This window comes from Eleutherodactylus coqui, chromosome 2 (genome assembly GCF_035609145.1).
Source record: "Eleutherodactylus coqui strain aEleCoq1 chromosome 2, aEleCoq1.hap1, whole genome shotgun sequence".
Classification (NCBI taxonomy): domain Eukaryota; kingdom Metazoa; phylum Chordata; class Amphibia; order Anura; family Eleutherodactylidae; genus Eleutherodactylus; species Eleutherodactylus coqui.
In genome coordinates, this window is record NC_089838.1 from 204138409 (window position 1) to 204252985 (window position 114577).

A 114577-nucleotide genomic window follows, 5' to 3' on the forward strand; every position below is an offset into this window, starting at 1 on the left:
AGGGACACAGAACTGTATCAAAGGCAGTATACTTCTGATTTATTAATAGCATCATGGTACACATATATAGTACAAATGACGTATCAATACAAATACATACACCTAAAGTCATAAAAACTCAGGATAGGCTCTAGTTTCTAATTATTAACATATGTTAACACCAAAACACATGATTTCCAAGAAACAAAGAGGAACAAGACTTAACGGAGAATAAACTTATTAATATCACTGCTTGGCTTAAGGAATGCAAAGGGGGGGGGGGGGATGAGCAGCTTCTCCTATCAGAATGTAGGCCCTTCTCCTGAGAAAGGCCTGTGGGAGGTAAATACAAGAATTTAATAATTATATTGAACAAGTCAACTATTTGGTTACTGCTATTTACTAAGACGGAAGATATACCTACATACATACATATAGATATATACATATATATATATATATATATATATATATATATATATATATAGGCTGATGTGAGAAACATATGAAAAGATATATACAATAGAATACATATATTATTACTATAACAATCATATGTGGTTAATGTGATTTCTTTTAAATAAATTGGAGCTTTACAGATGTAGCAATACAAATATTTAGATTTTTTATTTTATAGATGCAATGACTGATAAAAGGATTTTTTCTATCTTTTAGTATTTTTATACTAATTTAAAAAAATTATTATTTTATCTTCATTTTACTATTTTAATTAGTCCCCATAGGGGTCTTGAACAAGTGATCATTTTATTGCTCATAATGCAATACTATGCTATTGTATACTACTGTATTACAACAGACTTCCTATTAAAGACTGACCAAAGGCCATGGATATCAGAGCAAAAGGATAATTTGTTGCAGAAAATTGACCCCTTGAAAGAAGGCTCTAGTACACTGTTTGGCTGCTTATAACTTGATGCAAGATGTAATACGGACAGGCATGGAGGCCTGTGTCCAGTTTTTGGCAGCCCACTTTAAAAAAAAGATATAGACAAACTGAAGCAGGTTCAGAGAAGCGTTACCTAGATGATGAGTGGTCCGCAAATTATGTCCTATGAGGAACGGTTAAAAGATCTGGAAACGTTTAGCTTGCAAAAAAGAAGGCTGAGAGGAGCCTTAATAGCTATCTACAAATATCTGAGGGGCTGTCACAGTGCAGAGGGATCAGCCCTATTCCCATTTGCACAAGGAAAGACTAGAAGCAATGGGATGAAACTGAAAGGCAGGAGACACAAATTAGATATTCGAAAAAACTTTCTGACAGTGAGGATGATCAATGAGTGGAACAGGTTACCACGGGAGGTGGTGAGTTGTCCTTCAATGGAAGTGTTCAAACAAAGGCTGGACAAATATCTGTCTGGGATTAGTGAGTCCTGCACTGAGCAGGGGGTTGGACCAGATGACCCTGGAGGTCCCTTCCAACTCCACCATTCTATGATTCTAAGCATACAAGTTCCATATCATATCCTGCAGCATATCGGTCCACAGTTGCTATTACTGAACCTCTAGATCATGCAAGCTCATAGAAGTTGGCATCCCAGGTGGTCCCATAAAAGTTCTATTGGCAATAAATCTGGCAACCAGGAAGGTCACAGAAGTGTGGCAAGGTTGTGGATGCGTTCTTATGACACCCTTGCTGTATTCAGCAATGTATTATCCTGCTGGAATATACATGTCATGAGAGACAACACATGTGGCTGCAGGATGTTCTGAACATATCGCTGACCTGTCATTGTCCCTCGTACCACTACTAGGGGTGACCAACTGTCGTATGCGATAGCCTCCCAGACCGCCACACGTGCAGTGGAGGCAGTGTACCCCGCTACAGCAAAGGCAGGATTGAGGCGCTCATCCCTAGGTATCCAGACACAAACATGGCTGTCATCAATGCCAAAACTAAACCTTGTTTTGATTCTGAAAACAACCTGGTTCCACTTTGTAGCAGTCCTGTTTCATCCTTCACGACACCACTGCAAATGGAGGAAACGGTGGGTTTCAAAGACAGTACATGTAATTGGCGGTGTGAAGCCAAATGCTCTTCAGCCAAGTGCTTCTGACAGACACAGGGGGCTGTAACCTGATGTTACCTGTCTCTAGATGGCGGACAATGAAACAGAGATGTTCATGCCATGGGAGAATTAGATGATCCTCTCCACTGGTGGTCTGCAGAGGGCATCCTGAGCCTGGCCGCCTTGTGTGTCTTCATGCATCCACTGGTACCAACATCTCCTAACAGTCCAATCAGAATGGCGGCAGGCATATCATTGATATGACAAATCAGCTTCTCGCATTCCAATAATGCGCCCCCTCTTAAACTCTGGTAACTGGGCAAAATCTCTTTAATTGTGTCGTAGAGGCTTCTAATGGTCAACAAGCTCTACACAAGCAGAAAAAGTGGGAGGTTTTTTTTATAGGCCAAGTGTGGAACCACTTTTAGGACTTGTTGGGGAACCTGGGACCTCCTGCACTCTAGTCAATGGCTCTCCCTATTGTGCTATCCAGCCTTGAACAGTTTCCCTGCATGACTCTAGCCTTGTTCTATGTTTCCTGCTAGTCTAGTTTCTGCCTACCTCTCCTGGCCTCGTCCTGCCACTATTTGGAACTTCCTATTAAAGCCTGGCCCTGACAGGTATTGTGTCCTACCTCCCTGATTCCAGACATGGCAAAGCGGATGCATTGTCCAGGATATTTTCAAAGCCTGAACAGGGGTCAAACACAGACTACACAATTCTGTCCCCAAAAAACTTTTTGGGTATCCTGCAGTCTGAAGACCTGCTAATCAAGCTTAAGGAAGGATACAAAAACAACCCTTTCCTGAGTCATCTTTCTAAAGATATGAAGCTTTCTTTCAAAGATAGACTTTGGAGGCAGGAACACCAACTATATGTTCCCGAGGCTGGTCGACTCGAAGTCCTTAAACTAATTCATGATTCCAAGCTTGCCAGTCACCTTGGGGGTCACAAAGACTTTGGAACTCCTGCTTCTTTCCTTCTGGTGGCCCGACTGCAGGAGGGATGTCAAGAGGTATATCACCCCTTTGCACAGGATGTGCTTGGAACAAGATGACATCTGGGTTTCCTGCAACCTCTCCCTGTTCTATCTAAACCATGGGGATATATATCTATGGATTTTATAGTGGACCTGCCCTCCTCGAAAGGAATGACTATCACCCTTTTTGTAATGGACAGACTCCCAAAAATGGCTTACTTCATCCCCATAAAAAAGATTCCCACTGCTGAGCACACCGTGGAGTTAATGACCCAGGAAGTTTTCTGACTACATGGAATTCTGGATAAAGTGGTCTTGGATAGAGGGGTTAAGTTCAATTCAATGTTCTGGAAACACTTCTGCATGACTGGGAACGACCGTGAATTTCTCCTCTGCCTTTCATCCTCAGTCTAACAGCCAGACTGAGAGAACAAATCAAACTCTGGAGCAGTATCCCCACTGCTTCCTCTCCCATCTCCTGGATGATTTGATGGATTATTTATTGACAGCAGAGTTCACCTACAACGCTACCTGCCTCATCAATCTGACTGCAAACTGAGACCTCCCGTTGCCAACTCCTGGCTCCTCCCTGGCTACTCTCCAGACCTGTTGCTGTTACACCTGAAGCACCAACCCAGTGCCTGAAACTGCTACAGGACCTCAGGTGGCAAGACTGTTCATCTAATCACACCACAACTGGTGAGAGTGTATGCACATATTTGCTGCACCGTCAATACAAATACTAGACTTTCCCTGCAGTAATATTAGTACTGTGTTAGGTCTTGCTGCTTAACTTGGCAATAAGCAGCTAGCTCTCTTAAACTCCTTATCTAACACCCCTCTCTGGGTGTCCTTAGAAGCAACTGAAATAAACCCACTTAATACAGACTCTATTTTATGGATACCGCCTAATCATAGGCCCCCGATCAACAATCCCATTACCAGCCACTCCCTTCATATTCAGGGAATCTAATATCCCCTCACCTGCCTCTAATGCCACTCCTGCAAAATCCTATGTTTCCACCGGAAATGGAGACACCCCAGTCCTTTGGAAATTGGTCAAAATCAGGCCTCACCAAATTATACTAATTGCTTTTAATAAATGGACCCACCCCTTTTCCTACCCTACAGGAAAAATATAAGTCACCCCCTTCAAAAGTGTTCCGGTACCTACAGCTAAAACATTTTTTTTCCTATCTCCTAAAGAATACACGTTCCTCATTGACCTTAACCCCATTTGAGAGATATTGCTATAGATACCCACACGCAAGAGGCCTCATTTCGCAAATTTACTCAGGATTGGTGCATTCCCCCTACCGCACACAATTAACATACGTAACGCGTTGGGAAAAGGATCTCAGCGAAACACTCTCCAAATAGGACTGGACCTAGATGTGGGAATCTACTAACAGCAGCGCCAGAAATATATTAATGCTAGAAACTTCATTTAAAATCTTGCTCCGCTGGTACTTAACCCCAGACCGAGTGGCCCATGCACTACCCGGACACTCTCCCAACTGTTTCCGCAGATGCTTGACTTCGGGAGATATGCTCCACATCTGGTGGTCCTGTCCTCGGGTTAAGAGGCTATAGATTTGAGTTTGCTCCCTAATATATTCAGTCACAGACTACAACATACACAAAAACCCTTCAGAAGCGTTAATAAACGAATAAGTAATGTCCTCCCCGACTCTAGGAAACTAATTTCTTTCCTTTTTCTGGCCACAAAACAAGTTATTGCCCGTTCATGGCGCAAAGCTTCCTTGGATTCTACCGAGGTCAAGTGCAGGGTGGATCGGTATCTAATAAATAAAAAACTGACCTCTATTCTAGGTGATAGGCATGGAAAATTCTTGAAAATATGGATTCCTTGGCTAGAATATACTCTCCCCGAACAAAGTAATGGATCTCTAGCCTCCCTGTAAAAGCAGCAATATCATAAAATGCCCACTAAACTGCCAATCTACAGCCCGAAACTGTCTCTTGCAGTGTCCACCCCATGGGAAAAGCTCCTCTTGTCTCAGAAATTACCCTTACCCCCGTCCCCACCTACACCCATTCCACCTTAACTCAAGTTAGGCCCTGGCCAGGCAGTTAGTATTCTGATGGTTTTTTATAGCAGTCCAACTTCAAGATTGGACCAGGACACTAAGAAGAGTATTCTTAATTTGAATTTCAGCCATGTTTCCTTCTCTCTTTTCCCTAAATCTACATAATTGTGAACTACTTTTGTTGTGTATTATTGAGACTATGAAGTATTCTAGTCAAATGTTTATTGCATTATTGTAAAATTTTAAAATTTCAAATAAAAATTATAGTAAAAAAAATCCCCAAACTTGGCAATAAGCAGATAACCTGAAGTTAAAGGTGATTGTGTTAATCATTCATATAAACTAAACATCTTTCACTACAGTATTTTTTTTGCACGTGAGGTACACTTTAATTTGTGTGGGTTACTGTTTAGTACAAAAACACCATAGATCTGTTGATGATCATTCTATTTGTTCTTGCAGATGCAAGAAAAGAGGTCACAGTGTGTTACAGAAGCTTATTCATCGAGATTTTCTTGGCAAGTGCACCCACCTCATTTCTTTATTCCAGTTAAGTAACGTGTGGGATTTCATCCTACACTCAAAATTCGGACCTTACAGTTTGAGGCATACTTTCCATCAGTGATAGAAAAGCAGTAATTAATATTATCTGAATGGTATGTGTTTTACAAATGCATGTAATAAATTATTAGGATTCATCTTGCATTTAGAAAACTACTAATCATTTGATAAATTTTTATCTTGTCCACAGTCCATAGAGTTCTGTGAAGTCCATGTTCAACTGCAATATATATATATATATATATATATATATATATATATATGTATATGTATATATATGTGTATATATATATATATATATATATATATATATATATATATATATAGTTCAACATGATTCGTTCTTAGTGCTCACACTAGAGTGCTGCTCCTACTAATATGTTTGCTTCTCTACAGCATTACATCCATAGCAGCGTGTACCAGCACATTTCTTTTATATTACATAGACGCTTGGGCATGGTGGCCTATTTTGTTGTGAGGATGGTAAAAGTCTTGAACACACATTAATGTCACAAGATGTGATGGTAAATTCAATGTACAAGATTACTCAAAATGTTATATACTTTTCAACTACACTGTTCAGTTTTGTAGCTATGATCCTGTGGCCGTTGTCTACAAATTTGGTATACAAGATTAAAATTCACAGGAAACTGTGGACTGTGAACAAGATAAAATGTATTAAATTACATACTCCATACTATGCAAAGGTTTTAGGTCGAGGTGGAAAAATACTGCAAAGAATGCATTAAAAATAAAAGTGTCAAGGGATTGTTTTTGTCATTTAACAAAGTGCAAAGTAAATGAACAAAACAGAACTCTAAATCAAATCTATATTCGGTGTGACCACCTTTTGCCTTCAAAACAGCATCAATCCTTCTATATACACTTGCACACAGTTTTTGAAAGAACTAAGGAGAGAGGTTGTTCCAAACCACAGATCTTCTGTGTATAAGGACATGCTGAAATACTTCTGTCTCTACTTGTAATCCCAGACTGATGATATTGAGATCAGAGTTCTGTGGGACCACATCATTACTTCCAGGACTCCTTGTTCTTCTTTATGCTGAAGTTAATTTTTAATGACATTGGATGTATGTTTGGGGGTCGTTGTCCTGCTGCAGAATAAATTTAGAACCAGTCAGACTCTTCCCTGTTGGTATTGCATGATGGATAAGTATCTACCCATATTTCGTAGCTATATATATATATGAGATAACAACCTGGGGTTTGTTAGCTCATTGGATTGCCATTTTTCCTCCACCAGTAGACTTTGTAAAACTCCATGCAGATGTTTTCCTTGGTCAGATTTGAACCTAGGACTCAAGTACCACAAGGCAATACTGCTAGACATTGTGCGTCTTCTTTCTTTCTCTTGCTCTTCATGGGTAAAACATACAAACTCTATTTAGAGGTTATCCTTGGTCAGATGTGAACCTAGGAACCCAGCATTGCAACCAACATGCTTTTTCCTCCTTTTTCCTTCTCCGGAGGAGGAGAATTAGTAGAACAACAAGAAAAAGAAACCCAAGACAGCATACAAACTCTATGCAGATATTGTCTTTAGTCAGGTTTCAATCAAAGACTCCAGCGCTGCAAAGTAACACTGCTAACCTCTGAACCACGATGCTGCTTCTTTTTTTATTCCTTCTCCTTCTTCCTATTTTGGAGGAGAAGAAGAAGAAACACTGTGAGAACATGAAAACTCCATGCAGATGTTGTTATTGGTCTAATGTGAACCTAGGACCCCAGTGCTAACCGCTAAGATGCCGAGCTTCTTGTTCCTTTCTCCTCCTCCTGCTTCTTCTTTAGAGGAGGAGAAAAAGAAGAATGAGAAGGAAAAGAAGAAAATCTCATTTGCCTTCTTCCTCTTCTACTCCACTTTCTACTTCTCTTTCTGCCCTTCCTTTAGGGGAGGAGGAGGGAGAAGGAAGAAGTAAAAGCATGGTGGCTGAGGGCTTAGCAGTGTTGTAGTCCCAGGTTCAAATCTGACAAAAACAACATCTGTATGGAGCTTGTATATTCTATTTGTATTTCTTCTACTTTTGTGAAGAAGGAAAAAGATGCATGGTGGCTCAGTATTTAGCAATGTTACCCTACAGTGCAGCAGCCAAGGTTGAAATCTAACTAAAGACATCATCTACATGGCATTTGTATATTCTCTTTGTGTTTCTAGTTCTTTTTCTTCTTCTTCTCTGGAGAAGGATGAGGAAGTGTGGTGAGTCATAGGTTCAAATCTGACCAAAGATAATATCTGCATGGAGTTTGTACGTTCTCTCTGTGTTTCTTCCTGTTCTTCTCCTTCTCCTCCACTCCTGAAGAAGGAAGAGGCATGGTGGTTTAGTTGTTAGTATTGCTGCTTTGCAGTACTGGAGTCCCAGGTTCAAATCTACTCAAGGACAACATCTGCATATAGTTTGTATGTTCTCCCTGTGTTTGAGTTTCTTCTTGTTATTCTCCTCCAGAGAATGTAGAAGAAGCATGGTGGCTCAGATGTTATTACTGTTGCCTTGCAGTGCTGGAATCTTAGGTTCAAATCTGACCAAGGACAACATCTGCATGATGTTTTACAAAGTCCATGCAAATGTTGTCATTGGTCATATTTGTGCTTAGAACCCCATCACTGCAAGGCAACAGTGCTAACCACTTAACCACATCTATTGAAAGACCACCACCATGCTCTTAGTGTTCAATAGTAGTTTTAGGGGTTTTATGAACTTCCCGGGTTGGGCCGAAACATACCACCTGAGATTTGGGTTCTTGCCAAACTGAACTTTTAGCAAAGCTCAACCTGAAACACAGTTCTACTGATTCGGTTCGCTCAACACTACTTATTTAACGGCTGGCACTAGAACCTGCCACCTGCTGAGGTACTAAAGAGAATGTATGCCGCGGCCACTAGTGGGGTTGGAGAGGTACGATACTCCCCTATTTCTCCCCAGGCAGTCTACTTACCTCATCTTCTCCCTGCCAATCTTCTCCTTTCTCCTGCTGTCCCAGGGGAGAAAGGGGGTCATCTCACCTCCAGCTGGCTGATTCTTCTGCTTCCTGTGATGAATCATCCATTCACAGACATTCTTCTTCCTGACGGCAAATGTACGCTATGTAGCATTCACAGCCTAGCAGGGAGTGCCAATCTATTGCCGAGACTGCGCATGTGCACTATCTCTGCAATAGATCAGCATTCTTTTCTAGCCAGTGAACGCTATGTCACAGTGACATAGCATACATTGCTGGACAGGAAGAAGAATGCGAGGAATGCACGCTTCATAACAGGAAGAAGAGTATCCACACGGCTTGCGGCGAGGTGACCCAGGGCACTAGAGAAAATCAGCGGGGAGAAGATGTGAAATGGAGTCTGTCTTGGGAGGAACAGGTGAGTATAGATTTTTTTTTTTAATGACAAAACCTCTTTAAGGGTGAACATGCACTGGCGATACAATATCCTTGCAATTCGAGAGTGAGTGAAAACGCATGATAATGAAACCAATGATTTTCATTAGTTTCATTTTCATTAGCGATGTTTCACTGTGACCTCGCATCGCAAAGACGAATCTGCGATATCACCTGTTGTTTCAATAGGGCCAGTGGCAGAAGCACTAGCCCTATTGAAAACATAGGGAGTAAATTGTGCTCCTCTGATACAGCTGTGACAGCGATGGTAGGGGATTCTTTCATCCCCGCGGGGACTGCGGGGATGAAGGAATGCCCTGTGAGAGCTGCGGCAGAGGTCTGCGATGCTATCCCATTTTTTTAAGGGGGCTGGTGCGGCTGCAGCCCCATTGACAGCAATGAAATGAAGGCTACCACAGTAATGACTTTCGCGAAAGAGCTTGGAATATAAGCCCTTTCCTGAAAATCATGGTCGTCGTCTTCTGGAGGCCGGGGATTGAAAAATTCCTGCCTCCAGAAAGTGCTGTCTCTGATTGGCTGAGCGCTCAGCCAATCAGAGGCAGCACTCAGCTGTCATTCAGCTGTCAGGTTACAGTGAAAACATCGCTAATGAGAGTGAAACCATTGAAAATCATTAGTTTCATTATCATGCGTTTTCACTCACTCTCTCATCGCAAGGATATCGCATCGCCAGTGGGTGTTCACCCTAAGGAAGATGAGGATTTCCTTGACAGAGCAGAAGTCATCAGATTGTAGAAAGAAAATACATTTTCAGTGTATCTGCAGAAGCAGAGTAGTGGAAGTATGTGCCTCAAAGAAGCAGGAGGATCAGAAGTCAGTCAGCATCTATACTGCTCAGGAACCAGTGCCAGTCTCTCACGCAGGAGAACAATAAAGAAGTACATGAAGATATAACTTGGCCCACAGAGAAGCACTCAGAATCTTCTTGGATGGAGAAAAATAACTGTTGTGAAGAAAAAAAGGAAGTGGTGGTTGTGGAAGAATCCCTATTGGGAGGAACAGAGGCCGCTGTCTGCAGACCTGACATAACCTCACGAGAGGTGTGCTGTCTTCCAGGTGCACAAATTAAAGATGTGTCTGATAGGCTATCAAGACTCTTTAGTTCTACAGACTACTACCTATTCCTATTAATACGTGTAGGGACAAATGACACCGCAAAAAAGAATTTGCAATGATCTGCAAAAACATAGACCTATGCAGAAAAGTGAAGGAACACAGGTAGTCTTTTCATCCATCCTCCCAGTAGATGGACATGAAATAAGGATATGAAACAAGATACTACAGGTGAACAACTGGCTACGTCAATGCTGTCGTAAGCAAGGATTTGAATTTCTAGACCAAGGAGTGAATTGCCTATATGATAAACTCTTTGTTAGGGACAGGTTGCATCTTACATCTTACAAAGACAGGAAAGCATATATTTGGCAGGTGCCGTGCTACACACATCAGGAGAACTTTAAACTAGAACAATATGGGAAGGGAAGTAAAAGACCAGGTAAAAATATACAACTAATAAATACAATTGAGAATCTTGCTATTAGAAGTGAAAGGAAAGTACAAAGACAAAAAATATAGAAAGAAAATAGAGGAGCAAGAGACACCAATCACAAACTACAATGTTTCTATACAAATGCACAGAGCATGGGAAAGAAACAAGGGGAATTGGATCTCCTAACACAGGAGAAGAGAAATATGATGTCATAGGCACCACGGAAACTTGGTTGGATGATGCACATGATTGGAATACTATGCTTGAAGGATACAACTTATTTATAAGAAATAGAGCTAATAAGAGAGCAGGAGGTATTGTGTTGTATGTTGGGAAAGCATACATCTCCACAGAGATTCAAGCTTTAGACAAAGGAAGTTCTGTAGAAACTGGGTAAGAATACAAGGAGAGAACAACAGAAAGGACAGCATTGTAGGTGTTTAATAGTTTCATATAGGCCACCTGGACAAGTTGAAGATATGGATGAACTTTTTTTTATATCAGATGACTAAGGTCTCAAAAAAGTCCAACATAGTAATCATGAGGGACTTTAACTATCCAGACATTTGTTGGGAATCTCTCTTAGGCAAAAATAATGGATCAAAAAATTCTTATCCTCTCTTATTGACAACTTTATCTTTCAAAAGTAGAGGAGAAAACAAGGAGATCTGCTATCTTAGACCTAATTCTTACCAACCGGAGATGGTTGAGAAAGTACGGGTGGCTGGGACCTTATGAGGCAGTGATTATGCTATCCCTTGAATTTTGGATAACAAGGGGAAGAAGACCTGTGAGGACTCATACTTCAAGACAAATTTTAATAGAAAGAGGATAGGAAGAATCCAATGGATGGATGTTCTAAAGGACAGAAATGTGCAAGGATGAGAAATTTTGCAGAATAAGATTCTCAATTGTTAACAATCCTTTAAAGGGGTTGTCCCGCGAAACAAAGTTGGGGTATACACTTCTGTATGGCCATATTAATGCACTTTGTAATGTACATTGTGCATTAATTATGAGCCATACAGAAGTTATTCACTTACCTGTTCCGTTGCTAGCGTCCCCGTCTCCATGGTGCCGTCTAATCTTCAGCGTCTAATCGCCCGATTAGACGCGCTTGAGCAGTCCGGCCTTCTTCTTCCGAATGGGGCCGTTCGTGCCGGAGAGCGGCTACTCGTAGCTCCGCCCGGTCACGTGTGCCGATTCCAGCCAATCAGGAGGGTGAAGATCCCGGCGGCCATCTTCACAAGGTAAGTCAGAAGTCGCCGGAGCGCGGGGATTCGGGTAAGTACTGGACGTTTTTTTTTTTTTATGCCTGCATCGGGTTTGTCTCGCGCCGAACGGGGGGGACTATTGAAAAAAAAAAAAAAACCGTTTCGGCGCGGGACAACCCCTTTAAGGAAGGCAGAATGGGAAGCATTTAAAGAGACCAAAATGAATGAACACAGAACTCAAACACGTGCTAAAAAGAAAAAAAAATGTTTAACAAATGGAAAGAGGTCGGGAATATCTAAAGATGAATATAATGCAGTCTGCAGAAACTGCAAGACAAATGTCAGAAAAGCTAAAGCTAATAATGAATTGAGGCTTGCAAGATAGACCAAAAGCAATAAAAAATGATATTGGGGTACGTCAAAAGCAAAAGAAAATTATGTTAAGAAGGCCAAAATGTTAAATTCCTATTTTGTATTTGTCTTCTCTCAGAAAGTAGATGTAACATCAAGTGATCTTTGCTGTGCTATTGAAGGAATAAAATAATCCAGGCTATTTATAAACAGAGAGATGGTGAGGGAACACTTACCTAACTTAAATGAATTTAAGTCCCTAGGTCCAGATGAATTATATCCTATGGTACTGTGGAAGATAGCAGAGGTAATTGCCGTAATCTTTGAAAATTCCTGAAAGTCAGAAGTCCCAGAAGATTGGAAAATGGCAAATGTTGTCCCTATCTTCAAAAAAGGGAATAAGGTGGAAACTACAGGCCTGTGAGCCTGACTTCTATACCAGGGAAAGATATTTGAACAAATTATTAAACAGCATGTATGCAAGTACTTGGATAAGAATGGCGTAATTAACCAGAGCCAGCTTGGGTTTGTAACAAATAAGTTGTGCCAAACTAATCTAATTGCCTTGTATGACAGAATCATGGACTTGGTTGATCAGGGAAATGCAGTAGTATATCTTGACTTTAGTGAAACATTTGACACAGTATCTCATACCATCCTTGTTGAAAAAATGACCAAATATGGGATTGACAAGGTAACTTTTAGGTGGATTCACAACTGGCTTAGTGATCGTACTCAAAGAGTTGTTATAAATGGCTGCACATCCAATTTGAAATAATTTCTCAAGTGGGCTACCACAAGTCTCTGTCCTAGGCCCAGTGTTGATCAACATTTTTATAAATGATCTAGATGAGGGAACTGAGGGGAAACTGATCAAATTTGCAGATGACAGAAAGCTAGGAGTGATAGCTAACAATAGAGAAGAGTGGTTTCAAAAGAGATCTAGACAAACTGGAACAGTGGGATGTAGTAGCACAAAAGGCAAACACAATTCTGGGATGTATTAAGAGAAGCATAGAGTCTAGATCAGGTGAGGTTATTATCCCCCTCTACTCTCCCTTGGTCAGACCTCATCTGGAATGTTGTGTCCAGTTCTGGGCACCCCAATTTAAAAAAGACATCGACAAACTGTAACAAGTTCAGAGAAAAGCTACCAGGATGGTGAGCAGTCTGCAAAACATGTGTTATGAGGAACCATTAAAGGATCTGGGAATGTTTAGCTTGCAAAAAAGAAGGCTGAGAGGAGACTTACCGTATTTCTCGCTTTATAAGAGGCACTTTTTCCCTCTCTAAAGAGAGGGGGAAAAGTTACTGCGTTCTATAAAGCAAATGTGCCAAAAAATTTGTTCCGCTCACCATTTTTTGCGCGATCGCGAATTTAACATGTGATTTAGTTAGCGCGATTGCATGTTAAACTCGCGATCGCACGAACAAATGTGCGACCAGTCTCCTCCCCACTGCCGCCCATACATACCTGTGATTGGTTGTGAGCACTGGCGGGTACTATTGCTGCTCCCCGCCTCCACCAAATGGCTTCCTTCCTCCTGCTGCACACAAGCGCCGCATTGATATGGAGCGCCGGTTTTTCAGACCTCTGCTGCTCCCTCTGCTCCGTCACCCGGCACTATCCCTGCGCTGTCCCTGGGTGAGTTCAATTTTTTTTCCCCTATTTTTCCGCTCCAAAACAGGGGTGTGTCCTATAGACCGGTGCGTCTAATAGAACGAAAAATACGGTAATAGCTGTCTACAAATATCTGAAGGGCTGTCACACTGCAGAGGGATCAGCCCTATTCTCATTTGCACAAGGAAAGACTAAAAGCAATGGGATGAAATGAATTGATTATTCAGTCGCTGTCAGCATTTACACTGATCAATTAACGTTCAGAGTCCCAGGATTCAGCGAGAATCTGAATGATTATGGTTCAGTGTAAATGTGCCCTTGGAGTGAGTGATCAGTATAAGAAAAGAGGGAAGGAGGAGCGGAGTCTGATAAGTGAAGAAAGAGGTGTTTGTTGAAATGAAATATATAACATTTCTTATTTTGCTTGTAGTGTTAAGTGATGAAAAACAAATCTAAAGTGTTATAACTTTTTAAAACTCCAGGCTAGATCTTTAAAATTATTCAGACACAAGACCAGACCAAGAATTAAATTCAAACTCTAGATCAACCCCCTCCCCCCCCGAAAAAAATGAACCCCAGCCAAGAGGCCTATATTAGACAGAATCCACAATAGACAAAAAAATTCAATCCCCAGAACAGGCTTATAAATTTTTTTCTGATCTCATACCAGATCAAAATGTAGATTAGTCCTCTAATTTCATCCAGACTAGATCCTTAAGCCAATTCAGATCCAGGACTAAACAAAAAAATAAATTCAAATTTCAGACCAAAAAATAAATTCAGACCCCTAACCAGACTAAAATAAAAATTTAGACCACAGACCAAACCCCAATATGCCTACTGCTCCAACATTATCTTTAATTCCAGTGAGATATTTTGTATATACGGTATATAGAGCAGAGTAACACTGGAGAGCTTCCCCTGACAGTGTGCTCTGCTCTGTATGAACCAGCACTGTCAGCCTTCCCTCCCATCTACAACCAACTGGCAATGTGATATACACTGCAAATGCTGATTTTCTCCCCAGCAATAAAGTAACCAGTCATCTACTCTTCAGCCATGGCTGTAACATGAAGTGTTATTGTTGTTTTCCCCTTCACCTGCAATAAATTGCTAGTTTCACATCTCCTCTAGCCCTCCAACCCTAGTTGGAGAACAGTATGGCAGTCTTCCCAAATGACTGCTTTTAGAAGAAGTTTAGTCCTCCAACTTTATAGTATGTTAGAACATACTGTAAGCACAGTGAAGAAATAATTGAAACTTTTTAATGAAAACCATTTAGAGGATTGTTTTATATCCAAAAATACATTGATTTATATAAAAATTCCAAACAAAGGTGTCCATAGCCTTTAAGGAACATATCTCATGTCAATGCCTAATTTAAAAGACTAACAGGAGAGCTCTTCTAGGTTTAGATAAATTGATTTGTGAAACTATAAAGAAGAACACATCCAGCTCTTAAAAGGAACTTGGTGGAATTACTTGTCTTCAGCAACTTAGGAACCCAGAAGACAGTCAAGTTTTATGGAATAAACTTTTTATCTCCATGCTCAATCTTGATGTCCAGTTGTAAATAGCAAAATAGAAAAATCAGGATTTACATTAATTTAAAATGCATTTATTATTCAAGAAAATCTGTTTGATTGGACATTGGCATACATTACTATTATCAATGCATTGTGTGTAACTAGTTTTCACTATACACCCTACAACATTTTCAAGATTTTGCAAGAAAGAAAATATATTTGGTATAACATCTCCAGAATACATCACAATATGAATACTTAGGGATAACACAGAGGGACCCATTATTTTTTGTAATAGTGTCAGAATGCTCCATTTACTGTCACCGTTCAAGAAACATTTAAAACAACTTGATGAAAACAGAGGATGTGATAAAATAACAAAGTATTACTCACCTGATTTCTGTAACTGTCTTGCAGCGATAATGTTGTGACTACCCCACATGACCCTTGCAGCCAATCACAGTGGGATGGTAGTATGGTAGGTACATGAGTGCTAAGAGTAGTGATTGGCCACAGTGGTTATGTGCAGAGTGGCAATGCTAGAGGAGTGGGGAATTTACCAGGTAATACCTATATTGTTATTTTATTACTTCCCCTGGTTTCATCAAGTTTTTCGAATGTCCCAGAAAACCCCTTTAACATACATCACAGTTTGAAAATCAAGCAGAGGTAACATAACCATCTCTTCAATCAAATGTACAGTGTTCTGGTCCCCCAAGTCGAAATTGCAAAGTTTTCAACTCTCTGCCAATACCCAATCTGTGTTCAGCATGAAATGTTGCTTACTTTAACTGCACCTATTCAGTTGTATACTGTAGAAACATTGAAGAGAGATCGCTGTACCAACTCTTACTTTTAGCAAACCCTTAAGCCAGGGTGCAGGGCCTCTTCAGTCTGGTTAAAAATCCATCCCTGACTATGTCTTTTGTTTTCCCCAATGGGATTAAAAATATTTTTTGGACAGGTGCAGCCAACCCAAATTACATCTCAACTTTCAAGGGAGATGTACATATGATTTTGTCAGTCAGTAGTAAAAAAAAACTGGGTATAGACGGGTCTGTTTTAGAGAATCAAAAGACATCAGGGGATAAGCTCAACTTCTACGCTTTATTGAAACCAGCATAGGTATTCATCTTTGGCTTTAGAGAGTATAGAAAGAAAGCATGTATATAAATGCTCAATTCTTCTTTTTTCTTATTGGGAATTTGATAATTCGCGCCATAAAACATAAACCAAATTCACGTTATGTAATAGCAAGTAGATAGTATACAAAAAATATCTGATCAGATGAGCCTGCAACAGTTATAGTCACTAGAAAGTGCGGAGAGATGACATGACATCGTATTCACTGTGTAATATGTTAGATTTGTTTTGCAATGTTAGAAGATAAATGTTGGATCTTTTGAAATATGTTGTATAATCTGCATTATGAGAAAGCTATGAAACATGACTGGTTATTGTATAATTCATAAAACGCTCTAACCAATGAGTTACTGTGCTAGTTTGTAGTCAAATGCATATATTACTAGCCATTGCTGATAACGTTTACCTCCACACTATATACATGCAACTTTAGGCAACCTTTACATACTGTTAGTTGATAAACACAGCATCAATGTATTTTACAGATTAAGGGCAAATATGTGTGCTCAATATTCATTTTTAGCCATTGTTCTTGAAATAGTATGACATTTTGAATACCTTGTTACTTGCTTTGGCTGTAAAACTTCTTGCGGATCTGATATTCTGGTTAGTATTAAATGGATTTCATGCTCTTACCAGTCACAGTATTATATATGCTGAAGTTTTAACTAGCCACAGACTTCTCTCGAGCCGGAGAATGTTCTGATCATTTCTGTTATTACTTACTGAGAAAGAGACATGCATGAATAGACATTTTCTATAATATGAACTATTGTCTAAAATGGAGAGTTGTTTTGTACGTTGGAACAATCATATTAGCCCATGTCTTTACCTTAGACTATGGTGCTGATACTTCAATTGTAGCAATTCACAACAAAGAACCAAGAACAATTCTAAAAATTCTAACTGCAGGAGTCGATTTTGATTGGTTGAAACTGACTAATTCAGTACCACAGTTCTAAGTCTTTAAATAAATCTCTCAGATCGTTACCTCTGTGTTTACCATATTTGGCAATGACAGCACAGATATGACATTATGCACACTATATTGATATTATATATACAATACTAATTAGTTGTCTACATCTATATACATGCCTGCAAACATAAACCAACATTTGTATTTCACAGTGTGTAAACAGTTTTCATCCTCCTTCTAAATAAATAGGGTCGCTGACCAGACAAAAGCAGTACAGTACCGCAGCAAATAAGACACTGCTGGTTTTGTTCGGTAGCCAAAAATCTAGAACACACTGTAAATCGTGGGTTCGTGACATATTGTAAATCTTATTTACCGTAATTGATCATCACAGACATTTATGGACATTTTCTTATTTACACCCTGAAAAATTTTCATTGAAAAAATAACAAGAAACACATTAGTATCAAAATATAGAAATGTGTAGCTCTTTATACATTCTTTATGATTTAAATACTTCTTTCTTCAGCAACCCTCTCCGTTGGTGAAACGCTTTCATCATAAAGGGTATCCTCCTGTTTACTAGCACAGCAAGTTTTATTGGGGGTATCAACCTCCAGTATGCCCTTGACAGAAGTGAAGTCTGCATGTGTGCCAAAAAGTTTGTCCCAATGTGTAAAGTGGGGGGCATAGTTGCTCATAGGCTTCTGGTGATGTAGATCATGTTTGGTTGGCCCCCCATAGATCCCAAATGGCATTAAACGTGAAGTGGACCAGGGAAAATCGTAACCACAATGGTCTTCCACAGAGACATATACATGAAATACCATAAATATCCAGGTTGTGAGAATATGGCACCTGAAGATGATAGGGTTTACTGTGGTCCAGAATCCAACAGTTATCAGTTCCCAGCCCCCAAGACACTGGGTGGCTAAGGAAAAAGGAGCCATGTATTCATGATGAATGGCATGGAATGTTTTGTATAGCCACCTGTTCCTGTGATGGATCATGTGCCAAATAAAATATTGAAAATCAAATAGCAGAAGGCTTGCCATCACGCCAAACACTACATCCAAAATGCTTGGAGCCTCTTCTGGCAACGGACAGGGAGGTCTCCAGTACCACTGGGCAACAGCAGCTGGGAAGATTAAGAAGAGGTGGTTATATAGAGTCACTCCGAGACAATGGAAAATCATTGGTCCAGTTGGATTTCTGTCTTGTTGGATCTTATACTTGTGAATAAATGGCCATCTTCTGCCCATGATGTTGAAAACAAGGTAAGGTATGCAGGAGATAGCGTAGCATGACACAGTAAGGACTACAGGAAAGAGTGGAGACCTAAGAGTATCCGCATAATGAAGCCGCAGGTAGTCCCACAATAGCTGTAGAAGTGATCGGCTGTGTAGGTATGTGTCCAAAGCATTGGAAAGACAGGAGAAGACTTCCATCATCAGTACCTGCTTAGCTATAATCTTCAAGGGAAATGCTGCATAGGATCTTCCTTTTTATTATTCATTTGGATGGCGCTGAGCTGACTCCCCCTCCCATTCAGCAGCTTTCACAAACCCAACAATTCAGACCCTTTCCAGCTCCCTGACAACACAGCCTGGCTCCAGGAGGATAATGTGACTGCTTTAAAGGGGCCACAATCGACAAACAACAGCTTTTAGTTACAGCAGTAAACCAGTGAACAGATAAGTGGCATTACATGTGCGATCTAATGCACTTACCTACAAAATATCTGCATTTAAAGGAGTTTTCATACAAGAGAAAAATATCAGTTTAACCCTATGGCATTTGAAGCACTGTTCAAAATTGGTGTTATATTACTGTTGAATTATTTACTTACTGAAACCGAGCCCTGAAACTGGAGTTCATTCTACAGACATCACTATGAGAAACATAGTTTTTTTTACTATGAATACACAACTGATGCCTTTTACTATAATGACGACTACAATAGGTGACTATTAGACATACGTTCTTGCTGTAATTCTAATTATCTGCTCTTTTTATGCCAGGTGTTTAGCAGTATTGGTTCTTTACATAGTACTTAAAATATTAGATGTCTAAGGATAACTATTTACCTGCAGTTTCCTTTATCTCAGCTACTATATTCCCGTGAGATATGAACTATTGATGTCATTCCAAAATGTTTTATATATTAACGAGTTGTTATACAAAATATATGTACCTAATATGGCCATATCAACACTGTTTATGAATCATATAACACTTGCACTAGATTACACAGATGATTCTGTATATATACATCTGTGGTTTGTGCATTTCATTCAGATCCACCCTCTTAGAGAAATATACAGCATTATCTGTGCAATGTAGTGCATGTGTTATAAATGAAATGTATAGAACAATGCATACAAATGTAAAAACATGTACTAAGAGCGGTTTCACTTATTTATTTTTTTTAGAAAAATGCCATTGCAGTTTTTGATGCAGAGTAAAAGCAAGAAGTAGATCCAGCGGGAAAAATAGCATAACTCTATCCTTTATATTTTCAATTCCTTCAGAATCCACTTCTGGCTTTTGTTAAAAAACTGAATGAAAAACTGCCTTAGCTATGTCTAAGCACAATGAACATGTCTGAAATTCATATATGGTAGATCAGTCGTATTCTCCAATTGACAATGGTGGATTTTACGTCTTCATAATAAAGTTCCTGCATTTGGATCTGTGTGCTGGATATCTACAGTAACTATCCTATATTGCATTGTCCACACCAGACAGAAGTAAAGTTTGTGCACTAGATATTATCCAGTGAGTCAGTTACACCCTGTCCTTTTGATGAAAAACTGCCACAAAAGTAGCAACATTTTTCCAAAACACCTTAAGGCAGAATTTGAAGGCAATATGCCCCAGAATCTTGGCTCAATTTGTGTCGAAAAACTGACTTACCTGTCTTGTACTACAGGTAAGTCGGGTTTTAGACATTTTTTGTGCCTTGCTCAGCCAAAGGATGTAGCTTGTTGGATAAATAGGCGTGACTTCACTGGAAAGGAGGTGTGGCTTAAATGCAACACCACATATTTTGGTGCAAATTAAGCCAACCAATTGGTGGTTTAAACTTGGTCAAAAGTGTCTAAAGATGCACCAAATTTATTATCTAGAATGAGTCACTGTGATAAATTTGGCAATTTTTAGACTGTCTAGGTTTACACTGTTTAACTATTAAACAGAGTTAGTAAATCTGCTTCACTGTGTGTGCGAAACCACTTTTAACCATAAGGTTTTGAACCCCAGAATGAAACATCAGAGGACTTTTTGGGTGTACAGGTCTCTCAGTGGGTCACAATAAATGCACTATTTTATTTCCCTTCACTTTGTTGTTTTACAAAATCAAGTAACACTTTTTTTTTACAATGGATACTTGGATATTAGGCTTTTTCACTCATAGAGCAACTGGTTCCACAAATTATGTCCCAGTGTCGAAAAAATGGGGAAAAGTTTGTTCCTGGTTTCTGATGATGCAAGTCATGTGCTAGAGCTCCTCCATATAGGCCAAGGGGGAATATACGATGAAGGGACCAGGGAAAATCATAGCCTATGTGATCATCTACAGACATCCAAATACTAAGTAGATTACAAGTCCATGAAGTCAATGGATGACATCCTAATTGGATGGGATTCATGGTACTCCAAAAGCCAACAGTCATCAACTCATAGCCACTGAGGTTTTGACTAGACCATGAAAATGGTGCAACATACTCATGGTGAACGGCATGGACCTTCTTGTATAGCCAGTAGTTTTTATGGTGTAGAACATGCCAAATAAAATACTGTAAGTCAAACAAAAGCAAACATCCCAAGACCTCTCCAAGAAGAGTACAAACGGAAGGAGCACTTACTGGCAAGGATACAGGTGGCATGCACAGCCAATTCAGAAAAACTGTTGGAAAGACATATATCACATGGTTAAACACAGCCTTCCAGATACAGACAGTCATCATCCTTATTGTAGGTTGCTTGTTCTTCTGAATTTTGTATTGATAGAAAAAATGGCATTGCACTCCCATCATGTCTATAACAGCAAACGGGAAGCTGAAGCACACATAGCCAGAGAATGCAAGCAAAACAGGGAAAACTGGGCTATTCACTGAGCTACTAAATTCTGTAAGTAAGTAATCCCAAAATGGCTGGAGAATCAAATGTTGGCTGGAAGTAGATGAATTCATTCTGATATTTGTGTTCAGAGGCACTCAGTGCCCAATTTATCTGAACACTAATCCATAAACCAAGACACAGAATGTGTTAAAGCCATTTTTTTCTAAAAGATTTATTAGGATCTGTTGGAACAATCTCATTATGTAATGACAAAATAAGCAATTGTTTAGTATGCAGATTAGCTTCTAAGAAAATCGGATAAAATAGCTTTGAAAGCTGGCAGCAGAAACTAGAAACACGCACCAGTCCTCCTAGCAAGTTCTTAAACCTTTATGCTTTTTGTGAGTGTAAATATTGCATTGTACATATTACATTTACATTGTTTCCTTTACAAAACCCTTTATACAGCCCAAACAATGTCAATTATCTGCAGATAAAATGCATTTATTTAGCAATAAAAAAGAATGACAAATCCTTTTTGAAATTAAAATAACAAATCTCAAATTTTGTTCTTCAGTCCCTTCCCACTATAATTCCCTATAAATCATTATGAATCTTTGGATTTGTGCCCCCTCATTCATCAGCCTCATTATTTTAAGAACATTTTTGCCATTCATAACTAAAAAAATAGCCAAGTCAATTAAAAAAACTTACTTCTGTCTCCTAATGCACTGTGGGAAAATCAACATTGCCAGGGGTTAGAGTCAGAGATATGTTTATGGTACGAAATGATTTCAATAGACAAAAAGGTTAATTTTTATTCCATTCAGACTGTGGCTTGCAATCACAATATGGTGATATTAGAAAATTAGCTCAGAAATACCTTCTGGCTTCTACAGTCTAGCAGCTCATGTTTTCTTGTTCAGATATCTGAATCACATGCTGGCACTATACAAAGATACATCCTCTCAAAAGCTGTTTGTGTATCTGCATAAGGCTGCTGTCACACCTGTGTTAGGGCTCAGTTCAGGGCTTCCGTCTCTCTGCTCCATTTTTGGAGAAGAGAAACTTAAGTAAAACTAAAAAACATTTGTTTTTCCACCATTGATTTCAATAGTGTTTAAAAAAACGGAAAGCAAATGGAAAAGCTTCCGCTTCCTTCCATTCTGTTAGGTTTACGCTGGCCGGAAAAATAATGCCGTAGACTGCACTACAGTGTAGAGCTGTAGACTGCGTCCAAAACAAAGGAAACCTGACGGGGTAGAAGGCCCACTCGCTTCATTTGAGGTCTTTACAAAGGGCTGACATGAGAATCTTTCCCAAGATTTGCAGAGATAAACTAGAAGAGGTTTCTCCTCTGCTTTCTGTCCCATGAGAGGTTTCTCCTCAAAGTCTTCTTCTACAAACAAACCCATCTCGGGTAAGCACAAAACTACCACACCCTTTACATTCCTGTATTGCTCAGAGGAAGCTATTCCATCAGCCCGTTGTGTCATAAATGTGCTGAAAAATGGCTTTGCTCTACCAGTAATAAAGTTTCTATTTCAAAAAAAGGTCTCTTCATTACAGTGTGCTACCAAACATAGCAACATTCTAAAACCGACTCCGGTTCAGAGGAGAATATCTCTAGTGAAGAAGTGAAATCGGATCGATTGATAAGACTAGTCCTAGACATAAAAGCTTTAAACAAGTTTTGAAAACCAAAAAAGGTTGTTACGTCCGCTCAGCGCACTAAAGCGCTACTTCTCCGTGCGAACACAGGATTGTGTTCTTTTAAAACCGCAATTGCACACATAGTATTGCAAGGAACAATTGCACCTCTCCAGGCAATAATGGAAGGGCCCCTGTCCCTTATTAGTCAGGGGAAGTGGGGCACCCCTGCCTAAAAGTTGGGTGATTGTCCTGATAAGGTCGGCCCCACTGTCTTCATCTGGGACCTAACTATCCCTGATAAGGAACCTTGAGAGATGTACTAAACACACAGGACAAGACACGGTTCACACACACTGAACACAGAACAGGACTGCACATAGAGCACATGTCTGGCGACTTGCACAGACATACTACACACGTCACTGTTCACACCAACACACATGGTTGTGCATACAGCATATAAGAGGAAACCCACCCAAAGCTCACACGCATACAGATGGTAAACCATAACCAGTTTAAGTGCCCTCACATGGAGAATAGAGAAGCAGCCACCGTGCTGACATAGGGAACAGTGCCAGGCATCACCCATCTGACACACACACAAGACATATGATGTCTGGAGGCCACACCTGTCAAGGGGAAGGGAAGAGGGGGTCTGATGCAAATGGGGGTTACAGGTGTCCAGACCGTCTTCAGGGGAGGAGAGAGGGACACTACAGACACGCATACAAACACCAGCTCTAAGTGGGATAAACAGAGAAAAACAGTAAAGCAGTAAAATGACCAGCAATCTCTTCACAAGAGTTTGCTGGTATTTATCTGTAGCAGACAAGGGCGATTGGCTGGTGGAGAATACCATACCCAGCCAGCTCAATTAACCCCTACCTGTGAAGGTGTGTACAAGGAAACCTGTAGAACCACAGGTCGCAGACGCACAACCTTAACAAATGTATTCTGGAACTCCCTTACCACTTGTAGAGGGACTTGTTCCTCATTAAGGTGGGCTTGAAAGATGCTTTCCACAACATTTCTCGTCTGCAACACACAGATGCCTGCAGCAATTCAGATGGAGAAGCAGACTACGAATGGAATATGATGCTGTTCGCCCTTTCAAGTGCTTCACACAAATTCTTGAGAGTGATGAAGTTTCTAGTATCTCATCTCAGAATATCAGAAATCACCTGTCTAGAATATCTAGCCAATATCCTAGTATTCTATGCAAATGTAGAGTCACTGGGTTTGCTATAAAATCAGTTGTAACCGCCGATGTTCATGAGGTTTTCCATCGATACCACCACCCTTTTCATCGGCTCCTTCCAGAGAAATAGTTAGAGGAGTTAAAATTAAAGTTTAGCTGCTTAAAATTCTGAACAATGAGCGCTCTGTGTAAATAGCAGCTGTTCAGTACTGAACGGATGCTATGTTAAGTGAGTAGAGAGGGGTAGGGGAGAGCAAGGAGAGAAATTTCCTGCAGCCGCCCCGCTGTGAAGCAACTATACCTGCTCCTCTGCAAAAGCACGTGAGTGGGTACTTGCTAGGACGAGCGTCAGGCATCGTTTGCCCAACATTCGTCCCGTCTAAATGGGACTTTAGGTACAGTGGCTCTCAAACCTCAGATCTTCAACAGTATAGTGCTTAGCTTTAAGAAAAGAAGTATAGACCTCTTTACATCTTAATAGATGATGCAAGCTCACATTCATATGCTACCAGCACTTGATCACGTGACTGATATCTACAACAAATATTTTTGTTAGAGATTCCTGCAAACTGCGCTTTCTCCTTAACTAGTCAAATATAGACTCCCAGATAGATGGGCCTGGCACAAGCACGTGGCTGCTGCGGCTAATCAGAGGCTTAACTAAGTTAAGCGACCGACTTACTCAAATAAACATTCTAACAAAGCGAGCCGAGTGGGGGCCAAAGAACAATTGCGGTCACTACTCATTCCCTGTGCTGTTTGAGAGTGAGGAGGCAGCTTCAGCAGTAGGGTTGAGTAAGGCTGAAATGGGTCACATCACTGTGAACAGAGTTCAGAGGATACGAGACTGCAGGTGGGTCACTCACTATAGTTTTTATTCGTATGTTGGCTGCCTGAATATTGATGCTTCTGTGAGAAAAGAGCAAAGAAACCAATGCAGCAGCCATAAACACTGATTGCGTTAACCTCACCACTACCGCAGTCCCAAACTACATGCCCGCCTGCTCCACTGATGCTACGCACCTGTTTGTATCTTCATCTAGCAATTAGTGTAGTGCGCCTTCCGGACAGCAGATGGGAGGGAGAAGAAGCCGAGTAGCTACTACTTTTTTCTCTCACCCTCCGGCAGTGGCAGCAGTATGGTGCTGATAGACTCTCTCCCGCAGTAGACAGGAGACAGGGGTTTGCATCTAGCCACCAGAATCCAGAAGAAGAGCTGCTGTGGAGCTGCAGAAAGACGCTGCGCTGGAGCGCTAGGTGATGCATTATTATTTTTTATTTTTTCTGTCAGCTTGGGCTTATTTTCAGGGAAGAACTTATATTTCAAGCCCTTCTCCAAAAATCACTGCGAAGGTTGCCTGCATCCCATTGCTTTCAAGGGGTCAGCTGTAGCGCTGGTCCCATTAAAAACAATGCGGTAGCATTGCGGTCCACTGCCACAGCTGGTGACAGCTGTGGCAGGGAATTCTTTAACCCCTGTGGGTGTCCCCTCATCACTGAACACTGTGACAGCGCTGTCACAGTGTTCAGTGATGAGTGGACCTTCCTGAAGCAGCTGCACTTCTACAAGCATAGCTGCTCCAGGGAACGGAGCATATGCACGGACTTTCGGTGACATGCATTTTGTTCACCTGTGGAGTGCATTTTTTTGCGCGCATAGGTGTGCATAAAAAAACGCTTGTCCGACTAAGCCCTAATACTGCAAAGTATGCTCACATTTATTAATTGTATCCTGCATAGGAACAATTTTTACTTCCATTTCATTACTATCTGTATCAGCTTTAGACAATCTTTCCGTAACTTTCTGCAAGATGTGTCTTATAAATCAAACATCTCATTTCAGGCTACCAACCCGAGCAAAAAGGAAGCCAAAACAGTATTGCTCTTTTTCACAGCTAAAAACCATCATGTAGAGTAGATTCATTTTGTATGACATTTTGCATATCCTCACCACTAGCTTGCAGTCTAAGTCTTAGGGCCCATTCACAAGGGTGTATTTTCTGTCCTTATTATACCCATATTTTTAACAGGCATAATACAGACAGCATACAACACCACAGATTTGCATTAGTCTATTCGTATGTGATTTTTTTCGTGGGTCAATTGTTTACGTAAAAAAAACCGCCGAATGTCCTACTTTTATCCATATTTACGGACCAAAATTGCACATTAAAGTCTTTGGGATTGCGTAAAACAAGAGCAAATATAGTTACATGTGTTTTCAGTGTGTTTTTTACACGTTTTCAGGAGACGTGGAAAAAAGTTCCATCAATTGGGCGTTGTTTTTGTTTTGCACATGAAAAACACAATGAAAATGGATGCAATATGGACTTTAAACCTTTAAGGACATAGCCTTTTTTTTTCCATTTTCAGTTTTTCCTTCTTCCTTTAAAAAAAAATCATCTCTCTTTTATTTATCCATCGCCGTCGCTGTATGAGGGCTTGTTTTTTGCGGGACGAGTTGTATTTTTCAATGGTACTATTTAATGTACCATATAATGTACTGAAAAAAATTTTTTAAAAATTCCAAGTGGTGTAAAATGGAAAAAAAAACCAAATTCTTCTATCTTTGGGAGCGCGTCTTGTTTCTACTACGTTCACGCTGCAACAAAAATGACATGATAACTTTATTCTATGGATCAGTACGATTACTACGATACCAAATTTATATAGACTTTTTTTTTTGCTGTACTACCTTTTTCATTTTCAAGGATATTTAATTTTTTAAGATAATTTTCAGATGCCATCTTCTGACCACCATAGCTTTTTACATTTTTTCATCGACATAACTGTGCGAGGGCTTTGTTTTTGCGGAATATCCTGTAGTTTCCGCTGGTAGTATTCTGTAGTACATACGACTTTTTGATCGCTTTTACGCTTTTATTAAATTTTTTCTTGGAGACAGGGTGACCAAAAAAGCACAATTCTGGCATTCTTTATTGTTTCTTTTGGACGACGTTCACTGTGCAGGGTAAATAATATATTACTTTGCTAGATTGGACTTTTACGGATGCAGCGACACCAAATATATATTTTTGTTTTAATTATTTAGATTCTATTATAAAAACAAATGAATTCTGCCATTCTTTTTTTTTAACAGCGTTAAATAAGCAGCATTAATGAGATGATACATTTTTTTCTGGGAGTTAGTACGATTATGATGATGCCAAAATTTGTTTTGTTTTAGTTTTTTTCCACTTTTGCACAATAAAAACCTTTTTTTGGGGGAAATTATTATTTTTTCTTACATTGTTGCACTCCCATCATTTATTTATTTTTTCATGGACAGAGCTCTATGAGGTGTTTTTTTAAAGTGACAAGCTGTAGTTTTTATTGGTACCATTTTGGGCGAACATACGGCTTTATTGATCACTTTTATTGAATTTTTTCGGAGGCAAAATAAGGATTTTACCTACAATTTTTAGTTGGCTTTTTTTTTTTTTTTACACTTTTGCCTTGCAAGATAAATAATGTGTTTAATTTATTGTACAGGTCGTTATGGATATTATGATACCAAAGAAGTGAGATTTTATAAATGTTTTATTTTATTTTTTTTTTAAAATAGGGGAAAGTGCGCAAAAAAAGGCTATGTGACTTAAACCATAACAGCTATGATCACTATAACAACACATTGCAGGACTTCTGTCTTGCAATGACTTATCGCTTACAATAGCGATTATAGGCAATGGCAAACGCAGACACCAGTATCTGGCGTCTGGTTGCCATGGCAAGCCATTGGTCCTCCACAATTACTTTGCAGAGGTCCAATGATATCACAGAGGAAGTGCTCCCTCTGTGGACCGTTTACATGCTGCAATGTACATAGATTGCAGCATGTAAGAGGTCAACAGCAGGGATCGCTCTTCTTATTTATTCCCGCTGTTGCAGCGGGAATCCGGCTATCAGTCATAGATGGCTCCCACTGCAGGGTGGCGTGGTCTCTGCTTCCGTAAGTTTGTGTCCTTGTGCATTAAAGGGTTAAAAAATGCCCCAGGGAAAGTAATATAAAAAAATAACCAACTCTCACCCTTTAACTGTCCCTCTGCTTCAATGCCATTGCTCTCATAAGAGAAACAAAATCTTGTAGAAAACGATGGTGTCACATTCATCATTCACATGACCTCCGCAGCCAATCTCAGTCCTCAGCGGTCAAGTATGTAAGAATGGCATGTGACTGCTGAGGACTGGGATTAGCTGCAGCGGTCACAGAAACGATGAATGTGATGTCATCACTTGATTTAACAGGGGAGACCAGAGCAGCAACACTGGAGTGGATGGGCTAAAGGGTGAGTATTGGATATTTTTTTATACTGTTAGCTACCCCCTAGGGCACTTTTTAAAATTCTAGGGAAATCCCTTTAAATTAGTAGTATCTGTAATTTTAATTTCACAGATTTTAGAAAGGTGAACGGAAGGAATATGACTCTTTATTATCACAGATTAGTAATGCTGCCATTTACGCATCTTTTATAATAATTTTAATGTGATAATATTTATTGGCTGTGCGACAATAACTTTGTAGAACACAGATGGTTCTAATTAATTTTGGATAAATATGATTAGTTCTCTGTCATTTGTCTTCGTTTAATTAGCTTTCTTAGATCAGAGGGGAAACAAGGTTATACACAATGGCCTCCTTGTGAACAGATCATTGAAGGCATAATAAGATTGTAAATCTGGGGAGAGGTATGTGGAATCCATAACACCAAGATTACCCTGGAAAAACAGAAAAACCCACTGAACTCTGGAAGAGGTAAGCTAAAATGTCTTGCTGCAAATCTGTAGTATGATTTATTTGGGGGATTAATTACTTCATGTATTAATTACTCCATGTAGTCCATGCTTTTGTTTCAGGTGCAGACTAACTGAAACTAACATAAACCTGCCAAATCATAGACCTATTGGTCTCAGTTTCAGCAGCTGTCAATAATGGCCAGGATAGATTAAGCCCAGGGGTCCCATCCTGATCTGTTTTTCAAGATTGTGTAAAGGAGGCAGGACTGGACCCCTGGACACGAAGAGTAAATGCAATAGGATTGAAGCCTTGGCCTCCTTCCCACGAGCGTGACGGGCTCCGCAGCGTAATATTCCGCTGTGAAGCCCGTCACGGCGCCCCCCAGAGCCCCTATACTTACCTGCGGGAGATAGCGTGAAATCGCTTCCCCGCCCACCGCCGCGCGTCACCGCCCGTCACCAGCCGTGTCACGTGCACGGTCGGCCGTGTCACGTGACGCGGCCGGACCGCGTCATTTGGCGTCATATGACGCTCGGCGGTGGGCGGGAAAGCGTTTTTTCACGCTATCTCCCGCTGGTTACAGCGGGAGATAGCGTGAATGGACGGCTTCCATTGACTGCAATGGAAGCCGTCAGTGCGTACAGCCCGTCCTCACCCGCAGAAAATAGAGCATGCTGCGGGTGAGGACGGGAGAAATCGCGGTGCGTAATTCCGCGGTGGAATTACGCATCGTGAGCATTGTGCTATTAGGTTCAATAGAACCTAATAGCTGCGGGCAACGCAGCGGATTTTCGCCGCGAATTACGCGGCGGAAATCCGTTCGTGGGAAGACTCTGTTTACACATGCATCCTGTCTTCGTGTTCACAACAAAAGCCATGATACTGTCCCGGGTGTGGATCCTTCTTACAATAAATCCCAGCAGACCTCACTGACGTATAATGGGCCTTATTGTGGTTTGCATTGTTTTACACTATGACAGGACAGCCAATTGAATCTCCAAAAGGTACTGCTACTAGCAGTGTGAACATGGCCAAAAATAAACCACCAGATTGTGTAGTTGCAGTTTATCTTTGCAAAATGAGCCTTATAGTTTATATATATTACACACACACACATTTTATATATATATATATATATATGGCTGTATGCAGGCATTCTGGGACCTGAAGTGAGGGAAAACACTTTTTGGTGTGGCAGGAGGTATGATTAAGTGTCAGTTCCTGTCACACTCAGGGGGAAGTTGCTGCCAACTAGAGTGAGAGGCTGTAGCAGCAGCCATCCGGTACTTGGGCCCTGGGGTCCATTTGGACCAGTTTGGGCCCATCACAAAGGTCTGACGGAGAAGGATGCCCTCTAGATACCCCGGGTGGGGGATAGTGATGGAGACTCTGTGGGTTGTGAACCCTGAGATTGTGTATGTACCAGAACTGTTTGCTGTGATGTGTGGAATAGAGCTGGTGGAAGCCAGAATTGCAAGTGATTTGAGTCTTCTGAGCCTTTATGCATGTGGTGCCAACCATCCTGAATGAAAAGATGGCAACCCTATAAGCAAGTATTCCCCAGGTTGCCATAATTGGTGGAGGATGCACTGGAAGAAATAGCGCACAAAGAATTGCAGAGTGCTGGATGCATTTAAAAGGCCAGGAGGCCGAAAGTGTGGTTGCCGTGGGGTAACAAAGGTCAGGCAGAGGATGACTGCGAAACCAAGTTGGTGGACTTGTTTTTTTTAATCTGTATTGGATTGTGCAGCAAAGATGGTGGTTGTTGAGGGAGACCACCTAAAACAGCCCTGCTGGGGGTCTGTGTGTTATAGACTTGAAAGGACTAACACAAATTTGATAAAAATGTAGCATGATAGGATGTTTTCCTTGCAGGATGGCACAATGCAAACTACAGAGTGTGCATGGACATTTAATGAAAATATGTCTGAAAACTGAATTGCTAATAATGTGTTGCAGGAAAAGTTTTCCATTGACACTGAAGTCTCATGTGAGAGGGACTGTGTAATATTTTCTGTATATGATATGCCTAGAAGTTGTAGAAATGTTCTCCAGTCTATACAGATGAAAGCAGAGTCTGAACAGGCTATTACAGGGAGTTCAGTCACCGCCAATGTGGGATTTAGCTCAAATATGCCTCTATTGGTAGAGAGGAGAAATAGTGAAAGCAAAACGAGAGAGAGGAGTTGCTGCTATAGTGTCCTGTGAAACTGAAGTAGTTTCTAGTAGCAACCAGCAGTCCGCTGAGACTACAGGCAGTAAAAGTGCAAAGAAAGAGAAAGACTTCTTCTAGTAAAGCAGAAGGTGTAGTCAGTGCAGACCCTGAGGTCCAAAGTGAGATAGACAGCGAACACTTGCTCAGGGTTCAGGAGGAACTTGTCACAATGCATGCTGTCCTGAATGCTCTGGTGAGGCAAGGGTTACTGATGGAGAGGAGGAGACACGGATACTCTAGAGAGAGAGGATTCTGTCAAAGAAGATGCTCAGGTGGAAACAGAAAGTGCGATTGTCGTAAAGGAGAATGAGCACCTCAGACGATTAGCTAGGCTAAAGCTGATCACAGGTTTTTGCTGGAAGAGCAAACCACTCAGTGTAAACAAGAAATATGAGAAAAAGAAATATGAGGGATATCTTTCAAAAGACCATGAAGAGATACAAGACCTCAGAAATGTAGCCAGAGATGAAGCTGATCACAGATTACGTCTGTAAGTGCAAGCTGCGCAGTGTGAACAAGACTTTAAGAAAATGCCAAGGAGAGCCCAAGAGTTAGAGATAACACATTGCAAGTTAGAAAGAGATTCTACAAATGCATGTAATCAAATTGCAGAGTTAAAAATTCAATTAGCAAAGAGAAATGGCGAATGTGAGTCTTAGATAAGTGAGCTCAAAGAAAACCTGGAAATAGAAAAAGCTGCTTGCAGCTGGGCAGGGAAGCAAACAAAGATCTTGAAAGATATACTGGACTTCAATGAAACCCAGGATTCACTCAATGAGCAAGTGGTGACCCAGCTACAGATGAGCCTGGTTGAGGAAGCTGAAGTATATGAAACCCAGATCCAGTAACTTAAACAGAATCATGATCTAGTTAAGGGGAAACTGTCCAAACAGTTAGAGCAAACTGAAGAGGTGAAAGAAGCCTTGGAAAAGGCCAAATAGGCTTTGGAAAGTGAGCTGACCCATGAGGTGAAACTGCTGTTGGAAGGCAAGCGTGACTCTGAATGCAAGAGAAACATGGCAGAGATGCAGATTAAAGAGCTACAAGTAAAGATCAGTGAAAGTAACAGAATACAGGCAGAGCTGTCTGAGAAGGTGAACAGATTGCAGGCGGAATTGGAAGTTCAGATTGAAGAGTCTCAAAAGCTGGCACAAGAATATATGAACCAGGGGCTTGACCTTAGTGCACACCTGCAGAGAATGGAAAATGAGAGAAATGTGTTCTTCAAGCAGTTAGATTAAGATGCAGAAACTAAGAGAAACCTGTCAAAGCAGATTACAACACTTCAGGCACAGGTGGCAGATATGGAAAAGAAAATGGGGAAGAAAACTGCATGCTTGGATTCTGTTGAAGAGCAAAATAAAGAAATTTAAAGAGAACTAACAGCTACAAATTGACAGTAGGAAGAAAGGTCAGCTGCTTATGATAAACTTGAGAAGTTTAAAGTGAGTCTTCAGCAGGAATTAGAAGATATCACTATGGAGTTTGGTCACCAATGTCAAATTGTGTTCAAACTGGAAAAAAAAAACAGAAGACATGTGAACAGAGGCTTACTGAAGAGAAAATCAGGTCTATGAGATCTGTCATTGAATGTGAGCGTGCTGAAGAAAGGGATTGTAAGAGAGAGACCGAAGTGCTAACCTCAACACGCACCCCGAAAGTGGTGTCAAAGAAAAAGATGATGTATCAAAGGTTCGCCAAGAAATCAAGTGTGAAGATGAAACACTGGGCATTGAATTGTCATGTTGCTGAAAGGACTAAAGAGGTCCAGGACCCAATTTAGACAGCAAATAAATGAAAAGAAGATGTTGTTGAAGAATCTTAAAAATGAGACACAAGCAGTAAAGCATGCCAGATTATGTTTCGAAAGTACCCTGCGCATTACAGGAGAACAATTTGTGAGAACTGAAAAAGCCTTGAGGAAAGAAATCGCCTTTGTAATTGATAGTAAAGACACTGAGCAACAGATGGAGGATGAGCAATCCTCTGAAGTACAAGAGACCAAAGAGAAGGCAGACGGTGAGGCTGCTGAAGCTGAAAAAGCCACTAAATAAGCAGAGACGCAGGAAAAGAAGCCTAAGAAGTTTTAGGTGAAGAAAATCATGTAAAAGAAGTTACAGAGAGTAGCAAAACGGTCAGAAGTAGACTCCACACAAGAAACTGAGCATGAGAAAGAAGTGGCAGCTAGGAAAGGGCCAGTTGAGGAACAAATTGAAGAAAAGGTTGTAATGGTAGTTGAGAACGCACAGAAAAGTGAAAAGGTTCTTAGTGTTATAGAACATGAAGAAAGTGGCAGTGATAGCCCCACACATGGACATCCCTGACTTGGAGTTTTGACCCCGGAGGGACAAAAGCTGTAATAAAGCCTACGGCCTTTATCAGGGAAAGGAGGATATGTAGAAGGGTACTACACAGAATTGCCTGTAGGGGGCTGTAAGCAGGCATTCTGGGACCTGAAGTGAGGGAAAACACCTGTGGGTGTGGCAGGAAGTAGGATAATAGTGTAAGTTCATGCCACACTCAGAGGGAGGTCAGCTGCCAGCCGGAGCGAGAGGCTGTTGCAGCAGTCATCAGGAACTGTTGACCAGTCTGGGTCTGTCACAAAAATCTGACAGAGGAGGATGTCCCGGGTGGGGGATACTGATGGAGATCCTGTGCGTTTTGAACCCTGAGATTGTGTATGTACCAGAACTGTTTGCTGTGATATGTGGAATAAAATCATTGAGTTGAGAGAAAAAACAAGGATATTATGTAACACCTAATAGACTGCAGGCCAGGCTCAATCACCGTAGACCCTAGTAGAATGCAGAGAGCCATACTGTAATATGGAGGAGCTACTTGTTCAATGCAGACTAATACTGCAGCCACTAATTCAACCCAGCCCAGATTGTAGAGGAGTAACTGCAAACAAACATAGTCCGCACATGCGGACAGTAACAAAGACGTCAACCACAGATAGGTGCGCCACACTACACAGGAGTGCAGCCCCTACTGTCAAAGCAGTGGATCGCCCTGTATCTCCACAGTGGGTCCCACTGCCAACCATCCTGGACGAAAAGATGGCGATCCTATAAGCGAGTAAGTCCCAGGTTGCCACAATAAATAAATATAGATATTAGGGTGTCCCAGTTAATGTTGTGACAGGGCAAATAGTGAGGTAGGCTTCATCAAATTGCTGATGCATAATGCTAGGAAACTATATATATGGAAAACAAGGTGATGATACTGTTTCACAGGTGTAGAATAAACTTCAGCTTCTCGCAAACACAAAAATCAGGTGGTGGGCAGTTGCTGAAGCAGTTTATGCTATTACTGTGAACGGCATCATTAACCTGCATCAAAGAATAATGTGTGTAATTGGATAATGGAAACTGGACAAATTCATTTCTGCTGGAAGCCAATGCATTCTTCGTGCACAGCTTTGCACTACAGCAGAAGGAGGGCATTACATCAGCAATATGGTGAAGCGTACATCACTATTTTCCCTGTCACATTAACTGGGATACAATATGTTTTACTCTTTGTTAAAAAAGAAACAAAAAAACCCCAAGCACCTAGCAGTTGTCGTTTTACTGCAAAACTCAGTATGCAGTTACATCTCAGGCAGATTTGGAAAAGATTATAGAGTTGTGGAGTGATTAGATGAACGGTCTTGCCACCTGAGGAGCTAAAAGTGGTTCCACCCTTGGCCAATAAAAAAGCTCTCAGGCTCTGCTTGAGTGTAGTGGACCTCTTTTTCCACCTATGTAGAGCTTGTTGACTAGCAGACATGCCTCTACAACGCAATCAAAGTGATTTCACACAGTTAACAGAGTTTAAGAGGGTGCATATCATTGTAATGTGAGAAGCTGAATGGTCGTATCAACTAATTGCTCTCCACCTGGGCTGTTCTGACTGTTAGGAGGTGTTGGGACCAGTGGAGGCATAAGGGCACGCACACAAGGCGACCGGGTTCAGGATACTCTCAACAGACCACCAGTAGAGAGGGTTATTTAAACAGCTCCAACTGTTTCATTGTCCTCCACTCAGACAGATGGGACTATCGTTACAGTACCCTGTGTCTGTCTGAACCATTTCCAGGTGCTTGGCTGATGGACATTTGGTCTAATGGTGCCAATAATGGGTATTGTTGTATCTTGTCTCCACCAGAAGAACGGGTGGAGACAAGATGCATGCCCACAAGTTCATTGCTTTTGATTGGGTGTTTCTTGTAGCCCCCGGCGGCAGTGGCTGTGCTGACTCACGTGAGGTCCCAGCTCCGGTCTCCCTGGTGCTCTCTATCTGGCTGCCGGCCCTTTGCTCAGCGGCCATGTAAGCTCCCAACTCCGCTGCTGCTGTAGCATCTGTGGTGCTGTCAGACTTCGGCTTCCGTCAGTTGTCACTGTCCCAGCGCTCTAGCTTTTCGCCTCACTGGTCGCAGCGGCTGTCCGGTGGATGCTTTGCCTTCTCCTCGTGCCCACTCTGTGTTCGTTCTTCCCGTCACTGCTCATCTCCTGTCCATGTAGCTGCTGGCACTTAACCCTGCACCGATGCATGTAAGTAAGGGCTGGATGATGAGCTCTGCTCCCGTCCCCTGCTGTCACTATCCTCGGAGGCCTCTGATCAGCGCACGGAGCTGTAATCCCCTCTGCCTGGAACACCGCTTACAGCGGTCCCGCTGTCTATCCCCGGCACTAGCTGTGTGGCCCGGACGTACGTCTCTGGTACAGTGAAAGGAGCATGGCTGGCAGCGGCATGTGCAGCCAATCAGTACCTGTGGGCGTCCCCTGCCTGTCACGCTGGCCAAGCCTCATCTCCACCCCTAAGTTACGGTGGAGACAAGATATAACAATACCCCCATTATGTGTTCTGCCTTTGACACCAACTGTCACCTCTGTTTGCAATGGTCCAAATGCAAAAAACTTCATGCACAGCAGCACACAATCTTACCACAAAAATAAGTGGGAGGGAAGGTAAGTTGCACGCTCCTAAAGAGGATCTAGACCATGGAATTTACATGCAAACAGTCATAAAAAGGAAGGTAGGAGCAGCAACAGGTGCACAAACCACTTCACATCCTCAGATGTTTCCTTTTGGAAAATGGCTGGATGCTCAGCCGAAACGTCACTCGCTTATGTCATGTGATATCTAATTGGTTTGGAATAAAGACATCCTTGGATATCTGAGGATGTGAAGTGATTTTGTGCACCTGTTACTGCTCCTACCGTCTGTTTGCAATGGTGTCATAAACTATGAAACCAGGCTGTCTTCAGCAATGAATCGAGGCTTAGTTTTGGCACTGACAGTCGGTCACCCCTAGTAGTGGTACAAGGGACAATGACAGCTCAGCGATACATATTTAGGAAATCCTGCAGCCACATGTGTTGTCTCTCATGATAGGGCTTCCAAGAGGCATTTTCCAGCAGGTTAACACTCAGCCGCACATAGCAAGGATGTCACAGGAAAACATCCACATCTTTGCCACATTTCCGTGGCCTGACTGGTCACCAGATTTATGGCCAATAGAACATGTATGGGATCATCTATGATGCCAACTTTGACAGCATACAAGTTTGCACAATCTAGGGCTCAGTTGCAGGAAATGGGGACCAAAATGCCACAGGATAAAATATGGAAACTCGTATGCCTCCATGCCTGCCCATACCACATCTTTAACTTAAGTTGGAGGCGGCTCAACAGGGTACTAGAGTCTACCTTCAGGTGTTCAGTTTTCCGCAATAAATTATCCTCTTGGTCTGATATTGTAATCACTTATATTACAATCAAACATGTAACGTTTTCAGTCATATTAATATCATAAATGCTAAACTAACTGTTTGTCTGTTACCTTTTCATGAAAACTTGAACAAAAGACACATTACCATGGATTGAGATTTAGATAGTAAGAAAAACAGTGGGTAAGTTGTCTGACTGTACAGAACATGATGACAGAGTTAAGTCCCTTTTACACAGAACAACTGTTGGGTGCTTGAGTGTCTAGCAGTTGTCCCAGCGATGATAGCCCCTGTGCTTTAGCTCAGTCAATGGATACAAAGCAGGGCAGAGATCGTTCCGGCCCTCCTGTCTTCATTCACTGTAAGCAGTCAGTCAATGATGCAAGAGCAGACTATCGAAAAGGTTATGATCTGCATGAAAGATCTGATCAGCGAGATTGATTGCTGATAGGTCTTTGAGCGATCATTTTGCATAGGTACTAATGGGCTAATCAGCCCTTTAGTACTTCATGTGCATGTATTTAGAGAACAGCGGGTGGTCTGTTCTCTAAATACATTGCTATTGTTCTCCAGCGGGACAGCAGCTGTTAACAGCTGTTAAAGAATGTTATCAGCTCTTATCAGCGCTGCCCACGGAGAACTCAGCGTGCGGTCTGTCTAATCAGCAATAATAGATTTTAAGCTGAGCTTAACTCAGTGGATGAAAAGTGTACGGTAAGTGCACAATGGGAGCACATCTACTTACGATTATCTAATCGTTGGGTGTAAAAGGGCCTTTAGACATTTTTCCATTTCATTAAAAAAAAAAATTACCTTATTTAGAAATTGATGGCAGCATCGCATCTCCCAAAACTTGGGACAGGGTTAACAAAAGGCTGGAAAAGTAAGTGGTACTAATCAAAAACAGCTGGCGGGTCAATTTTCTACTAAGTAACATCACTGTGTATAACAAGCGCATGTTAGAGAGGCAGAGTCTCTCAGAAGGAAAGGCAGTCCTTAGAGGTTCATCAATGTGTGAAAAACTGTCCCAAAATGTCTGACTTTCAACTTCTGATATGTGTTCTATTGTAAATAAAATATGGTCATATGAGATTTCCAAATCATTACATTATTTTTATTTACATTTATTTGCATTTTAAACAGCGTCCGAACTTTTTTGTAATCGGGGTTGTAATATGGCCCTGTCTAGGTACCTGTGCCATTTGTTACAGAAGAAAAGAACATTGCTCTACAAAGTTCAAATTTCCACATTTGTACATGCAATGGCGACTATGGTGTAAGTTAGGAGATCCAATACTCTCAAGGCAAATCAGAATGTAGTCCTATTGTGGGATGTAAGGGTCTTTACTGACCAAAGTAAAGGGACACTATCGAGACCGGGGTTGTACCTCTCGATTGGCGTATTGGCAATGTAGTTTCAATATACAAAAAGGGGTCAGGAGGAGAGCCTGTAACTACAGGACGGTAAGTTTCTCTTCAATAATTGGAAAAATATTGGAGGGGTTTCTGAGAGATGCCATCCTGGAATACCTCAAGGAAAATAATGGTATAACTACTCATCAGCATGGGTTCATGGGCGGTCAATCATGTCAGACCAATTTGATCAGCTTCTACAATGAAGTAAGTTCTATGCTAGATCTGGAAGAGGCTATTGATCTTGTATATCTGGATTTTTCTAAAGCATTTGACACCGTGCAACATAATAGGTTAACCCTTTCCAATCCACTGTCTGACGTTTAAAGACATTTTGATTGAAGGCTGTATAGCTTCCGATGTCGGAAGACATCCAGCAGGGTATACTTACTGTATATTACTGGCTGCTCTGTTGTGGAGCGCTTCTCCGGCATGTTACATACCGCAGCACTGGCTTTAGCCAGCAGAGGATGCCATTGTATAATGGCAGAAAGAGAGAGCCCCCTAGGAAACCCTGAATCCAAAATTGGATTGCAAAGGGTTAATATATAAAATGAGACAGGTCTGGGCGAAAACGTGTGTATATGGGTAAAGAACTGGCTCAGAGACAGAAAGCAGAGGGTGGTAATAAAATAATCGTACTCTGATTGGGCCACCATCTCTAGTGGGATACAACAGGGTTCAGTATTAAGCCCGATTCTCTTCAATATATTTATCAATGACTTCATAGAGGGACTGCACAGTAAAATATTGATATTTGCAGACGATCCGAAATTATACAGGGTAATTAATACAACGGAGGACAATGTACGGCTGCACACGGACATAGATAAGCTGGGGGCTTGGGTAGCAAAATGGCAAATGAAGTTCAATGTTGATAAATGTAAAGTTATGCACATGGGCAGGAGAAATGGATCTCACCAATATACACTAAATGGGGAAAAAGACCTCGGGGTACTAGTTGACTGTAGACTTAACTGGAGCAATAAATGCTAGTCAGCTGCTGCAAAAGCAAATTATTATTCTTTCGCTATATAAGGCATTTGTCAGGCCTCACATGGAATACTGTGTACGTTTCTGGATACCGGTGCTCAGAAAAGACGTTGCAGTGCCTAAGGGGGTTCAAAGAAGGCCAACTAAATTCATAAACGGAATGGGAGGACTGGAATAGCCAGAGAGGCTATCAAAATTGGGATTATTCACCCTGGAAAAAAGACGGTTATGGGGCGACCAAATAACGATGTATAAATACATTAGGGGACAATACAAGGATCTCTCCCATGATCTGTTTATACCCAGGACTGCGACGGTAACAAGAGCGCATTCGCTACGTCTAGAGGAATGAATGTTTCATCACCAACATAGAAGGGGGTTCTTTACTGTAAGAGCAGCTGAAAGTCCACACCAAAATTTGCATCAAAAGGTGAGAACCCCGACACCAGATCCATACTAAAATCCACCACACGGACAGACCCCTATATGGAGTTTGTTTCATGGTCTATAGCAGGGGTCCCCAACTTCAGTCCTCAGGGACCACCAACAGGTCATATTTTCAGGATATCCTATAGTAAGACCGACTGTGGCAATGTCCGAGGCCCCAACAATAATTACATCACCTCTCCAACACAGAGGAAATCCTGAAAACATGACCTGTTGGCGGTCCCTGAGGACTGGAGTTGGGGAACCCTGGTCTATAGTATCCTTCAAAGGTGACCACATTTCTTCAAAGACCCTGGGGAGGCAAATCGATTATTTCATTAGGCTGCTAATGACTAATACTTTACCCCTAATGTTTTATGGGAAGGGACTTTCAATATACTTCTCATTCTTTTCCCTCCTGTTTTAACTCCAATTGGGGCCCATTAAATGCCAGGTTTTGACATTAGTTTGTTTACCTACAAGGCCATTCCACATTGTTTATGTTATGGTCTATTGTTGCATTTGTTGTCTGTTATCTTGCCTTTAGATCCTCTACAATAGTTTTGCACCAATAGTTTTGCTCCTTCACACACACTTGCTGGATCGTCTCCCCACTTGTTGGGACCAGGAACCAGCGCTTTAACTATCCATAACCCTTGCTATAATGTGCTGTGCTGGCATCAGGATGAGTACATCTAGAAATTATGCTTTCCCCAATCGTGGCACAGATCCTCCACCACAACTCCATAAATTAAGTCATAGGGCTGTTAGGGAACCTGGTCGGGAGCATTTTTTTTATTCTCACCTGCTCCCGCGATCCAGCAATGTCCCCCTCTGAAGTGGGCGCGCGGAATGAAAATCGCTAGCTCTCTCTCTCTCATTCAGCCTGTTTAGACAGGCAGACACGTTTGGCTCATTCAAAAAAGCATCGTTCAGTTTTTCACATTCGTTATATTAGCAAATGTGAAAGACTGAACAACTGCTCTTTAACCTAAATGTTGGCTTGCATTTAGACTGAATAATTATCGTTCGCTTTTGCTCATTTGAACGTTTTTGTTTAAATGACAGTCGTTCCATCTAAAAGCACCCTTATTTTACTGGAAATCTGATACAGCATTATAAGCAAACTGGTGCTAATTTACATGAATATCTTGCTTAGAATATTGTGCCACATTTTACTTTTACGTAGAATATTACATCAAATTTTCAGTGATCAGAAATCTCTGAACTGTGCCTAAGAGGTTTAAGTGTATTACGGTGGTTTCACACACACAGAAATATTCGACAAACATATTTCAATTGAAAGGGTGAAATCTGCTGCGAATCAGCACCAAAGTCCACAACATAAAATATGCTGCAGATTTTGGTGCTGTTATAGTAAGGATATATGTATTCTATTGTATATATCTCCTCATATATCTCTAACATCAGCCTATGCAATCACGCATATATATATATATATATATATATATATATATATATAGCTATATCTTCCTTCTTGGTAAATAGCAGCAGCTAAGTAGTTAACATGTTCAATATTATACATTAGAATGTATTAGATCCTTGTATTCACCTCCTACAGGCCTTTCTGATAAGAGGAGCTGCTCCTCTCCCCTCCTCTCCCCTCACACACACCTTTGCATTCCTTAAGCCAAGCAGTTATATTAATAAATTTAATCTCCGTTAGTTTAGTTTCTCTTTCTTGGAAACCACGTTTTAATAGTAACATACACCTTAAGGCGTTACCATATGTTAATCATTAGAAATTGGAACCTATACTAAGATCTTATAACATTAAGAGCATGTATCTCTTGTTACACAAAATGACGCATGTAAGGTAATCAATCAGATGTAAATACGATTAGCCTTCTGTACACTCCTCCTTTGTTATGCAATGTTTTGTCTGTAAAAAGCTAGGTTACTTCCTGATAAAGAACAGAAGTATATTGCCTTCGATACAGCTGTGTCCTTTGCTTTAACGGCGTTCATGCACTTCACAATTACAATTTGACGCAGGTAGAGAAATCAGAGGGACCCATTGGGGTTCCAATAACAGTGTGGATTCGAAGAAATTTTTAGAACAATTTTGCAACATGTGAATACACTTTAACAGTCCACGATCAATGATGTGAACTGCTTATGTATATCTGTGATATATCAAAACACCATTTGAATGGATTTCCCCTTTATCAACCAAGGTTTAACTGTAATTTCTATTTTTTTATGTATGTTACTAGGAAAATCCATATTCACCTAACAGCATAGCAGAAGAGGGAGTTCCAGCTGTGTCTGCACTGTTCTATAGTTCAGCGGTTCCTATATAACACTTTATCGATAAAGCCAGCTTTATATATTTTATTCAGTCTTACAAAAAATACTTTCTTTTGTGCCTCACTGCTCTGTCCCCAGTGCTGTGTTTAGTAGTTCTCTTCTACCGCTGCTGCTCTATTCCCCGGTGGCGCACTGTGTACGTCAAAGACATCTTATGCTGCTGGTGGCTTCACTGGTTCCATACTGGATCCGATGCACTATGTGTGTCAACTGGGTGTATGTCTGCAACTGCACTATAGAACAGTACAGGAACATCTGGAGTGCCCTCTTTTGCTATGCCAGTGTTTCCCAACTCTAGTCCTCAAGGACCCCCAACAGATCATGTTTTCAGGATTTCTTCAGTGTTACACAGGTGATGCAATTATTGTCAGTGCCTCAGACATTGCCACAGGTTCTTACTATAGGAGATCCTGAAAACATGACCTGTTGGGGGTCCATGAGGACTGGAGTTGGGAAACACTGTGCTATGCTATTAGGTGAAGTTGGATTTCCCCAACATCATCTTCACCTAGTTGCATAGCAGAAAAGGGGTTTTGAAGGAAGAATTGTACAGAATAGGCTAATAAAATATATTACAAAAAATGCTTAGAATCACATACTCTGTACATTTAAAAGACATTAAAGGGGTTGTCCCGCGCCGAAACGGTTTTTTTTTTTTTTTAACCCCCCCCCCGTTCGGCGCGAGACAACCCCGATGCAGGGGTTAAAAAAACAACCCGCACAGCGCTTACCTGAATCCCGGCGGTCCGGCGTCTTCATACTTACCTGCTGAAGATAGCCGGGATCCTCTGTCTCCGTGGACCGCAGGGCTTCTGTGCGGTCCATTGCCGATTCCAGCCTCCTGATTGGCTGGAATCGGCACGTGACGGGGCGGAGCTACACGGAGCTACACGGAGCCCCATTGAGAAGATAAGAAGACCCGGACTGCGCAAGCGCGGCTAATTTGGCCATCGGAGGGCGAAAATTAGTCGGCTCCATGGGAACGAGGACGCTAGCAACGGAGCAGGTAAGTATAAAACTTTTTATAACTTCTGTATGGCTCATAATTAATGCACAATGTACATTACAAAGTGCATTATTATGGCCATACAGAAGTGTATAGACCCACTTGCTGCCGCGGGACAACCCCTTTAAATGATAGCTAAACCTTCATGTTATTGCTAAACTTTCATGTTATTGCCTCACTGTTTTTGCATACCCCTGGTCATTCCAGCAATCATACCTTTTATAGAAATTCCTCAACACTCTCAAATAAATTGCAAAGGTTTTATTTAAGTTATTAGGCTTTATTATCATTCAAGCTTAGGCAGTGTAGTATCGCAAGCAAGATTAACAAGGCCGTTAGATTAGTACTAATTAACGAACGTTTCAATCATTTTTTCCTTTTTCATCAGTATACCTATACGAAGTCATAACAACCCGCTAGCACTCTGATTGTGTCATGGAAGAGGGCAATGTGGTGACAGGGGGAGTTCCCTTCCTCTAACTACTTAGTTGCAGTGGTCACTATTGAGTATAGCATCTAAGGGGTAAATAGCTGGGATCAGAGGTAGTTCCAATCCCAGCCATTGACGGCAAATGTTAGCTGTATAACACATCTGGCACCTACAGAATATGTAATGGGCTTACTCTTCAGCCTGCTATACACACCCTCCTGTGGGAGTCAGGAAAGGGCTAAATATCTGCAAATTATGTTAGTACTTATTACTGATTGAGTGGTGGGTTATTGATTATTCTTCTAGATTTTAAATGGGTATTTGTATCTTAAACTTTTGTGGCATATCCACTGGAAATGCTATTAAGTTCCTCTAGAGGTGGGGGTCCCACCTCTTTGCTCTGCACTAACCTTGAGCTTAGACCCCCACCACCCCCAGCCATTCCAAATGCATTGACCTGGGCTGATTGGGAGTACGGAAAATAGCCAAGCTCCCTGAGCTACACTGTTACATGACTCCAATAGAAGCCAATGGGAGTGATGCAAACTGCCTCAAATTATGATCACAATGGTTTAGGAACTGTGGAAACAGCATGGCTCACTGTGCTATGTTGCTTGTGTAACTCCTATAGACTTTTAGGGTAGTCACAAAAACAGCATAACTTAGCCAATTTTGGTCATTTCTGTCATTCTGACCACCTCAAAATTAGTTGTTCCCATCTTGGCCATGTTTAGCCAAGATGGAAACACCTTTTTAATTATTTTTACATTTTATTTCATTTTTCCACAGTTGGCTTTACTAATAGAAGCATCTCAAAATGTCATCTGCAATTAATGCAGGTCTGTCACCATAGCATATTACAAGGACACATATGGTCTACTATTGGAGCAAATGGTACAAAAAAAGTATTGTGCAGTTTGGTTAATAGCACCTAACACAGGTAACTCATAAGGGGGTGCTTTCTGTGCATCGCCTTGCTTTCTCATAGTATCTAATGCAACATATAGGGTATAACCTGCATGTTCCGATTTCCTACAGAAATCTTCTGCTATAAAGTCAGAGAAAGCTAAGGGGAAATCTTTAGTCTCAAATCCACACCAAATTGTGTGGATTTTAGTGCAGATTTCCCTGTGGAAAACAGCCAGGTGACTAAAAAAAGAAATAAAACAATTATAACTCTCCTTCTCTTTCAACGCTTCTCGAGCCTCCTGCGGGTCTCTATACAATGATGTGCCATCTCATGTGCCTACTGGGGCAGCACGTCAGCACCAGAGGATAGAAAAGACATAGAAAACTGGAGCAAGTGCAGAGAAGAGTCACCAAGATGGTGAGCGGTCTGCAAATCATGTCCTATGAGGAACAGATAAAGAATCTGGGAATGTTTAGCTTGCAAAAAAGAAGGCTGAGAGGAGACTTAATAGCTGTCTACAAATATCTGAGGGGCTGTCACACTGCAGAGGGATCAGCCCTATTCTAATAGGCACAAGGAAAGACTAGAAGCAATGGGCTGAAACTGAAAGGGAGGGGACACAAATTAGATATTAGAGGAAACTTTCTGACAGTGAGGGTGATGAATGAGTGGAACAGGTTACCACGGGAGGTGGTGAGTTCTCCTTCAATGGAAGTGTTCAAATAAAGGCTGGACAGATATCTATCTGGGATAATTTAGTGATCCTGCACTGAGCAGGGGGTTGGAAGGTCCCTTCCAACTCTACCATCCTATGAGTCTATGAAGAGACACTGAAGGACCAGGGAAATAACTTTGCCACAGGAGAGCCAGGGAAAATAAATATATATTGGTTGGTTTGTGCTTTTTAATTTTTTTACTTTTGAGTAATTAAAAAAAAAAAATGTTTCATTGTGAAAAATAATCAGCAGCGCGGGTCAATTTCTGTGTGGCAAATTTTTGCAGCACAAGGATAAAATTTGCTCAAATATCATCTTCATGGCTACTACTGCTACAGATTTACTTCCGAAATTCCAGATGGAAAATCTGCAGCATTTCTGTCTCAAGTGGACATAGTCTTAGATTATTAGGTGCCTGTATACATGGCAGCTTGTGCCATGTGGCAAATCCATATGTGGTATTACCACAAACTAACATGGTATGCAAAGCTTTTTTCGGATGCGCACCTGTACAGGTGAAGCACACGGTTTGCTTTACCTGTACAACTACGGTAGTTGGGGCAAAACTGTATTACAAAACCACAACAACTTGCTCTATAACAGTTTTGCTGCGCAATTCACAGCCACGTGGCACAAACCTTCACATGTACAGGCTCCATAAATTAAGATGGAAAATGAAAAAGTTAAAAAACTAATACGTCTCCGTCTAGCTAATACAATCTTATTTTTTTCACATGCAGTTGATTACAAATCTTAAGAGGAAAGGTTACAGTGCCACCTTGTGGTAAGAGCATGTGTATTACCATGCAAGGCGAGGTTCACAATTGCACTGGAGGCGGTTAGTGGTTTATAAAACAAACCAAAAACAAATGTATTTCTTTTTAATTGAGTAGCATTTCAGTTATTACTACTCGAGTATAGAAAATCCTTTCAAGTATCTCAAATGTTGCAAAACGCATCTCTGTTTAAGGCACTGTACATGAGTTGCTTATTTAGTGTTAAATATGATCCTGGCATTAAATGTATATATGGCTCATGCATAACATTACCATGTGCATGAGTCCTAAGGCCTGGACACAGATATACAGGTAATTGACAGGCAGACGACATGGGTTTGTGGGACAATCTTACAATCCTGTCCGTGCCCATTTACCCAGGTGAACGCTGCAGCCAATCAAATGGCATGTCACCAGTGTTATCCTATATACATGTGACATATATGGGACCCAAGTGACATCACAAGTCATGCCGTGAGCTACTGACGCTGCTTGGGGCAGGTGAGCTAACTTTTAAGGTTCAGTTGGCAGCAAGGGAGGAGCAAAACATATAAAAAAAACAACCTATTTTATACATAATGAAACAGAAAAGAAAATATCACTATATCATATAAACATTAGGCTCTGTTCACATTATTGTTTTGATTTCCATTGCAAACAAAAATGACAGTACAGCGACTCATAACAAGGGCCGTCAGGTTCTTCCAATGTGTCTGTTTTCACGCATGCTGCGCTACTTTTCACCATAAAGAAACAAAGGAATCTGTGACGCAGATGTAACAGCAGCCTTAGGCCGGGCTCACACATGTGGATTCCAATTGCGGAATCCGCAGTTGGCATAGATGTGGAGGATCCGTGGCAAAACGCAGGCATTAAAAATCATGTACTTTCACTTTTTCGCTCACACTTGGGTATACGAAGTGCGTATTCCGCGAGCGGAGGAAAAAATTGTCGTGGACTCCGCACGGGCGGCCTCCCTTGAAGTCAAATGAGGCCGTCCAACCCAAAGCCCATGCACATTTAACATTGAGTATGGGCTGCTGGTACCCTCGTCATTGTTAAGCGACAACGCAGGCAATAAAACTATTGGAGAAAAAAAACAAAACTGTACTGCACATGACCGACAGCGAGCCGCCGTGGTCATCCGCATCACAGCAAATTCAGGTACACAGGGTCGCTGGCTGGGTTCACAGCTGGAATCCACTGCAGGCCTCTTGCATGTTGAATCCAGTCAGCCCGTGTGAGCCCGGTCTTATTTCTGTTTTGCAATGTTTACATTGTGTTTACTCTGTTTGGGACATCTAACTCCAATGTAATTGTGTTTCTTTAATTTATATGTTTAAAAAAAAAAACACAACTTTTTTATGCTTGCCAAATTTACAATTTAAAGGGAATCTGTCACCTTTTTTTTTTTTAAATCCCCTCTAAGAACAGCATAATGTAGTTCTGGCTCGCTGATTACAGTGATAGGTTTGCTGTATGTATCTGTGGAGTAGTTTGGGAGAAACTTCCATTTTATTAGTAGCAGCTACACACAGGAAGTAGTCCTCAATATTCACGAGCTGCAGTTACCAGTATCCATCCCACCCTCCAGCCACTGATTACTGCCTATCAGGGCTCATTCACACGGGCGTACTGTCACCACATATTACACCCCCCTTTTTTCCTGCGCGCAACACTCGGTGAATGAGGCAATGAAAGTTTAGGAACTTTCATTCATCCATTCACACCTGTGTTGGAGCTGCGAGGGGACACTGCAAATGTAAAGCAGGAGAAATAAATCGCAGCATGCCCTATTTCCCTGCGTTTCCTACGCAGCCCTTGAAGGGCTCCGTATTGAAACGCTGCCCCATCACAATGCCTGCGAGAGGGCAGCGTTTATTACGGAGTGCCGCTCTGTGGGGTATTTGAAAAAAATAAGTCACACTGCACATGTCCGTGACATCATAATCCCGGGCATGTGCAGTGCCTATCGCAGCCCTATGCGATCCCTGCTGGCAGAGCGTAGGGGCTGCGAAGAGTACAATGTTGCAAGGCTCGCAGCATTGTAGTCATAAGGCCGTGTGAATGAGCCCTTACTGTGCACAGAGGGATAGCTGTCAATCAACTCTGGACATGGCTAACTAAATAAAAACATGCATCATTTATAATGCTTGGGGCATTTAAAAAGAGGTTAATGGTGCAAAAGACAACACGGACCTTTATTACACTGAGATGCACCACTAAGAAGCCTTTTTCACAAAAACTGCTTAGAACCCCTTTAATAAAGTAACTGAACAGAAGCAACATAATGAATAAATGTCCAACTGATGAAAAAGCGCCCTATGTTCATTGGTATGTACTCTGATATCTTGATCCCAGTACTATGATCTCACTTTTCAAGGAAATGGGATGAGACTTCATAAGACACTAAGGATTAGACAAGAAGATATAATTAGGAGACAAAATAAAATGATCAGACAATTACTAAATATCAGCAGTCATGCAGACACAGAGCGGAATAGTTGGAATTGGCCACAATGGAATATAGGACATGTTCCTAATCCTTTAGTCAATAAGGTCAAATATTTGTGAATAAACCTATAAGGAATAGACCTTAGTGGTCAGTGATTGGCTGCAAAATGTGATCTAAATATGGATGCCATTTGCTGAACCTTTAGAACCCTGTTGTATTCGGACCCATTATTGGGTCCGAGTCTGGGTTCACGGAAGGCACTTCTGGTAGGCCAGGCTGACCCAACTGATAGCGCTACGAACTAGCACAGCTGTAACATACTTGTATCTAGCCAAAAAGCAAGAGAGAACTTGTTACCGCTTCTAGCTGCTGCTCGTTTTCCTCCTTTTCATTTACATCCTCATTTTCATAAAATCTTAACTTTTTTTTATTTTTCCGGTGATATATTTACAGGACAGAATGTTTTTTGCGTAATGAGTCGCAGTTCTCAATAGTACAATTTAACATACCATAAAATGTATAAAAAATGTTTTAGAAATTTCTAAGCATTTTGCAATGGAAAGAAATGCAATTTTGCCTTGGGGGGATAGAGGGTTGTTTTTATGGTGTCCATGGTGCAGTATAAATTCCATCTAATCTTTATTCTGTTGGTCAGGGCAGTTATAGCAATATCAAATTTATATCGTTTTTTATATGTTGAAGCACTCAAAAATAAATAAAATGCAGTTTTAAAAATTGCTTTTTGTAACCATCTTTTGACCCCCACAACTTTTTTATTTCTTCATCGATGCAGCTGTATATGGGCTCGTTTTCTGCATGATGACCTACAGTTTTTATCGGCACCATTTTAGAGTACTTATGACTTTTGGATCACTTTTTTGTTTGTTTGAGACTGGGTGACCAAAAAAAAAAATTTCTGTTGGCGTTCACCTTGAGGGATAAGTAATGTGATATTTTAGTAAACTGGACTTTTACAGAAGTGGGGTCATCTGACCGGTAAGTATGCCTAAGGGTGCATTCAGACAACCGTATATTGGCGGGGTATTCACGCCGGCTGATATATGTCGTCTCTCTCTGCAGGGGGAGGAGGCTGGAAGAGCCGGGAGCAGTGCTCTGAGCTCCCGCCCCCTTTCTGCCTCCTCTCCATCCCCTCTCCGCCCCTCTGCACTATTTGCAATGAGAGGAGGTGGGATGAGGGCGGGGTTAAGTTCCAGGAATTAGCTCCACCCCTGTCCCGCCTCTCCTCATTGAAAATAGTGCAGGGGGGTGGAGAGGAGGCAGAGAGGGGGCAGAAGCTCAGAGCACAGCTCCCGGCTCTTCCAGCCTCCTCCCCCTGCAGAGAGGGACACCGTATATTGGCTGGGCGTGAAAACCCAGCCGATATACGGTTGTCTGAATGCGCCCTTAGTTTGTTACTGTGTGGCCTCCACAGGCCCTGCCATGGAGCCTTTGTTTTCTTCCTTTGGACATGATCATTCAGTTTCTAGCACTGATGCCTTTCAGCGGCTGGGGTTCTGTGTTTAAACACGGCAAAAGCAACACCTGCATGGAGTTTGTATTTTCTCATAACATTTGCATAGGTTTCTTCCAGGTTTCCTCCCACACTCCAAAAACATACTAATAGATGAACTGAGCCGCATTAAGTTGGCCGCATGAGAGTTGCACCCAAGATTCTCAGGTACAACTACCGTGTTTCCCCAAAAATAAGACCTACCTCGATCAGCCCTACCCTAATTTTGGGGGTTGGCGGCTTGAAATATAAGCCCTAACCTGAAAATAAGCCCTAGCTACACTACGTGACCAAAAAAAGCAATACTTACCTATCAGGCGCCATCCTGGTGCCCTCCCACTGGGCTGCGGCGCTCCTGCAGGCTTCTGTGCAGTCCTTAATGCTGACAGTGCTTGAATACCCTGCCTTTAGCAAGCGATTGCTCTGACTGGCTGAGGCGGCGCTTCTGAACCAATCACAGACAGTCAATGATGTCATTCAATGAACAGTTGTGATTGGTTCATCGAGCGCCGTCTCTGATTGGTTCATGAGCGCCGCCTCAACCAATCAGAGCAATCGCTTGCTGGAGGTGGGGTATTCAAGCCTCGTCACCAGCAAGAGATGCTCCATCGGCGTTCAGGACTACATGAAAGCCTTCCAAAGTGCTGCAGTGCAGCCAGAGGGACCCGGACGGCACCTGTTAGGTGAGTATAAGACACCCACCAAAAATAAGACCCTGTGCCTTATTATAAGACAGGGTCTTATTTTTGAAAAAACATGGTAGCATTTACAGTAGACACTGCACAGGCCAAAATAGGAGATGCTGCAAATTTTTCATACAGACCATCGGTCCGTGTGAAACATTGCATATGTGAATAGTCTCATAGCCTATAATGGGTCTGTGTGGTGTCCATGAAATACACAGGCAACACATGGACAGGAAATACAGGGGTCTAAATAAGGCCTTAGATTGTAATCCCTAATCGGGACAGAATCCTATACCAAGCGATGTACAGTGCTGCGGACTGTGTATTCACTATATAACGGCTCAGTCACACGGGCGCATCCGGCTGCCAATGCGCCCGTCTTCCTGCACAAAGACGACGGCCGCACTTGCAGTGCGGACGACTCTCCGCAGCGCCGGAAGAAAGAACACATGACCGGCAATGGAGCCGGTAATGTGTTCTTTCTGCTGGCGGTGCGGAGAGTCGTTCGTACCTGCAGTGTGGCCGTCTTATCCTGCAGGAAGACGGGCGCATTGGCTCCTGGATGACTGAGCCCTAAATGAGCAAAAGTCTAAACAAGAAATAAATCACTTCATGGATACACAGTACTTACCATTTGTGTAAACCGGTGATTGAAGAAAGCTACTTCTTGCCAACACTCTTTCGGGACACAGTCTTTGAGGTGTTTGCATATTTTTGTTTATCCTTTCTGCAAGTAAGAAGTTGATACAAAGTTTGGAAAAATTCTACTCAAAAACGAGTCGTAAAATGGACTTGTAGAATTGGTATTGTAGACGTGAACTCTTTCACATCCATGGCTTTTTAGACATTTTGCACCACTGGTAGCCAGGCCAATTACATACTTTTGATATGTACAAATACAACCTCTATTACAAAATAATAATTTAAAAAATATGCTAAACCCCCAAACATTTTCTGAAAGTAGACACCTGGCACACTCTCAAAAGGCCAGTCTGCACTTTAGCACCGTCATGCAATTTTGCATCAAAATGTTATTTTTCCCAAAAATGCATTACAGTTTATATTAGTGGCTAAACTGTGACCCAAGGGCTCAATCACACGGGTGTATTGTCACAGCGTATTACACACGCGTATTTCCCATGCGTAACATGCAATGAATGGAGTCAATGAAAGTCTATGGACTTTCATTGATCTATGCACACCTGCACAAGCGCACTGCGTATCCATACACAAGAGAAATAAATCACAGCATGCACAATTTCTCCGCGTATCATACATATTAAAAAATTAAAATAAATAAAATCACACTGCGCACGTTTGTGGCCACGTAATTCGCGGGCATACGCAGCCCATACACAGTCTCTGCCGTCAGAGTGCATGAGCTCTAATGTGTACAATGCTGCGGGAAACCCGCAACGGTGTACACATACGTCCATGTGAACAAGTCTAAGGCTAGGTTCACACAGGGCGGATTTGCCGCAGAATTTCTCTGCGGCATATCTGCCTGCAACCGCAAATCCCAGGATTAGCCAGCCATGTGGACAAGATTTTTGGCAAATCCGGGGCGGACAATCCATTGCGGCAAAGCCGGCGCTGCGGCGCAGATTCCCGGGCCGCAGCATGTCCAGTCTTTTTTTTTTCCGTTGCGGTCAGCTCTCGCAAAGTATGCAACAAAGCCGCTCCAAAACCCGTGGCCAAGTGCCGCAGGTTTTGAAGCTGCGCTTATCCCGTGGTTTTTTGCTACGGCAAAAACCACAAGATTTCCGCGGCAAATGCACCCTGTGTGAACCCAGCCTAAAAGCAAAGTTTGATGCATCACAATTCCTGTAAACAAAAGCTCAACATGTGCAGAGTTCATATATAATATACCACTTGTGCCTATGCCCATGTGCACATATGTTTATAGAATCACCAGAACTGGACATACCATCTGGATACAAAATGCCGATTTAAAAAACGTAACAGGCTATAAAATACACTCCCTGAAAAGTGCATCCCTAAGGGCGCCTTCACACTGGCGAGAAAAATCACACGTTTTTTGAGCGATGCGAGAGTGAGTGAAAATGCAGAATTATGAAACCAATGATTTTCAATGGCTTCCTTCACATTTGCAATGTTTTCACTCATGCCATGTTGCGAGAAAAAAAAAATCATGGCATGCTCTATCTTTCTGTGCTTTGCGTTTTTTATGTCCCATGTTTTCCTATTGAGTCTCCTTTTTATTGCATCACAACACACAAACTTGCGATTTTGGTGCAATGCATTTTTAACATTAGAAAGTCCTACTGACTTCAGCACTTAAAAATCGCGTCAAAATTGCACAAAAAAACAAACAAAAAAAAACAAAAAACCAAGTGGCAGTGATGTTTTTGCGAGAAAAAGCAGCGCAAACGCTCAAGAATCACGGGGAAAAAGTCACGTTTTTCTCGCAGCGATATCACGATCTCTAATGTGAAGGAGCCCTTAACCATATCCTGCATATTTCTTGAAAGCAGACAACAGGACAATTCCAGTTGTCTCGACCAGCTGTTGACAGCCATGTCCACTTTCATTGTGACAAACAGGAATTGTTAACCCCTTAAGGACCAGGCTATTTTGGTCGTGAAGGGATAGGCACCTTTCAGGGATTTTACCCATGTGATGGTTTGACTTTTTTTCTTCAGCTACCAAAATTATTTTTGCTGTGTTTTTTTTTTTTCGGTGACATATAAGGCTATTTTATTATATCTATTTTCACAATTTTTTTTTCTCCATTTTTTGTTTTTTTGGGTGGTAGAAAGCTAAAAAAATGATTTAAAAAAAATTTATAGTTTTTTTTTTTTTTTTTTAATTAGTACATTTCTGCTAATATAAAGTATGGGAATAGGTTTCACATTTTGTTTTGGACCTTCTGATATATAACATGTATAGTTTTGGTGCATACGGCAACGCTTTTGGTTGGCGTTGGGTCATTTTTATTTTTATGTACAGTATATATTTTTATTTTATTCTGTAATTTTTTTAAAATTAGTTTGGGAACTTTTTTTTTTTTTTTAACATCTATGACCCCCCCATGACGTCATATAAGTCCTCTGGGGACATTCACATGGTCTTTTTTTTTCATTTCACACTTTTTTACTGTAGCTGGGGCATCCGCAGGAGCCCCAGTTACAAGGGAAAACATTAGTAACACCAGTCACTAATAGAGCTGATCGAGGTCTGCTAGGACTCTACATCTCTGCTGTAACAGGGGGGGAACTCGGCAGTCACATGATCGCTGGGTTGCACAGTGGAATTTCTACTTCCACTTTCACTTTTTAGTAAATAGCGCTCATTGAGAGCTATGTACCTAAGAAAGGAGAAGGCAGAAGTGGTTAAAAAATGCTTCTCCCTTCTCCTCAGGGTCCTCTGCTGTGACTGTGCTAATTAAGGCCACTTTCCCATGGGCTTTTCTGTCTGTTACAAATGTATTGGATATTTCGCCTTAGGGATATTTGTACTGTGGTACCAGATATTACTTGCTAATCTGCATATATTACAATAAAGATCTAGAATGGACATTAAAAGGACAAACTAAATCATATAAACGTTATTGATGTTTGTGTGCACGTGGTAAGAGTGGTTGGTGCAACTTATTGGACATTGCAATCTGTACGCAGGTAAATATATGGCTTACAGAATCAATAAATGACTTAATGAGGTGCAGAGCAGTGATTAGATGACCAGCTGCTCATTTCACTCCTTTTCTGGAAAAAAAAGTTCTCCGAGTGTTGGGAGGGAAGGAGGAGGTGATAACATGAACAAAAGTCCATGTTACCCCTCCTCTTAAGGTTATCTAAAGCCATAGGACCTTCATAGATCCTCTTCTTCTCCTTGTACATTGCCAGGACATCACTGACTGGATTCCCTCTATCCTTCACCACATGGGCTGAAGTGATATCTGCAGCTCCAACTTCAATCTGCCCTAGGCTGTATCTCTGCTTGATTCTTGGTTTTTAAACAAGACCAAGATTGCAGCACAAGATAGTTTCTAGCTACTAAATACTCATATGTCCTTACTGAATTACCTCCGTATGATAATAATAATAATCTTTATTTGTATAGCGCCAACTTATTCCGCAGCGCTTTCAGGCATGGATAAATGCAAAACAATACAACAATTACAATATAAGGTACATTGGGTTAGACACAAATGGGTTGAGGGTGGTACAGGAGGTGCAGGGGGTGGGGAACACAGGCAATAGGAAATTTTATGTACAGATCATTTATCAGAAGGCAAACAGGGTGGAGCACCATAGGGAGGGGCGAGGGACTAGGTCAGGAGATTTGGTATGCTTCCCTGAAGAGGTGCGTTTTTAAGGCACGTCTGAAATTTCGTGCATCGGGAATTGTCTGGATGCCTTGGGGTAGAGCATTCCAGAGGATGGGTGCTGCTCTAGTGAAGTCCTGTAGGCGAGCATGAGAGGTTCGTATTACAGGGGTGTTTAGTCTGAGTGTGTTTGCCGATCGGAGTGAGCGGGCTGGGTGGTGTACTGACAGTAGGGAGGCGATGTATGGTGGCGCAGCGCTATGCAGAGCTTTGTGAGTGAGGTAGAGGAGTTTAAATTTAGTTCTGCAGTGGATGGGCAGCCAATGCAGCGACTGGCATAATGCAGAGGCGTCTGAATAACGACTGGATAGAAAAATGAGTCTAGCTGCTGCATTTAGTATGGTTTGGAGCGGAGCGAGTCTAGTGCGGGGGAGGCCAATGAGTAGCGAGTTGCAGTAGTCAAGCCGGGAGTGGATGAGCGCAACCACGAGCGTCTTTAGCGTGTCCGTGGTTAGGAACGGACGTATTTTAGCAATATTTCTGAGGTGCATGTGGCATGTTTGGGCCAGAGATTGGATATGGGGGGCAAAGGAGAGGTCAGAGTCCAGTGTCACCCCAAGGCATCGGGCATGCCGTCGGGGGGTTATGATGGTGCCAGACACTGGAATGGAGATGTTGAGGGGAGGTCGGCTAGAAGGTGGAAAGACAAGGAGGTCAGTTTTAGAGAGGTTTAGTTTGAGAAAAAGGGAGGACATAGTGTTAGAGACAGCGGACAGACAGTCGGTGATATTTTGGAGGAATGGTCCAGAGATCTCACGAGCGGAGGTGTATAGTTGGGTGTCGTCAGCATAGAGATGGTATTGGAGGCCGAATCTGTGGATTGTTTGTCCAATTGGGGCAGTATAGATAGAGAAAAGAAGGGGACCAAGGACCGAGCCCTGAGGTACCCCGATAGCGAGAGGAAGTGGAGCAGAGATAGAACCAGCAAAGGAAACACTGAAAGAGCGGTCAGAGAGGTAGGAGGAGAACCAGGAGAGAGCAGTATCCTTTAGACCAATAAAGTGGAGCATAGTGAGAAGGAGATTATGGTCGACAGTGTCAAATGCAGCAGACAGGTCAAGGAGGATTAGTAGAGAGTAATCACCTCTCGACTTTGCAGTCATCAGGTCATTTGTTACTTTTGTCAGGGCAGTTTCGGTCGAATGTAGAGAGCGGAAACCAGACTGGAGGGGGTCGAGGAGTGAGTTGTCAGAGAGAAAGCGAGTAAGCCGGGAGTAGACCAGGCGTTCCAGTAATTTGGAGATAAAGGGGAGGTTTGAGATGGGTCGGTAGTTAGCAGCATTAGTCGGGTCCAGGGTTGGTTTTTTAAGCAGAGGGGATATAATGGAGTGTTTGAATGAGGAGGGAAAAGTGCCAGAGGTTAGGGAGAGGTTGCAGATTGTGGTAAGGTGAGTAATGAGAGCTGGGGAAAGGGAGCGGAGGAGGTGAGAGGGGAGAGGGTCGCTGGCGCAGGTGGTAGGGCGGGCAGTGGAAAGGAGCCTGGAGACTTCTTCCTCTGTCGTTGGTTCTAGCGTAGATAGTGAGTAGGTGCTGGGTGCAGTGCTGATGAAGCTGGGATCAGGGCTAACCATGCAGCTTTCAGAGATTTCTTTTCGAATGTGGTCGATTTTTTCTTTGAAATAGGCAGCTAGTTCTCCAGCAGTCCGGTCTGTCGCAGGGGCCTGTTCCTTGGGGCTGAGGAGGGAGTGAAAGGTCTCAAAGAGTTGTTTGGGGTTGTGGGATAGTGAGGAGACAAGAGAGGTGAAATAAACTTGTTTGGCATGGTGAAGGGCTAGGTTATACATTTTAAGCATGAATTTGAAGTGGAGGAAGTCTGCTGGCAGCTTTGACTTTCTCCACAGCCGCTCGGCGCATCTAGAGCACCGCCGGATGAAGCGTGTTTGGGACGTGAGCCAGGGTTGCCGTGGTCTGCGTTTGACAGCTCGCGTCACAGGCGGTGCCACTTCATCCAGGGCACGGCTGAGGGTGGTGTGGTAGTATTCGGCTGCCAGGTTAGGGCAGGGGAGGCGAGAGATGGGCGATAGGGAGGACTGAATAGTTTTGGCAAACTGTTTAGTGCGGACAGACTGGAGGTTCCTAGAGGTGCGATAGATAGGAGGGTCAGGAGAGATGCTAGGGTGCCTGATGGAGAAAGAGAGAAGGTTGTGATCCGAGAGTGGAAGTGGGGAGTTAGTAAAGTGAGAAGCAGAGCAGAGACGGAGGAAAACTAAATCGAGAGTGTTACCATCTCTATGAGTGGGGGAGTCAGAGATTAGCGATAGGCCAAGGGAGGAGGTAAGTGTTAAGAGCCGGGAGGCAGATGAGGAGCTAGAGTCGTTAGTAGGAATGTTGAAATCACCAAGGATGAGGGTTGGGATTTCACAGGATAGGAAGTGGGGGAGCCAGGCAGCAAAGTGGTCTAGGAACAGGCGGGTAGGACCTGGGGGGCGGTAAATAACTGCGACACGCAGAGGCAGTGGGCGGAAGAGTCGCAGGGTGTGGACTTCGAAGGAGTGAAAGGTAAGCGAGGGAGCTGAGGGAATGACCTGGAAAGTACAGTTTGGGGAGAGGATGATGCCTACTCCTCCGCCGCGTCTATCATCCGATCTGGGGGTGTGGGAGAACTGCAGGCCATCATAGGACAATGCAGCGGGGGAGGTAGAATCGGACTGCTGTATCCAGGTTTCCGTGAGGGCGAGCAAGTATGAGCTATATCCTTAATAGGGAGGGGGTGAAAAGAGTTGCCCTGTTTTAAAAACCCATTTTGAAATACATGTTAGGGCATTCTGATCTACCTAAAAGAAAGTACCTCAATAAAGAACACAATAAATTAGACAAAGTGAAGCGTGGTGAAAAAAAATAAATAAATAAAAAATGTATCCCTTAAACCCAGTACATCAGTATACGAAGTAGACAGTGCATTCATTTCAATGGTATTGATGAAGGAGAAATGAACACTTTGCTGCCAAGAATTTCTGACAGATTAAAAGTGCATCTCTCACGCATGCGCTCAGATAAACGATGCTCGAAAACGCAGCATTTTACAGTGATTTCGAGCTGCGTTTTTTAGCACAAAGTACAGCGTTTGACAGCGCTTTTTAACGCACTCCATCAGTGTGATGAGATGCGTCAAAAAGAGCTTAAACATGAGAGAATAGAACAGCTAATGCTCGAAAATCACAGCGCTTCCGAGCGCAGATCTGCGAAGCCCCACTGAAATCAATGGCGCTTTAGTACTACAGTCAGTGCTGCGTTCAGAATGCTGCACTAAAAGCAGCCAGTGTGCGAGCAGCCTTAGAGTCTCTGCAGCAGAATACCCCGAGAACAACTTATTTTCAGTGAATCCTTCCTCAAAAAAAAAAAAAAAGAAATATTGTAAAATAGCAGCAGACCCCAACAGTTGATGATATGCATGTTCTTGACAAACTGGTACTCAGTGCATTACAAAGGCATTTACTAAATTAATCTTGAAGGTGTAAATACCTGACATGTTTTTGGAAAAAAGATAAGTGGAAGCAGCAGCAGTCGGTCTTTACTATAAGACCACCGTTCCGTTATTATATACAAACAATATCTGTTGCTGAATTTCACTTTGCCTGAGGTCCATTTCTTGTAAAATGCACTGCTTACCATATATGGTGTAATGAATTGCATATACTGGTAATGATACATACCTGGACATCTTTATTCTATTTCTGCAGCCCTTTCCTCCTTCCCAGTGTAATGCGTAGAGGTTTTTATTCAGTATGCCTCCACATGAATTGCAGGGTTTTCCATTATTGTATGGCTGTAGAAGACAAAGAAATGAGTTAGCCACTTTATAAAGGCCTATTTACTCGGCGCGATGAACGCTCAAAAATTGCTCAAATGATAGTTTGAGTGACAGTTTTGAGCGATCATCGTTATATAACGCTTAGTAGCTAATTAAGCTACTAAACAGTTAATGCAGGTGGAGCGGGATACCGCCGCGATAGCTCCGAGAGCAAAGCAGCTGTTTTGAATATACAAACAGCTGCATTGTTCTAGGCGCTCTCTGCTGCTGTCCTGCTGAGAACTGCCAGATTGCAGCTGAAAGAATATCAGCTGACTAGAAATGAGCGATGAATAAACAGTGCACGATGGCTGCGCATATATATATATATATATATATATATATATATATAATAGTAATTTCAGAAACTCTTCACTGACAGGTTTCCCTTAAAGAATTGCTATTCATACCTCACCCCAACACATCAATAGAGTTTTGCAAAAGGTAAAATAATAATGTTGAAAAAAACTACAAGCCACAAGAAATCTGCAAACACTCACCTGTTCCTTAGCACAATGACCACATAACATGCGTGACGCCAGCTCCATTTCATGGTTTTCAACTTCATCGTGGCAAATATCACATGGGTAAGCTTTTCCGCAGCATGGGAACCTTCCATGGGAGAAAAATAGGGAGAATGTGATCACCTCTTGCATGTTGCACAAGTGAATCAATACAACACAACTTCCTTTATACATAACATAGTTAGAAATGGTAACTGTAAGGAAAAACACTTGATGATGTGTTATGAGTGGACGACAATTATATGATAAGGATACCGCTTTATAAAAGACACAGTAATTAGAAAGTGTGACATAATAGGAGTTACTTATAGTAGTAGGATTAATAGAGGATTAAAGACAGACATTTAGAGCCCATTTACACTGGCCATTTGCCGTCATGATTCACTTGCTTTAGTAAGATCATGAAAATGTCAAGTCTAAAGGACAAAAACGTCATTAAAAGTTACATACGATTAGACATCCCAGCGGAGATTAGGTCGCATCCAATAACAGGACCCACTCTTAGAGTGTTATCTCAGGTACTCCACAAGCCTGGGGTTTCACCAAGTCCCTCACCACTGTTGCCTATCCTAGGTAACCCAGCCTTCCCTCCTAGTCTAGAGGTTGGTGGGTTTCAAGCCAGGCTTCGTAACGGCAGGTTTAGAGCAATCCATTTTATCTCAGAGGGACATGGGTTGTCGGTAGAGGAGTTGACCAACATCACAGACCCAGTGCGGCTAAACTTCTGGCAAATTCATCAAATTAGGCATTTTCTCCTTTCTCTACACTCGACCATGGGATTTTCACGAGCAAAGACCCTATTTCAGCAACTTTGTAGCGGGAGGGGTCCCTCACGTCATACTCTCTCACGCATGTATAATATTCTGTCGTTGGATGCGGAGAACTCCACACCTCCATATGTCTTGGCCTGGGAGAGGGAGTTGGGGATGTCATTTACACCTGAACAATTAACAAAAATCTACACTTACACACACAAGTCCTCCATTTCAAGCAAGATTCAGGAAACAGGATTCAAAATTCTCTCTCGCTGGTACAGGGTGCCCTCCCGGTTACATAAAATGTTTCCTGCAGTCTCCCCACTTTGTTGGAGATGCGGTGCTGGCCAGGGGACTTTATTACACATTTTCTGGGACTGCCCGCTGCTGACCGGTTTTTGGTCTGAGGTATGGCGTATTGCCTCCAAATTCACGGACTTCGCTCTGCCAAAATCACCCGCATTCTTCCTCCTGCATCTCAGTGACATCCCAGAGTATACCTACAGGTGCTCGGTGGTGAGACACCTGGTAAACGCAGCAAGAACTTGTGTCCCAAATGGTTTCATCTTATATGTGAGATCAGAGAGATGGAAGAGCTCACAGCATCACTCAAAGACGCTCATGAAAAATTGGCCAAAACGTGGCATCATTGGCTGGAGTTCCAAAACTCTGATGAATATAAGAATCTTTTTGGACAGAACGTTAGGTAGCTTTTCCAACAGGGGTTTTCAGCCAGTTATTAATTCCCTCACTTCTACGTCTTATATGCCTTCTCTTTTGGAATATAGGGACCTGTATTTGTTCTTCTCCCCCCCCCCCCCCTTTTTCTTTGTCTTGTTGCTTTTCCCTCCCCCTCAAACCTTCTATGTTCCCTTTCCTTACCCTTGCTGCAAGTTAAGGTACATATGGTCAGGACCTACCTGGTCCCATATTGTGATGGATAGTTTGGAATGTTAAAGATGTATGTACACATATATTTTGTTTTTGTACTCAGTAAATGTTGAAGTGCAGTTTTATATGGAAAACTTATAAATAAAGAATTTAAAAAAGTTACATACGATTTAAATCGGAGTTTTAAATATTAATGAATTTTGGGGGGTGTTTTCTATGTTTTATTTTCTGTATTAAAAAAACCCTGAAATCATACAATTTTCTCATTGGCCACTAAGCTTCACAATACACTGACACTTTCTGTTGTACAGAATTCACATTTCAGTAATCATCCTGTTATCAACTCAGACATTCATAATAGGTGATTGTTGCAGCTCACCTCCTCCCCCTCCCTGCACAATGACCTCTCTACATATCACAGAACATGCGTAGAACACTTTCCCATAAAAGGCAATGAACATCTCCAGACTACAGAGCCCTATGGTCCATGTGTCTGCTTTAACCCCTTGAGTGGCACGCCCAGAAATTTTCCGAGACGAGCTCCACTGCCCATAGCGATATAGCCCGGAAGATTTCCGGGCTGTGTTTCACTATGGTACCTGTGCTCTGCCGGCAAAGACCCACACAGAGCAGTGCAGGACTTTGAAAAAACAAGCAGGAAGATATTACCGATCTGTCAGCAATCTACCGCTTCTATTTCCAAACTCCTGCACTGCATTGTTTACAGGTTGCCACGGAGACCATCGGCTTGTCAGAAGTCTGCCGATGGTCTCTGTGGCAGGGAGAGCTGGTGCTTGGCTGTCAAAGGTTAGTCAGGCACCAGCTCTTACACAGCGGAGAATGGAGAAAACCTCAGATCTCTGCTGTGTTAACCCTTTACATGCTGTGGTCTATGCGACTGCAGCATGTGAAGGGCTGTCACCATCGGATCCCTGCAATGTGATCAGTGGGTCCTGATGGGTCTCTGTGGAAGTCCCCTAAAGGGACCAAAATTTTAAAAAGTTTAAAAGAAAAAAAAAAAGGGTATTAAAAAAATTAAAATAAAAAACACTTTTTTCCCTTTACTTTGTAAAAAATTGAAAACAAAATTACACATGTGGTATACCTGCATCGTAATGACCCAGAGAAGGAAGTTAGTACATTATTTAATCCTTTAATGACGCAATGACGCGGAACCTCCCCCCCCTTTTCTATTTTTTCCTCCCCCTGTTTAAAAAATCATAACTCTTTTATTTATCCACCAACATTGTTTTTTTGCAGAACGACTTGTATTTTTCAATGGTGCTATTTAAAGTACCATATAATGTACTGAAAAACTTTTACAAAATTCTGTGGAATAAATGGAATAAAATGGAAAAAAAAGGTTTTCTTTCAGTGCATTTTGTTTCTACAGCACACAAACTGCAACAAAGATGACATGATAACTTTTTTTCTATGGGTCAGTACGATTACTACAATACCAAATGTGTATAGTTTATTTTTTTGCTGTAGTATTTGTATTTTTTTTCAAAGATATTTCATTTTTTTTCTTATTTTCTACTGCATCTTCTGCGCGCAATAACCTTTTTATTTTAACTGTCGACATATCTGAGCAACGGCTGATTTTTTCCGGGATGTCCTGTAGTTTACGTTAGTGCTAATTTGGAATACATATGACTTTTTGATCGCTTTTTATTGTATTTTTTTGGGAGACAAAGTGACTAAAAAAGTGCATTTCTGGCGGGGTTTTTTTTTCGGACCACGTTCACCGTGTGGGGTAAATAATGCACTACTTTGATAGATTGGACTTTTACGGACGTGGCGATACCAAATATGTATTTTTCTTTTATGATTTAGATTTTTTAATTATGGATATGGCAAAAGGAGGGTGATTTAAACTTTTATTACTTTTTGTTTTGTTTTTTTAAAACTGTGAAAAAGTCGCGAAAAAGAAAAAAACTATTAGAATTTGGTATTGGCATAATCGTACTGGCGTGTAGAATTACTTTAATATGTTATTTATACTCCTCAGAGAATGCTGGGAAAAATAAAAATAAAAAACATGCCAGAATTACAGATTTTGTTAATCTTGCCACTAGAAAAAATGGAATAAAAAGCGATCAAAATTTTACATGTTCCTAAAAATTAGATAAATGAAGACTAGAGTTGATTCCGCAATAAACAAGGCCTTCTAGAGCTCTGGCAATGGAAAAAATAAAATTATACGGCTCTTGGAATGTGGCGACACAAAAGCAAACCTTTAAGAAAAAAAATGTTTTAAATGTACAAAAATAGCAAAACATAAAAAAACTGTATAAACTTGGTATCGCCGGAAACGTGCTGACTCGGAGAATAATGTTATCATGTTATTTATTCTGCACGCTTAACGCCATAAAAATGAAATCGAAAAAACAAATGGCAGAATTTATTTTTTTTCCCCCAATCTCCCTACAAATTTTTTTACAAAATTTATGCAATACATTACATATACCCCAAAATGATGTCATTAAAAAGTACAAAGTACAACTTTTCCTGCAAAAAACAAGCCCTTATATGGCTGTGTCAATGGAAAAATGAAAAAGTTATGGCTCTTGAAACGCGACTGGAAAATTAGTTGAAATTAAATGATTAGACTATTTAAAAAACCTGCCATGGTGGGTCTGACAGGGTGGTAGGAAACCCGACACTCAAGGGGTTAAAGCATCTCTTTAAAAGCTTCAGGCAACATGGCAGCCCCCATAGTCATGTACAGGAAAGGGATTAGGAAAAAAAATAACAGTATCTCGTTTTAATTAGCAAAAATAAATATAAGTGACACATTCCCTTTAAATGAAAAAAGACCAATGTTAACACTGTTTTATCACTGATCTTCATAAATTATGATATCACTAGCAACACTTACATCCTGCAACATGTCAGCTATGACAACTGTACTGTTTAAGATGTTAATCATTTCTTTGGCATAAAAATATGTATATTGGCAGTATAATTAACAAATGTAAATGACACTCATAGTGATACTGAAACTTAAGGCCCATTTACACGGGGTGATGATTGCTCAAAAATCGCTAAAAAGCGATCGTTTGAGCGATAATCGTTGTGTCTAAACATGCGGTCATCGTGCACTGCTAGTTGATTGTTAAATTCAGGCCAATCTAAAAATCGTCCTGTGGTCTTAGAAGGACCGCATGCTGAGTTCTCCGCGGGTAGTGCTGATAGCATTGTTTCAGCCATTTAACCCATTGGAGAACAAAGGAGCTAAATGCAAATGAGCCCTCAGGCTATTAACTGCATTAAGCTAAAGGCTTCATTTGCACGCTAATAAGCTATTAAGCTGCTGAGTAGCTACTTAATAGTTCATACAAACTGATCGCTCAAAGCGGTCACTCAAACTGTCGTTTGAGCGATCATTGCTCTGTGTAAATGGGCCGTTACTCTATGCAATTCTGCCTAGTGCGCACTATGCAAAAATGACACCCCTTGCCCCATTTAACGTCAGTCACATATATTATACTGATGGAAAGTCCATCAGATCCTCCGCAGTTCTCTAGTCCAAAGAAAAAACTGATATGAAAAACAAGCAGCATTCCATTCACGTAACTGGTTATCAACAGTAAGCACTAAGACTAGCAACTGGCATGAGCTTAACATGAGCTTAAGTGGGTTGTACCAGCATTAAATATTATAGCTTAACCACAGGATAGGGAATAACTTTCTGACCGTTGGGGGTTAAACCACAGAGACCCCTAAAAGACCCATGAATGGGGATCCCAAAGGTCTTCAGATGAATGAAGTGGTGGTTGAGGATACATACTGCTGCTCCAATCATTTCAATAGGACTGCTGGAGATAGCACAATTTAAGTGTCTAGCTATAAACAGCAGCTATGTACATGCAAAACTGCTATTACATTCATGCGGGATAAGGGATAACTTTAAATGTTGTACAACTACTTTAATGTTAATTCATGTAAGAGCAAAAATGCGTAAGGACAAAGTAATTTTCTATGATCTGACCAAACCTAGTAATAAACATTATGAGTAAAGGCCCATCTACATGTAACGATTATGAACGTATTTGAGCAATAATTGTTCAGTGTGAATGAGAAAAAAAATTGTTTACTTGTCGTTCGCAGTTGTTTAAGCTGACTTTTCAGTCAGCTTAAAAAAACCTTGTTGGCTCGCTGGCTTGTCATCCTGTGTAACTGTTCCCCGCTCAGCGCTTCCCATAGGAGGTGAAGCGCTGAACAAGAAGTGGACGAGAAGCCCGCGAGCTGCCTACAAGTCTTTTGAACGCTCTGCAGGAGTGCTGACGACTATAGCAGTGACATCAGCGCTTGTGCAGTCATTTAAAAACGGTCGGCCCGTGCAAGAGGGCCATAACTCATAAATCAGATCCATAGACCTACTGTGTAAACAAGTCTTTAGGATACTAGTCTGATCATTAGTAATCTGTATTAGATTACTACGGCACGGGATAGCACATCTCCTTATTTTCTGATGTGCTAGAAGTGAAACAGTATAATACAGTATGAACAGAAATATCCAAACTCACCTCAGCCAGCGGCAACTCTTCCTGTAATGTCTACAGGTGCCTTGGTTCGGAAGAGGTTTCCCGGCTTGTATAGAAGGATCTCTAACAGCCTTTTTCCTAACATAATCATGACCTTTGTTACCTGTGATACAAATACATATGAAATTACTCTACACCTACACCTCTAAATCTAGCCTGGTCTGTTTCTCTTCCACTATTACTAAAGCACATCCGCTACTAAATATCCATTAACTCTTATACAACAGTTTGTATCATACCACTGTCTTTCCCAGGGTAACGTTGAACCTTTTGAAATCCGGCGGCTTCAATAAAAACGCTCAGCTTACTGTGGCACTGGATACAATTCAAGTCTTTGGTGACGCCATAAGAAAGACTCTGCAAAGTAAAGATGACAGACACAAGCATTAGTAGACTGAAGAGTTACAAAAGGGTATCTGACCTTGTATTATCTAGCCTTCCTACTCATACCTTTACTGGTTCTTCATGAGAACAATTAAGGCAGCTAATTATGAATATGCACTCCAGCAATACCAGATCTCTGGCAGCGGCTCCTTGTATATTCACATACCCCAGCACCGTTGAGTACTGGTGCAGGATACTGGGGAGGAAGGTGCCGGAGATACGACTGTTACACTTTTCGCACTGTGCTGTACATGGCTGCTTCTCAGTCAGGGATAGGTCTGCTGTAACTTTACACCTGAAGGAAAAAAACTAAATCAGTAGACAGAAAAAACTTCTACTGCTCAATGCTACAACAGCGGTAAAGCAGAATATATTGTTACCGAGCCAGGGAAGGCATTAGAGGAGGAAAGACATATAGTAGTGCAATGAAGAGTGCAGAAAAACAATGATGAGAATTGTGTTAAGGTCCTTTTACATAATCCAACGATCAGGCACACACACATTTCGCAGATTGTCAGGCCAACGACCAGCTGAAAAGCAAATGCACTTTTGTCGGCAGATCAGTTCATTTATCCAAGCATAAACGACTTACTGGTTGGCTGTATATCTTCTCATGTGAACAGGGAGAAGTGCAGCTGACTAATAACAGTATGGGGACGTATGATCATATAAACGACCAATTTTCACCATACTGCAGATCAAGTGCTGACTGATATGCTCATTATTGGTCAGCATTTCCTGCACAGGCTAATAATTATCTGTATGTGTAAAATGATCCTTAGATTTCAGACGATGAATGACACAGGAGGTGGTGAAGAGAAAAAAAATCATTTAAAAAGGCGATGAGATAAAGCTGTAAAGGTTATGGTATGATATCAAAGAGTTATTCCCATCTCAGAAAGTCATCTCCTATCCACAGGATAGGAAGTAACTTACCAATTGATGGGGGTCCATAAATCCCAAGATTTCAGCCTCAGTGCATCCTAATGTTCTGCCTGTGCTCCATTTACTTTAATGGGACTGCTGGAGATAGCGGAGTGCTTGATATCTGCTATTCCCAGCAGTCCAATTGAAGTGAGTACATGCACGGCCACCGCTGCCAGAGCTTAGGCACACACTAGAGCTAAAATATCAGGACTGTGGAGGTCCCAGGGATTGGACCCCACTAATTAGCAAATTATTCCCTATTCTGTGAATGGGAAATAACTTGCTGAAATGGGAATACCCCTTTAGCTATCACTAGAAATGACAAATAATGAACTCATTCTGCTGGTTTTAATAGATCCTGGATGATCTTGCCTCTCTGCATTTACACTATAAGCTACTCTAGTTTCATCACTGCCCATTCATAGTATTAAAATCCTACAAGGTTTTCTTAGAAACAAAGCAATTTGTATATTCCTGAGTTATTGAGAGATCGAACGTCTTGAAGGGTTACAGAGGCTACACTACACCATTGTATTAGCATGGTACATTATCTCTATTGGACATTTACTATATCTTTGGGGAAGCCAAGTTAAACCTATGTGTAAGCTGTTGAAATGACACCATGTTCTCCGCATTCTCACCTGCTGCACTGCAAAGATATTACGATGTGACGTGCAGTCAAAGTGCCCACTCCAGCTCCCAATCTTAATCCCAAGAACTGTATTTCTGTTCCTTTTCTTGGACCTTCTACTTTTCCTCCGTCTACAGATCTCATCCCATCACAGGTGCCAGCTCCTGCGCCATTCTCTAGGTCGTCGTCGTCGTCATCGTCATCATCCTCTTCATCACAGCTTATCCAGCTATCGGAGTCATCATCCTCCAGATCTTCTTGAAGGTCAGTCTCCTGTTGTTCCTTATCTTCACCATTTTCCCCATTGCTTGATTTAATCAGGACTGCTGCTTGCAACTGCTGGTATGGCACAAACTGTAATCCAGCCTTCTCTACGTCAATGTCTCTTTTTAACTAGAGTACGGGCAAAATACAGAATTACAGCTAAAATGTAAATCTGCACTAAATGACATTTTATATTACATTGCCATGAATTAAAAATAGTGTTACCAGACGAGCTCCTTCCGTATACAAACGCTCCAAGTTGCGATCCAACCAGAGTAAGAAAGGCCGAAACAGAAGCTCCACTTTTCCAATCAGCTGATTGGTTGCATGCTTTGCTTCCAGCCATGCCTTGGAGGCATCACACACATAGCTGGAAAATAATAATAATAAAAAAACAGGTTTAGATTCTGTTCATCAGCAGCACGCAGTTTGCATCACACTTTCCAGTATTTTTAAGAATATTGACAATATTTTTGTCCTTGAGAATAACAGAAACCTGAACGACCCCATAGTAATAAGCCAATGGTGTCCTCCAGGGTTTATTGGGCACTCATTTGGATTTGCTTGGTTGATCTGGTTGTACTTTGCTGTACTGGGTTTTGGGGTTTCAAATCAGCAAAGGGCACCATCTGCATGGAGTTTGTATGTACTCCGTGTCGGCTTCTTTCCTTTCATGCTCTGCCTTGCAGGTTTGTGTGTTGTGAAAGGAGAATTAATATATGTCTCCCTGAGTGCAGGCGCCTCCCCGATAGCAGGCCCCTCCCAGAGTGCAGGCCCCTCCCTGATAGCAGGCCCCTCCCAGAGTGCAGGCCCCTCCCAGAGTGCAGGCCCCTCCCCGAGTACAAGCACTGAGGCAAGAATTGTTATTCCCTCAAATGTTCATTATACAAAAAGCATCAGCGGCTTGAAGTCTAATGATTGAATATGTGTTACCTTACCTGCCCATAGCGGAGGGCAAATCTTGATCTTTGGGGATCTCAATTGTGAAAACCTGCAAATACAATGAATATGTACAAGGTTTCCTAGAGTAGTGACTAGCTTGAAATATTCTCTACGTTCAATAACGGCTAAAGGCAATAGGTATCCAATAAAAATAAAAGGGGTATTCTGCTTTGCATTGTTTATACAATAGGATGCCACATATTTTTCTAATTTTCTAACAGCACGGGAGCGAGTATACACGGGGACGAGCGTTAGGCATCGTTGCCCGACACTCATCCCGTGTAAAAGGGCCTTAAGTCCTACTCAGTCTTCCCATGGAGCCATTATATAGGACTAATCTGGGCCATAGCATTATTTTATATTATGCACTGGTGTAATAAAGACACGTGAACATAACCTAAAATACATAAATACATGGATATATATATTTAAAATAAAAACTGCAAAAACCAAGAATGTGAAATAGAGCCGTTAGTTGAAAAGCTATAATGGCTAAGACAAGTAGCGGGATAAAATGCCTCCTATCTGCGCTGTGGCAATCTCAAGAACCTGATGGAAAGGCAGAAACATGTTTACTGTCTTTTATAGTAGAACCTTCTAAGGAAATTACTTCAGGACTTTCTTCTGGGAGCGCTAAAACTTCTGAAGGCAAGAATAGCAGAGCATGCGATATCAGAATAATGCAATTCTATTAGAAGTAAATAAGGTCAGTTGGTCAATAATCGGATCTGTCATACTATAAATCTATGACAGCATCATAGACTTCATCATAGAGAAGTCATGACCCAGAGGAAATAGTGCCTCCATCTACTATAACATAGAATCAGCTACTATTCTTGGGTGCATTATTTGGTCTCAATTTCCTCAATATGTTTTGTGATTGTTATTGACATGCTATAACGATTCACTACAGACACCATTTAGGCTGCCGTCACATATAGTGTAAATGCTGTGGAAATCCTGTAACATTTACAGTACTAGCCATGTAAAGATTTAAAAAAATTCTCCTTCACATGGAGCGATTTTCGAGTACTTCCGTACTCGGTTTAAAAGATTCAGGGGGCGCCGGGGGAGGCGTGGCGGAGCGGGGGGTAGCAGCGGGGAACGGGGGGGGAGCCCTCTCTCTCTCCCTCTCCCCCCCACTCCCCGTTGCAACCCCCCACTCACCCACGGCGCCCCCCGAATCTTTTCGTCCGAGTACAGAAGTACTCGAAAATCACGGCGCTCGGGCGAAAAAGGGGCGTGGCCGAGTAGGTTCGCTCATCTCTACACAGGAACAATGATCACTCAGTAAATGGAGGCAGAGCGGCCGGAGAGCTCTTCCATCATCTTGCCTACATTCACAGTAAACAGGCAGTTGTTCATAGAAGAGCAATTGCCTTTTTCACAGCTGATTGCTATTTGTTTTTTTATGCCTCCTTAACCCTTTCCAATCCAATTTGTATCCTGGTTTTCCTAGGGGGCTTACTCTTTTTCTGCCGTTATATACAACGGCGCTATATGCTGGCTAAAGCCAGTACTGCATGAGGTGACACGTTGGATAGGCTCTGACAGCAGAGAGGCTGGCAATATACAGTAAGAGAACCCCGACGGATGTCTTCCAACATAGGAGCTGTACAGCCTGAAATAATAATGTCTTCAGAGGTCAGACAGTGGATTGGAAAGGGTTAAACTGAACAATGAATGATAAGCAAATTAATTCTCTCATGATCCAGCGAGTATCTGAATGATAATCATTCAGTATAAAAGGGCCCTTAGGCGAACAACTAAAAGTTTGACTGGCTAATATAGGGCGGTACTGAGCAAATACTCCCTTCTTCAATGTCTGAATACTCCTAATAGAGTCTAATAGGATATACAGACACATTTTCTGCATAGTAGCTCCATGGAAGCAGGTGGAGATAAGCATCTTTTGACAAACTCTGTGATAGCTTTTCAATATTGGTGGAATTTAACAATTTGAAACCAACTAAGGGCCCTTTTACACTGCATGATTATCGCTCAGATCGTTGCTGCATCGCGGTAATCTGAACGATAATCGCTCAGTGTACATATCTGTATGACCTGAATAATGAATGATAATTCATTAGTTATTCAGATCGTGCAGGCATAAAAATTAAACGAGGATCGGCCAGTGTAAACAGGCAGTTCTTCATATAGGAAGGAGGCGGGTGGGTGGTACGATGTCTGGCTGCTTCCGCCTCCCTTCATTGAGCGATCATCGCTTCTGTGTAAAAGCACAGGAGCAATTATCGTTGGGACAGCTGTTGGGCGCTTCTGCTCCCGAAAGTCGTCCCGTGTAAAAGGGCACTAAATCTTGAAACTTGTATGGGAGATATAAGGGTTGAACATTTTGGATTTTAACATGCCCAGTCCTTTGTTTCCAGATATAGATGTCTGGCTGCTACTTACCCCCTTCCCCGTGGCACATAGCCTTATCAGAGCATACATGTTGGTAACCAATAGCCATCTATAGTACAGAGATAGATTAAATGGAATGTATCTCCTCGATTCTTTTTAACTTTTATTAAACCAGACACGAATACATATTCTTTTACCGAATCTGCTTTTAGTTTCTGAATGTAGACTTTTTATTCTATTCTCTGTACACCACCGGTCAGAAGGCCTTGGACACCATGAGCGGTCACAGTTTTGGGGCGTATACTAACAGCTAAAAAGCGAGGACATTGTCTCACTAAACGCTAACATTAGTGTATGTTAGTAAACAGCTTTAATACTGTGAATGTAACCTCCTAAAAGTAAGCAGTCAGTTGACAATAGTCATCAATTCCTGTCCTGCATCGTCGTCCGTGCGTTTAAAAATATTTCTGCAGTGTTGCTAGTCGTTATCAGAACCGTAGGAACTGGAACTCATCCATAGATAGGTGAGAGGCGAGTATCTGATATCAAGGAGTCAAGGTTATTATAGCCATCAGTGGTCATTAGGAACCAACATGTTCATAAGGATTTGCAGTTGGTGATTCTTAGGATACGGCTCCCTGGCAGCGAGCACAAGTGGACCGAGATAGGAGAGCACAATCAATGCATACTACAACAAAGATGTTTTTCCCCATTCATGACACCCCCTCAAAACTTTGGATCCCCAGCTTTACTGTTGCATACACCATCAAGCACTTTTGTGAAACTGGGACCAACAAAGATTAATCACAAAGAGCGAGGCCGCATGTAACTACGAAAGTAGAAGATAAGTCTATTGTACTGCTCTCTAAAGGAGAGATAGATAAAAACTGGTGAGGCCCATTAAGAAGCAAAGATAATCGTTCAAAAGTTTTTTTTGAACGATTTTTGAGCGATTGTTTTGCATAAACTGCAAATGGACACCAATGTCCACTAGCAGCTTATCCCCTTCATTTGCATGTAAATGAGCCTCTGGAGCTGTATGCAGGTGGTCTGTTCTCTGCATTCAGCTCCTTTGTTCGGCACTCCCGTGGAGAATACAGCAACACGGACAGCAAACACAGCATACGGTCTGTGTTATCTTCTCTCCGGCTGAAGGATGGATTTCATGCTCACCTAAAAATCATCGTTCAGCTGAAGAGTGAAAGGTGGGGGCATTTACACACAACAATTATCGCTCAAATAATGGCTTTTGAGTGAATTTTGAGTGATAATCGTTGCGTGCAAATTGGACTGAAATTTAAGCAGATATCAGTTTAGGTCATGACCAACAGTTATCTGCTGAAATTATTAAGAGGAGACTTAGATCAGCTGGCGTCTTCAGTAAAGTTGCTGTGCAAAAACCTTTCTATAGGGAAGAGGTAAATAAAAAAAGGACTGGAATAGGAGTAGAAACACAAGAATTGGACCGTAGAAGATTTTTTAAAAAGTATTGTCGAAGGATGGGTTGAAATTTGAGGTACCCCATTACCTCGAAAATAAGACAGGGTCTTAATATTAATTTTTGCTCCAAAAGATTTTACTTTTTTATATGTATAGCTGCCTCAACACTGTTTAAATTGACTTTTGTTATTAACTGTAACTAGGGCTTAATTTTGGAGTAGAGCTTATATTTCAATAATTCTCAAAAATCCTGAAAAATCATGCTAGGGCTTATATTCGGAATACGTCTTATTTTCATGTAAATGAGGTATCTGAAAGCAAGAAAAAATATATGTATGATGCTCAGTGAATAAAAAGATGATGACCAACAGCACTACACCAACTGTCAAACACGGTAGAGGGTTTGTAATGGTTTGGGAGGGCACACTGTATAAAATGAAGGGAGTTCTTGAACACAAAGGGTACCACAAAATCCTTGTTCCCTACGTAGGCCCTGCAAAAAAAGCAACTGATCAGCCATGAACTCATCAAACAGCAAAACAATGACCCAAAGTACACCTCAAAGCTTTGCAAGAACTACCTGGTGAAGTAGGGTACCCTACAATAATGGAATCACCTGATCTAAACTCAATTAAACTTCTTTGGGAAGAACTTGACCGTGAGGTGAGGAAACCTTGTACAGCCTCTCAAGAAAGCCTCTGAATTATTACAAGTCTCCTGGAAGCAATTAGAATCAACCATTTTCCATAATCTAGACAGTAGGATGCTGAGAGTAGTCAGAAGTGTTCTAAAGGGTAAAGGCCTTTTCTTTAATGAAAATAAAGTTTGACTTTTTTCAATTGGAAAGGTCTTAAACAGCAATGTTTTGTTTCTTATACTCTATGAATAGTTTTTTCCCCCATTGAATATCTGTGTTGTTCTTGAATGTTTTCCCTCTTAAATACGACAAGTATTCTTGGTGTCCAAAGACTTTTGATTAGCAGTGTACATAATTATGGAGGCTGCTAACTTCCCTGAACTGCAGTCAACAAGATTCAGAGATATGATTGATATTGGTCACATGGACCACAGGAACCTATAGCTTGCAGACGTTAATTGACTTCTATGGGAGAGTATTGTAGTCAAGGAGGAGGAGAAGGAGAGCTGTGACCAACACCTATAGAGAATTGTGGATTCACCTTTCATTGTAAGCCTGTTTGTTATAATGGGATGACTACTAAAATATAATCTCTAGAAAACAGGAATGTGCCTTTTTAGTGACCATCGGTAAAACTGCAAGATTTCAGGATTTTTTTTTACTATAGATAATGACAATTTATTTTTTTTAAAAAGGGCACAAAAATTAAAAAAACTGTTTAACAAAAAAAATCTGTCATTTTCTGGTAACACATTCCCTTTAACATAAAAACCGATTAGAAAATCCCTACTTGGATGTCCCTTTTAAAATGTGGTTGAAGAAAACCTGTTCCTATGCATTTCTTGCTTCCATGTAAAGGGATGCTCAGGACCAGATTAAGGCACAAAAACTAAAATGTAGCATTTGAACACAGCCAGAGAATAGGAGACAGAGGTACCAATACAAAGTACATAAAAGACTATGGACCTTACATTACTACCAACTATGACATATAGGAATATTTTAAATTGCTTAATAGTATTGAGTGGGATGGGAACCAGGGCTGCTTTAAGAGAGGAGGCGATACCAAATAAAGCTATCTACTGTCAATCAACGGGTTTTTATAATTCAACAAAGACGGCTGCAGAGACGCGCAAAATGATGAAAATTCATCAAACGTCATCTCAAAGCCAACAAAGCTCTTATTAAATCCTCTTTGGGAGACAGTGTTGGGACAGCTTTAATCTCCTGAACGTAATCTTGTAAAAAGCACGAGGGAGGTGGAATTAATTGTACTGAACAAAGTTGTTAGAATGATCCCAGTTCTCTGCATGAGGAAGATGAAAGAGCGATACAGAAAATCATGATGGCTTCCTAACATAGGAGAATTCGGGTTTCTCTGAAGAAGGAAAAAAAATGTAGACGCTTAACCCCTTACAAAGTATGACAGGTGAAATAAGAATCTCCCACCCAAAGAGTAACACGCTACATAGGGTAAGTCTACTACATGGATTCTGTTAAACACATACCTGCAAGGGGTAGTCCTCTGGGAACTCCAGCAAAATCTCGATTTCCTTTAGGTCGAACGGCTGCGGAAGATATAAATACATGCATTTGTTTATAATCCCAGTGATTAATGAAAGGATGAAGGATCCAGGTGACAGATGAAGTTAGAAAAGGAAGAAATATACAAGAATGAAGAATAATGCAAAACTAAAACAGAAGTGCATGGATGAAAGCAGTTAGTACAATCAGGTAGAAAAAAGAACATTTTGTGGCTATTGGTTATAGTTAGAATAAATGAAAGGGGTTATGTGGCATTAAAATAGTATCAATGCCATTCAGCAAGAAGAGTGTTTGAGGAGCATGACCAGGTCTGACCATCATATTACATGCAGTCTTTACCTTGACATACACCGTAATATAGAATTCTGCCATAACTCCGGAAAAAAAAGCTAAAATACCAGCACTTGTGCGAAATACTGTATAGGTTTCTACCACTGGCAACAATCTCACATATGTGGCCCTGCCATCTAGGGAGATGCATTTATGTCTATTGGCTAAAGTGGCTTGTAAGAAGGCATTCAAGGAACTCCAAATCAGCAGGGACTAGATTGTTTCGACTAAGGGTCCGTTTAGACCCGACGATGTCTCATTCGAACGAGTGAATGAACTCAGATTTTGGGCAGCCTGCTTATACAACAGATACATCGTTGGCTCGTTCAAACAAGAAATTATTCAGTCGTTCACATTCGCTTTATAAGTGACTGAGAACGACTGAACGGTCGGTATTTCAACCAAACGATTAGCAAACGAGCCAACCATGATTTTATGCCGGCATGAAATGAACGAAAAGCAATCGCTGGCTGCGTTTACACTAAAGATTATTGTTAATTTTCACTTGTTTGAAAGATTTTTTCTTTTTAACGAGGAACTGCATTCTTGTCCGAGCAGGCTCGGGGGGCGGCGGGGGTGAACAGAGGATAGCGGGGGGGGGGGGGGGAGGAAGGGAGAGATCTCTCTCACTCCCCCCCCCCCCCCGAGCCTGCTCGGACGAGAATGCAGTTACTCGAGAAGAGCGATGCTCGCGTGCGTAACTGCCTCATCCGAGCGTGCTCGCTCATCTCTAATCAGAGAAACATGTAAAAGGTTTTGATCAGTGAGGAATCCCGCTGCGGAGACTCCCCCTGGTTGCTGACATTAAGAGATTGCAGTGCCAAGCACTCTGCCCCTTTGGCTGTCATTATGGCTTATCAGTACCTCTCAACGGCTGAAGACGGACACCTAAATGTCTTCAGCTCCCAAGAAGAGCCGATGAGCAATGATGTCAGCCGAAGGGGAACAGCACCTCACTTCAGAGATCAGTGAGGGTCTCCGCATCTGGACCCCCAAAGATCAAAACTTTTGACAGAGCGACGAGTGCAGTTTATCTTTAACAGCAAATTCAGTAACTTTATAAATACTTTGCTTATTTCCCACCGCCTCTTTTATTTCAAGTTTTGTGCAACCATATTAATTGCTGCTTTAAAAACTCTTCTGCTCGTCCTTGAATGCAGAGAGTAGTTTCTGCCCATTAATGTGATCAAACTATAACTGCCACTGCTATCTCAGCTCCCACAGTGCTTTGCAGGAAAGCTGCAGAATTCAGAATTTAGTTTTAGACATGAATGAATGGAGAAGAAATTGTCATGCTACTAAAAATCAACAAAGGAAAGCGAAGTATCAACATTTTATGTAGCTGTTCACTACAAGATAGAACAGAGGTTAAACATTTGAGTTTTCCTCTCTTGCAATGGAGAAAACTATTGGGGGAGATCTACATCACGAAAAAGCACCACAATAATGGAGTACAGGGCATATGCCAAATTTATTACTAGTTTTTGATTTAAAAAATAAAATAGGACATGCTCTATTTTCCAGAGTATTTGCAATCCAAAGATCCCCATACTAGTCAATTAGGGGTGCGCAAATGTGTGCAATATGCAAGGAAATGCGAGGAGCACTGCGGAAAAGAACAAATCTGGAACTAATTAGCCATTTCATTCTGTGTCTTTGTTTTCCGCGTGCAAATAAAGCTATTCCACAAGATATACCTCGTGGGCACAAAAAGTAACACAGTATACATAAAAAGTATATGCCTGACGGGCGTCTGGAAATCAACACTATTAACACATCGTCTACTCCCGGCACGGTACACTACGGACGACATTTTAATAAATATCTTCCCTATGAATTTCCTAATGATTTTAGTAAATTGATTTACACTAATCACCAGGCAAGTACGTAAAACAATGTGGGTTTGAGCGATTTAACATTGATGCCAGGCTCTTTCATCATGTGCGCTCTTGCACAACATTGCTCACAAGACAAATCTGCTTACTAGCACAATGGGGGACATTTATACGTACAATGATGGCAGTTTTTTTGAATAATCGCATTCAAATCCAAAGTGTTCATGCTGAAGACCATATTTATCAGACTCCGTGACACTTGCAGACCCTCTCATCTCAGATTGTATGTCGCCCCCAATACCCACACAGAGGGGCTGGCACGGCCTGAGCTTACCTGCAATGTTTATTTACACAAAGACCCCGACCTTGTAGAAATTGGAGAAAAATTAAAGAGCCCTTGTTATTATTAGGATGCGACTGTATTTGTTATGCTAGGGCAGAAAATCGCCAACCTCTTATTCACACAAAGTTAGAACTGAAATCTGCAACATTCACATTTAGGCCTCATGTCCACGGGCAAAAGAAGAATTAAAATCCGCAGCGGATTTTAACTCTTCTCCTGCCCGCGGATCCGCATCCCATAGGGATGCATTGACCACCCGCGGGTAGATAAATACCCGCGGATCGTCAATAAAAGTGCTTTTAAAAAAAATGGAGCATGAAAAAATCTGGACCATGCTCCATTTTCGTGCGAGTCTCCCGCGGGGACGGCTCCCGCGGGCTTCTATTGAAGCCTATGGAAGCCGTCCGGATACGCGGGAGACAAAAAAAATAGATTATACCTACCCGATAATCGGATTTCCAGTAGTCTCCACGACAGCACCAATTGAGATTGCCTCCTCCTGGTAGGACAGGAACATACTGAGAGGTTAAAAGCTCCCCCCCTTCCCCACTTTCCTCAGTGGATTCTAACGAATTGCCGGGGCAGGAGCTCAAATTAAAATTCTTCCCTTAACCGGGGTTTTTTTGGAAATTATATACTATACTACTTTCTTAGGGGGGGGAAGGTACGGGTGGTGTCGTGGAGACTACTGGAAACCCGATTATCGGGTAGGTATAAATCTATTTTTTCCCCAGTCGTCTCCACGCCAGCACCAATTGAGACGTACCAACTAAAGTTTTCTTAGGGCGGGATTGCTGCCGAGAGGACTTTGCGGCCGAAGGCCATGTCCTCGTCCTGCTGCACTTTTACCCTATAGTGTTTGATGAACGTATGGGGTTTCTTCCAGACTGCGGCCTTGCATATCTGCTCGACCGAGGCTGAGCTGTGTTCGGCCCATGAGGATGCCACTGCCCTTGTGGAATGAGCTTTAAGAGCTAACGGGATTTCCTTCCCGAGGGCCTTATAGGACTCTATGATGGCCAGGCGGATCCACCTGGCTATGGAATTTTTTGCTGCTTTGCTATCTTTATTTGGGCCACTGAACTGGACGAACAAGTTGTCGTCCCGTCTCCAGTGGCTTGTTGCATCTATGTAGGCTAGGACTGCTCTCCTAACGTCCAGGCAGCTTAGGGTCTTTTCTTCCTCGTTCTTTGGATTACTGAAAAATGAGGGGATTATTATATCCTGGGACCTATGAAACTCTGATACTACCTTTGGCAAAAAAGCAGGGTCCGTTTTAAATACTAGTTTGGTGTCTGCGATTTTCATGAACGGGTGGCGGATGGACAAGCCCTGTAGCTCGCTAACCCGTCTTGCGGAGGTGATGGCTACTAAAAAAATGGTTTTGATTGTAAGCATTTTTATGGGTAGTGCCTCGATCGGTTCGAACGGTGCTGCTGTCATGGCCCTTAGAGCCCAATTAAGGTTCCAGTCCGGAAAAAGATTTATGGGCCTGGGCCATAATCTAGCTGCTGCTGTTAGGAACCTGTGGACCCATCTGTCATCTGCGAACTTTATGTCACAAATGGCGCTAAGTGCTGAGACCTGGACCTTTAGGGTGCTTGGAGAGAGGCCCATCTCTAGGCCCTCCTGCAAGAACTCTAAGATTAGCGGAGTGTCAGGGATAGAATCCCCGCGATCCCTTCCCTGTCTCCATGAGGAAAACCTTCTCCAAACCTTCTGGTAGATCCAGTGGGTCGTCTTTTTTCTACTGGACATTAAGGTTTCTACTACTCTCTCTGAGAACCCCTTCTCTCTTAGTGAGGATTCCTCAAGAGCCATGCCGTTAAATGGAGTCTGTCTAGGCCTGGGTGGTTCAGTGGCCCCTGCGATAGAAGATCTGTCCAGGTAGGAAAGGTGACTGGGTCCTGGACGCTCAATGTTGCTAGAGGACCGAACCAGAAGGGGGTCACCAGGACTAGTGTGCATACCTGGGTTCTGAAATGCTGTAGAACCCTGGGGATCAGTGGTATAGGAGGAAAGGCGTACACCAGCCCTTGTCCCCAGTCCTGGCCTAGGGCGTCTACTGCTGTCGGACGATCTCCTGGCCGGAGGGAGAAGAAGTTGCCTACTTTAGCGTTCTCCCTGGTTGCGAAGAGGTCCAACTATGGGGTCCCCCACCGGTTGGTCAGGATTCTGAATGCCTCTAGGGAGAGGGACCATTCTCCTGGGTCTATTTGCCTCCTGCTGAGGAAGTCCGCTTTTTGGTTTAACGTCCCCTTCAGGTGGGTTGTCGTGATCGAAAGGATCCGGCCCTCTGCCCAGTGAAAAATTTTCTGTGTGATGCTTTGCAGGGCGGGAGATCTTGTGCCCCCTTGGTGTCGTATATGGGCGACCGCGGTGATATTGTCTGACAGTATCTTTATATGCCGGTTCTGTAGCGAGTTCCCCAACTGCTGTAGAACCTGCCATACTGCCTGTAGTTCTCTGTAATTTGAGGACTGTTCTTTTGTCCTCTGAGGCCAGGGGCCCTGAAAGAACTGGTTCCCCACATGCGCTCCCCATCCCCAGGCGCTTGCGTCCGTTGTGATGTGGGTGGCTGGGTTTTGTAGCCAGTGAACCCCTCTCCGCAGGTTCTCTGGGGATGCCCACCAACGCAGGGATGTTTTCACCCCGCCTGGGATGTACATTCTTGCTCCTAGGGAGGACTGCCTTTTGTCCCACGAGGATAGGACTAAGGCCTGCAGGGCTCTGGTGTGGGCCTGGGCCCATGCCACTCCTGGAATGCATGATGTCAAGCTTCCCAGGAGAGACATTGCTTCCCGAATTGTGCAGAACCGTCTTCGTAGGAAGACTATTCTTCGAATTTTTTGTATTTTTTCCCCGGGTAGGTAGGAGCATTGCGATTCTGAGTTGAGCGTTATTCCCAGAAACGTCTTCTGCTTGTTGGGATCTAGGCTGGATTTTTCCCAGTTTATGATCCATCCTAATGATTGGAGAAGCTCTAGCACTATCTCCAGGTGTTTTGTTAGGAGTTCTCTGGACTCTGCTATTATTAAAATATCATCCAGGTAGGGTACTATTAGGACCGATTTTTTCCTCAGGTAGGCGGCTACCTCTGCCATAATTTTGGTAAAGATTCTGGGGGCTGAGGATATCCCGAAGGGCAGGCATCTGAATTGGTGGTGCTCTATTCTTTTGCCCATGTCCACTGCGAACCTTAGGTATTTCTGGGACCCCTTGTGGATCGGTACGTGGAAATAAGCGTCCTTTAAATCGATGGATGCCATGTAGGCTCCTCTGGGAATCAACTTTATCGTTGAGGAGATAGTTTCCATTTTGAATTTTCTGTATCGGACGCAGGTGTTCAGGGGTTTCAGATTTACTATCATCCGATGTTTCCCGCAGGGTTTTCTTACTAGGAAGAGCCTGGAATAATGGCCCTGGGTTTCCTCGTTTTGCGGTACGGGGGATATTGCATTTAGTTGTTGCAAGTCGCGCACGCTTTGCCTTAGTAGGTGTAACTGTCTTTTTGAGCCTCCCGTGATGACGAATTTTCTTCTGGGGAGGGACACCAGCTCTATCTGGTATCCCTGCTGTAAGATCTTTGGGATCCATGGACCCTCGCAGATTGCGGCCCATTGATCCACAAAGTTCCCCAGCCTTGCCCCTACGGGGATGGCGTCAGGGTCTCTGCTTCGGCTCTCCCTGGTGGGGGTTGAAGAGGATATTCCTTCCTCTGCCCCCCTTGGGGCAACTCCAGCGGCCTGTCTTGCCCTTGCCTCGGTAGGCCTCGGGCTGTTGCATTGGAGCCCGGAAGATGGTCTTCCCTCTCTGTGGTTTTTCTTCGGGGAACCCCTTCTTTCTGTCGGCTGCTTTCTCTAGAATTTTGTCTAGGTCCGGTCCGAACAAGAACTGGCCGTAGAACGGGAGGGCGCATAACTTATTTTTTGAGGCTAAGTCGCCTGACCATGATTTCAGCCATAACACTCTTCTGGCTGAGTTAGAGCGGGCTGTGGCCTTCGCCGAAAGTTTGACGGTTTCGGCCGCGGCGTCCGCTAGGAAGTTAGTTGCCATGCGCAGGATCGGAAGGGAGTTTAGGATCTGCTCCCTCGGCGTCTTATTGGTTAGGTGTAGCTCTAGCTGTTCTAACCATACCCCCAGAGTCCGCACCACACAAGTGGCTGCGATCCCTGGCCTAAGTATGTTTGCCGCTGCCTCCCATGATTTCTTTAGAATGCCCTCCGCTTTGCGATCCATGGGGTCTTTTAACTGTGCGGCGTCTTCAAAGGGAAGAGTCGTCCTCTTGGCTACTTTGGCCACCGGGACGTCTACCATAGGTACCTCTTCCCAGCTTGCGCAAACTTCCTCTTTGAGTGGGTATCTTCTTTTTACGCCTCTAGCGGAGAAGGAGCCTGCGTCTGGTTTCCTCCACTCTTTCTGAATTATTTTGGTGATATTCTTGTGGACCGGGAAGGTATGCTTGCGCCTCTCCCCTAGTCCACCGAATATCTCATCTTGTAGAGTATGTGGCTCTCTGGGCTGTTCCATTTTTAGTGTAGCCCTGACTGACTTAATTAATTCCGTTAGGTCGTCTTGACGGAATAAATATCTTTTTTGGCCCTCATCGTCTGAGGACTCCTCGGCCGACTGTTCCTCTTGCTCCGATCCGATCGAACTCTCGGAATCGGAAGGCTCGTCGGGAACATACGCCTTTTTCTGGCGTTTCGCTGGCGGCGCCGACTGTGACGTTAGGGCTGATCTAACCTCCTCTTTCACCAGCTTCCTAACGTCCTCCAAGAATCCCCCCGATTCCTCTCTGACTAGCCTAGCCACGCATGCCTTGCATAGAGGCCTCTTGTATGTGGCTGGCAGTCGTCCCGCATTCCACGCATTTTTGCAGTTTTGTTCTGGGGGGGGGATGTCTTTTTTATCCCCCTGACAAACAAAGCATTTTTTGCGGGTAAATATGCAATTTTTCCATACACAACATACTGGATATTTGCATTGTATTTTTGCCGCACTGGCTACTTACGGCCGCTGAGGCTGAAGTTTCAGCTGTCTCTGGGGCTGGAGCACTCATTTCTGTACCGATGCTGCAGACAGCCTGCGACCTGTAGTGCTGGTTTGTTCTGGCTTCTCTCAGGTTCCTATTTTTTAAATTTTCGCGCTCCTGCGCTAAGCCCCGCCCCTCCGCTCCTGATGCAGACGAGATGACGTCATCGCGCTTGGACACGTGACGCGGCGCCCCGCCCCCCGTCGTCAAAGGGCTTCCTGGAGCTCCGCGCTGTAACTTCTGCCTGGAGGACGAGGGGGACTGAGGCTCCCGCTTTGTACCCCCCATGGGCCGCCGCGGGAGGAACCTGGCCCGGGGGTTACCACCCCATGTGGCGTCCCGGGAGTCGTCTGGCTTGGAAGGGAGGACAGGCTGAGCCACTGCCCTCCGATCCGCCAGTAAGTAGTTCTGGCTGGCTTCTCCACCAGCTCCTCTCAGCGATCCTGCCTCCTGGCAGGACAGGAAGACATTGAGGAAAGTGGGGAAGGGGGGGAGCTTTTAACCTCTCAGTATGTTCCTGTCCTACCAGGAGGAGGCAATCTCAATTGGTGCTGGCGTGGAGACGACTGGGGAAATCAGTATTTACTCACCCGCTCCGGTTCTTCCCTTCGCCGCGGCTCCATCTTCTCTCCGTCGCGGCCGCATCTTTTTTTTTCGGGCCGGCGCATCCGCCGAGCCGAAGAAAGAAGATCCGGCCGCGACGGAGAGAAGATGAAGCCGCGGCGAAGGGAAGATCCGGAGCGGGCGAGAGGTAAGTTTATTCTTATTTTTATGCATCATGTCCGCGGGGCTGGAGGGACCCGCTACAGATTCTCCATGGAGAATCCGTAGCGGGCCTGATTTTCCCCGTGGACATTAGGCCTCATGTCCATGGGCGGATCGGATGCCGCATGCGGGAGCTCACAGCGGAATCTGACCCTGCCCGCGGACTGTGCTTTCCTGTCCGGGTCTTCTTTTTTCTATAGGATGGGTACGGAATCCGCGGCCCATCCACAGCGTCAACTGCGGACGGGACAGTTTCCATTGACTTCAATGGAAGTGGTCCGTGCGGGAACTGCAGCAAAATGGAGCATGCTGCGATTTCTTATATGCGAGTGGAAACTGAAATTGGTTTCCGCTTGTGGACATGAAGGATCGTTTTACATTGCATGCTATGGAGGCTTATTGTTCCGGAATCTGGAGCAGAACGCCCACTCTGGATTCCGCCTGTGAACATTGGGCCTAACATATACAAGTGTCTTACCTTATTGCGCCTATGTTTTCCACTTTATAATGAACTGAGAATACATCTACTAAGGCTGCCTGTCCACGGGCGTTATTGAATTGTGTTCCCTGCAGCGATAATCTGGCCACGGGGAACACAATGCACACTTTCCATAGTGTTGCTATGGAAAGCACAGCCCCCCTGTCCACGAGAGGATAATAATAGACATTCTCCGCTCACGGGCGGCAAATCGCAGCATGCTGTGAATTGCCGTGATTCTCCGCAGCTCCTGCTCCCCAGTGGTGGGATCCCGCTACGCCTGTGGACAGGCACCCTAAGGTGCCTTCACATGTAGCGGATTCGCTGTGTATCCATAATGGACTTCACTCCTTCAATTGATAGGATGGAATCTGCTTCGAAATCCACACCAAATGATTCAGGATTTGATGTGAATCTGCACTAAAATCCGCCACGTGTGAATACATCCTTAAAGGGGTTGTCTAATTTAAAGTTTTATATATTTTTGTGCCCAAAAATATATAAAGCTTTAATATAATTTTATTAATATACTTACTGGCACCAGAGCAATGTTTTGGTGCTCTGGCGCCACAGCCTTTGACAAGTGACATCCTGTAAACCTGCGATGTGGGCTCCTAACGTAGTAGTTAATGGGATGTCACTGATGACATCCTGCGTTGGGGCCTCCAATTGGCTGCAGCAATCACATGGGTAAACAACTATGTTACCAATGCAACTGACAAAGAAAAGACCAGAGGTCTAGAGTGGCGGCGGGGAGGCAGCATGGCAGTGGGGAGGTGAGTATTGGTATTTTTTTTGTATATATATATATATATATATATATATATATATATATATAAAAATGACTCATCCCCCCACTTCCACCAATGCTTTATTACGTGGAAAACCCCATTAAAAGGGGTCATCCAAGGTTAGAAAAACATATGTGCTTTCTTCCAAAGACAGCGCCGCCTAGTCCATGGATTGTGTAGCTGAACTGAAATATCACTGACAAGGCTATGGACAAGGGCGGCGCTGTTTTATAACCGCTGTTAATGGTGAAAGCCAGATTATAAACCGTTACTAATAAACTATACTATAATGCGCTGTTTTGGGATCAGGGGTAATAACTCACCCAGTCTGGATCTGTAGGCTCCACAGTTACCCTGTAATATGTGACTTTTCCGTCCTCCCTCTCTTGGATGATCAGTTTGTCCGCAGGAAAGCGCTTTAAAAGTTGGGAAATTTCTGTCTCTCTGAGCTTAGCAGCCATCTCTGCGGTCAGATTTGTAGTCCTGATATCTGGTGGAATAACGGATGGTCGCTCCACCTTAGTTCTACGAGGGGGTTCCTTCTTTACAGAGGAGTCATCATGTACTGCCGGAAGCTTCTGAGGATGCCAAAACCTGCAGTTCTGATCCATGGAGCAGTATCCCGCTGCAAAGTAACGGCACAGCTTTCTGTTCCGATATTGCCTGTGCGGCTGTTCAGTGTGGTTCTTTGGTAAGACAAGGTTCGGATCATCTTTGGTAAGAGGAACAGCGGTCTCTGTCATGTCACTCTGCGGCACAGTATCCTTTGGTAAGAACGGCTTATTATTTTTCTCCAGACGTTTATTATCTACAAATTGGTGTAGGAATTTGCATCTCCGACCAAAGTGGCAGTAACGTCCCTGGGAGTAGAACCTACACAGGCGAGGCGGCTGAGCATGCTCTGCCCCAATGTCACTCTGTGGGAGAGTAGGGAGTTCTGTACTTTGTACTTCACTTTCAGCCATTGTACAGTAATACAGATGAATGCAGAACAGAAGCAACCTAAAGTGAATGGGACAAGATTAGTCAGTAATGCAGCTATGTTTCTATAAACCATCATCACAGTCTTCGAAGTGCTAAACAACACACCATAAAACCCTTTGTTAGGCCGGTTTCACATCTGCGTTGGAACCGCCAACCAGAGGTTAAGTCGCATATCTGGCTGAAAATGCCAGAAGAAAAATAGCTGCATCTTTTTCTTCTGTCCAAAAGCGGACAGACCCCATTAAAGTCAATGGGGTCCCCCGGCGCTGTTCCGGTCAACCCAGAGATGGAACGTTCAGCATGGAAATTAACCTTTCCTGCTCCCCCGAACACAGGAGGAAAGCAGAACCCAAGTGCAGATGTGAAAGCACCGTTACACTGCCCACAGATGTAATGATATTAACAACAATGCAACAGTAAACAATGCTTGCTAAAGCTCTGCTACCATTTACATTGTGCGCTTCCATCACATATGATGGTAAGAATCACGCAGCATTGCTCTGTCAAAAGACATATATAAAATAAGACAGCTCGGATTGGGTGAAAACGTGTGTAAGTGGGTAAAGAATTGGCTCAATGATAGAAAGCAGAGGGTGGTAATAAATGGTTCATACTCTGATTGGGCCACAGTCACTAGTGGGGTGCCACAGGGCTCAGTGCTACGACCTAGGTTCAAAGAAGGGCAACTAAACTAATACATGGAATGGGATTACTGGAATACCCAGAGAGACTATCAAAATTGGGATTATTTACTCTGAAAAAAGACGGCTAAGGGGTGATCAAATAACTATGTATAAATACATGAGGGGACAATACAAGGAACTCTCCCATGATCTGTTTATACCCAGGACAGTAACAAGAGGGCATTCACTATGTCTAGAAGAAAGCAGGTTTGATCATCAACATAGAAGGGCGTGATTTAATGTAAGAGCAGTGAGACTGTGGAACTCTCTGCCTGAGGACGTGGTGACAGCAAAATCCTTTAAGTTTAAGAGGGGACTAGATGTCTTTCTAGAGCACTATGATATTGCAGGATATAGATATTAGGTGACCAGCGGGTTGTTGATCTGGGTCTTACATTCAGGTAGGAACTATCAAAGGTTATTATTAATTGCCATTATGGAGTTGGGAAGGAATTTTTTTCCCCCGAATGGGCTAATTGGCTTCTCCTTACTGTTTTTTTTTTCCCTTCCTCTGGACCAACGAGAGAGGGGGGGGGGGGGGGGGTTGAAACGGCCGAACTAGATGGACATTGTCTTCATTCAGACTAACATACTATGTTGCTATGTTAGTAGTTGTGGCCTATGATACTGGCTTCCAAACATGAAAATGTGTTCTCAGTTGTTAACAATTAAAGGGAACCCATCATCACTTTTAAACTCCATTAACTACCTTATGGGGCCCAAAAGGTGATGGAATGGCGTCCATCCGCTTTCCACGCAGCTTTGAGAGGTTCCGACACAGATGTGAAACCTGCTTTAGCTGGGATTTACATTAATACCCCTGGTTTAAATATTGAAATTTTTAATGTATTTTTAAAGGAGGTCAGAGGATTTAGTTAGAAGGGGGACTGATAGAAGAAACAAGGAGTTTGGTAGATACATTTTAATATGTATACATAAAAGTAAGGAAAGAACCTTTTGTGATATATAATTTTATGTTTTTACACGTATGTAACAGATGTGGTGTATCTCACTACGACAATAGTACACAATCAGTGAAGGGCACACATTGCACATGCCTGAAGAAGGGGAAGGAGCCCCCAAAACATGTCAGCCTCCGATCTAACTCTCTGGGCCTGCTGAATACGATGGACTTTGTGCACTTGGGTGATTATTAATCATTTCAAAATGCAAGAATCTTTTACTCTTTCATAAAGCATTTGAAATACAAGCAAGGTGTCATTGATTTCTAATGACGGTCAGATAGAGTTAGGGGATCTTATTGCTGCCAACACGCAGCCTGGGTAGATCCTTGATTTATTATTTTTTGCCCATTATGCCTCCAGTCAGCAGTCTCCCCGGAATTAAAATCCAAAGAGTTTTACAGCCCCTGGCTGACGTCACCGCACGCTACAGAAAGTGAGATGTGGCTAACAGTCTCCCGCACGTTGCGGAAGATTCCTCTTCTTTTGTCATTTGCAGCTGCTATTGGAGGGTTTATTCATACACACAGAGGTACATGTAGTATATACCACAAGCAGTACACACTGACATGTGCAGGAACACCGCTTATTAGAATATCTGCAGCCAACTAATTAAGCTGTGATATTTATTCTACTGAGTACACTTTGTGTTATCAGCCATCAGTGTGCGTAATACCAACGGCTACTATGTGCTATTTGTCTTATCTAATTTCCTAGCACTGAATCAGTGCAGATACTACACTCTTGGTCAAAAAAAAAAAAATCAAGCCCCTGCAAAACTCAGCATGCAGTTCCATGTCAGGCAGATATACACATAGCATTATGGTGTAATTAGATGAGTGGTCTTGCCACCTGAAGCCTGAAAATTGGCTCCACCCTTCAACCTCTTTCTCCACCGGGGGTAGATCTTGTTGACCACTAGACGTCTCTACGACGCAGAGAAGAGATTTCACCCAGTTAACAGAGTTTTGAGAGAGTGGCACATTATTGGAATGCAAAAAGCTGGATGGTCGTACCAATGCATTGCCCCCCACCTGGGCCATTCTGACTAGACTGTTAGGAGGTCTTGGGCCCAGTGGATGTGTGAGGGCACACACACAAGGCTATCGGGTTCAGGACGCCCTCGACAGACCACCAGTAGAGAGTGCTTTTTCTTCTGGTATTTTCAGGCGCATCTGTGATGGACTAAGGTTGGGACATCATCACAAAAATATCGATAGTATCGACAATCGCTGAACAAACTATCGATTATTGTAAAATATCGGTGGAAAACTATCGATATTTCGATATATCGACTTTTTAAAATGCGGTATAAAAATAAAACAGGTCTAGGGTTAATAAGGCAACAAATCAACAAAAAATGATAGTTTTCTTTTAAAACTTTAAACTGTTGAATTAATTAACAACTTCTAACTATTAATAAGATCATGAAAATATCCTAAAGTTACAAATGAAACTGAAAAATTACAGATGAAACATAGAATTACAATGAGGTATATGAAAAGAAGTTTTTCATCATTGGCCCCAATAATCATCTAATGAGACAAGAAATATTAATTTGCTGGCATGCTCTCCCTTCACAATGCTCCTTCGAGCAGACATCATTTCACAAGCTTTTGAAACCATTCTTTCTGCAGGAACCGAAGTAGCAACTACAGAAGGATATTTTCTACCAAGCTGGTACAAATTGGAGAAGGGTTGACATATTTCCCTCCATATTCTAAAAGGATTGTCTCCTAAACAACCTGGGGGGGCATTTTTAAGTGCAAAGAAAGTTCTGGTGTTTCATCTAATGTTTTTGGTTTGTTTTTGAGGTTCCAGGTCTCCTCTACAACATTCTAATGAGAGCTCCAAAACGAAAACTCAACATTTCAAGTTGCCGCTGAGGGACCAACAGTCTCCATGGCAACTTGTAAACAAGACAGGGCCTGGTAACGCGAACGCAGTGCCACAAACGCAATTGTAAATGCATTAGATGGGTCTCCTATCTTTCCTATGAGCACTGCGTTCGCCTTAGACACTAAAAGCACGACATGTCGCATCTCCTTTTCTGGACCCGACCTTTGTGCGTTCAGCGCAGCCCTCCATCTGCATGTGAAAATGCTTTCATTTAGAAAGCGTTGTCCGCAGCCATCGTGTTAGACGCAAGCATTCAGAGCCTGCGTCTAACGCGATGAACAAACGCATGTGGAGAAGGGGCCTAAGACCCCACTATTCTGAGAGTCGTTTTGGCTGCAGCAAACCTTATTCAGGAGTCACCTCCCACTTTGCAAAAGTTTCTAGAACTTGTTTATAAGTTCATTAGTGCCTCGAGCAAAACTACATCCTGTACCAACACAGAGGAAAGGGCAGAATGTAAAGAAAGAAAATATGGCCACTAGACCACAAGACACGTTCCTTCTTTACAAAAATCGATATTATATCGCCTTAAACTATCGATGTTACCGATATATCAGACATAACAATATCGATGAAAAGTATCGCCAAAGCATTAGCCATATATCGGTTTTCGATGTCCCAACCCTATGATGGACCCTCTGACCTTCAATATATTTACAGACCCATAACATTTTTACTTTCAACTTTTCCATCCGCTGAGCTGTGTGTGGGCTTGTATAGTCCCATACGACTTTTCACTTATCATTGCATTTTTGGACAAGCAGAATGAACAAAAAGATTGTCGGTTTGGCATTTTATAAGTTTTTATTTTTACAACATTTATTATGTGGAATAAATAAGCTGTTCATTTTAGTGTACAGATCAATATGAAAATAAAGAGCTTTTTTTTCCTCTTTACTTTTCTCCTAAGTGTCAGTAGAGAACTTAGGGGGATTGAACATGCGACCCCCTGATGACTTAAAATAAACTGCAATACTTCTATATTGAAGTTAATAACATTTGTTACTGTAAATCTCTCAGGCAGCCTATTAGGCGGGCTTTTTGCATAGACATCCATAGATGGCAGTCCTGGAGGTCACTGTCAGCAGCCCAATGACACCTCACAGGGTAATGGGGAGTGACAAAAGGAGCCCCTCCCTCTGTCTAACCACTTAAATGCGGGTTCAGCAACTTGAATCGGAATTCTCTCTAATTCTAGTTGTTAGGACAGGGTGTCAGCTGTATAATATAGCTGATACCTGCAAGTGATGGCACAGGCACACTTCGTGAGCTCACGCCGTCACAGTAAGGGCCTCTTTCCACTGGCAAGGAAATCGCAAGTTTTTTGTGTGATACGAGAGTTAGTGAAAATGCATCATTTTGAAACCAATGAATTTCAATGTTTTCACTTCAGCAATGCTGCGTGGAAAAAAAAAATCACAGCATGCCCATTCTTTTTGCGTTATTGCCCATGCCCACTGAAAACTGTGACAGCACTTGAAATATAAGCCCTACACAGAAAATAATTCCCAGCTGCAGAAAAATAAATAAATAATAATACATCACCTTTGAAGCGCTATCATCTCTGGCGCGTCTTCTTCCCAATCCCCAGCACTCTTCTTCAGCATCTCTTCTAGCCGGGGATTGAAAAATCACCGCCTCCTGAAAGCGCTGCCTCTGACTGGCTGAGTGCTGTGACCAATTTCAATGAATGGCTGAGCGCTGTCTCTGATTGGCTGAGCACTGTGACTAATCAGAGGCAGCGCTTTCAGGAGGCGGAGATTTTTCAATTCCTGGGCAGAAGCGATGCTGAAGAAGAGTGCCAGGGACCTTCAAAAAGACGCGCCAGAGATGACAGCACTTCTAAGGTGATGTATTAATTTTTTAATTTTTTCTGCAGCTAGGGATTATTTCCAGGTATAATATACTTCTACTTCAAGCCCCCTCCCGAAAATCCTTGCCACGGGGAGTCCCCTCATCACTGAACACTGTAACAGTGCTGTCACAGTGTTCAGTGAGAGGGGACTCCCAGCAGGGATGAAGGAATCCAAGTGATGTCTGTTTTTTTTTCTTTCCCACCCTCCTTGACTTGATTAGGCAAGACTCATCTGCAAACAGGAGCAGCATAAAATAAACCTGTTCTGCGCATGTCCGAAGGTTCGCCGTCCAGACTATTTGCAGTACAGATAATGAAGAAAGAAGACAGGTACGCAGGGTCACCGGATGGGGTCAGAGCCGGATTCTGCTGGGGGGGAGGGGGGGGGGGGGGTCCTGCAGGCGGAGCACAGGCAAGCAAATTACAGCTGAATACAACGCCAGTGCTCCAACTAATGTTTCTGGATACAGGCTGGACCTTCCTAAGCGCGGATGGGGAGTCTGTTCCAGCTCTTCCTGTGCATTGTGCCGGCCCTCTTAATCCACTCTGCATTATGTGAACCATGTGCTGCCTCCCTCCCTGTGTCTCCGCTGCTTGCGCTCTTCATCTGCCATGCCCATTGGATGAGCCATGTGCTGCCTCTGCCTCCCTGTGTCAGCACTCGTCATCTGCCCAGCGCTACGTGAGCCATGTGCTGCCGATGCACTCCCGCTATGTCCGGTGCTCTTCATCTGCCATGCCTGTTGGATGAGCCATGTGCTGCCTCTGCCCTCCCAGTGTATCCAGCATCAAGACAAAAGTTTCCCCTGACACAGTATTGCCTCACGTCCACTTGCACTCACGGATTCCACTACTGAATCCCGCAGCGGAATCCAGCCGTGCCCGCAGACATGGACATGAAAATACATTTTCTTAACTTTGTCACTAGGGGCAAGTAAAGTCCAAAATGTTATGTGCAACTCTTCACTGTTAGGACTTTAAAACATAACCTTTAATAAAGCAATTAAAATTTAAAATAGTACTCACAAAGACTGACACACATAATACATAAAGAAAAATATTAATAACTCTGGAAGTGTATCTCAGAGGATTCTTGAAAATGTAGATGCCATATATCGTGCTTTCTAGGTATAGTGCGATGCCTTAACTGGTATGTATTCGAGGCAACGAATAACCGTTTTAGGGTGATAATACACCCCCACAACGGTAGTATCTACAGTCTTGGGAAACTGGTAGTGCCCAAGACTGAGATTATTTGTGCTTGGTATTAGCACCAAGAAGGCTTAATCAATATCTGGTCCTTGGTCCGACGCGTTTCGCTCAACTTGAGCTCCTCAGGGACCTCTTGTGAATATTTAATATGCCTCTCAGGATCTTAACAGCAATTGCATAATAACCAAATAGTGAGCATTCAGTTAGTCGCAGGTAAATATATATCTTGCAGATCAGATGTTATCTGCAATGAAGTATATAATACCTCTTAATATGGTAAAAAAAAAATTAAAAAAAAACTTTTTTTCCCTCAAAAAGATTTTTTTCTGAAAAGTTCAGAGTAAGGCCTCCTTCCCACGAACGGATTTCCGCCGCGTAATTCGCGGCGAAAATCCGCTGCGTTGCACGCAGCTATTAGGTTCTATTGAACCTAATAGCTCCATGCTCACGATGCGTAATTCCACCGCGGAATTACGCACCGCGATTTCTCCCGTCCTCACCCGCAGCATGCTCTATTTTCTGCGGGTGAGGACGGGCTGTACGCACTGACGGCTTCCATTGCAGTCAATGGAAGCCGTCCATTCACGCTATCTCCCGCTGTAACCAGCGGGAGATAGCGTGAAAAAACGCTTTCCCGCCCACCGCCGAGCGTCATATGACGCCAAATGACGCGGTCCGGCCGCGTCACGTGACACGGCTGGTGACGCGAGAGCGGTGGGCGGTGACGAGCGGTGACGAGCGGTGACGCGGCGGTGGTGGGCGGGGAAGCGATTTCACGCTATCTCCCGCAGGTAAGTATAGGGGCTCTGGGGGGCGCCGTGACGGGCTTCACAGCGGAATATTACGCTGCGGAGCCCGTCACGCTCGTGGGAAGGAGGCCTAAGCCATGTATCAGAGTCTCGCGTTGTACAAGAGACAGTGCTGCATGGACTTTACACACCCATGCCTTGCATCTACCTTGATAGCTTGCTGGCCCCTATATATTTACTAATTCCTATCTACCAGTGGTAACGATGTTGCCTAATAGTTTTTAGGTCACACACTGGAGAATTTCTAACTACTATCTCTCTCCGCTAATTAGATTCTATTAGTGCCTTATTCCTAATGCTTCTCTGATTACAAGATAGCAAAAAGTATCGCACTAAGTAGCAGGTAGATCAGTAAAATAAAAAAGGATAGAGCAACAGCAAGCCAACCACCCTGATGGTGAGTGATTGGTATCCATTTTCTTAACTGTCCAGATCCAGCGCGGGTCTCCTCTGTGCCGGCTGGATCTTCTTTCTTCAGCATGTATCGGTGACATTCCGGATGCACGCGCAGTGCAAATTTTTTTTTTTTTAAATATCCTACTTTCCAGTGGATCCGCGGTACGTCCGCAATGATAGCTGCGGTTGTGCCGCAGATTGGACAGCTTCCATTGACTTTAGTGGAAGCCGTCCTGCGGGATCCGCAGAAAATTGGGGCATGCTGCGGATTCTTCCTGTGCGTGCAATTCACACGCCAGAAGAAAAAAAAAGTCACATGCGTTTTACTGACCTAATGCATCCCTATGGGTGGTTTGATTTGTGGATCCCCTGCACAAGTTCCAGAAATCAAATCCGCCCGTGGGCATTGAGCCTGTGTCTCCATTGATTGATGTCTGCGGGAGCCACAGCCAATCGGGAGCTGTGGGCGTGACCAGAGCGTTACCTCGAGCTGAGCCTGGCCACACTTCCGGTGGCGAAATATTACACTAATACCGAAGTTTCCTGCCCGCAGGGGCCGACATTCCTGCAGAATGATCTTTAACACTCAGTGGAATCTGTGGCATTAGGAACTGCTGCGGTGCTGAGGGTACTCCGAAGCACTACTAGGCGGGGATCTCTTAGGCCTCCCTCACACAGGGCGTTTTATACAGCGTTTAGCGCTGCCTTTTCAGCCCAGCGCTAAACGCTGTACAACACTCCCATTCATTTCAATGGGGCTGCTCACACAGGGCTGTAAACACAGCGCCCTCCAACGCTGCGCTTTGACAGCGATGCATGTTCTATTTTTGGGGCGTTTTCAGCCCTGCGTCGCCCATTGAAATGAATGGGCAGCGGTTTTAGCACTGCTGAAAACGCGGCAACACTTGGTGCCGCGTTTTTGGCAGCATTAACCGCTCGCCGATTTTCGGGGTGAGGGCTTGCAATAGAAGCCCTACTTCGAAAATCTGCCCCAGCTGGCTAGAGAAAAAAAATAATAATAATACTCACCTAGCCGCTGCAGTCCGGGTCGCGGCCGCTGGTCTCTGCCGCTGATCCGGGCTTCCTCTGCACTCACAAGTCTATTGCCGAAGGCCAGGTTTGAGAACCCCGCCTCCGGCAATAGAGTGCTGTGATTGGTTGTCGGCACGCTCGATGACCAATCACAGCCCTTCATTGACTGTCTTAGCCAATCACCGCCGGCAAGCTCTGATTGGCTGAGACAGTCAATGAAGGGCTGTGATTGGGCATCGAGCAAGCACCGACAACCAATCACAGCACTCTATTGCCGGAGGCGGGGTTCTCAAACCTGGCCTGCGGCAATAGACTTGGGAGTGCCGAGGAAGCCCGGATCAGCGGCAGAGACCAGCGGCCGCGACCCGGACTGCAGCGGCTAGGTGAGTATTGCTTTTTTTTTTCTTTTCAGCATTCTTGGCTGCGTTTTCAGCCGAGCTGAAAACGCAGCCAAAACTCTGGCATAAAGTATGCCAGTGCTGCTGAAATGGGGCAGAATCTGCAGTAACGCAGCGTTGAAAAACGCGGCGTTTCTGCAAACGCCCTGTGTGAGGGAGGCCTAAGGGTACGGTCACACATGGGGGGAAAATGGGGCAGATTTTACACAGCTAAAAATCATCAGCAAAATCTGTGTCCAACTCTGCAGCATCCGTAACAAATCCCTATCAAAATCTACGCTGATGCGCACATACTGAAATTCTTCACTTTTTTCTGCTCTGTGAACATATCTTAGGCTGCCTGTCCACAGGCGATTGTTCATTGTGTTACCCGTGGCAATAATCCGTCCGCGGGTAACACAGTGAATGCTTTCCATAGCAACGCTATGGAAAGTGCAGCCGCTGCGTCCATGAGCGGAAAGTCATAGCGATTCTCGGCTCATGGTATCTAAATCGCGGCATGCCGCGATTCTCCGCGGTGAGCCTGTCGCAGAACTGAGAGCGGCCCTCCTCGGCGAAATATCGCTGGCGAGATTCCGCAATGGCCGTGGACAGGATTTCCATTGCGGAATCCGGAGTGGGCGTCCGCCTCCGGATTCCACAATGCAAATAGCAAATATCGGGCATCGCGTGCTATAGAAAAGCGAGTTTTCATGCCCACGAGCGGAAATCAATCGCAATTTTTCCACTCAAGGGGGTCGCAGCATGCTCTTTTGAGCCGGATTCCATTTAACGCCCCCTGTCCACGGCAGTGATTTCACCGGCGGTTTACGCCGGCCGACGCTTCCCATAGCATTGCTATGGAAAGCGCCGGCACCTGTCCACGAACAGAGAATCATTGAGATTCTCCGCTCGTGGCAGGCAAATCGCAGCATGCTGCAAATTGCCCCAATTCTCCACGGTCAGCCTATTAGATAGGGCTGACCAGCGGAGATTCGGCTGCGGAGCTTCACCTTAGTATACCGCATCGCCCGTGGACAGCCAGCCTGAGTCAATGAAAGCCGTCCGTCCCGCGGCTCTTCCATAATGATGATTTTAGTACTTTTCCCCTATTATATATATATTTATACCCCTCTGTCCAATACATACAGCACATAGTAGAAGGCAGAGGGCCGCCAGCAGGCAGGTGTGTAGTGTAGCTGGCCGGCACCGCCCCTGCTGTCTGCTGTACTAGTCAGTGGACTCATCCGAACACATGAGAACAGCCGACCTGTGGGGGGGCGGCCGACCAGCTGAGCTGGGTGCCACTATGGAGAGCGGAGACCCCGCACTCACTCCCCTCCGCACCAGCTGTGTGTGGGCCGCCCTGCCCGCGGACACACAACATAACACACGAGGCCCTAACATTACAGGTCCAACCAGCTGCGAGAAGCCGCCTATGCTGCCTGCGGCCCCGCAGATCACGTGTCCTGTGGCCCCCGCTCCTCCTGTCACCCACCTGGTTTAGCAGGTAAATCAGACCCTCCGAGTAACCTTGTCCTTTGGAATTAACTTCCGGGTGTAAGCGCGCATGCGCCGTGGGTTCTGGCTCTCGGCTTGTCCGTACACAGCAGTGCGTGCAGATACCTGTCAGCAGCCTCCTCGTGTACACAGTACCAGCCCGGGCGGCGTCTATGCGGCCTCAGGGTGGGGGCTTCGGTAATAATAACTAGCACTAAATCTAATCATCAGACATAACACCGGGCACTTCTTCCGAGGTTTGGGATGTCACAGGCATGAGAGAAGGACAGCTTGAGCTTATAAGGGGTATTAGGGGCTGCCGTAAAGTGACAAACTGGGACATAAAAAAGCAGAAGCAATGGGACAAGTGTTACGCTAATTTGTAATCTCTGAATGTTGGTGACAATTAGCCCCAGTAGATGTGACGTGGACGCATCAGCCACAAGAAGGCTGTTACTGAAGCCACCCTCCAGGTCCGGAGAAACAAAAATGGCCACATCACTTTTCTGACTCTCTGATGCACACATCAGGTGATCAGAGGTCCCAAGGTGGGACAGAACCCGGTTTGGGACCTTGTGTCCCCAGGATCCCTAAACGGGACAGCCTTTTGTCCCACTTTCGGGACTTTGGGTCACCATGAAAGTGATTACCAGCTGGGGGGCCACGGCTCCCTTGCTTGTTAATCACTCAGTTACACTGCTACGGGTGCACACACTGACGGCAGTGTGCACCCGGGATCCTCCTCCCCTGACCTCTCCTTGGTTCTACAGGCAGAATGTCCGCAGCAAAAATTTCCGCAGCATATTATGCAGCATTTCTGCATTCAAAAAACAGCCAAAATCCACATCATGGGTACAGATTTTGACTGGAAAGCAGCTGCATATCCGCAGCTTATTTCAAACTATGCGGTGCTCCCCCTCACCTCCTCCCTGGCTTCCAGTTCCCAGCAGCCTGGTCAGGTGCAGCTATGACAGGCCTTGGGGAACAAGAAGCCGGGAGTGCTGACAGCAGGAAGCCTTCGGAGGAGATGAGGGGGGTGCTGACAGCATGAAATCAGCTGCAGATACAGGTTTTGACAGTTTTTTGGATGTGAAAATGCTGCGGAATTTGCTCCATGCCTTTTTGAACCGGCCCTGTACTTTTTAGAATAACAGACGTAAAATCATATGTTGTGATAAGCTCGGCTCCCTGACCACATCCCGTGTGTGTGTGTGCGGGAGCCAATCAGGAGCTGTGGGCGTGACCTGGGCGTTACCTCTAGCTGAGCCCGGCCAACCCATACTTTGGGTGGAGACATACTACACTAATGCCGTGACAATGTATTATACACATGGCTTTTGCATGTGTAATACACTGTACAAATCTGCCATAGGCTCCTAGACAGTTTGTTTTCAGAACCCTGAACAGAAGAACAATACCTGATCAATGTACACTGCCCAGAACTGAAGAAGGCTTGGAGGCCCTTAATGGAAACCATTGGTTCACTGTGTTGGATCTGCAGAAGATAGCTTTCATATGTCTGTTGGATTCCCATCAATTCACACTTATGCCACAGGCATAAGAGGTGTGCCAGCAAAGTGCCAGAGCCTGATGAAAAGAGTGTTGGTGATTTAGTGCCCTGGGAATGCATTGTATATGTAGATGACATTATTGTGTTCGGGCTACCTTGGAAGAATATGAAGAAAGACTCACAAAAGTAGGTCAGCAGGTAAATGCAAATTCTGCAGATCTTTGGTCAAGTATGTGGGCCACTGACTCTGCTAAAATTGAAACAATTATTAACTGGCCTCATCCACAAACCATTACAGAATGACGCTCTTTTCCGGGGGTCTGTAGTTACTATCACCTATTTGTAGAAGGGTACTCCAAAATAGCTTGAGCTCTCCTTGAGCTGTCGAAAAAGGATGAAGGTGAACCAAGGAAGGAGAGAGGAGTATTCAAAAGGCGTCTTGGAGATAAATAGAGTTCTACTTGTGAGGATGCTTTCAATTCACTGGAGAAAAGGCTGACAGAGGCCCCGATGCTAGCTTATGCTAATGCTCAGAAACCATATGTGCTCCATGTGGATGCCGGCTTCGAAGGATTAGGTGTGGTATTGCACTAAAAATATCCAGCTGGGTTATGACCCATAGCTTTCATCAGTCAAAGCCTTGCTCTTAGTGAGCTAATCTAAGGGCAGGAGAAACGGATGTCACCAATATACACTAAATGGGGTACAGCAAGAGAAACGTGATATGGAAAAAGACCTGGGGGTACTAGTGGATTGTAGACTTAACTGGAGCAGTCAATGCCAGTCAGCTGCTGTAAAAGCTAATAAGGTCTTGGGGTGCATTAAAAGAGGCATAGGGGTGGGACAAGAACATTATCCTCCCACTATATAAGGCACTTGTCAGGCCTCACATGGAATACTGCGTACAGTTCTGGACACCGGTGCTCAGGAAAGATGTTGCAGCGTTTGAAGAGGTTCAAAGAAGGGCAACTAGATTAATACACGTAATGAGAGGACTGGAATATCCAGAGAGGCTGTCAAAATTGGTATTATTTACCCTGGAAAAAGACAGTTCACAAGTCGGAGTTTCTAGTCGTTAGGTGGGCTATCGGTGAAAAGCTGCACGACTACCTGTATGGAGTGACATTTGAAGAAGAACAGATAACAATCCCCTAACTTACATCTTAACGACAGCTAAAGTTGATGATATGGAACATTGTTTGGTGGCAGCATTATCTAACTACCAATTGACACTAAAGTCTAAACCAGGCCCGAAGAGCATTGGGGTGGATGCTCTATCAAGATGACCAGAATTCCCTAACGTGGAGGAATAGAATAAGTGGGAAGAAGTACCCAGTCCTGAAGTAGGAGGTCTGTGTGGCATGGCTGTTATAGTTGACGACCAAGTAGCCTTTTCAGAAACCCAACTTACAGACTCTATTAGAGGTAGTCCTGAAGCTGTACCTGACATGTTTGCATACCGAGCAGCCTTGGCATCATTTGATATAAATATTTTCCTTCCGAATGTAACCAATTCCTACGAGATTGGGAAAAGTTTGAAATCAACAAAGGTTTGATCTAACGTGTATTGCTGTATCATGGTCATCCTGGAAGGAGTTACTTGGTTATAACATTTTGCTTTCAGAAGATGTTTTTCAGAAATCTGCATGATCACCATGGTCACCTGGGACCTGAGAAGACTTGTGGTTTAATAGAAGACAGATTTAACTGGCCAATAATGAGAGATACAGTGACAAGCTTGTGTAAATGCTGCCTGGCCACGGGCGTATATTCATTGCGTTCCCTGCTCGATAATCCGGCCGTGGTGAACGCAGTAAAAGCTTTCCATAGCGCTGCGCAACCCCCGTCCACCAGCAGAGAAGCATAGCAATTCGCCACTTGCGGGCGGCAATTTGCAGTATTTCAGATAGCCTGACAGCGGAGATCTGTCTGCCGGCTCCTGCTCCCGGGCGGCGGTATCCGGCTGCGGGATACCGCAACACCCGTGGACAGGCAGCCTTAAAGGGGTTGTCCCACGAAAGCAAATGGGGTTATACACTTCTGTATGGCCATATTAATGCACTTTGTAATATATATCGTGCATTAAATATGAGCCATACAGAAGTTATTCACTTACCCACTCCGTTGCTGGCGTCCCCGTCTCCATGGCTCTGTCTAATTTCGGTGTCTTCTGGCTTTTTTAGACGCACTTGCGCAGTCCGGTCTTCTGCTGTGTGCTCGCGCCGGAGAGCTGGTCTGCGTGTCGTCATCGTAGCTCCGCCCCGTCACGTGGTGCCGATCAGCCAATTAGGTGGCTGTATCGGCAGTGGAACGCAAGGAAGGAGAAGACAATCCATGGTGCACCATGGGAGAAGACCCGCGGTGCACCATGGGAGAAAACCGCGGTGCATCATTGGGAAAGGACCGGCGGTCATCTTTAAAAGAAGAAAAGAAGATGCTGCGCGAACGAGAATGCAGGTAAGTGATTTAAAAAAAAAAAAAAAACTAACGGAATTGATTTTAACAGGGCAGAGTGCGGGGGTAAGTAACAAAAAAAAAAAATTTGGATTTCGCCGCGGGACAACCCCTTTAAGGCTGGTGTACACGGACCGATGATCGCTCAAGTTTGAGTGACAGCTTTGAGTGATCATTTTGCATAAAAATTAATTGGTATTTAAGTAGCTACTCAGCTACTTAAATACCAATTAGGTATGCAAATGAAGCCTTAGCTGAGCGCATGCTAATAGCCCAAGCTATTATCTGCGCTCAGATCCTTTGCTCTCCATGGGGAAACAAGGCTATCAACACCCCCCCCCCCCCCCCGTTATTTATTAATGACCTGATAGAGGGACTGCACAGTAAAATATCAATATTTGCAGATGATACAAAATTATACAATATAATCAATGCAAGGAAGGACAATGTGCAGCTACAAAAGGACCTAGACAAGCTGGGGCTTGGGTAGGAAAATGGCAAATGAAGTTCAGTGTGGATAAATGTAAGGTGATGCACATGGGTAGGAGAAACGGATGTCACCAATTTACACTAAATGGGGTACTGCTAGGGAAAAATGATATGGAAAAAGACCTGGGGGTATTAGTGGATTGTAGATTTTACTGGAGCAACCAATGCCAGTCAGCTCCTGCCAAAGCAAATAAAGTCTTGGGGTGCATTAAAAGAGGTATAGGGGCGAGGGACAAGAACATTATTCTTCCACTATATAAGGCACTTGTCAGGCCTCACATGGAATACTGCGCACAGTTCTGGTCACCGGTGCTCAGGAAAGATGTTGAAATGCTTGAAGAGGTTCAAAGAAGGGCAACTAAATTAACAAACAGAATGAGAGGACTGGAATACCCAGAGAGGCTATCAAAATTGGGATTATTTACCCTGGAATAGAGACTGTTAAGGGGCGATCAAATAGCTATGTATAAACACATTAGGGGACAATACAAGAATTTCTCCTGTGATCTGTTTATACCCAGGACTGCAACGGTAACAAGAGGGCATTCACCAAAAAGAGGGTTTCATCACTAACATAGAAGGAGGTTCTTTACTGTTAGAGCAGCTAGACTGTGGAACTCTCTGCCTGAGGACGTAGTGATGGCAAAATCCATAGAGGAGTTTAAGAGGGGACTAGATGTCTTTCTAGAGCGCTATGATATTACAGGATATGGACATTAGATGATCAGCGGGGTTGTTGATCTTAGATGTTGATCCAGGAATTACTCGGGCTGCCATTGTGGAGTCAGGAAGGTTGCCTTCCTCTGGACCAACAAGTAAGGGGTTGAAACAGGCTGAACTAGATGGACATGGTCTTCATTCAAACTAACATACTATGTTACTATGTTTAAAAGACTAACAAAGCCACATAATGCACCTGATTATTAACCCTTGTATTACTTTATAATCACAGCTGTGTAGTTACTGTACTCCTCCCCACTGGGAGCACGCACCTCACACCTATCATTCTTCGCCCAGAGAAATGGCTTTACTAAAAAAAAAAAATAAACTGTTTGCATTCCTGCATTTGAAAGGGCATTTTGCACACCATTATTTGACTATTACCCTCTACTTCAAAGTAAAATCATATTGGGAGCCCACATTTGTTAACAGGTCCGCCTCATTGTGTATACATTTTTAGGAAAGCCAGCTCAGTCATTAGTGTTGCCTTACAGTGCTGGAATTGTAGGTTCAAATCTCACCAAGGGTGATGTCTGTATTTGCTTTTTACATTCATTCTTCTTGCTCCTCTACTTCTCTGGCAATGAAAGAACAAGTGTGGTGGCTCAGTCATTAGCACTGCTGCCTTGCAGTGCTGGAGTTGTAGGTGCACATCTAACCAAGGGTGATGTCTGTATGGAGTTTTTCATAGTTGATGTTGTCCTTAATGAGATTTGGATCTCAGCATTGCAAGGCAACAGTGCTAACCCCTGAGCCTTTCTCAATGAAGAATCCCCACTCTTTCCCCCACCGATTAATTACACTGCAGGTAAAAAGAAAACATTTGTATTCGGTATCTGAAACTGGAAACAAAAGTGCTGCAAAAAAAAAACAGAATGGAGATGGAAAATACAGAAACACATTGAGATTGAAGACCTTGTGCTTCAATCCATATTGGCTGAAAAACTAAAACGTTTTGTTTCTCTGTTGCCACGACAGAACAGCAAAGCGGAAATGAAAATGCTAGTGTGAACGAGCCCTCACTACATCATGTGATAGCAATGCATTTATAAGGCATAGGAATATTCTGCTCCGTTCTTTAGAGATCTCCCCATCCTTTGTTTGTTTAAAAGTTGATCATTTCCCTAAGAGTTTTGGAAAATTTCTCACTTGAAAGGTTTCAAAGTCAGCATTGTGAAACTGAGCGCTAAATATACATGGTCATGGTCAGTATTACAGAGAATGTCAGAGGTGCATACCGGCGAGCTTGCTGTAGGATTAGTCCTCGAGTTGGTGAAAAAGGGTTGTCATCCTCTGACTGCCAGGTCCTTGTTTTTGCATCATTCACATGATATAAAATCTACATCAGAAGAATCAGAGGCAGATTTAAATGAAGGTTCATTTGCAGATCTGCATGCAGATTTTCCAATGTGGAACCTACATCAAGAAGAGAGAGACTATTTTTTTTCTCTACAGGACATGGATTTGAAATCCATGCCATATGAACTACAGTGCAGATGCTCATTAACCCCTTAATGACACGGCCCTTTTTTTTCTCCCCATTTTCGTTTTTTCCTCCCCTCCTTTTAAAAAATCGTAACTCCTTTATTTATCCATTAACATCGCTGTATGAGGGCTTGTTTTTTTGCAGGAAGAGTTGTATTTTTCAGTGGTGCTATTTAATGTACGATATAATGTACTGAAAAACTTGTAAAAAATTCTAAGTGGAGTAAAATGAAAAAAATATATTATTTCATCTTCCAGTGCCTCTAGTTTCTATGGCGCACAAACTGCAACACAAATGTCACAACAACTTTAGTCTATGGGTCAATACGATTACAACAATACCAAACTTGTATGTGTTTTTTTGTTTTTCCAAAGACAATACATTTTTTTTTATTTTCTACCACCATCTTCTGCGCGCAATAACTTTTTTATTTTCCCATCGATGTAGTTGTGTGAGGGCTCATTTTTTGCGAGACATCGTGCAGTTTATGTTGGTACCATTTTGGAATACGTACAACTTTTTGATCACTTTTTATAGCACTTTTTTTCTGGGAGACAGCGTGACTGAAAAAGTGCATTTCTAGCGGTTTTATTTTTTCCGGACAACATTCCCCATGCAGAATAAATAATGTACTACTTCCATAGACCAGACTTCTACGGATGCGGCGATATCAAATATGTATTTTTGTTTTATGATTTAGATTTTGTTTTATTATAGATGGCAGAAGAGGGGCAATTTAAACTTTTAGAGGGGGGCAGAAGGGACCCCCAAACATCACTGGGGGGGATTTAAATGCACCTGTCAAAATTGACAGCGACATTTAAAGAATTAATAGCAGCTGATTGCAGCTATTGCCCACGGGCGTCAGCTGTAATAAACAGCTGACGCCTACGCTGTATGAAGAGAGGTCGCCACACAATCTCTCTTCATACATACCCAGATGCTGCATGATGTAAATATACGTCATATAGCAGAAGGGGTTAAATGCAATAGGTTGGTAAACAACAAAGATTCTAATTCGGATTCAGTATGGCAACTGTGCAAAAGGTTGTGTGTGCGTGGAACCTTGGAGCTCCTTCACACAGAGTAGAGCTGATGTATTGGAACTGTCTAAAAGAAAACCAGTCTTTGTTGCCTACAGCAACCAATTATTTCTTATAGCACTCTTGAGAAATAAAATCCAAGATTAGCTGCTGCAATCAACTACGGTAGTTTTTCTTTTAGAGATCTTCACAAATCTCCTCCACTTTTTTTTCAGCGTTTTTAAACACTTGTAAAAAAATATTGCCAATTTCAAACAATGGTAGAAGTTTTTAGAAAATGCGACTTTTTAGTTTTGTTACATTTTTGTAACATGGAGTTTGCTGGTGCTTTTCCAAATTCCAGAGAGTAGCCTATGGGATACACGCCAGGAAAAAAAAACTACAATCCCTAAAAACATAAAAGCTATGTAGTCTTTTTGGTAATTTCTACTAGAATGACGTAATATATTGCTGCAGCAATTTTATTTTTTCACTTGAAAAAAATAAATAAGTACTGCAAAACACTGAGGCAGCTTTACTAATCCAGTCTAATCATTTAGACTAGGCAGTCTAAAAGTGGTCCAAATTTATCACAGTGCCTCATATAGATGCATCTTTAGACATCTTTGCCTATCATTATACTGCCTGCTATACTTTGGGCCAAAATTCTGGCGCAGGGCCCAGGACCCCTTTGCCGACAAGCCATGTCACAGCCCCTTGTTGCACAGGGTGCAGTAAGTCCCTAAAACACATAGGCTAGATTTACACTGTGATATTTACTAAACTAAATATTCCAAAATTCTGGCTCGATTTGAACCCTAAAAATTGGATTACATGTTTTATACCACATTTAATAAAGTCCGTTTTAGGCGGCTGCGCGAATGTATATTTGCTGCGAAACGCCACAGTCATCTGCGATACAGAAGAGACCAGGTAAGCAGGGTCGCCAGCTGGTGACAGAGCCGGATTCTGACCTGTCCATCCGCACCCTGCCTTACATGGGACGACAGTTGGGTAAACAGTGGTTAACGCTGGTGCAGAGCGTTTACACTGACGGACTTCAGCGCTAGGCTCACGCTGCCTTCTCGCTCAGCACTTCACCTTTTACATAAAGCGCTGAGCAGGGAGCGTTTACACTGAATCACAAGCCCGCGATTCAGCAATGTGTTTTATGCTGACTGAAAGTCAATGATTAAAAGCTGTGAACGAAAAGAAAGAGATTTTTTTTTGCATTTATACTGCACGATTATCGCTCAAATTTGTTTGAATGATATGATCCTGTGTAAATGGCCCATAAGAGTACATCCCAATAAATACTGTGTATTGTCAGCAGAACTGCATATGAAAAATCCACAGCATATACAGTAACAACATAAAAGAATTTACTAAATCTCGTCTATGTGCTGCGAAAAAAAAATCTGCAGCATACATTGACCTGTGGGTGTGGATTTTAAAAAGGTACCCAGGAAGATATTGTAAAACAAACAAGCAAGTAAAAAAAGGTGATTATACCTATCCGATAAATCGGGTTTCCAGGAGTCTCCACGACAGCACCACCTGAGATAGCCTCCTCCTGGTTGGACAGGAACACACAGAGGTTAAAAAGCTCCCCCCTTTCCCACCTTCCTCAGTAGTTTCTAACGAATTGCCGCGGTAGGAGCTTAACCTAAATCTATACCTAACAGGTATTTTAATCTATTATTTTTTTTCGGGAGGGAATGTACGGGTGCTGTTGTGGAGACTCCTGGAAACCCGATTATCGGGTAGGTATAATCACCTTTTTCCCAAGTCGTCTCCAAGACAGCACCACCTGAGACGTTCCAACTAAAACTTATCTAGGGTGGGGATTGCCGCCGAGAGGACCTTGCGGCTAAAGGCCATGTCCTCGTCCTGCTGCACCTTTACCCTGTAATGTTTAACAAAAGTGTGCGGCTTCTTCCAAACTACGGCCTTACATATCTGCTCAACAGATGCTGAACTATGCTCGGCCCATGAAGACGCTACTGCCCTTGTGGAGTGGGCTTTAAAAACCAAGGGGACTTCTTTCCCCAGGGCCCTATAGGATTCTGTAATGGCCAGGCGGATCCACCTGGCTATGGAGCTCTTTGCTGCTTTGTTCCCTTTGTTTGGGCCGAAGAACTGGACAAACAGATTGTCATCTCGCTCAAGTGACTTGTGGTCTCAATATAGCTCAGGACCGCTCTCCTGACATCTAGGCAGTTTAGGGCTTTTTCTCCCTCATCTTTAGGTCTATTGAAGAATGAGGGGATCACTACGTTTTGAGATCTATGGAAAGGTGACACCACCTTTGGCATAAAGGCTGGGTCTGTTTTAAACACTAGCTTTGTTTCTGTGATTTTTAAGGAACGGTTGGCGAATAGACAGGACCTGTAGTTCACTAACTCGTCTTGCTGAGGTAATGGCTACAAGGAAGACTGTTTTAATTGTGAGCATCTTTATTGGCAGTGCCTCAATCAGTTCGAATGGTTCTGCTGACAGTGCCCTCAGTACCCAATTCAGATTCCAGTCCGAAAATATATTTGTGGGCCTAGGTCGTAACCTGTTTGCTGCAGTCAGAAATCTTCTGATCCACCTGCTCTCCGATAATTTGGTGTCAAATAGAGCACTAAGGGCTGCGACCTGAACTCTCAAGGTGCTTGGAGAGAGGCCCATATCTATGCCTCCCTGCAAGAACTCCGTTCCAGACATCCCCTTGATCTTGGAACCCCGAGAATCTCTTCCCTGCCTCCATGAGGTAAACCTCTTCCAAACCTTTTGGTAGATAAGGTTGGTTGTCTTCTTCTTGCTTGACATTAAAGTCTCGATTACTCTCTCCGAGAACCCTCTTCCTCTTAGTGTGGATTCCTCAAGATCCAGGCTGTTAGGTGGAGTCTGTCTACGTCTGGGTGGTTCAGTGGCGCCTGTGTTAGTAGATCTGCCTGAGCCGAAAGAATGACTGGGTCCTGGATGCTCAGTTTTCAGAAGACCGAACCAGCTTCTCTTTGGCCAGAAGGGGGTCACCAGGATAAGTGTGCATATCTGCGCTCTGAAATGTTGCAAGACTCTTGGAATCAGAGGTATTGGAGGAAAGGCGTACACAAACTGTTACCATGCAGGGCGGCGCAGGGTCCCGCGGTCGGCGGCGTCGGCTCCGGCGTCCTGCAGCTCTGGGGTCGGGGCTCTCCCGGCGGTGTGGGGCGGCCGGTGGGCGGCGGTGTGGGCGTGTCTGCCCGTAGGGTGCCGCCCACACTCCTCCATCCTTCTTAATCAGCAGTGGGAGGAGTTGCCTCCTCCCACTCTCCACCCCTGGGCGGAGCCTTGTAGTTAAAAGACTGGCAGTGATCTGAGCTCACTGCCAGTTACTGGTTCTGTCAGCGTCTAGTCAGTTGTCTGCAGCTAGTCTCAGTCAGTCCCTAGTTTGCTCGTCGGCTTCTAGTCCAGCTTGCCTGTTGCTCAGTATTTTCTGTTGGTCACTCCATCTGCCTTTTCTGTCGGCACTCTGTCCCCCGCTAGTTAGATTCTTCCTTGTAGTCGCCAGGTCCCTAGCCAGAGTAGGGACCGCCATCCAGTTGTCCGCCTGGGGTTAGCCAGGGTCGAGGCAAGTAGGCAGGGACAGTGGAAGGGACAGGGAAGGTCAGGGCACCCCACCTGGCGCTCAGGGGATCAGAGTGCCGTAACATCATAACTGGCCCTTAAAACTGTTTTTCCATGGAGGCGATCAGCTCCCTCACAAACCAGCTGCAAGCTCTGGTGCCGGTGATCCAGGATTTATCAGCTCGCATGGTGGCCCAGGAGCAGTGGCATTATCGCAGGGGCCGGTCGCCTCAACCAGTCCCGAACCCAAGTGCCCTCTTCCCGAGGTGTTCTCCGGGGAGAGGAACAAGTTTTTTGTTTTCCAACAGGCGTGTCGCCTGTTTTTTCGGATGCGTTCCCGTTCTTCCGGGTCGGAGGCCCAGAGGGTCGGGCTTATAATGTCCCTGCTGCAGGGCTCTTTCCATTCCTGAGGGTTCCCCCTGCCTGCATCGGTGGACTCCTTTTTTCAGGAACTCAGGGGTATCTTCGATGAACCGGACCGAGTGGGGTTGGCGGTTTCGCGGCTGTTGGCGCTGCATCAGGGGTCGCTTTGTGTGGAGGATTATTGCTCCAATTTCAGACGCTATGCGGGTGATACTGCATGGAATGATAGCGCCCTGAAAGACATTTTTCTGCAGGGCCTCTCGGACTCGGTTAAAGAACTGTTGATTTCCCATCCCGTTCCCGGGTCCTTAAAGGAGGCTATGGAGCTAGCGGTGAAGGCAGATAGGAGGCTCAGGGCTGGGAAGCAAGATAGACAGGCCCGTAGAGTCAGGGAGGTCGTTTGTCCTGTTCCCTCCTCTTCCGTACCAGTCTCTGTTCCCTAGCCAATGGAGGTGGACCCGCTGGATCCCAAAGAGCGATGCCGGATTCGTTTATTGCATCATCTCTGCCTCTACTGCGGGAAAGCTGGACATCAGGTGATAACCTGCCCCCTGAAGTCTCAGCGCCCACAGTCTGAACCGGCGGAAGAACTCCAAGTCCTAGGCGATTGCAGGGAGGATCGCCTAGGACTACAGGTACCTCCTAAATTTCTGATACCTTGTCAGGTTAGATTCCGGAACTTCTCCCGCCCCGAACAGGCGTTTATTGATTCTGGAGCAGCCGCTAACCTGATAAGCATGCGTTTCGTTAGACCCCTGATGGCTGAATTTGTGGTGCTGAAGACGCCAATTTGTTTTACTAGCATTGATGCTACCCCTCTTGCTACGGGCTTGGTACGATGGAGGACCCCGGTCTTACAGTTCACGGTGGGGAGTTCCCACTCGGAAGAACTATCATTCCTGGTGATGGAGAAAATGTCGGTAGACATGGTACTAGGGATGCCATGGTTGGCGTTGCACAACCCCCAATTCAATTGGACCACCCGGGAACTGACTCATTGGGGACCATCCTGCCAAAGCCATCTTGCCCCCCTTCCTCTCTGCTCAGTAGATACCGCGCTCATTCCGGAATACTTGTCTGACTTCCGGGATGTGTTTTCCCAAAGCCTGTCAGAGACCTTGCCTCCTCACAGAGAGTGGGATTGTGGGATAGACCTTATTCCAAACAAGCCCATCCCTAAGGGGAATGTCAAGGGGGATGCCCTTTCGCGGAGTTTTGGGGTGCCAGAATGTGAGTCACTGCCTCCCGAAAATACCCTGGAACCTGGGGTTGTGGTTGCGGCTGTGGACTCTGGTCTCATTCCCCGCCTTCAGAGGGCTCAGCAGGACGCTCCACCAGAGGTTCCCGAGGGCAGATGGTTTGTGCCAGAATCATTAAGCCTCTCAGTTTCTGAACCCTACAAGGTGGGTCAGAAGATGCATCTTTCCTCCAGGAGCCTAAGACTGAAGGTCCCGTCCTTAAGGCGTGCGCCGTGCTTTGTAGGGCCTTTTACTATTACGCGTGTAATTAACCCGCTCGCTTACGAACTTGAGTTGCCAGCCACATGGAAAGTGCATAGGGTTTTCCACAAGCCCTTGTTGAAACCCTTTGTCTCTTCGGTGAGGCCCACCTCCGGTTCCCCGCCTCCCACCCTGGTCCGGGGCGAGGTCGAGTATGAGGTGCAGGAAATCCTGGATTCTCGGCTGTGATGGGGGACCTTGCAGTATCTGGTGGCTTGGAAGGGTTTTGGTCCTGAAGACCATTCCTGGGTGGCGGCACGGGAAGTTCACGCTCCGGTGTTGGTACGGCGTTTTCACCGTCGTTTTCCGGATAAGCCTGGTCGGGTTTCTGGGGGCCCGGAGGTCCCCCGTCAGAGGGGGTTGGTGTTACCATGCAGGGCAGCGTGGGGTCCCGCGGTCGGCGGCGTCGGCTCCGGCGTCCTGGAGCTCTGGGGTCGGGGATCTCCCGGCGGCGTGGGGTGGTCGGTGGTGTGGGCATGTCCGCCCATAGGGTGCCGCCCGCACTCCTCCATCCTTCTTAATTAGCAGTGGGAGGAGTTGCCTCCCACTCTCCGCCCCTGGGCGGAGCCTTGTAGTTAAAAGACTGGCAGTGATCTAAGCTCACTGCCAGTTACTGGTTCTGTCAGTGTCTAGTCAGTTCTGTCTGCAGCTAGTCTCAGTCAGTCCCTAGTTTGCTCGTCAGCTTCTAGTCCAGCTTGCCTGTTGCTCAGTATTTTCTGTTGGTCACTCCATCTGCCTTTTCTGTCGGCACTCTGTCCCCCGCTAGTTAGATTCTTCCTTGTAGTCGCCAGGTCCCTAGCCAGAGTAGGGACCGCCATCCAGTTGTCCGCCTGGGGTTAGCCAGGGTCGAGGCAAGTAGGCAGGGACAGTGGGGTGTGGGAAGTTCAGGGCACCCCACCTGGCGCTCAGGGGGTCAGAGTGCCGTAACACAAACCTTTTTCCGTAGTCCTGGCTTAGGGCGTCTATTGCTGTTGGCCGGTCCCCTGGTCTGAGGGAGAAAAAGTTCTTCATCTTGGCGTTCTCCCTGTTTGCAAATAGATCCAGTTGTGGGAGACCCAACCTGTTTGTCAGGATTCTGAACACCTCCTGAGAAAGAGACCACTCTCCTGGGTCTATCCACCTTCTGCTGAGAAAATCCGCCCTCTGGTTCAGCACCCCCTTTAGATGTGTTGCCGAAATTGAGAGGACCTGGCCTTCTGCCCAGCGGAAGATTTTCTGCGAGATGCTTTGTAGAGCGGGTGACCTCGTGCCCCCCAGGCGCCGAATGTGGGAGACCGCCGTGGTGTTGTCTGACAGGATCTTTATATGCTGATTCCTTACTGAATCCCCCAATTGTTGTAGGACTTTCCAAACCGCCTGGAGTTCTCTGTAATTTGAGGATTGGCCTTTTATCTCCTGTGGCCAGGGACCCTGAAGAAGATGGCCTCCCACGTGCGCTCCCTATCCCCAGGCACTTGCGTCTGTCGTGATGTGTGTTTCTAGGTTCTGTATCCAGTGGACTCCCTTTCACAGGTTCACTGGGGATGTCCACCAACGCAGGGATAACTTCACTGACTTTTGGATGCGCATCTTTGTCCCTAATGAGGACTGTCTTCTGTCCCAGCCTGAAAGAACTGCGATCTGCAGGGCTCTGGTGTGAGTTTGGGCCCACGCTACCCCCGGGATGCATGATGTCAGGCTTCCTAGGAGAGACATGGCCTCCCGGACTGTACATGACCTTCTCTGCAGAAAGGTTTTGACCAGCCGACAGACCTATTGTATCTTTACCTCGGGAAGGAAGGAGCACTGAGATTCCGATTCGAGCGTTATGCCCAGGAATACTTTTTCTCTGCTGGGTTTATTATCCATCCTAGGAATTGGAGCAGATCGAGCACCATCGCCAGGTGTTCTGTTAGGAGCTTTCTGGACTCTGCTGCAATCAGGATGTCGTCCAGATAAGGTATTATCAGGATGGATTTCTTTTTCAGGTAGGCAGCTACCTCTGCCATGATTTTTGTAAAGATTCGGGGCTCTGAGGAGATCCCGAAGGGAAGGCATCTAAACTGCAGGTGACTTGTCCTTCTGCCCATATCTAATGCGAACCTCAGGTATTTTTGAGAATCCTTGTGGATCGGCACGTGGAAGTACGCGTCTTTTAGATCTATAGACGCCATATATACTCCCTTGGGTATCAGCTTTACTGTTGAGGAGATTGACTTCATCTTGAATTTCCGGTATTTGATGAAGGCGTTCAGAGGCTTCAGGTTTATTATCATGCAAGATTTCCCGCAAGGTTTTCTTATCAGGAAGAGCCTGGAGTAGTGGCCCCGGCTCTCTTCGTTCTGAGTTACAGAGGATATTGCGTTTGAATCTTGTAGCTCCCGAATGCTCTGTTGTAGGCTTAATTGTTGTGCTGAGCCCCTTGTGGTGACATATTTTCTTCTGGGGAGGGACACCAGTTCTATTTGGTATCCCTGCTGTAGGATTTTTGGGATCCATGTGCCCTCGCAGATCGCAGCCCATCGATCCGCAAAGCTCCCCAGCCTTGCCCCCACTGGGATGGCGTCAGGGTCTCTGTTTCGTTGGATTCCCCTGGTGGGGGTTGAAGAGGAAATTTCTCCCTCTACCCCCCTTGGGGTAACTCCAGCGGCCTGTCTTGCCTTTGCCTCGGGGTCATTCCGTGTCAGTTCAACCAACGCTCCCGGTCGACCATCTCAGATTTCAATGAAACTTTGCACAAAATAGACCCTGACCCTAAACTAAGATAGCCAGAATATTAGGCTTCAAAGTGCTTTGGTTCACGAGCTACAGGTCTTAATCTAGGGGGTTGTCATGTGATTACAGCGCGCAACCTGAAAAAAGTGGCGATTTCAATCCATTGCCAAGCCAGTTCCAATGACTCTAGAGCAATGAAACTTCACACACTAGGAGAACCTTTGGTGCTGAATCCAGCTAAGCTACTCAGACTGCCACTCTTATCATCATTCTGCCACCATCGCATGTCAAAGTAGCTGAAAAATTCTATCGCGCAAAATAAAACTCATATTTTAAGCAGTAATAACTCCTAATCAATGCAATCCAACTCAGCTATGAATTTATCAATGTGTACTCCATAGAAATGGTTCTCATTATTCACATTATGGACCCAAAAGGAGGCATAGCTCTTAAGATACAATGAGTCAAAAATGGCAAAAAACACTTTTTTGCTAATTTTTCCCTTTTTCAAAGGCGAAAATCGGAATGTACTCCATTTTTATTTTTTTTTCATTTTTGTTCTATTTGGAAGAGAATTTTTTGCTCTACAAGATTCGATGTTTTTCATTTTGTTCCCAGACCTTCTAGATGGGAAAATATCAATGCCTGTGAAGGTCCTATGCACTCGCGGAGGTCAAATAATAAAATAAGTGTAAGTTTTGCATGGATGTATAATTAGTTTAGAAATCATGAGAAGGTAAATTATTTTTGGAATGAGACAACTTTTTGTGCTCAAGAAACTTATGTGATCAAAAATTGTATGGCGAGTTCAGGTGAGCCCCAAGCTTTGGCCTAAGATGGTCAGAATATCATTGAGTGCTGCATAATGATTGTGGTATATTAGTGATCACTGGGCTTATTTAGCACTCTATCCATATTGGATACTAAGATTATCTAAGGCTAGCATTTGTGTAATAAATAACTAGTTATTATCTAAGGCTAGCATTTGTGTAACAAAAAACTAGTTATTTATTATGCAAATGCTAGCCTTAGATAATCTTAGTATCCAATATGGATAGATTGCTAAATAAGCCCAGTGATCACTGTAATATACCACAATCATTATGCAACACTCAATGATATTCTGACCATCTTAGGCCAAAGCTTGTGGCTCACCTGAACTCGCCGTGCAATTTTTGATCACATAAGTTTCTTGAGCACAAAAAGTTGTCTCATTCCAAAAACAATTTACCTTCTCATGATTTCTAAACTGAGACAACTTTTTGTGCTCAAGAAACTTATGTGATCAAAAATTGCATGGCGAGTTCAGGTGAGCCCCAAGCTTTGGCCTAAGATGGTCAGAATATCATTGAGTGCTGCATAATGATTGTGGTATATTAGTGATCACTGGGCTTATTTAGCACTCTATCCATATTGGATACTAAGATTATCTAAGGCTAGCATTTGTGTAATAAATAACTAGTTATTATCTAAGGCTAGCATTTGTGTAACAAAAAACTAGTTATTTATTATGCAAATGCTAGCCTTAGATAATCTTAGTATCCAATATGGATAGATTGCTAAATAAGCCCAGTGATCACTGTAATATACCACAATCATTATGCAACACTCAATGATATTCTGACCATCTTAGGCCAAAGCTTGTGGCTCACCTGAACTCGCCGTGCAATTTTTGATCAGATAAGTTTCTTGAGCACAAAAAGTTGTCTCATTCCAAAAATAATTTACCTTCTCATGATTTCTAAACTAATTATACATCCATGCAAAACTTACACTTATTTTATTATTTGACCTCCGCGAGTGCATAGGACCTTCACAGGCATTGATATTTTCCCATCTAGAAGGTCTGGGAACAAAATGAAAAACATCGAATCTTGTAGAGCAAAAAATTCTCTTCCAAATAGAACAAAAATGAAAAAAAATAAAAATGGAGTACATTCTGATTTTCGCCTTTGAAAAAGGGAAAAATTAGCAAAAAAGTGTTTTTTGCCATTTTTGACTCATTGTATCTTAAGAGCTATGCATCCTTTTGGGTCCATAATGGGAATAATGAGAACCATTTCTATGGAGTACACATTGATAAATTCATAGCTGAGTTGGATTGCATTGATTAGGAGTTATTACTGCTTAAAATATGAGTTTTATTTTGCGCGATAGAATTTTTCAGCTACTTTGACATGCGATGGTGGCAGAATGATGATAAGAGTGGCAGTCTGAGTAGCTTAGCTGGATTCAGCACCAAAAGTTCTCCTAGTGTGTGAAGTTTCATTGCTCTAGAGTCATTGGAACTGGCTTGGCAATGGATTGAAATCGCCACTTTTTTCAGGTTGCGCGCTGTAATCACATGAAAACCCCCTAGATTAAGACCTGTAGCTCGCTAACCAAAGCACTTTGAAGCCTAATATTCTGGCTATCTTAGTTTAGGGTCAGGGTCTATCTTTGTGCAAAGTTTCATTGAAATCTGAGATGGTCGACCGGGAGCGTTGGTTGAACTGACACGGAATGACCCCTCGATAAGATTCGGGCTGTTGCGCTGGGGGCCGAAAAAAGCCCCTCCCGCTCTGTTGCTTTTCCTCTGGGAATCCCTTCTTCCTGTTGGCCGCTTTCTCGAGGATTTTGTCGAGATCTAGGCCAAAGAGAAACTGCCTGTGGAATGAAAGAGAACACAGCTTGTTTTTAGAGGCTAAATCGCCCAACCAGGACTTTCGCCATAGGACACTTCTGGCAGAATTAGGGCTGTCACCTTTGCTGAGAGCTTTACTGTCTCTGCCGATGTGTCCGCCAAAAAGTTTGTGGCCATCTTTAGGATAGGGAGAGAGTTTATAATCTGCTCCCTTGGAGTTTTGTTTGTTATATGGAGCTCCAGCTGCTCCAAGCACACTCCTAGGGTCCTGGCCACGCAAGTGGCTGCGACCCCTGGTCTGAGTATGTTTGCTGCTGCCTCCCATGACCTTTTCAAAAGGCCTTCAGC

At 43.4% G+C, this 114577-nt stretch overlaps 3 protein-coding genes across 3 annotated transcripts; all 3 read right to left on the bottom strand.

Moving 5' to 3' along the window:
• Positions 1-15356: 15356 nt before the first annotated feature.
• LOC136610727 (cholesterol 25-hydroxylase-like protein 1, member 2) lies at positions 15357-18981 on the bottom strand. Its single transcript, XM_066589937.1, has one exon. The coding sequence runs from the start codon at positions 18720-18722 to the stop codon at positions 17781-17783; it is 942 nt and encodes a 313-aa protein (XP_066446034.1). The 5' UTR covers positions 18723-18981; the 3' UTR covers positions 15357-17780.
• A 1266-nt stretch (positions 18982-20247) lies between these two features.
• On the bottom strand, positions 20248-21464 carry LOC136610728 (cholesterol 25-hydroxylase-like protein 1, member 1). The gene has a single exon (XM_066589938.1). It carries the CDS (start codon positions 21462-21464, stop codon positions 20667-20669), a length of 798 nt encoding a protein of 265 aa, XP_066446035.1. The 3' UTR covers positions 20248-20666.
• A 21812-nt stretch (positions 21465-43276) lies between these two features.
• LOC136612138 (uncharacterized) lies at positions 43277-95836 on the bottom strand. The gene is made up of 13 exons (XM_066592264.1): positions 95774-95836; positions 84390-85068; positions 74453-74512; positions 68503-68555; positions 67790-67934; positions 67311-67693; positions 65809-66037; positions 65598-65715; positions 65341-65461; positions 59139-59250; positions 58502-58614; positions 51132-51227; positions 43277-48258 (listed from the first exon to the last, which is right to left on the bottom strand). The coding sequence occupies exons 2-12, from the start codon at positions 85029-85031 to the stop codon at positions 51161-51163; spliced, it is 2043 nt and encodes a 680-aa protein (XP_066448361.1). The 5' UTR covers positions 85032-85068; positions 95774-95836; the 3' UTR covers positions 43277-48258; positions 51132-51160.
• Positions 95837-114577: the final 18741 nt, after the last annotated feature.

Bases quoted from the DNA above. Each gene is read 5' to 3' on its own strand.
- LOC136610728 (XM_066589938.1), bottom strand. From the start codon at position 21,464: ATGAATTCATCTACTTCCAGCCAACATTTGATTCTCCAGCCATTTTGG.
- LOC136610727 (XM_066589937.1), bottom strand. From the start codon at position 18,722: ATGATGGAAGTCTTCTCCTGTCTTTCCAATGCTTTGGACACATACCTA.
- LOC136612138 (XM_066592264.1), bottom strand. From the start codon at position 85,031: ATGGCTGAAAGTGAAGTACAAAGTACAGAACTCCCTACTCTCCCACAG. The intron at 68,556-74,452 runs GTATGTGTTTAA...TTGTATTTGCAG, and splicing joins CAGAGGACTACCCCTTGCAG to GTTTTCACAATTGAGATCCC. The intron at 65,716-65,808 runs GTATGAGTAGGA...TTTACTTTGCAG, and splicing joins CTCATGAAGAACCAGTAAAG to AGTCTTTCTTATGGCGTCAC.